Raw genomic sequence first — 121,896 nt, 5'->3', positions numbered from 1 at the left:
GAAAATTGGTACCCACGAAAATAAAGGAACCCACAGTAGCCACATATGTCAGTACATATTACATGCATGCATATAGTTACTAGTGTATCAACTGTGTGAAAAGTGGAAAATTTAGTAGTGGTTGGTTTTTCTAATTACTGAGGCTCCCGCAGGGTCAAAAACGACCTGCGACCTCTGGGCTTTTTAGAGGCAACTTCCGACCTGAGGGAATTCTAAAAACGACCTGCGACCTGTAAAATTTGGAAAAAACGTCCTCCGACCAACTTTCGTCCTCTGTGTTGGAAAAAAAACGACCTGCGTCTTGTACATTTCCCTTAAAAACGACCTCTCAACGAATTTAAAAGCGACCTTGCGACCTGAGGGGGTACCCTGTGGGAGCCTCATTACTCACTGGACCAAATATTTACAAAATGGAACAATTATGAAGACAAAATGTTACAAATTTTTAATCCTGTTATCTACAATAGAGTTTATATAAATAAACATCTACTGAATATAAATGATAACAAAATCAACCTGATCAGCAGTTATATTTTGTAACCATTATGCAAATAACACAAATTTACAAAGTCATAATGGTAAGATGCCACAGGTGCATTCAAATGTTCACTGAGGTACCACAGGTCAACAGACAATATACAAACATCATTTCAAGTAATAGTATACAAAAGCACATTTTTTTATGAGACATGCTTGGTATGATACTGGCAAGCAATTCAATACAATCCAAATTCATTTTTCATTCTATGCTAATATGGTGCTAGATGATAATCAAGGAATCAATGTGCAATTGCTTTCAGTTGATACAGATATTTGTGTCTATAGAAATCAGAAATATGTACCGGTATGTACCCTCATAGTTAAGGTACTGTTGATGTTCACATCACACACTTTTTGAGAGAAAAAAAAACAATTTATAACCACTATCATCCTTTAGGCAATGTTGATGTTTTGGCATGAAGTTTTTCTGTAACTTTCTTTGCTATATCTAAATAAAATTGAGCCTGAAAAAACATAATAAACATGTGTTTACAACTAGGAATGAAACATACTACATATTTGTGAATTTAGACTCAATTCTATTTGACTGATTACTATTTATTATATAGAACTTACAAATATACAAGTCAGTAGTTGTCATTGATTCATGTCAGTCATTGTTTTTTTCTAGATTGTTTTGTTATGAATTAGGCCATTAGTTTTCTCAACTGAATTACCACTTAGAGCCAACAATACAGTATGGGTTTTTCTTATTGTTGAAGGCTGTACAGTTGTTCATATTTGCTTACATCCACTTCATTTGAAGATTGGTGAATAGTTGTCTCATTTGCAATCATATCACATCTCCTTATTTTCATATTGTTAATCATTTGTGCTCAGTTTATATATACCTATTTTATTCTTTAAAATAAAAGGTAAAATGTCAAATTGGTAAAAAAAAAATGTCATTTCAGTCCTGTAAAGAGTAGACCAACACTTTCAGCAAACAAGATGTTTCCAAGAGCCTGAATCACTCACCTGGTAAAAAATATGCTGTTTTCATATTTATGTGTTTCCCTTTATTGCAAAGTTATATTTGCATATATAATGAGTGGCATTTTAGGTCTTGTACAGTACTAATGTCATTAGTCATTTTTAATGTTTACAGTTTATACCTATCTATTTAAGTTTTTGAGATAAAAAAAAAGTCATTTAAGTGATTAAATTAATAATCACTAGTGTAAAAAATTTGGCCATTTTTTCTGAATATTTTGCTTTTGAAAGTTTGGTTTTAACTCTTATAGTTTTCATATTTATGCAAAATATAATACAAAAATCATCATATAGGGGAAATAACTTCTATAAGGAGTCACTTAACAATTCCAACCATGTTGACTGATTTGTAGACCTTATAGCACAAAATTTTTTTGTTTTTTTACTTTTTCTCTTAATCTATTTAAGTCTGTGCAAACACTGCAAAAAACAACAAAAAAGGGAGCAAACAAAGAACTGTCTAGCTTGCTTTACTTGTAGTGATTAAATTTATGTTGAAAGTCTTTGATATTAAGGTTTTACTACAAGTATAACAAAAATTTAACATGATCAAGGATCAATGTAAATAAGGTAAAGGTTACATGAACTCTGCCAGACAGACATGTACACCTTACAATCATAACATACACCAAATAAAGTTAGCCAGTTACATATAGTATCTGAAAGACAGACCTTATTTACAAAATTGAACATTGACCAATGAGCAATATAAATGAGGTCAAATTCAATGATCCATGCACTCCTTCAATACACCAAATATAGTAGACTTATTGTGTAAAGTATCTAAGAAACAGTCAATCATACAACCATAACAATAACAAATGACCAATGAACAATGAATAATGAGGTCAAGGTCACATGAACTCTGGAAAACAGACAAGGATCTTGGAAATTATTTGAATCAGAAAGTGCATCATCTTGACTGGAATTCTTACTTATTTTATCATTAGGAAATATTTTGCATCAAAGTTGAGAGCAAAATTTGCTATCAAAGGGCTTGGGTGTTGTGATGTTGTAGAAAGACGTCTCATTAAAATAAAATAGCCTTACAACAGTTGATATCTATTTGGACTACAAACACAACTGGAAAGTCATGGACCAACTGTTAGAATAATTTGGTATACTTCTATCATAAAATGCTTTAAAATTCATTGAACAGATAGAATGAACTTCAAGTTTGTGTGTTACCTGTAAACTATCTGGTGATGCAACAACAACAGGCTGGCCGGAATCACTTCCTTCTCTTATCTGTAGGTCTAATGGTACATCTCCTTTAAAAGAGGTTAGTTTATTAGATCAGTATAATATTTCATATTACAATTTTCAGTTTGAATTTTTAGATGTATAGCTATGTGACAAAAGAAGTATTATCTTTGTGCAATTAGATCAAAATGAAAAAAGTAAATCCAAAGAATAAAAAAATATGGCCATGGTAAAATAAACTCAATTGATTGTAAACAAATAATTTTCCCTTATGCTCTGGAAATGTATTTGTTTTTTTAACCTTCAATATGACCATTGAATTATTCTAGGCTTTGCATTAATCAATAACAATATTTAGCCATGTAATTAACTGCAAATATCAGTGACAGAATTTTTCAACAGTGCATTTTATCCACTTTATCTTTAAACAGTTTCTTATTTGTATATATAAATAACACATATATAATTTTAGTTACAAAACAATTGATGTCATAACAAATATCTAAACTAATTAGTGACATTCATCCAGTGTAAAAAGACCTGACTTAACACATATTTATGTCACCAGAGACAATATAATACCAGAGATAGACAACTACATCAAATCTGTTCAAATCTCATAAATCAATATTGAAATGATATTTGCAATACTCTATTTTCAGACTTTTATTTTTCAATGCATCATAATATGGAACTTTTTTACTTCTATTGTTCCAATTTTAACTTGAATTTAATATGGCTATGTATTATACTAAGAATATCCAAAGTTAACCTTATTGAAAGTCAAATTTAATATTGCTATTGAGCCTATTCATCATACCTAAAATATCCAAATTAAGTTCATTTGCTAACTTCTTTGTGCCATCTTTACCAAATATGTGTTCAGTGTGGCCACATTTAGGACAGACATACACATTCATATTCTGAACAAGACCCAGGACAGGGACATTTACTTTCTGAAACATTTCAGTTCCTCGTCTGGCATCTAGTAAAGCTATGTCTTGTGGTGTGGATACAATAACAGCACCTTATCAATACAAAATTTAAAACATATATTTAAATGATAATACTGTAAAAAATAGCTTTACTGGCAACAATCATCTAAATGCCAATTATGAGCTTTGCCGTTGTAAACAATGTAAGTTTACAGAAATAATGAGATGTGTAGAAAAAGTTATACCGGTGTTATTTTCTTCAGAAACTACATAACTAAAATTGCTTTACAAGAATGACATTCAAATGGGCATTGCCATATTTTTTTTTCAATTGTTATTCTCACATCCGTAAAGTGTTTTATTATACTTGAAGAAAACATTGATATTTTAACATTTTTGGATGTTTATAATAAGTCAAAATCTTTCTTATTATAAGTGGCCAAGTTTGCCTAGAAGTGCAAGCAACTGCTAAGAGCTCAAATACAAACAGCAACTTATTTATAGTGACTAAACAGAACAACCTTGTAGTGGAGTGGAAAAGGGTTATACATTTGTAAGACTGGGAACTGCGATGGTCACGCTGAAGTATGATGGTCTACGCTGAAGTGCGTTGGTTAATACGCTGAAGTGCGATGGTGACATTGTGACATTAACGTGTTGATAACTACGCTGAAGTACGATAGTGGTTACGTCGAAGTGGGATGTTCTACCTGAGACATTGAATAAAAACATGTTAAAATTAAAAAAAAACATAAATAAGATTTTTTCAAAGGAGCTCCTAATTTTTGTTCACTCCAAACCAAAGACTTTAAAGTCTTGATTTGTTTTAATTTTATTTTGAAATTGTCAATTTTAGGCATTAGCATTGAGTCAGAAAATAATGGTGTTCACGGATGAAAAAATTATTCAGCAGGTCTATATAATAGCACTTGTCATATTTTCCACCAAAATCTTTGAGACATTTGCTGATAAACCACTAAGGAGAATAAAATAAATTTGGAAATACACGTAGGAACCAGTCATGTTAATTTCGGCCTAACATTTTGTAGACAATAAACACTGTAACCACAATAAAATAAGGATAGAGTGACGGTCTTATTACAAATCAGGATTTATCTTCAAGTTGGAACTAAAATAACATTATATCAACTTGATATTGCACAAACATTGATAATACTAGTAAGCAATTTCATTATTAAATTGTCCACACAAATCGTGTGAAGCATACTTGAAGAAAAGTCCAAATTATTATTAAGATCAAGATATTTTATTTGTCGTAAAAAGGTTTGCAGCATACTTCCGAACACTGGTTAGCTCATCTGCAAACCAAGTTCATCATTTGTCTGCTTTGTTCCCCATGACTTGCTGCCTGGCATAGTTTAAATTTTTTTTACAAACTCCACCTACACTGCTCGAAACTGTTCTGACCTTCAATGGTTTGTTACTTTCTTTTTCCCTTCATTTCCTTTGTTAGCATGACACCTTCATCCACAAAACCCATCCTCCTGCCAGCGAAATTTTAATGTTGTTATTTTTTAAAAATAACTTCGGCGTGGACCATCGCACTTCAGCGTGACCATCGCACTTCAGCGTCCCCATCGCACCTCTGAGTCCTACACATTGAACCATAAACAATTATTTTTGGTCTTCTTTTAAGGTATTTAAAATAAAGATAATTGCAACTACAGTCTTCTTTTAACACACATAATTGCCAGTGGTACAATAAACTAGAGGCTCTCAAGAGCCTGTGTCGCTCACCTTGGTCTATGGGAATATCAAACAAAGGACACTCTCCAACATTGTAGTCGAGAAAAGACCATGACAAAAATCTTTATTTTGTTGATCTTGTATTACCGATTTTTTAGTCTGTTTAGTTTCTTTGACTTATTAAAAGATCCTGACTTGCTGATCATTTTTGAGTGTTCATTTATCTATCATAATGATGCTTAACAGGAAAGGGTTTCTCTCTAAATATCATAGTTTTCATGATAAAAGGCAAAAATGGAGAAAACAAATCGTAAAATTTGTCATTTATGGGCAATTACTCCTATAAGAATTTGTCTAACAGTTTTGACTTATGTATGGAAAAGTGGTAGAGCTCATTATTCTGAACATATTTTTTCCTTTCAGATTTTCTCTATTTATAAAGGTTTAAAAAATAATAGACAAAACTTGCTTTTTACCCCTATGTCCTATTTTTAGCAAAGACAGCGACGTTGGTTGGTAGGCAGGACTTATATGACATATTCTTTAACTAGATATCCTTAATGATGATTGTGGCCAATTAGGGTAAATTTGTCACAGTAGTTACAAAGGAGAAGATTTTTGCAAAAGATTACAAACATTGTCAAAAAACTGTCAAAAAATTAAATATGAGGGGCAATAACTCCTCAATGGGTCAATTGACCATTTTTGTCATGCTGACTTATTTGTAGATCTTACTTTGATGAACAATTTTGCTGTTTACAGTTTATCTCTATCTATTATAATCTTCAAGATAATAACCAAAAACTGCAAAATTTCCTTAAAATTACCAATTGAGGGGCAACAACCCATTAATGGGTTGTCTGATGTGTCTGAAAATTTCAGGGCAGATAGGTCTTGACCTTATGAACATTTTTACCAATGTCAGATTTGCTCTAAATGCTTAATTTTCAGAGATATAAGCCAAAAACTGCATTTTGCCCTGTAGTTTTAGAGAAGATTTTTGTAAAAGTTAACGAATGACAACGACTATGGACGCAAAGTGATGAGAAAAGCTCAATTGCCCTTTGGGCCAGGTGAGCTAAAAATGTATAGTATTCACTCAATGGCCACTTTCCAAAATAAAAGTAAAAGTCTTAATTCACTCTACTCAAAGTATAACTTAAGAGGGTTAAGAGTAAAATACATTCAGTTAAAATGAACAAAATGTTTGTGAATTTTATTCTACAATGAAATAGGAACACAGCTGAAATATATTTTAGACACAGTACTAAGGACATTTGAAATATGTATCACAGTTGATCAATAATAAAATAAATTTGATCCATTTGAGATGGTATTATTTTAAACTATATAAAAGGAATGTGGTAGCAATTATGAGATTCTTAAAAAGGGAATTGAATGAAAACTTAAGTATGCGTTTATACAATATCATCTTACTGTTATATACAATGACGCAAATGTAAAATAGCTGTGTCATATAGGGTGTGAAGATTATAGGCGTTTTACTTACATATATGATCATGGTTTTAGTAGGACTCAAACAAAAAAAAACAAAAAAAAACTTGTTTTTGATTTTTTAGTTGTTTATTTATGAAAAAAATCTCCGTTACAGGAAAAACATGTGACGTCAATACTGACCTATCATTAGGGATTGTAAAGAGTTAAAATAAACAAACCACAGGTATATTCTATGACAAGGAAATGCTACCAACTATTTTAAAACTTGTGTATTTTGTAACAATAAAATATTACATACCATCAATAGGTATATTTTGTGACAATGAGAGCTGTGTATCTCCTGTTCCAGGTGGCATATCAACAACTAAGTAATCAAGTGGACCCCATACTACCTAAAATAGATCATGTCTATAAGTGCATTCAAACTGTAGAAAGTAAATGTTATATTACAAGATTCCATATCTCTCATTCTGTTCAAATATGCAAAATTAAAATCATTAGCAACAGCAGCAGCCATCTTTCACACAATATATATCAGATTGTGAACAGGTTTGATCCAGATCTATTCAAAAACAGTCATTTAAGGACACTAACTGAATAATGAGTCAACTGACCATATAGAACTCTCTTTAATGGTAGATATTGTCATGCTAAACATTTTTGCAGTTTAGTTTCTCTGTATCAATCAAAGTTTTTAAGGAAATGGTAAAAAAAACTAAATATAATAAAAAAAAAGTTGCATTTTAACTCGGAAATTGAAAAACAAGAATGTGTCCCAAGTACATGGATGCCCCATCCGCACATATCATTTTCTATGTTCAGTGGACTGTAAAAATGGGATAAAATTTCTAATTTAGCATTAAAATTAGAAAGATTATATCATAGGTAACATGTTTACTAAGTTCAAGTTAATTGGACTTCAGCTTCATCATAAACTACCTCGACCAAAAACTTTAACCTAAACAGGACGACCAGAGGGATTGGAAATTCCATAATGGTCAACCAACTTGACTAGAAAAACAGTTATGTTAAAGTATTTGTAGATCATTTCTTGCTGTTCAAAGTTTCTTTCTTTTTATTGTAGTTCTAAATGCAGAAACTTCATATAACTGTGAAAATGTTTTTTTTCTTCTGTTGTTGCCATTTTTACAATATAATTGGTTAAATAATGTATTAATTCTAGAATGTTTACCTACTTGCCTGATAAGTTTCTGTACTGCTGACATAACCATAGGTCCTCTCCATACTATGGCCGACTTTTCCTCTACCAGAAAACCTATTGACATGCTGTAACATAAAAAACAGGCTCATTTTATAGATTGACACATGACAAAAAGTATTGACACTCTAGATGTCATTTTTTATTACCATTCTGGTTTTGGGTTATTGTTTTATTAACATTAACCTCATACCCCAGTTTTTCATATCTAATTCTAAGCATTGATGAACATGCTGAAAATTAGAAACATGTACACAAAACTTATCAGATATACAGAATAATATCGGACCATCAAATGTTTTTCTTAATATATTTTTGAACTTAAAAACATTTCAGTACTCTTAATAAACATATTTAGAGTAAGACTGCATGCATTGTACTGTAAGAGAATAACATGAATAGTTTGTACAAAACTAGTAGCTTATCTGGTTAAAATTTGTTATGTTGAGAGTTACGTTAAAACAAACTATATAAACAAAATCTTCCAAGTAGACAGGACAAGCACTAGTCAGTAGCAGTAGTCATCATCAGAAATTCAGTTTTTCAGGAACAGGAACTGTTTGGAGAAATAATCTTTTAACATAAAAAGGGTTACAAAAAGTAAGGTTTAGCTCCTTAGAATTAGGCTCAATAAGCAATGAGTTAATAGTATGACAATTCTTGCTGGAAATTTCTTTAATAGGTACATTGACCATTTACAGTCATTTTAAATCTTGCCATCAAATGACAGAATTTACATTTAAACAGGACAGTAATATCATATTTTGCTACTTGTCAGAATATATCAGCATTTTTACAAAATAGCACTGAAGGTAACTTGTGATGGGTCCTTGACCAGTATGGTACATTCAAACTTTGTTAAGGCTTTTTTATTTAAGGACATACATACCATTTTATTCCAAAATTGATTAATGGTACCATCAAATTTTCTGAAAATGTAAAAATAACAATTATTTTACAATTAATAATTCATAGGAAAAAATAAAAAAGATTATACAAAACATAATATGAACATTGTATAATAAAGTATGAAACTCTGTAAATAAGTATGTAAATAAGAAAATTAGAAAGAACAGGTTTTAAAAATAAATCTAACAAGGGACTTGTTAAGCATATTGGATCATATGAATCTGATTTTCCTATCAAGCTTTTATCACAAATTTCCAATGGCTCAATTGTTGTAGCTATGTTAGTTGACAACACAGCAACATAGTACAGCTTACAGAAATTTCCATTATGTTTAATTTCAGTAATTTAGCAATTCTAAAGATTTTTTAAAACATATTGTTATTATCTATGCTACAAAAATAAAGGGTCATTTAGTTTAGGGATTATGTTTCTTCACAAGGACTTTTGCAGAAGAGTTTTTTTATGCTGACATCAACTAAATACTAGGTTATCATACCTGCCAACTGTCACTATTTGCGGGGGATTTCCCCCATGGAGGCTCCCAAATTGAAATTTTTAAAGAGCAATTGTGTCCACAATTTTAACAAAACAATTAATTTTACAATGAATTGAGGCATATACAAGTATGAAGAAGCCAAAAAACAACATGACACTGAATTTGAAGGCCCCCTTGAAGGTTTTTTATGAGTATGGCAGCCATCTTGCACGCAAAACCCCCATGGGCAATTTGAAAACTTGGCAGGTATGGGTTATTATCTCATGTTCAGCACTTACAAAGACCATCCCTGTCTTACTGTATCTTAATTCATTCAACTGGTTTGATAAAGAAATTTTTAGTTTTATTCAATGTGGACATGGTCATCTATATCAGATTGTCATTAAAACAGCACTTTGTTCTCCATTGTATTTCCATTTGAAACATGGTTTCAATCCATTCAAATTTACAGACTTAAATAACAAGTTCACAAAGAGTTCATACTATCTAACAGAAATAAAACGTTTGTTGGGAAATGGATATAGGATTATCAGTCACGCTTAAAACTTAAAACTATATGACTCCTCCTATTTACCTGGACAAAGTTAACAATATCATTAATGTATTGATATTGAATTTAACGTTTATTGATATGAGAATGGGACACCATCATTTAAGAATCTGTCATCAAGTTTATACAAATTATCACTTAATCCAAAATTTTATGTATTTTTAAATTGTGGTTTTTTTTTTATAGAAAAAGAAGAAGTGATTTGAATCAAAACATATCATGATTCTGTTCATAAGATAGTTCAGAGGTTCAGAAGATAGTCATCCTTTCCCAAATCTGTCTTTCATATGAATCCATCCAAAATTTGATGCTAAAGACATGCATGTATTTAAACAATAAGGATCATGACATGACAGTGTAGCTATCTAGATATGTCTTTCTTTAATCAATTCAGGTTGATTCTGTAAAAGTGAACTTTCGTTTAATTTTATTAATTTCTAGTTTTAAATAATCCATGACATACGGTTATTAAGTACAGGCTCTTCGTGTAAATTCATCATTGTTGGTATTGATGGACCATAGATATCAGCATCCAGCAAACCAACTTGTTTTGTCTGTAAAAGTTAAAAAAAAACTTTCAATCTATTACCTGAAAGAGAAAATTTGTAAAGTCAAGATGAACAGTGAGCTATTGCTCAAATATGATAAGTAAAGTATTCGAGAAGTTGAGATTTGATTTATTAGAAAATGAATTACGATATGATAACCAAATTTTAGGAAGCTCTGATTTGTAGTTCCTGAGAAAAATACAACCAAATTTTATTTTAGAAAGGCTGTTGCTCATATATATATATAGTTTAATAAAAAAAAACCTATATATATATAGTTTAATAAAAAAAAAAGTATGTGTAAACTGAAAACTTCTGGTCATGTGCAGTATGTAAATGCTTACATATCAATATACTGTTTGTGGCTAGAACATTCGGATTAAACCTGATACTGGCATACAAAACAAACACCATTGAAGGTACATCAATTATTACGTAACTGGAAACTCAGCATAGTATATATAATACAGTACAAAGGGAGACAAGCTGTTCACATACATTGTTCCAACATATAACAGAGTTATCTCTCTTTCTATACTCATATACTAAAGCATACATAGCAAACACTACAATCAATGTCTTCAAAATGACATCAGAAATGATATCTATCTACACTATTAAATGAGAAGACCTCATTTTGTGTGTTGCATTTGGCATTAAAATTAGAAAGATCATATCATAGGTAACATGTGTACTAAGTTTCAAGTTGATTGAACTTCAACTTCATCAAAAACTACTTTGACCAAAAACTTTAACCTGAAGCGGGACAGGCGGACGAACGAACTGACGGAAGAATGAACGAACAGACGGACGAAGGAATGCTCAGACCAGAAAAACATAATGCCATAAATGGGGCATGAAAACTTATTAAGTTTCAAGTTAATAGTCTATAATATTGTACTGTTTTAGAATCTTTTACTCATATTACTTCAAAATTGAATGCTTGGGCTTAGAAAATCCAAGGGTTGTGCTAAAAATTCAAAGGTAGATGAATAGCATGTGGTGATCTCTGGAACTTCAACATTACAAAACTGATCACAATAACTAGATCTTCAAAGCCCTAGATGTCAAATGATCTTCAGGTCTTTTTAGTTATATAATATATAAAATGAAATACTCACAGGATCATTTGCAGATATTCCTAGAGCTAGATTTACTGAAAAGAGATAACAATTATAATAAATAATACCAATTTGTCCTTAAAAGAACTGACAATAATTATTCGATTAAAAATGTATAAAAGTACAAATGTATATCTCTTGAGTAATAGCCCATTCAAAAAATCTTATTAGTTTAATAGTAAGACAAATTTTTAACATAAAAATAACTTAGATTTACAAACAAAGATTAATGATTATTCTATTCTATAAATAGGTGCCTCACACTGACTAGCAGTTATTCATGTCCTCAATTCAATACAAAATCAAAGTGCGAAAGCGCTGTAAAGGCAGTTAATTACAGGTTGCGTGTATTTCTAGTCCAGTTATATCATTATCTTCCATAGTACAGAGGTGGTTTGTAGTATTTAAGATTAAGAGTTCTCTTGTACCTAGTTCACCTATAGTCACCCATAGTCTACTGTTTCAGTATATTTTCTGTACCTCGCCAGAAATGCATTTTTAAGACATAAAAGAACTTTTCCTTATGAACATAAATAGACTATTTTTAATTATTGATCATATACGCATATTCAATGACTCCCATCCTATGAAAAGTAGTTCACAAAGATTGACTAGTCACCGTACTGTGTGTATTACAAGAACATCAAGTAACATAATGGTAAATGTACATAGTAACATGTCAACTCTTTTGATGACCATATTTTTTCTAACTACAAGCAAAATTATTTTTCAGTATAAACATTATAAAGTGATTTACTGGTATGAATGAAAGAGGAGTTTTTAATTAAGAAAACAATGACATCTGGTGGTCATTTATAATAGCTGTCTCATTAGCATTTTAACCACTTCCCATATTTGCAATTAAGACAATCATGACAATAGAAGAAAATGATGCAACGCAAAAACAAAACTTACTTGTAAATCTATGAAATTCTCTTTATGGTATGAGTTTTTCTCATTGTTGGAGATTGTACAGTAGTACCTGTAACTGCTTATAACCATTTCTTATGCACTTAAGTTTGATAAACTCACTAAATATCATGTATATATCACATCTCCTTATTTTTATATGCATTACAATAACATTTACAATTGTAATTCAAATCTATATATCAAAGCAAAATGAATTGTACCACTTTCATTTATGCATCCTTTGTCAAAATACAAGTTCTTAAATACACAAAAATTTAGTATACGACTCTTAACAGGTACAAATCCAGTGGACTGTGAAAATTAGGTAAAATCTTTAATTTGGCAGTACAATTAGAAAGATCATATCATAAGGAACACATGTGTACTAAGTTTCAAGTTGATTGGATTTCAACTTCATAAAAAACTACCTCGACCATAAACTTTAACCTGAAGGAGGACGGATGGACAGACCAGAAAACATAATGCACATAAATTGGACATAAAGATAGTAAGACTTGTTACATAGATACCCGCCAACTTTTGAAAGTTCCCATGGTTTTTTTTTAGTGCGCAACAACAATTTTAAACATTACAATTTTTAGCGAAGTATTTTGCACGATCTGGATTGTCTAGAAAAAGTGTCATATTTGTATTATGAACTTACATGCCTTTTTCTTTATAAGTCTGTTTGCATGATTCTAATTATTAAATCGATTGTCTTGAAATATTTATGTGAATTATTATCTTCCATCCATAGTTTGTCTTCACTTGTTTAGAATTAATATCCATTATTTACATTTTCACACAGGTAAACTAATTTGGCTATAAATAGATCAAAGCATGTCTGTGTAGAATCTCAAATCTAAAATCGTAATTGTTATAATTTTATTTCTTTAAATAATCAAAATTAAATTTATGAAAATAATCATGATTGATAAAATAGTATTGAATAAAGTTTACGTTTTCGGAAGACTATTTATGTTTAGGTCATAGTTCTAGAGGCTTCTTCACAAATATGTAAACAAAAATTATATGGCCGCCACACGTCACGTGATTACCTTTGCACATGTGAAAAAAATATTTCTGACAAAAGTCAGATTTCTCTTGTCAAAAAGGATTTATATCTATATTGCAATAAATTATTAGGAAGGAGGTACATTCAGTTTAGATTATATTTCTTATTCTATGAGCATTTAGAGTTTAATCAAAATTCTCCCAACAGCAACGTAGAACGTACTGCTCTTGTCAACAAAGTCAAATACACATACACGTGTAGATTGACTGGTACCCGATCGTAATGTTACACATATATCAAATAGCTAATGCCCTGAACGTAGTAGCAGGAACCAGGATAATACGTAGACAACATACATAACTAACGAAATTGAAAACGCTTACGGTTTCTCGTTCATAAACCGAATTCCGCTTTGAATTATAGAAAATGCAATATTAATTATGTTCAGTCGACCTTTCATTGTTATATCAACGTCTAAACTGATTAAAAAATCTTTAGATGTCAGATAACACTCAAAATTGACCCGACCTCTTTCCACACGGAATACAAATAATGATAGTTTGTAATCAGGTTGACTGCTTATAATGCAAATTATACATTAATAACAAGTTTTTTAAAACAAACAATACACACTGATCGTTTCTTTATTTCCTAATGTAAATGAAAGAAACAAAAACCATATCATACCATAAAAAGGAGAGGAGAAAATTGAACATTTCCGGATCTATTTCTGGCCAAATGACCCCCTACATAGATTTGTTGGACGTTGCGTATGAAAAGATGTGCCTCATGACTTGAAAGTCAGGCCTTAAAGCACTGCCTTTAAAAATAGCATTAAAAAAGATAGCAATTTCAAATGGAACCAACAAACCAAGTACATGTATTAAATCAAATCAGTCAAGTATAAAAATAAATCATGCATACAAATCATTGTAATGACATGTTTTGTAATAAAATGTAATTTTTAGTTTTAGATACATCTTTAAAGATTAAATATGAATAATGGTGTAGAATATGGAACATTTGACATGACAGTGTTCTCTACAGGGCCTTAAAGTACTGTGGTACCTTGGTGCTATATTTTCTACCATGGTGCTATCTTGGACGATTTTATTTAATGAATGGTAAATGTGAAGAGTCAAAAAATAATTTGATGGTTCAATAAATTCAAAATAAGTTTTTGCCATTCATTATAAATTAATTTTTTATCAAAAATAAGGCTCAAAGAACTTTTTATATTATTTATATTAACAATTACAACGTACACATGTTGCCGTATGTATACACAACCTCAGAGTGGGCGTGTCTCCATAAAAATTGACAACATTGAAAATGAAAGTAATAATTTTAACCAATCAACACCAAATTTATTTATAATAGAATGTATAGGGTCAAAGTGCTATATTTTTGGAAAATCAGTGACCCCATATATACCGTATTAGGTCACTAGCACACTATGTAACAAATTTATCTTACCGACTATCTTAACGTTTGAAATTTAGACTAGTGACCTATCAAAATTAACAAGTCTTCAATGCTGTTAGCATTAAGAAACTACTTCCATTGATCTTAACAAAAACAGATGCCAGCAAAAACAACTTGTTAGATTTAAATAGGTTTTATGAACTTATTTCAATCTTAATCATCGATTTCTTCCTCTGTTGAACATGTTGAAACCTTTAAGAGTTTTTCTCAGTACCGTTTTGTTTTTATAAAGGGACGTAACACCAATACTAAACGTGTATGAAATAAGCCCTAGTTCCTTTCTTTCCTAATATGGAATATAAAGGGACGTTACACCACTACTAACTGTGTATGAAATAAGCCCAGACTCCCTACTAACTAATATCAAATATACACAGTATCCATGCGGACACTTTTAACCAGTCATATTCCTAGAAATGTAAGATAAGGTAAGATAAATAAAGATACATGTATATATAGAATTATATAATTTACCTGCAGTGGTAGATTTCCCAACTCCTCCTTTTCCAGAAGCCACCACAATTACTTTATCCACTCCTGCTATGGGTATTTTTTTAGGAAGACCTCTAGTCATCCTTTCATTCTGCACACCACTAGACTGAGGTTTTATACCCTATATATAAAATGATCATTATGAATACATTAATATGCTCCCGTAATGTAAGAAAGTTTGTGCTGAATAATTTCTAATAACCAGGTTAAAAAGGCCATTTCAATTGTCAAAATTGTACAGAAATACATGTACTGGTGTTTAAAATCTGCTGTAACATCAGAAAATTAATAAATCTTCATACAAAAGGCTGTAAAGAGCCTGTATCCCTCACCTTAATCTAGTAAGACAATTGTCAACCAGAGCCACATTCCAATCATCTAGACCAAAATATATAATTTGCAAACTAAAATATACCAAAACTAAGGATTAATCATATCAAGTTTGGATTAAATTCTTTTAGTTGTGTCAAAGGTGAATATCTTTGAAACCAAAAAAAATAAGTAATGGGTAAAATAGTCATAACAGTTTTTTGTCATATGACTGATAATAGTCTATGTATACCTTGCCTTAATGATTAATATTGCTATGTTAATACAACTTTCTTGATTTCCTAAGATCCTTCACATTCATAGAGAATTAATTACCAAACTCCATTACATTTTGCGGACCAGAGTTTCTAGATATCAATTGATCATTGTGGAAATTCAGATCCATCAAATTTTATGGAGTTTGGTATTCTATACTCTTCTAAAGCAAGGATTTGGGGAAATCAGGGAAACAATTTCAAATCACTGCACATATCAAATGTAATTTTGTCTTATTTCATCATTGCTTGTGGATATTTCTGGAAATACATGTATTTTGCACCAACATGCACACTTGATTCATAACGATTGGTTCAAGAAGCATCGACTTTAAGGTTCATCATAACAAAAGGCTATATTTTCACCCCAAAAACTACTGTGTGTACAGACGTAATACCATCCATCAGAAAGATAAAAGCGTTTTCGGATTTTGATGGGCATTTTTTGCCTTCCTGCAGAAGGTGTAAAAATAAACAAACATCTGAATTGCATTTGATACTTATACTGTCCACCAAGTTACTACCTTTAACTCACATATAGATGTGTAGATATCTATTCTCCATGCCACTCAAGGACAATCAACACAATACAAACCAGTTGTAACAATATTAAATTATCAACGGCCCATACATGTACAACTAGTATACAAATAGATATCTAGAAGATGCCAGGCCTTAAAACGTTCCAAACTGCACAGGTTAATCTGTACACAGAGTAGTTTTTGAGGTGAAAATACGGCCATATATTTTGTCCATTTGTTATATCAGAGACATATTATATTTAAGGTTCATCATAACAAATGGACAAATATGGCCGTATTTTCACCTCAAAAACTACTCTGTGTACAGACATACCTGTGCTGTTTAAAAAGTTTTAAGACTTAGCATCCACTAGATATATAAAAGTTAAATGCATTTTGTGTTTAAGAAAGAAAAATCTTTCTTGGTTTTTGATGGGCATTTTTTTTCCTTTCTGCAGAAGGTGTAAAAATAAACAAACACCTGAATTACTTTGATACTGTCCACTCACTGACTCAGATAAACTCTTTAACTTACCTGTAGTTGTGAAGATACCTCTTGTCCATGTCAATTTAAAAGAACAATCAAAACAATACAAATCGGTTTTTTTACCTAAGGGAGCATCTCAAATTTTCACACCTTCTGCATGAAGGAAAAAAAATGGCCATCAAAATCCAAAAGAGATTTTTTCTTTCTGAAACACAAAATGCATTTAACTTTAATATATCTAGTGATGCCAGGCATTAAAACTTTTCCAACTTCACAGGTAAGTCTGTACTCAGAGTAGTTTTTGGCATGTAAATACAGCCATATTTGTCCGTTTGTTATGATCATAGAAGTATTATATTGACAGGAACTACTACGACCCGACTTCAAACGTTTCATCTGCGATGTCGCGCCCAATTTAATGACATGTTAATTAGCTTGAAACATGGCACGTTATTCCCTACCAGCGTGTGGTGCCCTACAATATTGTCATTCTCGGTTGCTTTCGGGATTACGGAAATAAACGAAGAAATCGAAAGTTGTGATAGAAACAGCAAATCGGCAAACCTCGTCAGATTCCGTTACCCTACATCTGCATATGTGTGCCGATTGAGTGATTGATGGATTAATGCGAGTCATCATTAATTCTATAGAAAAACACATTGACGATGGAAATTTGTACCAAATTTATTGAATAAATGGCCCATTTTTATTGATTTTTTTTTTGAAATTGGACTATATGTAATATATATCGCAAGTTGTGATTATATAATAACTACTGTTTATTCCACTGAGTGGCACACATTTCCTGCATATTTAAGAAGATTGTAAATTATCGTTCTGATAAAATCAAAAGATCAAAGAGATTTTAGATAAATGTAGGAATTATTAAGCTTCGCTCTAAATCCAGGGTAAGATCATTGGTTGGTATATACGAATGTTCAGCGCAACCCGGATGTGTTGAATATTTTTTTAGTACTGCGACTCAAGGATTTGTATAGTGACATTATACAAATTCTTGTGCGACTGTTCAATAATATTTACCAGTATCATTTGGACGGTTTCATTTGGTCGGATAGTGATAACATATTTTAGGGGACAGAAATGTATTATATAAATAGCTATATAAAGTAGTTAGATCTCTGTTTTCTTCTGCTGTATTTTGTTGATTGGTACTTGCTCGATTAATTTTCGTATTGTAAACTGGAAATTTTTACTTTCCAGGATTATCCAGTAACTTAACCATATATATTACTCTAAACTTCACAGTTTTAATATTTATCAAATATATTTATTGTTATCCGGCGGTAACCGGAACACACCTTAATCGCGATTTAAACTTCACCCACAAACTAATAAAATAATGTCACTCACTATTTCAAATCGTTGCAGAATAATTAATTCTGGGCCGATTTTCATTTTTTATGCATTAGTCGATTTGTTTAAATAAGTTGTTCACCAATAAAGGTCTACCGACGCAATTGAAATACGTAAAGGTGTTTTTTGACAGGTAATATTGTTAAGCTGTCTCGATTAAAACCACGTGATTGATAAGAAGTATTTCTGGTCAATTTATGACCGCGGCATTGCAGATAGTCACAAAAGAAATTGACAGCGTACTAATTAGACAGTTTCCATATCTTTTCTACAGGGCTATCCGGGTTATAAATAAATGCTAATTAATCGTTGTAGTTCCTGTCAATATAATACTTCCATGTTATGATGAACTTAAACTGTTAAGTGTATGATTGATGAACCTTTAAAGGTTCATCATAACAAATGGACAAATATGGCTGTATTTACATACCAAAAATTACTCTGAGTACAGACTTACCTGTGAAGTTGGAAAAGTTTTAATGCCTGGCATCCACTATCTTTCTTAAACACAAAATGCATTTAACTTTTATATATCTAGTGGATGCTAGGCATTAAAACTTTCCAAACAGCACAGGTAAGTCTGTACACAGAGTAGTTTTTGAGGTGAAAATCACAGGCACTTGTCTCAGAAAAAATTTTCCTGTATACCTTATTATAACACAAGGTACTTAACTTGCATTTTAGATAAATGTCAGGTGGTAACGAAGTTCCATTATATGCCGATTTATAGGCTGTCAATCCCACTAAAACTTGTTATATCGTAAATCTAAATTGATTTATCTTTACAATGGTGTATAACATGCCTACATTTGTTGTTGGAATCATCTGTAGCAATCTTACCAAAGTATGTCAATCGTAATAATTTTGCAAACCGCTGAAGAATTGGCAATAAACGCGTCACGTCTCCTTGTATATCTCGGTTTCCGATTGGTCAATTCTATGGGAAAGTCTAAATGATTCTCGGAGTTATCTGATCTTGTTTCATTTCGTACGTAAAGTCAAGAGAGAGTCTGCAAGACATTGACCATGTTGACGTCATGGGAAAATTTGTAACTTATTAGACATACCACAAACAACACTTGTTATATTTTTTTCACGGTATATTATACAATTTTACTAACTGTATGATAAGTTCTATTTATACAAACTAACAGTTTTTTTTTAAATAATTTTTATAATAAATCATTTACTGCGGACTTGTATTGCCAATTCTTCAGCGGTTTGCAAAATTATTACGATTGACATACTTTGGTAGGATTGCTACGGATGATTCCGACAACAAATGTAGGCATGTTTTACACCATTGTAAAGATAAATCAATTTAGATTTACGATATAACAAGTTTTAGTGGGGTGACAGCCTATAAAGGGGCATATAACGGAACTTCGTTACCACCTGACATTTTTCTGAAATGCAAGTTTAAGTACCTTGTGTTATATTAAGGTATATAGGAAATTTTTTCTGAGACGAGTGCCTGTGGTGAAAATACGGCCATATTTGTCCATTTGTTATGATGAACCTTAAAAACAAAACTTTTTAAAAGGCTTATGTATGTCATAATAATGAAACTGATCATCCTTACCAACGGATTTTCGTGAGAAGAATATTTTCTGTTCATTCGTTTAACAATATGTTTACTAATTATTCTTTGCAAAAGTTTCATGTCCATTCTAATTTTTAGGCGACTAAATACTTATGGGAAAGAAACGTCCATTCTAATTTTAGGTGACTAAATCGTTAGGGGAAAGAAACTACATTTTGTATACAACTAATGTATACACCTCCTACGAAAGAGCACTCACTCTGTATATTCCAACTAAGGATTTCGCCCTTACCTTTACTTTCAGGGTGGCAGTGTATTATCCACTTATTTCTTGATCCGCTCTTGGTTTCGGGATAATCATAGATTCACGGACAAACAGTTTAAATCAAGACTGAAATGTTTTATTCATGAAAAATAATATCCCGGTTGCTGCACGAAATGTTCTTTTAATCCCCACGGTGATGGTTTTTTTTTCCGAAAATTTGCATACAAGCTTTTCAAGTTGTATTTTAATACATTACATACAGGTCACCAAAGTAAATTGACGTAACAATAATGCAATTTAACCGCAGATCCAAATATTAGTTTTCGGTTCCCAAACCGACCTTGCATTCTGGCAATTAGTCTTGAACGTAACACTTTTCGTTATTGTTACGTATTCGTAGCCAGTGCTATTATTTAACAACAGCTATCGATATTAATAATTGTTTTTCAGTAACCAATCTAATTAAAATATAGATCTCCGATTTCAACAAGAATGCTTTCGATGTGGTAGTCACCGCTTGTCGATTTAGCCTGGAAGGTGGCAGGGTTTACCGAGAGAAGACGGAATCTCTGTGACTCTTGAAAACGACTTTGGTGACGAGTACCATTATATTATGAATTGTGGATATTTTATGTTTTGAAACAAAGACATTTTTACCTACATACTGCTGGTCACACCCTAATATCTATAAATTTGATCAACTGTTTAATTCATGTAATATTGTAATATTAGAAAAATTATGTAAATTTATCAAAGTACATTAAGATTGTTTGCAGATGATAGCATTATTTATAGGGAAATTAAAAAAACAGATGACACATTTAAATTACAGTCTAACTTAAAAACGGCCGGCAGGTGGGAGCAGGACTGGCTCATGCATTTTCACCCTCATAAGTGCAACATTCTCAGTGTAACTCAAAAACGCAAACCTTTAGACTTCACTTATAAATTACACAATCACTCTCTAGAAAACGTCGACTCTACAAAATATTTAGACCCAACTCTTCAATCAAATTTAAAATGGGACAAACATATCGATAACATGACATCAAAAGCAAACCAGTCCCTTGGATTTATTCGTAGAAACCTAAAAATAGCATCACCGAAAGTTAAAGCTCACGCATATAAAGCTCTTGTCCGACCAAAATTAGAGTACTGCTCAACAATTTGGGACCCACATCAAAAACAGCAAATTTCACAAATCGAAAAAGTTCAAAGAAGAGCAGCACGCTTCTCATGCAACCGCTTCCATAACACCAGCTCAGTTACTGAAATGATGACAGACCTAAATTGGTACCCACTCGAAATTAGGAGTTTACGATACAGACTTGTTTTCTTTTACAAAATTATACATGAAATTGTTGCAGTCCCTACACATAACCTTTTGATCCCATTAGACAATAGAACCAGACATAGCAATCCACACTCATTTAGGCAAATACAAACATCTTAAGACAGTTATAAATATTCATTTTATCCACGAACTGTTATAAATTGGAATCATCTGCCACAACAAATGGTATCATGCAGTACAGTACAGGAATTCAAGAGTATGATCTCAGAATCTGCTCTCATCCCCATATTCTATCCCTAACTATTCTGTTATCAAATGTATATAGTTTTATCACAATTTATTTTTTCAAATGTACATAAGTTATGTTGATTTTTTGATTTTGTTATTTTTGATTTTTGTTGCAATAGTGTAAATTATAAATTTTATAGTCGACGCCCGGCGAATAATCTTCAATAATTGAAGGATCGCTTGAAACCTAAAGAAGAAGAAGTTATAAATGTGAAAGTTAGTCCTCCAAGTTAATTTCGCGGTTGTATTGTTCACACATGCTTGTAAAAATTGTACCTTATAGTTATATTTACCGGTATGTATGTTTTCTATAACTATGTAATTGTAGTTTTATGAGAAATAAAGTATTCGAATTCGATTTCGTTATACTACGTTACTACATATGAGTAACGTAGTATAACGAAATCGAGGATCTATATTTTAATTAGATTGTTCAGGAACCGGCAACTGACCGTTATATGTTATATTATATGTGTGATTGCCAACGATTAAATACGACGAGCTTATAAAATCATGTAGGTTTTGTCTTTTAATTAGAAGTATATCGTATTTGTGAGCACGAAAAATGGAGTACGTGCGTTTGAACGGATTATCTAGAACGTCATTCATCTAAATTTACCATTACAATTTATACAAGCCATGTATATGCATTTGCTGATATAAACAAACACCAGGGATAAACAAACACCTAGTAAAAGGTATGTATACAATCTATTTTCTTTCACGAATAAATTTTCTTAAATTAAAAAAAAGAACAACTTATTGCAAAGGAAAGCTGTGATATTTCATTTCTTTTGATGGCTTTAGAATTTGGATAAAAACATAACGGACAACGATACACGGAATGCTTTCTTGTCAGCAACATGCTAGTAAAGCACTTCGAGCTTGCTTTCAGTTAAAAGCGATCATTCCGAATTTGATATAAATATAACCACGAAACTGTCCCAAGTTGAGAACCACGTCCGTGGCATAGACCACATCTTATTTTTTTGTCATTAATTAAGGAAATTTAATGTATTTTATGTATTTCATAATTACTCTTAAATATACATTGGTATTTGTGTCTTATGAAACTGTTTGTTTGCCAAAAACAAAATTAACAATTTTGAATAAGATAAAACACAACAATTTTCGTATCGTTGCCATTTAAACTTCTATAATTCCAAGTAGAACCTCCGTTGTAAGAATGAAGGCCGGAATGCTTTCTTGTCAACATCATGTTGAACATGTTGGTAAAGCACTTTGAGTTTGCTTTCCTTTAAAAGCGATCATTTGGATTTTGATATTTATAACCACGCACCTGTCCCAAGGTAAGAACCACGTCCGTGGCAGTGTATACATCTTTTATTTTGTCGTCATAATTAAGGGAATTTATGTTAAAAATAAAATATCGCCCTTTGTACAGGCAACTCATTCATATCCGATGTTTAGATAAATAAAAAAATCCGGAAGTTTTGCACGGAAAATCGGTGAAGATGTACCAAAAGTTTCTTTCGAAAACTCAACAATAATTAAAGATATATATTTCTTAACGACTGAATATACATATTTAATTTTGTCAACAATCTACAGTGGAAGCAATTGCAATGCGAGACAAATGGAAAATATACCAAGCCGCAGGTTTTAAAATGTTCAAATAATTTGTGTTCAATGCCAACTTCTTTGGACTGATTACAGAATTGGCGGTATTGTGCCATCTTTATCAGGACCTAAATATTTGACTTCCGTGCATTGAATTCAATGAAGAAAACATGTTCTACTGTTTTAAAAGTAAAAACAGCAACTCTCTTCTGAGAATTTTAAACCGTGAAATATAAAATACGGACATCCATTTTTTATATTGTAAAATGTACTATCTCATTCATATTTTTTGTTTTATTTTCAGAGAAAAATGGCGTTTTTACTCTCACGACATTTCCAGGACACTTTGAATGTGTCCATGTTCTTCAATAATATGTCGCAGGACCAAGTAGATGAGTATGTGTCGTCAAGAAATTCTTACTTCGTAAAATTGTTTGCCTTGTCGAAAGCCATCGCCAATGCCAGACGTTCAGGTGTGCTGAAGCCATTTGCATATGTGTCAACCTTAGAACGCATGTACAGACTATATGCCCAGCCATTGGTGTTTTTAGTTGCTGTAACAGCGTTCATTCTCATGGCCTTTTACATAAGGAAAGATAAATGCTTCAAAACATACGTTCTTACAATGACATTTATGCTAATTGATATCATAGGAGTACTGCTTCCTCTTCCGTTCCATTTCGTCTTCTTGCCTATTGACCTTAACTATGGTGGTGTGCCTTTCAGATGGTGTGAAGTATACCGCATACTGGCAGCGTTCTTACCACAAGTGCTGTATTTCCAGTCCCAATGGTTGAAATTTGTTACCTGTGTGTTTCAATGTTTCTACATATATTACCCCACTAAAGCTCAGTGGTTGTATAGGAAACGCTTTTTGACCACGTTGTTAATCGTATCTTTCCTTGTCTCGACAGCGATCTCGTCTCTCATGCATTTTGATGTCATTTTCCAAAGATTTTCCTACCTGAATATAAGGTCAAAGCGAAGAGTTAATACCTGCATTATGGTACCATCAGCAATTTATGACGTCGAATCTCACTTATATAACATCATCAGGATAGTGGCTCCGATGACCATAGGCATCGTAATTCCTTTTGTATGTATGATAGCAGGTACGATCATACTATTCCTAGAGATCCAATCAAAGTCAAAGTCGTTGTCAAAACAGGAGAATACTGAGCATGCTGAAGCAGGTCGTGTACAACATACAAGATTTATTGGAACGATAAGTACGATCTTCATAATCATCCTTATACCACGGCTGGTATTTGAAATTTTGCTTATTGACCAAATTTCCCGAGAAAGTTTTTATCATGAATTGATAGAAATGTTTCATCTGGCATCGCACGTTATCTATCACGTTTCAGTTCCCGCCATATTTGTTGTTTACGTTATTTGTAAGGAAAAACGAATTATCCAAACAGTGAGAAAAAGTCTAAGGAAATCACGGATCCCATCGAACAGCACCCCTGACCAATAAACCAGTATTTGAGACTCCGATAATGACCAGTCTACGCGCATAACAACTGGAAGAACTTTTGGTAATATATATGACATATATACCGTCTTTAAGCAGGAAATGTTCAAATTAATATTAATTAACTTTTCTCAAATGTCAATAAGTTACAATCATAATACAGAAAAGTACAGAGCAATGTTGAAGTTTCTTTTCTGTTCAACTATGATATACTTCATCGTTAAGACGTTTGTATGAATAAGAACAGATTGCCGTTTTCATCGTTCAACTTACGAAAACACCTTTTCCATACCTTTGGTATCATGTGTTATTGGCTTAAAACTTGGATGATGCTATTATAAAACGGAAGTACTGGTGGCAAATATACTTTATCTCTAAAAACAGTAAAAATCTTTATACCCCCACAAATTTTTTGTGTGTGGTATAATGTTTTTGATCCGTCTGTCTGTCCGTCCGTCCGTCCGTCAGTCCGTCAGTTATGTTCTTGTCATCGCACCTCCTCTAAATCCACACAACAGAATTTTATGAAACTTATAGATAATAAGGACATTCAATGTAGATATGCATAGCGACAGGAAATTGTGATTTATTTTTTTTTGCTAGGAATTTTGCGCCTTCGCAATTATTGGCCTCAATATGCTTCTGCAACAGTTCGTCATCGCAAATCCTCTAAACCACAAAACAGAATTTCATGAAACTTTGTAGATAATAGGAACATACGGTAGATTTGCATATCAACAGCAAATTATGATTGTTTTTTTTTCTATGAGTTATGCACACTTTTTTGTGTAGGAGCCAACCGAAGATCACCTCCGGATGCCAGATTTTCTCGCTGTTTTGATGACCTATTGGTGGCCTTGGGCTGTTTTCTGCTCTTTGGTCCGGAGTTGTCTCTTTGACACATTCCCCATTTCTATTCTCAATTTTATAATGGTTAATCATGGATTAAATAAATGTTCATACTTTAAGAAATAAAATGAAAAAAAAAATGACTGACCTTTCAGTATAATTTGAATTGTAATGTTTTAGATTACATTTTTATTTTGATATTGGCGTGCCTTGGCAATCGACAGTATATGTGATATGTATTCATCATTTCAAATACAATAACTAGAATGGATATGTTGTCAGCATTAAACAGATAGAAGAATTGTACCTGTTTTATGCTTGTAACGTTTATGAATATGTAATGTTTAGCTCACCAGGTACTTTGCATCCGTCGTCAACGTCCAGAAAGAAACTGAAACTTGTAATAGCTGCCAAAAGTGTTGTTGATTCTGAACTTGTTTCCCTGTTGAAGTCTTTTCTTTGAGACATGTCATTAAGAAAAGACTTCAACAGGGAAACAAGTTCAGAATCAACAACACCTTTGGCAGCTATTACAAGTTTTAGTTTTGTCATTACTCTTATTACTGTAAAAAATCTTATGGGTTACACAGTTGGTTTAAGCAGAAAACTTCAAGGGAGAAGTCAAGACATCATATCTGCATATATGAATGTCCAATCAGTATTGTCTCTTCTGGTCGAGGTTAGAGAAAATGTTGATTGCAAGTTTCTTGCTTGGTATGAAGAAGCTGTCGTCATGGGAAAGGAACATGATATCGTGCCTTCTGTAGGCAACGAAACCGCTGTAATGTTCCTGAAGAAACACCTGATGATTACTTTCGACGTGCACTCTGTATTCCGTATATTGATGAACTGATCTTTGGCATTAATGATAGATTTTCTTCTCTTTCTAAAACAGCTGTTATGGCGCTTGTTTTAATTCAAGAGATGACTATCCAGAAACAACACGCTCATGTAATACTCGAGAACATTAAACCGTTTCTTGATTTTTATCACTCTGACTTGCCTAGTCCATTTGGAATTTCTTCGGAAGTAGATAGGTGGTTGCATTTCTGGAAACATACCACAGATACATTGCCAAAGTCAGCTGCTGAAACCATTAAAAAATGCAACAAACTTGATTATCCCAATATATATGCAATTCTCAAGAATGCACAGTGTAACAAGTTGTGAATGTGAGCGTTCGAATAGTGAGCTCGGGTTACTGAAAACATTTTTACGTGCAACAATGGGCCAGGACCGACTAAATGGACTTGCACTGATGCACGTGCATTACAATTTAGAGTTAGAACTTGATGTTATAGTTGACAGGTTTAGAGTTAGAACTTGATGTTATAGTTGACATGTTTGCACGCAGGCATCCAAGAAAAATGAAATTGGAATCAATTTTATAAATAATATGTAACTTTTGTCTTCTATAGTTGTAACTATTTTCATGATACCAATAAAAAAATTGAATTGTGATTTAAGATTTCAAAAGGTGACCACCCCGTAATAAATTCCTTGATCCGCCCCTGATACAGAAACACGTCGACAAGAAGATGGGCATAATTGGTTCCCATTGGAATTCCGACAGTCTGTTGAAAAACACGTCCTGCAAACGTAACAAATATATTGTCAATCAAGAATCATGCATCTTGATAATGTCAGTTTCAGAGATTTTTTCTTTTGTTTTGAATCAGAGTGATTCTTTACAAAGTAGGATTTATACCTCCCCAAGATAATATATTTGTATCTACGTTCGCCTTTCTTTTTAATGAAACAAAGTAATGCCAACTTTTCAATTTGTCTTTTAGTTTAAAATGGGGAATACTTGTGTAAAGTGTAGAAAAGTCAAATGTTTTAATACTATTCCAAGATGAGAGAGAGAGTCTTAGACTGTATGTACTCTTCAAAGATCTTTGGAATTTTTTAGTATCCAACTCTGATTCACGCCACCACTAGAAAAGGCAGTTTCACAATAACTTTGGAGCTCGGATTTGATTGCTTATAAACTAGATGTTAATAATTTAGAAAGAGGTTTGTTTCGTGTAGCACTTGGAAGACCCAGCAATATGTCTTTGTTTGTAAGGACACTTATGTAGTTTAGGTATCCAATACAATGACGGAAGATCCATTTCTTCATCTTTGGTTGACATTCCAAAGGAACATAGAACATACCTATGATTATCCAGGATTTCCTCTTTGGTAAGTGTCGCGAGGGTATATGTCCAGTTTCCAAGTGAATTGTCAATACCTAATTCATTTATCAAACAGTTTATGTAATGATAATTACGCACAAAAAAACATATTTTTTTAGGCTTTTTCTGCGGGGACCAACAACAATTTCTGGAAGATAGCAGTAAAAAAACTGCAGTTTGACACATATTATTTTTGTAGCCATGCTAGTATACTTGTTAATCAACTGGGCAAAAATCACAAACTTTATAGTAGACATTCTAAAGAAGATATAGCAGAAAAACTTTGGATTCAGAGAATATTTTGAACGGTAACTTGAAGACAGACGGAGATGAGAAACAGATGAAAGAACTTATGACAATAGCTCACATGGCCAAGTTTCTTATACTGTATACATTAAAAAGATAATAGGAGTACCCTTCAATACTGAACAGTGCAAAATACCACGATAAACCACACAAACAAAATCCTAAAAAAAAAGATGTACAAGGGAGACAAGTAACAACAAAGAACAAATGCTCCAGCTAGGCAACTTGGTACAATACTTGCAAAATTGATAGGAGTACAGAAGTCTTTGTATAAACCATCTTTGTCTATCTAAACAGTTTGTAGAAAACAACAAAAAAACCTGCCCAGTGCAGATACAACCAGCAGGTCAGACTTCTTACTTACCAGTCTTGCTTGGACATTATATGGCACATACCATAGTTATGAGAACGTGGTAAAAAAGTGTGAACTACTCCAGGAAACTAGTAAAGGTACCAACTAATGTTGGTTAAACCTTTTGTGGCTTGGTCTCTTTTTTCATATACTACAAGTAAGAGATCAACTATATTTGGTGTATTGTGTAGATGTCTATCTGGCAGTTTACACTCATTTGGACCAGAACCTCATTTTCATTATTCATTGGTCAATATTAAGTTTTATTAATTATCTGTATCTCAGAGAGCAACAATATTTGTTGTAGGGAATTAATGTAAGGTTGCACATGTCTGATTGAAAGGTTCATCTTACTTTGACCTCATTTTTATGGTTCAATAGTCACAGTTTTATAATTAGGACTGTTTCTCTGGCAATAGGCTGTCTATATTTGATATACAGCAAGGGGCGGATCCATGATTTTGGAAAGGAGGCGAAGTAAAAATTTTCACAGAGCGTAGCGAGGCGAAAAATTTTTTGGGACCTTTTTTTGGCTAAAAAACATAAAATAAGTGTAAAGTGCATTTTAGTTAAAGTGTAGGGGCTGGACATTTTTGGTGCCGTATTCTCTACATTGATTGTCTATTATAAAATTATTGAATGGATCCATTCTATATGACACAGAATATGAATATCTTATCATATTCTGTGTCATATTGCTTTGACATAGAATATGATAAGATCTTCAACAGTCGTTAGGGCTCAAGTAAGAAAAATCTATAGTAAAACAAATAAAAACCAGACACATCTGAATACTGTAATAATTCTATTTTGTAATTTTATTTTACAGTTGACTCTTTTCATTAGAAGTCTTGGTGCATCATTTTCAATGGTTGAACAAAGGTGCAAATACACGTAAATAAATAAATACATAAATTACATAATCTTTAAAAGCTTAGATCAATGAACAGAATTAACAGAGTCTTTATGATTTATCTTTAAAAATAAACTTAGTGTGTGAGCAATATGATCTCAAACTATGCCCTACTTTTAAGATACACTTTGACAAAAGTTTTCATATTTTTTCAATACATTTGCCATGTTTATAGTTTAAATTTTGAACCTTTCCAAACAATCTCAATCATAACTGCATTCCAAAAACTATTACTTGAATAGTACAAGTACACATCTCTTTAAATAGAATTCTATTCATCAGTATGATTACATATAAATACTATGTTAAACAAAAAAGAAAACAAATATATTATTAAATATTGCAAAGTTATGGACGGAAAATAATAAACAAAAAGTTTGATATCAGATTTGGATCTCCATACAAACATGCCTTCTTCACTATCTTATATTGTTTGAATCTGGATAGCCCCACCTATAAAACACCTGAATAAGAAAAGCAACTAAGTCATGGATCAATTTGTAATGCTTCAATATAGTCAAGCTGTACAATATTCAAAAAAATTAAGCCTTTGATTAGGTAGAAAAAATACTCAACTTTTGGAAATTAGTAACAGATCAAGTCTAGATAACTACACAGCATTTTAGAATAAATGAGCTTGCTTTGTCTGAAATATTGCACAGTTCAAGCGCACTTATATTGCGAGATTTTTAAAAAATTTGTTATTTTCTCTGTTTTATAGGTGGGACTATAAAACATATAACTGCATGATTTCTGACCATAAACATAATATAAAAAATAAACAAATCTATGAACAATGTTTTAACTTAAAAGAGTTCAATTGTCAAGAAAGTGAACGCTTGATTGTGACTTTTTTTATTACTTTTTTTTTTAAATGACGCTAAATCCAATGAATAAGCACAAAACCTGGAATGTATCTTAAATGAATATTATATTCAAATCAGTGAATCAAAAATAGATAATCGTCAACTAAAAGTTTGCAGTGTTACATTTAAATTAATGTAAAGGAAAGCAACAATATCATACAAGTCATTATGTCAAAACAAACAATATGAATATTCTGAAATCCATCAAGGATATATAGAATATTCAAATTAACATTTCTGGATTAAAAACAAATAAACATTTGAATAAACCACAAATATAAAATGATTTGTTTAAAAGTTTTGTCATGTGAAACCTTCCACCTAATCGGATCAACAATGAAAATTATGCCATAAACTTCCTATAAAAGGGAGATAATTTTCCAAACAGTTATTTTAATATTAAACATGGTTGAATTGGTTATTCGAACCAAGAAAAGGCAGAAAATTTAATAGCTTTTCTCCTCACAACAAAATATGATGTTTTTTTAAAAATCAGATCAATGGGACATTTTTCAAGAATTCACTGGTATTGACCTGACAATTTATTTCTAATTGCAAATGAACTGTTTCTTTGAATAAATCAGAAAGGAATGTGCTCTGTTGAGTTCATTCAATGGGAAATTTTATTTTCTCCTTCAAAAAACACATTTTTCATTGATTGGTCTTCTGTAACATTGTAAAAATAATGTTATGCAGTAATACAACAAGTTAATAACAATAAGTATAAAATAAATAATTCATAAACAACATTAAAGACATAAGAGGTATTACTGGATGGAATGTCTAAACATAAATCTCAACAACTCATAGGTATAATCAGTATTGTAACATTTAAATTAAAAAAAAATCTACAGATACATTTTTTGGCTGGAAGTCTTAACATAGTTTAAAAATTTAGCTAAATATCGTTATAAATGAACTTGCCTGTAAGGATCAATAATAGTCTTGACATAACTGGTAACGTTTTAGCCTTAACGTTTTTGCCTTATTTATCACATGACCCCAAAATATTCTTATTTTTTTCGGGGAGATTGTTTTTTCAATGCCATCCGTTGATGGATGACAAATTTATCATAATTTTATTATTAGAAAATATTACTTTAAGAAAATCAACATGTGGATATACTGTTTTTCTTATCTTGACCTTATTTCTTAGTTTATTGTCCTTTCTTTGTTTTTATAATAAACTTTATAATTATTATTAGATACTTATAAAACAAATATTTTGTTGAATTTCATCTCTATTCAACAAAACTTAAAACATAAATTTTGTTAGGCCACTTATTACTTCTACACAAAAAAGTATAAATATTACGGAAACTTGGGCCAACTATGACAGAAATCGAATTTAACTTAAAGACAGTTTTTTTCAAATACCCTGCCTTTTCTGTATTTTAACTAAATTCAAAACTTGAGATTTCTGCACAATAAACTGTTGATACAGAGAAATGTCTTGCCAGTGTATAATTAACAATTGTTGATGCCACCAGTAGAAACAGTTAGTTCAGCAGCTAAGCTAAGCTTTTGCAACTTTCCTTGCAGACGAGACATAACACAAGATAAAGATGCACATACAGAAGTATTAAAGCCACACACTTTCAATATCATGTAGAATTTGATTTTTGTTTGCTTTTCAAAATAAACTATTTGAAGTAAAAAGTGGCCCAACTGGAGTTCATCAATTGATTAACAATTTTCAATAATTCCAATAACAAATGAACATGACCTTGACAGTTGAGGTTAAATTGTTTCCATAGAAATATCACAATTTTCTTTGGATACCAAATTAACCTTCATTTGTCAAGATGATTATGACAAAAAAATGATTATTTTATTTACAATTGTATCACAGTCTTGCTTTGATAAGCCTTTGCTTGTCCATCGACAAGTCACATAAATATTTTGGCAGTGTAAAAATTTGGAACATGTTCCATTAAACACACTAATATGTTAATACACTACAAACCCAAACCCTTACTATATCCACAATGTCAAACACAATCATCAGGGATCAACATGCAAGCAAGACATGTCATGGGACTTAAATGTTTTGGAATTTTAAACTAAAATTGTAAGATTTCTAAATAAATAAGAAGTTCAGATTTGCAGCAGCTGACAAGCATTGCTAATTACTTTACACACAACATTGACAAAACAACACATAACTAATTTTAGTATAAGAATTTAAGAATTCTAGACTGATTTCAGATAAAGCAGGTACTGGCTTTTTGACAGGCTGTAAACACAGATGACAACGCCAAAATTATCGCAAGGGAGACAATCCATAGTTTGTGGATAGAACAAGGGTAGTTCAATCTAAATTGTTAATAAAACTAGCTACCACAGCAAATCAAGCCAGTGTTATAATCAGCAAGTGCTACCTATACCATATACACAAAAATTCTCAGTGAGAAGGGGGGGGGGGGGGCAAAAGATAGAAAAGTTAAAATAATTTCATTTCCTTCAAATTTCAACAAGCATAAGAGCTAAAACAAAAATTACTTGAAATAGAATTAAACATTATAATGATTCTTTATTAGTACTTATATTTGGAAAGCTTCACTCATTAGACTTGGTTTTAAAATGGGCTGCATGCAAAAAAACAGTGAGGGGAAATTTAAGGAAAGTGAACAAAATCAAACAAACACAATTCAAATCATTAAACTATAAATGGAAAGATGAGATCATGAATATATTGACACCAGCAATGATGCATCTATATCATTTATGCTCTTTGATAAAACATAAAATAACACAATGCATCAAGCTTTAAGGTGACAAGTAATTGAAACCTAAGCACTAATTGTACCAAGAGATGCAAGAGTTATTCTCTGCATAAACATATATAAACAACAAAATAAATCTACATAAAATATGATTTTGATATTGCACAGTTTCATGAATATATTTTTTTTAATAACTTTATAACTCAAATGAAGTAATATTCATGTTATAAAGCTATAAAAGAATCCATAGATTTCGACTCAACCAGAATTTATAATAGACAAATAAGTAAGCCATTGTTTCAAATTTTACTATTTTAAAATTTCAAACATTTGATGCAATTTGCAAAGGTGAATACACAGAAATCTAACAACAATCAAACAAATTCTAACAGGCCAGGATATGGTTCTACTTTACTTGTTTTGTTTGATCCATGGATTCTTTGATTTTACAACAACATTTACAGACAAAAGACAACATTAAAGCTTAGCAAAAGATGTCACTGCTTCTTAAGTTTTATATAATTATTTGTATCTTTCTTGGACATTTTGGCAAATAATGATAATTATATCCCTTACTTATTACCTCCCTTTATATTAATGCTGAGGTCATAACTTATATCTATTCTTACAGGCAAGTCCATTGTTATGTAGTTATTAAGACTGGAAATCAGACATTGAAATCAAGGTTTTTCTTTAAGTAAATTGTTTATCAATAAAGAAATAAAACAAATGTAACAGAATAAATTATGCAACCATATATATCATAACTTTCTTGTAAATCAATATACATAACCATCTTTAGAAGTCTTAAAACAAGATATATCTAAATAAGGTACAATTAATAACTAGAAAATTCAACACATTTGATAACATATATATATATACATTTGATATGCTTATGTCAACAATCCCTAAATTAAAATATTATGACATGTACAAATATCTCAGTTTGTTGTTTGATTTTAATAAATTGAGTACATATGCTCATTTTTTTTAATCAAAGTCCAACAGTCATAAACAACAGATTATAAATTTCTTCTGAACAGAATCTAGCCAGTCCTTATAGTACTGTTTAGCTGAATTTGGTTGTATCTAAACACAGTTATGGTAAACAAGTTGTTCAGTAAAATATTGTCCTAGCTGTTGTAACTAAAGTATTTTGTCAGGCAATTCTACAAACAGAAACACTTCATATAATTCTCTGTTGAATGCTATTTCAAATCATATACAACAATAAATAGGTAGCTGAACTACCACAAAAGAAATAAAAATTGTAATACTGTCTTTAGTCCTGATTGGTAAATAAAAGTATATTTTTTCCCCCGTTTAAAATGAATGCTTTCCGTAATATAAACTCGTCATGAGAACGGAAAATTTAACAATAAAATAAAATAGAGAATTATGCATATAACAAAAGTAAAATTTATGACATACTTTATAGAACAGAATATTATGATGATAAGCAGGCTATTCTATTCAGGTGATGAAATTTAAGTTATAGAATGCAACTTTTGAATATGTTTTTTCCACACTGATAAATAATTATGTATTTATACACAAAATAGCAAACAAAATAAGTTAAAGGTTTTGCATAATAAGCAAATTAAATTTCAAATAAACATTTATTTCATTCTTGTAACCATCATAACTTTAGAAAGAACCAAATGGTAAAGGCAATAAAGCATAACCAACACAAAAATAACTTTGAAATAAAAATATATGTGTATTTATTATCCTTATGTTATCAATTGTAAGAACAAACCTACTTTTCCCCTTTTATATGGTCAAACTTAAATGAATAGGGCTTTTCAGTACCGTGTCTGTATGTCGTTATTTATTTTGCCTTTGGATAGAATTTTAACCAAACCTTATGGTTAAAATCCTAATCAAGGACAAACATGCAGCTCTGTGTAGCATATAATAATGTAATAAACAATCTTTTAATAAAATACACACATATCTTTATCCCATGGATTTGAGCAAAAAGTTATATTCAAATAACAGTGATAAGTCTAGAGCAAAACACATGTTGATGCTGTGTTCTTGGGAGCAATTTTCTGCTTTTTATTTTCTTGTCTGGATGTATCATGAGCAGATTTCTTTCTCTCCCATTTTTCTTCTTTTTTCTTGTGATCTTCTTTTGGAGAGGAATTTTCTCTTGGAGAGGATGATTTTGCTTTATCATTTGTTTTGTCCTTCTTACGTTTCTTCTTCTTCTTCTTTTTCTTTTTTTCCCCATCTTCATTTTTTTTGTGTGCATCACTTGATGAATGACTAGACTCGCTATCACTGCTAGATGAACTGCTGCTACCATCTGAATCTGAATCTAAAGTAGAAATGTATCCAAAAAAAGTCAGTCAAATACAGGGGAGATTTATAGAATAACTAATCGAAGAATTCAAATAGAGAGAAATACTGAACGAGTGACCGAACAACACATTAATCCACGAATGTGTGTAGCACATGAGTTAATTATCAGTGTTACCACGTTTATTTCACATGTGAAATTATCGGTTTTTATTTAACTGGTAAATCAATGTAATTCATTGCAACCAATGTAATAAAAAATCTGATATTACATAATCCCCTTTCAAAGTGCTTGTATATACTTTTAATTTCTGACAATTTAAAAATCATGGCCCTTGATATGTACATGACTAAATAACCCATAGGACAGTTTAAACAGTAGGTTCAAAAATGTATGCCTAAAATTGCTGTGTAAAAACCAGCTATGTCTAAGAATTAAAAAAATTGCTATTCCGCAAGTCTAAACAAGAGCATAAACGCAAAAACAAGTTTATAGAACACTCTGTTGAATAATGTCACACCTTTTCAGCTGTAGTTTGATTGAAAATTACTAATGGAATAATTTCTAGATACAATAAGAATTTCCTCTAGATTTTGTTTTTCTTTTCCTATAAATTTTGGTTAATACACATTTATTTGTTCAGGTCAAATAAATGTGAACAAAAGTGAAAAATAAAAATCAGTTGGTTAATTCCATGTTTTATCAACACCTGTGTTATTAATAAAAAAAAATATTAATGATTGTTTTGACTGATAATATATACTTGTTACAGAAACTGAATGAACAATAGTCTTTAAAGGTTATTGATTTCTTTTTTCTACAATGTTTGATGAAACACGTACCAATATTTACCTTTCTCCCCCGGAATCATAGCTATACATTTATCCGCTGAATCAGCTGTTGTTGCATCATATACCCCTTTTATGATATTTGTAGAAATCTTCTTCTTTTTGTGCTCAGCAGCTACATCAAGCATCTTTCTCAACCAAACCTGAAAAATATCATATTTTTTAACAAATTTCTTTTATATTTTTAAAGGCTTTCAGCAATAAAATTTCCAATATGGCCAACTAAAATTAATTCATAGATTTTTATAAACCCTCAGGAAAAATTGGGCTGGTTTGGGGATTTTATTTTTATTTCCTTTGAAACCCTCTAGTGGTACAATTCTGAAACAGTAAAATTAAAAAAAAATTTTTTATAGAAAAAGTATTTTACATACCTATTCAAATTATTTCCTAATTCTTATTTCATATTCACGATTGGTAACAACTCTTTTAATTGCTTTACAAACCAATGTTATGCTATACTTTTTTTTATTGCAGATATCAAAGTATACATTGTGCTCAACATTCTGACAAAACAGTTATTATAAATATAAAAGCAGAACAATATGTTTAATTATTTTCTATCAAGTCTATAACAAATCTAAGCATCAGGGTAAATTATAATTCTAGTTTAGTACTTATTTTGAAAAAAGACTTGATATGGAAACTTATAGCTATTTTACAAAATTTTCCTTTTATCTTAAAGACTGATAATATCCTTTCTTGGCACAGGAAAGTGATATTAAAAATTATTCCTAGAAAGTAAAGGTACACTTGGCCGTTGTCAATGAAATTTACAATGTCGTCATAGGTAAAAAGCTATAATCTATAATTATTGATAATTGGTGACAACCCTAATGTTCAAAATTTGCTATTTTGTTCACACGAAAGACTATTCTTGTAAGAAAATATAAAATTACCAGTTTCTTTTCCATCTTTTCTTGTCTCTTTCTTAACATGGCTGTTTCCATCATGTATTTCATCTTGTCTGCATCATATTTCTGAAAAGTCACAAATATAGCATAGTATTAAAACCCATTAAACAAGCAGTCCATTTTTACAGGAAGAAATATTAGTATTAAACAAAAATATGATATCAATGTTCTAACTTTTTGTTTAAATGTCAATTACACTGTATGGCAAAATGCATATCCTGAATGTACACATAAGTTCATAAGTGTTTCTTTATTTTTTTTTTTATAAAGATTAGACTGTTGGTTTTCCTGTTTGAATGGTTTACACTAGTAATTTTTGGGGCCCATTATAGCTTGCTATTCTATGTCAGCTAAGGCACTGTGTTGAAGACTGCACTTTGACCTTTAATGGTTTACTTTTACAAATTGTGACCTGGATGGAGAGTTGTATCATTGGTACTCACACCACATCTTTTTATATCTACATATTAAAATGATTGAAATTTAAAAAAAAAGAATCATTTATTTGTTTTGTTAACATGTTTCATCAAACAGTTAACAGGAAAGATGTCTCAAATGCTGCAGCAAAGAGATTTTAACCTGATAAAATTCATGCAATGTTATTTAACAGAAGACAGAAGAAATGACAAACAAACCTTCACATTGGTATTAGCATTGTGTGTAGCAGCTTTCTGAAGACCAGCATTTATCATGGAATCTTTTGTGTTGACTTTCTTCTTTTCTTTTGGTGGTTTAAACTTGCCCCAGATTTGGACCATGATTGCTCCCTCACTGACATACTTGGTGAACTAAAATACACAAATGCAGATGGTGTTTATTCCACATTTTAAATAAACGACATATTAAATTTAAACAATATGGCAAATAAAGACATGCATTGGTAGATTTCTGCATTGATGAAATTTTATTGTTGGTCTGCTCCCAAATTTTATCTTTAGGTAGGTAAAAAATATATAGAGAAAATAGACTTACATATTTTGTCAGTGAAAAAAGAGAACATAAAAAGAAAAGATATTTTGTATCTGAGATCACAAGAATAAAATAAATTCATTATCATTTGACTAAAATTTTATATAAATTAACTTTTGCTGAAAAAGATGCCAGTTCCCTTGTTTTATCAGCTTCCAGTTTTATGTACAATAAATCACATAACCAATATTTACCTCTTGAGTACACTTTGGTATAGCATGAAGCTGTGTGAAATTCCAATCTGGATTAATGGTGTTAGGAATCTTCTTTGTCTCAATAAGTTTCTTGTCCAAATAAAATGTATATCTGGCATAGATATCCTGAAAAAAATATGATTGAAAATAAAACTTAAAAATAAAAGTAACACAATACTTCATCTAACCAGACTATTGTTGTTTTTATGACTAATACTGTTTTCAATATAATGGAATTCTATGCGATTGTCATACAAGTGAGAGGTGTAGCTAGCTATAAAACCAGGTTTAATCCACCATTTTCTGCATTGTAAAATGCCTGTTCCAAGTCAAAGATATGACTGTTGTTAACCATTCTTTTGATGTGTATGAGATTTCAATTTTGCCGATTGATTATGAACTTTCTGTTTCAAATTTTCCTTTGCGTTCAGTGTTTTTGAGGTTTCACTTTTTTTTTTAAGTGTGACAATAGCTACCTGTATATGTATTCACAGACAATAAGGATAATATATTAGTACGGATGTACTAACAAGTCCTAAGAGATCAAAATGTTTTAGCTATCACTATCAGACTAAAAAGTCTTAAAATCAAATTCTTATAAAATTGCATTACAATAGACGTTTTTATATCCAAGTCAAACAAAATTTATACAAGTGCGCCTTGTGGCTAGAAGTTTTATTTTTGTGCAAAATATCTAATTTCAAACTTTCAATGAATTTTGTGAGAGTACAAAAGATCTGACAATGTTGACACCAACATTAAATTATATTAACTTACTGTAAATTTATTTGGGAGTCCTTTACATCCCAGAAGTTTGACATTAAAGTTGAGTTCTTTGCCTACTAATTCATCTGGGCTCTCTATAAAGACATCATCATCTTCTGTTATCTCCTTCTTCCCTGTCTTGTCACATGGTACAACTTCAAGCTACAAAATTGAATATTAAACTTAATGATTTTACAATATCATTCAAAGTTCACCATGAATCTAAATTATCAACAAAAGATAAAGTACCTACAAAGTTAATATATAATTTGTTACAACAGCAATTAAATATCAATAAATTGCAAGTAGTTAAAAAAAAGTATAAATAATTCAATGATAAGCAAATACAAGGTGAAAATGAACTTAAGAAAAGACCTCACAAGAGGACCATTGTCTTAGTAGAAGATAAGGTAATGAGAATTATTACCATGCTATGTCATTTTTGAGATTGACAAAATACTATATATCAAACTTCAATGGGCAAAAATAAAATATATCTATAAACCAAAAAGATCAGTATCTGCTGTAAGTTTTAGTTTAGATGATAGGGGACAGCAGGATTACACATATTATTTTTAAAAACATTACTTTCAAAACTTACATTAAGTAGACCCACTTCATTTCCTTTAAAATCTGTCACTTCTAATTGCTCTTTAGTATCAATCTGAAAAAAAAAATCAATTATACTTAAAAATAACCATTATACAAGCATAAAATGAAACTCCATTCTTTTCTGATATAATTTTTATCTCACTTTCTAATTATAAATAAGAACTTTTAATATATCAATATAACTAAAAATATTATTTGACCAAATAAATTTCTAACACAATGATTTCTTATATAAATCTTACCATATATGCTATAGATTGCAGCCAAACTTTAACACTTCCAATGTGAAATTCTGCATTAGGATCATCAAGGAATGGATCTTTCTCCTGAAATAAAGTCAATTAAATCATTAATCTTACAGCATTTGTTTTTTATCACTTCACAGTATAGTGCATTAAGTCTACTTTTTAATATAACTACATGCATCGAAGATTTTGTGACCCCTAACTGGAAGAAACCTTTATGAACATTTTATCAACAGCATTAAAAAAAAACTGTAGAGCGACTTGTTTTCACAGATATTGTTTTACACAGTGATCTTCACAGATATTGTTTTACACAGTGATCTTCACAGATATTGTTTTACACAGTGATCTTCACAGATATTGTTTTACACAGTGATCTATATGTAGTCAACTTCATGGTGATTTATTTTCATAATTTTCATTCAACATTTTAATAATAATGTACTGGTAGTTAGATGGGAAACAATGTTTGTATAAAACAAGGTTCTTTGTCCATGACACACCACACCCCCTTGCACTAAAATGGCACCCGTATCTTGAGTTATGTAACATGAGAACTAGATGAAAAAATAGTAACTTACTGCTGGAAGTTCCCATGGATCACCTTCCTGGAATTCATTGTACATTTCCTGCATGACAAACTTCCTATTAAAGAACTTCTGTCTTGGCCACACCCATTCATGATTAGTTTCTAAGTCCTTCATTCTTACCATTACCTGTAAAGAAGAAAATATAAGATACAGTCTTGTGATTTTTCAAAATTGTAACCTCTGACAGATACTGATTTCTGTTTATTATTTCAGTCTTCATATCCCTTATGTGTTTGCACTATAAACTTTTATCCTATGATTGTTATGATATTATAGTATACGTAGGATGAGCACATGTCTACTGTTGAATGCTTAAACAATGATGTCCCTTTTTGAATGTTTTTTTTTTATTGTTTGTTCAATGATAGTGATAAAAACCTCAGTTCTCTTTTATTTGCCTTATGGAAAGTTTTTATTCAACATTGAACATCTGATACTCAAATCAACATTTCTGAACACAAGTTTTAAAACTTTAGAACTTTCAACCAATTACATAACAAAAGTTTTTTTTTACATTTTTTTTTTCTCAGAAAGAAATATCAAGTTTCATTCATTCCTTCTCTATGATTCTTACCTCAGTTCGTCCTGACAGTTCACCTCTGGCCTCAGGGGAGACAATCATGATTTCAAACCTTCTTTTCTTGTCTAGTTCTTCACTGATGGCATTAGCTTCCTCTACAGCTGGTAACATTTCTAACAGGTCCTCTTGTAATAATACATCCTCTGTAATTTAAACAAAAGCATATCAAATGTCAGGAAGTAGGAGAACTTATACAGGAAAAAAGTTGTTCTTGTTCAATCAACTCTTTGTACACAATCCTTTTAAAACATATTTAGTTAGTTGTTTTCAACTAACGAGTACTCTCAGATTTGTATTAAACGTCTTTTTATGTTGGGATGTTCAAGTACCCGGCCATGCAGGGTTTCCCCTGGGTCAATTATTTTTTTCGCCACCTCTTTCGCCAAAACAGTATATTTTTCGCCACTTTTTAATTTTTTCGCCAAGTAACATTATATATTTTTCGTTTATTCCCCCCCCCCTTAATAAGATAAGTTTGCCCCATCGTTGTCTATGATTATTCTCTCAAACTTATCTTAGAGTCTTCTTTGTAATGAATAAACACTTAACATTTACTATTTTTCACTTGGAATTGATCCCTCATTTAAGGTGTAGGTATACATTGAAGGGTTACTCCCTTTTGAGGGGTTGTTCCCAATCTTTTGCAAAGATTTCTTCATAACGACAGTTTTCTTTTAGTCTAAACATGGAAGTCTAAACCATCGTAAATGAAAAATTTGAGACGTAGAAACATGCTTGAAACATGTCGTGTCACACAAACAACTTTAAAGTACTCCTTAAAATCAATTATCTATATCAACGTCAAAGGATAAAGTTTTAAATCGGGCGATTTTTCTTGCTTTTAATTTTTTTTTCGTCACAAAAACAGTTTTCTTTTCTGGACTATTATTAAAAGAAGGAGAGACGTCAAAAGTTTGCTTCAAACACGTGCGTCGCAAAGTAGTTTTAAATAAATGATTTTGTTGTGACATGTGTCTGACGCCATTTAACCATATCATTTTGTTAAACAATACAATCAACACCTTTAATAATTAGTCCTTTGTTGTCGATATCACAAAATGCAATCAGCTGATTATTGATTATCTGTAAAATCTAAACGAGTTCAAAGTGATTTCCGAGTATTTTGTCTGATCCGATAAAATCCGAGCAACCCGAAAAAAATGTAAATAAACAAGATGGCTGAAAATATATCGTAAAATATATTTTTTTCGCCAAATTCTTTCGACAATGATGAATTTTAATCGCCACAATTATTATTTTTTCGCAAATTGCGAAAATGGCGACCGCCAGCGGAAACCCTGCGGCCATGTCCACTCTGTGTTTTTTGTAAGATGAATTTCCATTTGTATCCAACTGATTTTTATAGTTCCTTTTTATTTTGTACTGTTGCACCACTGTCCTAGGTTAGGGGGAGGGTTGGGATCCCGCTAACATGTTTTTTATGTATGTGCCTGACAAAAGTCAGGAGCCTGTAATTCAATGGTAGTCGTTAGTTGCTGTGTTACATATTTTTTTTGCACATAAATTAGGCCATTAGTTTTCATGTTTGAATTGTTTTACATTTATCCTTTTGGAGGCTTTTCGCGCTGACTTTGAGGTATGGGCTATTGCTCATTGTTGAAGGTCATGCAGTTACCTATAGTTGTTAATTTCTGTGTCATTTGGTCTCTTGTGAGTTTTCTCATTGGCAATCACACCACGTCTTTTTTTAAAATTTTTAGAAGGTATGATACTAAACCCCTAACGGGAAGGATTGTGCCTGATATTCATATGATGAAGACATAATCTTTCAATCAGTTTAATTGAAGTCTGGAGCTGGCATGTCAGTTGGCTGATAGTAGTCTATTGTTATTTATATATTATTGTCATTTTGTTTATTTTCTTTGGTTGCATCTCCTGAAATCAGACTTGGACTTCTCTTGAACTGAATTTTAATGTGTGTGTTGTTATGCGTTTGCTTTTCTGCATCGGCTAGAGGTGTAGGGGGAGGGTTGAGATCTAATAAACATGTTTAACCCCACCACATTTTTGCACCTGTCCCAAGTCAGGAGCCTCTGGCCTCTGTAAGTCTTGTATTATTTTTAATTTTAGTTTCTTGTGTACAATTTGGAGTTTAGTATGGCGTTCATTATCACTGAACTAGTATATATATTTGTTTAGGGGCCAGCTGAAGGTCGCCTCCGGGTGCGGGAATTTCTCGCTGCATTGAAGACCTGTTGGTGACCTTCTGCTGTTGTCTGCTCTATGGTCGGGTTGTTGTCACCTTTGACACATGTCATCTTTGACACATTCCCCATTTCCATTCTCAATTTTAAAGTGTTTCAAAGGTTTAAAAACCATATAACTATACACTTACCCCTAGATTTGTTTTGTCCTTCCACATCAAATCCAGATTTTTTGGCAAGTTCTTCTTGAGCCATCTCAAATGTTATTTCTTTATATTGTTCTTTAGAACTGTCTCTTTCTTTAGGGTTAACATAAACAAAATATTTAGTAGTACCAAAAATAATTCTATCATTATGTGAAAGTTGTGTTTTTGTTCCTATTGCCTTTCCATTGACAAGCAGACGCACATTTGCCTCCATAGGTTCAATACTGAATTTCCCATCTGTCTCAGTGAATACTGCATGCTTCATAGATATACTGAAAAACGTAGAATAAAACATGTAATTAATTGGATGTAAAGATCTGAAAACAGTCACACATGTCTTATTCTAAAATTCACTGAGGCCAAGGTCAAATAAACAATACCAGACGTTTAAAAGTACAATTATTGGACACACATTATATTGATGACCTATTGTTTATAGCATTTGAGAAAAGGACCTAACCATGAAAACTTGATGTTGATTACTGATCAATGAAATGAGGTCATGGTCAGGTAAATTCTATCACATTACATACTGTGTAATATTTCTATATACCAAATATAGTTGTTCAGAAAAGTTAAAAAAAATCACGTGAAATTATCAAGTAGCTGAAGCATGAAAATGAGGACATGAAAAAACAAACACGTGCTAAAGGAAACCTCAAAATACAAAGCATCTGAATAAAAAATATGAAGTATCCAGGTCTTCTAGCTTACAAATAATAAAGTATTATACAAATAGTTTACATCAATGCCCCTATCCAATCAGCATCCCTATGTCTTATATTATGCAATTGCAGTGTTGGCCAGACAAATACCAATCACTATTTTAGAATGATTTCTTAGTTCTATAATAAATACTAGTACCATACCTTGGTCCATGTATAGTAACATCAATTCCTTCTGTAGCAGCACCAAATGATTTAGATGGAGCATCCAGAAAGTGAAACATGTGCCCTGTTAACTGAGGATCCATGTTTAAGTTGTAGATATGTGGGATTGTCTTCTGTTTCTCTTTGATATCAGCTAAATCGGTACCTCCCTGTAAACAAAGGAAAACATTATATATACATTTGGTATGTGGTGCCGATAAATTTAGAAAAAAAATAGAAAACCAGCTGGTGTCAATGGGACACAGATCCCCTTTATTTTGGACTTAAGAAGCATCTGTCAACCTTATAATTTAGGCAGGGGTAGTCAATACTGAATACTGTTAATTCAGAAATTATTGCGAGGTTTTTTCATTGCGAAAAATGTGACCGAGTTGTAAACTCGAATTTTGAAATGTTTTATATGAATTAACATGACAAATTGGCAATAATAAATGCATGCAATTATTTCTGAATGTACAGTAGCAATCAAACAGTCAATACTCCATCCTTATCAGAAAAGCTGCAAACACATATTTTGGAGTCTCTGGTTTTTACACACCATGGTCAATCTTACAATTTCCTGAACACCTCGGCTGCAAATGAAGGCTATAAAACATAATTGCTTTCTTTTTAACAAATTTTCCCTCTCAAAGACTGAATACTGTTTATTCATTATAATTGATTCATAATTTGTGAAGTACTATTTTTTGTTGTTAATATCAGGGGTATTGGTAAACCACAAATTCAATTGTTTGACAAAACCTATATTTTCTTTAGGTTTGTTATTGTAATTTTTTAAAAACTCAAATTGAAGTATCCACTAAAATAGAATTTTTCTTCCATTTTAGAAAATAAATGAATTGACAGAACATCATAAAACTTACTGCTCCTTGTTCCTTCAATCTTTCTTCAAATGTTTTCTTCATTTCTTCCATCTCCTTTTGATTTTTGTCTAAGATACTCTTATATTCCTCATCTAACTCTTGTTTGATCTTTTCCCTCTCTAAACAAGTAACAATATATATATTGTGTAGAACAAAGAAATATATTAAAAATGGCAACTGTTCTCTTGAAAAAATATAACATTTAAAAACTTTTTAAATGCTATATATTTTTTTTTTTATATTAGACAAAAAAATACCCGCTACTTAAAGGAGATTTGATACTGATCAAATTGACAATAGACTTACATTGACAATAATTTGCCTGAACCTAACCTAGCTGAAGTTCTGAACATATAACATTCTTAAACTGAATACATAAATTTGATTTGAATCATTTTAATTCAATGAAACCGAGCACTTACATTATCATTGCAAGATAATACTTATCATAGCTGTGTAAAAATGTTTTTATCAAATAGGTGCAAACTATTGGTTTAAAATGAGGCATTGTTTCAATACAAATACTAACTGTTATCAACTTCATTAATAAATATTGCAGGCCTATATGACATTCCCCTCCCCTTTATTTTTAAAGCATTTTAAGGGGGAAAAACCTTTTTTGTCATTAAAATTTTTAGGAGTTCAATAAGCTCCAATGCTCCAGAGTGTTTTCATATTACTATATTTTTGTTCTTTTCCTACAACCTAATTAATTGCACTAATGGTGTTATAATGAAAACCATGTCTACAGTATTTGACAGGGCACCCCCTGTATAGTTTTATTGAATAATATATTTTCTTTACCTTCTTCGCTCATGTCATCATCCTCTTCACCTTCTCCGGTGATTATGGTCAGATTTCCAGATTCTATTGCTTTCTTCAATCTCTCGTTCTCTTCTTGTAGCTCACGAATCAGTTGTGCTGTTGGATCCTCGTTGACTGAGGATTTGGTTTTAATTTGCTTTGCTCTGTCAGCTATCAAGAAAAGTTTATAAACTATGTAATGAATGATGATCTACATTGCATATTAATATCTATTAAATGCATTTTCTTAGTGAAATTTAATAAGTTATTTTGTGACTCAATACACAGACTGTTCCAATAATCAAACATACCTGGTACCAGGTTACAGGAAGTTGAGCTTCAAAATATGACACCTAACTATCAATCTTTTTGTCATACATGTTTAAATGGAAATTTTAAATAAAGAATATAAAAAAAACCACACCTTCATTTGAAACTTGGTTAGCAAGAATGAGTTATTTGTTAGAATAATAAGTGTAGATTAAATTTTAATGGTCTTAAATTTGCTCTCTATAAGTATAAAGTTACCAATACATACCATAACGTAAGGTTGACAGTGTTTCATCATAGTTGATATCTGCTGGACTAAGGGCAGCAATCTAATAAAACAAAAAGAACAGCATATTCAAAATTGAGCAAAATACTTTATGACGATAAATAAATACATTTCATAACATTGAATTGAGACAAACTTTAGAGAACTGAAAGAAAAAAAATTAAGCATTTTTTTCTTTCGTAAAGGGGAATAACTCTAGAAGGGTAAAAATGGCACCACCAAAATTCAAACTTTATCTGTTCTTTGTAATAAGCATTGTGTATAAGTTTCAAAACATTTTGTTGAAGCAAACTAAATTTAGAGAACGGAAACGAAAAATTCAGCATTTTTTTCCTTTTTGTAAAGGGTATAACTCTTGAATCCTAACAAAGACGCCACCAAATTTAAACTTGATCTGTGTTTTGTGGTAATGAGCATTGTGTATGAGTTTTCTAACATTTGGTTGAAGCAAACTAAAGTAAGGGAACCGAAACGTTAAATTCAGCAATTTTTTCCATTTCTAAAGGGGCATCACTCTAGAACAGTGAAAGTGACACGACCGAAATTCACTCTTGATCTGTGTTTTGTGGTAATGAGCATTGTGTATAAGTTTCATATTATTTGGTTGAAGCAAAATAAAGTTTCAGAACGAATACTGATTTTGGGATGTACAAAAATACCGAAGTACAGACTGACAAGGGGAAAAGTTAATGCCCCCTCTGCAACGGCGGGGGCATCAAAATATTTTTAAATTCATAAAAAAGATAAATTTTAAATTGATAGGTTTTAATAGAGACAATTGAGAGTTATCTCCTCTTACCATAATAGTTTTGCTGTTTCCTCCTAAGGCATTCTTTAGTAGTTTGGTCAGGACGGAATCTCTGTAAGGCACTGTAACAATAAAAAATATAGATAAATTTTCATCAATGTTTTTTAGGATAATTATTGATTGATGCAAAATAACAAATATATTTATTCAGAATAAGAATAAGAACCATTTAAAACAAGATGCCAGGAAGTTCAAAGGCATCAAAATTTCAATACAGTATTGTTTCTACAAGTTTAATTGAATATTCAGAAAAACATACTGTGTACTCAGTTTTCTTGCAAAGTTTAAGATTTGTATAGGTTGTATGTTTGAGAATATTTCTTCAAACATCCTCATCTCAAATGATAATATGGACCTCATGTGCAAAATAATTCACCTCTTGTTTTCTTTCCTCCTGCATTGTCTGCTAAGGCAGCAATACAATTTCCTAGACATGATAGAGACTGGTTAATGGCTGCTCCCTCTTTTAGTCTGTCTCCTGTTGCTCCTGTACTCTCAGCACGCTCACTATAAAAAGTATAATGTCATATATATAGCTTACGAAAATGACAGTACATGCAACTTTTAAATGGTAATATTTACTAATGAGAAATTGTCCTGCATAAGATGACCTGATTAGTTTCCAACTTAATAAGAATTAACTGAATGTTGTAATGTTGTAAAAGTTAACTGCATCTTATAGATTTTAAGCTAATAGTTTTTAAAAAGTTGTGTCTTTAAGCATTTGCACTAATTTACGTACAGAAGAAAGGAAAATCTTACTGGTTTTTGTCTGGATCAAAGAGGTGAATAAAGTAAAGTTTGCAATACCATGTTACCCCCAGGACATAATCCACAAATAGGAAAAATTCAAAAGGTCAATCATTGCAAAATCCACATTTTTAAACAGTCAAAACAATGCCTTAATTTCGGTCATATTCTAAATGAATTCCCTTTAACCAGAAGCTGATATATCATGCCACTATTATTTTGCTCCTTCCATTTACCCTTTAGTTATTACTTACCTTCCAGCTAAATCTACCAGGTTAACTATAGAAGTCTTTGCTGTCTCTTCTCCAGCAGCATTGATGTATTTCTGTACAAATGTAATACCAACTATTGTGTGGGCACGACTGAAAAAAATATATATCATTTAAATAAAAAGTCAAATACACAAGTTTCTGTATTTTCATGGTTGTTTATTAGTTTACAGGAACACCTGAACATTAAAAAGGAGACTATGAACAACTAACAAAGTACAACAGAATGTTTAAATTTTGTAACTTAAATGTCAAGCTCCAGCCAAATGCTTACAAATGATGACTTTATCATGGATGAATATACCAGTCATTGACGAGTCAATTTTATTCAGCTACTGTAGATTCATTTATTTTCGTGGATATCAATTTTCGTGGATAAAGGAAAAACTTGTGGATATTTAATTTCGTGGTTTTACCGAGATCTGCATACAAGTGCATAGAGAACTTGATATTCGTTGAACATTTAATTTCGTGGTTAATCTGTACCCACGAAATCCATGAAAATTGGTATCCAACGAATAATAATGAATCCACAGTATTGTGAAAGTTTTTTCAAGACACAGTCAAGACCCTTTGCATATATGAGGAAAGAAGAAAACTGTTTTATGTTTACACTGTGTCGAATGACCAGTAAATTATGAACTCAGAAAATACATATATCTGTAAAGTTTTATTTTATGTCAACTGATCATGATTTTGAAATGACAAGAGGATAATAATTGGTTTTCTTTTTGCAAAAACATGACAAGTCTTTTTTTAAATTTTAGTTATATATCATAATCTGATTTATAAACAGTAGAAAACAAAAATTCAAATAAGCTTTCTGTAAAGACTTGCAGGTGCAGATCCAGGAAGGAAGGAAGGAAGGAAGGAAGGTGACTTGTGGTCCTCTTTAAGACTCAAAATTAGATTTTTTGGGGCATATTTTGCACTTCAAGATAACCCTTATTTTCTGTGGTCCCTTTTGAACACAAGTTTTTTCAAAATCCTAGATCTGTAATTGTATACTTAATTTATTATAAATAATGTTGTTAGGCCATAATAATACCTTATACCTTGCTACTAAGTTATTTTTTAACACTCCCAATGCATATTAATGAATCATTAATTAATAACACATAGGATTGGTTCAATGTTTCTGAAATACATGTATCTGTTGTTAGAAACACAGAAGATAAACTCTTATGGAAAAAAACTTTACTGAATCAATGCTTATACATTATAGAAGTTAACTATGACTATCAAATTCTATTTTCAACATTCAATCTTCAGTTATAAAGTAACAGCTTAACGGTCACATAAACTTGAAACAAAAGAAAGATTGTTATGAATTATTTAACCCTGGGTTTTAAGCTTGTTTCCCTTGAAAGATTCAATGTTAAATGCCTGAGAATAACATGTTCCCGTTGTACCAAAAAATGGATAGGTTTGAGGGTCACTCCATAACTTTTTATTTTGAATCAGTTGAATTAAGTAAAAATGTTTAATTAATTATATAAGAAAAATCAGCTAGGTGAAACAAACAGCTGATTATAACATTTAAACCTTTTGAAATTATGTCATTTGAAATTTACAATAGGATTGACTTAATTCTTTATAATCCTTTTTATATAACAGTTTTAAATCAATCTATTTTTTATATTTTCAAGGTTTTATAAGATTAAAATAATACTTATGCAATTTTCGTTATTTCATATTTATGTTATTCAAAACAGTCACTCTTGAATGGGTTGTTTTTAAATATTTTCTCTCATTAAACCTGCAGAAAAAGTCCGTCAAAAAGTATGACTTCTCTAAACATCATATAAGTACCCTCATCAAAATATGGAAAAATTTTGAAAAAAATTAAAACTTAAGCTTTAAATCTCTTTACATCTATTTAACTGCTAAGTAAATCTATAGAATCAACATTAAATCATTGTATTTCTGGCATACATATCTTTATAATATATATACAGTTATACATAGACCATGGGTGTTGTTTGGGAATTTGTGTATAAATTGTATGTTTATAATGTATGCAAGAAAGCTTATTTGGCAATATTGTTATACATGTACAAACACAACCTTCATATTGTATGGAGGTTATTAACATATAAAAAGTTAAGCTGGGTTGTATGCACTAATAATTAAAATGAATTCCTTAGACAAAAACCTATAATTTCACTTTTTTATAAGACCATGTAAATGTTTTCTTGGTAAGTATCCCCATCAGGCCTTATTTTGCACCTTTTGTTAACAAATAATTTTTTATATGAAATTAATAACCATTAGTAATATAAGTTTTATGACGAGTATGAAACACTTAAATTTAATTGAAAATGTGATTATTAATTTTACTTTACAATAAATAAACTGTAAAAATATAGATTTTGCTGACCATGGTACATTAAAAATTTTGATTAAAAGTAAAAAGTATTAAAAAATCAATACATAAAGAAATATATTTGATCATAAGATTATGAATATACATGAATTTTTATGTCCTTGGATCAAGTTTTCTGTTTATACTCGGTACATGTAACATAAGACCTATGTCATTACATTTAAGTTATTCACGAATCATTGCTTGTACATAAGTACACGACAGAAATTAACAATCAATATAATAAACCCCATTATAGAATAACCAGTCTAGAAATTTGATTAGGGACAAAATATTTATATTGGAGCCATGGTAGCACTAAAAGCTATTTACATGTATGAAAGCAAATCTATTGTTCACTTAAGGTATTTAATTGAACTATACTGCGCCTTATATTGAAGATTATTTTGTTCTGTTGGTTAAATAAGGAGATAATTCTGTAATAAAGATCATTAATTACAGAATTGATTTATTTTTACAGACATTTTAGAACTCTATAAACACTTTCTACTAAGGTCATGAATGTAATTGTCAACTTTGAGAAAGTCCCTTATTTTATATATAACTAATACTGTTACATTATTACAAACAAAATTATAACACTTTCATGGCTATATAATACCTTTCCATAATTGGCTTTAGTAACAATGATTAAATCAAACTTGATAAATTTTCACAACCTTTGCCTAAGAAGTATGTCTCTTTTAATTAATGATACAAATGTTTGAGTGTAACAAAGGTCTATTTCAAAGACAGCAAGTTATATCAACCGTATTGCTTCCATGTTGTAAAATAAAAGTGCAAACACAGTCTGAACACAAGAGTCTCTTCTCAGAGTCAAACAATTAAACAAAGCAATTCATTAAAAAGAATCTTTTGTGGTATACAATTTTATTGTTGTTGTTACCATTAAAATAAAAAGTTTCATTCCTATTTAGAATGAAATTCAAAACAGTGTAGCTGTGGCCATTGATTGACACATTAAAATCATCCATTGACTGGGACAATTTAGGTGAACGTTTGTATGTAACGACCAATGCTCACTATGTACTTTTTAAAGACACTTAAACTATGGGGTCACCAAAGGTTCTCAACACCTAAATAAAGTAATTCGAAAAATTAATCAGAAATAACACGATATTTTGATTTATATCAATTATATAAATCAAAACACAAAGGTTATTCCTGATTAATTTTTCGAATTATTTTATAATTAAAGGCGTTAAGAAACCTTTGGTGACCCCACAGTTTAAATGTCTATCGTAGGTGGTCGTTACAGACAAACGTTCACGTAAATTGTCCCAGTCAATGGATGATTTTAATGTGTCAATCATTGGCCACAGCTACACTGTTTTGAATTTCATTCTAAATTGGTCCCAATTGCTATCAGCATTTGAAGGCAAAAGCATTATAGTTTATAGACCTAGACCTCTATCAAATTCATATATTTTCACATACATTCTCTATGTCAGAATGCTTATGTTATTATATCACTGTAAGAATGACATAATTAATTATTTGGATGAAACATATCTGTTGATTAGCTGAAAGTTTTTTTGTTTATAAGCTCATAGACATAGTTATGTCACATGACCATGATGTTATCAAAGTGTTAATTTCATGATTTACTCCTGAAAATTGGAATATAGAATTAAATTAAAAGGAATTACAGTAATATTTTTCTGTCTATTCCAAATAATTTAAAAAGTATGGTGCACCCTTTTAAATGACCGGCATATGTATAATTAATGTACACCACATTTCTGATGTTATTTCTTCATAGACAGAAAAACAATAAGTCATTCCTTTAATAAATGGCAAAATATGGTCAGATTATTCTATAGACATGATAGAGGCATGCCGATATCGTTCACTATATGTTGTGACTTACTAGCTGTTAAATACATGAATCACAGCAGTAATATTTTATTTTGTCATTTCTTATTTTCAGGAGAGGGAGAAAGGATTAAGTTGCCATTATTCAGTATCAGAAAATCCTTAATCACCAATGTTAGTATGGTATGCATATCAATAAAAAAATGAAAGAATACAAATTTATAAACTGGATTAGTTTTACTGGATGTTGTATAACAAATATCAATCTTCAACTGGGTTTTATACTATGGTCTCAGTAATGAAATATTCCACAAATTAACACACCAAAAATTTTTTTCTGAATCAAATCTGACTTCATTTTGTTTTTGTTGGTTAATTATATAATTATCTCACAAATACATGCATTTTAGAAAAAAACAACTTGTGTATGATAAAGATATTTTGTTAAATCTGGTTAAGTGCAAAATTTCAGCGAGGAAAACATATAAAAACAAGAATGTGTCCAAAGTACACGGATGCCCCACTCGCACAATCATTTTCCATGTTCAATGGACCGTGAAATTTGGTAACAAATCTAATTATGCATTAACATTAGAAAGATCATACCATAGGGAACATGTGTACTAATTTTCAAGTTGATTGGACTTCAACTTCATAAAAAACTACCTTGACCAAAAACTTAAACTTGAAACTCCCATTTTCATATTCTATGTTCAGTGGACCGTGAAATTGGGGTCAAAAGTCTAATTTGGCATTAAAATTAGAGAGATCATATCATAAGCAACAAGTGTACTAAGTTTCAAGTTGATTGGACTTTAGCTTCATTAAAAACTACCTTGACCAAAAACTTTAACCTGAAGTGGGACAGACGGATGAACGCACAGACGAACAAATGAACGAATGCACAGACCAGAAAACATAATGCCCCTCTACTATCGTAGGTGGGGCATAACAAGAATGTGTCCATAGTATACAGATGCCCAACCTGTAAAACCAGTAAAAACTCAAATTGGCATTAAAATCAGAAAGATCTGACATATCATACTAGGGAACATGTATACTAAGTTTCAAGTTGATTGGACTTCAACTTTGAACATCAAAAACTACCTTGACTAAAAATTCTAACCTGAAGTGGGACAGACAGATAGACACACCAGTAAACATAATTGGGCAGTAAAACTACATGTTATTTAGGGATTCAGTTCTTCATGCTCTACTAGATTGAGTCAGAGTATTGAATATATCAGAGTTGAGGTCTTTCACCAAGACCAAAAAAATACTCAACTTTTTTTTGACACACATGTGACCAGAGAATAACCCAGGAAAGATGAATGTAAAACTGGACTCTGGCCTGTAGCAGCATTACTATTATGTAACTGAATGAGATCCCATTGATGGAAATTACATCAAAGCTATGTTTATGCACAGCTATATATATGTCTTGCACACCAAAAAGTTAGAAGTAAATCATTTAGTATAATTCTAAGTGCTACACTCCAAAGCCACATGTGTTGGACTGTCAAGTCATAAATGTCAGCTGTCAGTGGTAAATAAACACAAACTTGACAAAGAGAACAATAACATTTAATTATAAGGTAACTCTTATGGGCGCTAGCAGCAATCAACTATTCCTGTCTAGAATGTAACACTACAAATTAATTTCTGGGTACACTAAGTTGACCAAAGCATGCTTCTCATATGTATATCTATGCATTCACATTTGCTCTATTCTTTATATGGTTTTTAAGCCCTTGTATTCTACACTTTCTATCCATTATTTTCTATTCTGTAAACCACATCCAAACCCTCATATATATACTCAAAATATCAAATATTTGTTGTGATTGTGATGTTGCAGGTTTAATAACTCATTTACCTGAGATTTTCTAAGACATGACAATAGTTCTGTATTTTGAAATGACCTATATTCTATGAATAATAATCATTCATGTTTCTTACCTGCTAGTAGCATTCATGGCGGTAGATGCAACAGTTCTGTTTCTTGTTCCCTCTTCAGTTTTTGCTTCAATATCAACATAACTGCTCACTGGTACAATCTTGAGTCCCTCAGCTAAAAATTGAAAATGATGTAAATATATTGTAAAAATTAGAAGATGTGGTATGTTTGCAAAGGAGACAACTGTCCACCAGGGGCCAAATGATGTAGAATTAAATAAAATATAGGTTGCCATACAGCCTACAACAATGATCAAACCAATATCACCAGGTAAGCAATAAAAGACCTCCTATTTAGACTTTTTTCAAATATATGAATTTGAATGGGAGTCAATTTTATGTGTAATACCACCAAATCATGGTACGTCACATCTGGTTGTATACGAAAATAGGTCGGGAAAAAAATATTCCCATGAATTTGACAGTTGTAGGTAATTAATCTTACATTTTATTGCAGTAATACATTCTCTGTGTCATTAACATGTCTTGGGTATTTCAGAGCACCATTATTTTTATATCTGTAGTTTCTATAGAATATTTTGGAAACTTGAGCTTACATGGTTCCTAAACCTGTACACAGGTTAAATAAGGGGGGGGGGGATTTGATTGGTTAACTTCCAGTGATGGTTATTTTCTTATATGCAATGAAAGGTTATGTGAATGTTTTTATATAGTACTGGACGCTACGACAGGATAAAACTTTACTCATGCCAAGTATTTCTTTATTTGAAATAAAGATAAATTCTGCACAATTTTTTGAAAAGTGCAAATTTAACAAAGACTAATAGGGGGAAATCATTGGTGGTATTACACCTATAAAGAAGACAATCATGGAGTACCAAAATATCTGACACAGAAATTTTATAACTATGTGAAATTGACTAAAACACTTGTAGCGTTCTTAGCATGAATGATTCCCTTTTTGCATAATTAGTAAGTTGAAGTTTTATTGGAATATTGCATTTCTTGTTTATATTCTTTTGTCAAATTGATTTGCAAGCCATTGTTTATTCATATCTGCTATTGAGTCAGTCACACCAAATAATAATAAATTAAATTCCAAAGTAGTTAAACTTACTATGTTCAACACCAGAAAAAGTATGTATCATACATGTATGTTAAGTTTAAAGTCTTTCTAAGCCTTGACAAATTGGTATTTATTTCAGATGAGACCACCAAAATTTTGCCTTCTCAAAACCAAGTTTCTTAATGGTCATCACCACTAAAGTTATAAACCATGCCAACCTCTAAATATGTTCCTAAATGGAGACAGGCATTTAAACGAGTGGCATGTTTAAACTATTATTTTTTTTTATGACTGAAATATCTTAAACTGCTGTGGAACATAATGAAAATGATTCCAAAACGGATGTATTCACTTACCATAAAATCCCTGTTTAGGATGCTGTCTACATTTCAGACCTCCCTTTCTTGTCTTTGAGTCTAGTAAATCTCGTATTTGTTCATTGTAGATTTCTAACATACTGAACGTGACCTATAATGAAGATTCAAAACAATTGAAGAAACTGATTTATCAATTTATACTACAGAGAAGTTTAGCAATCATAAATTTGGGATTATGTTACAAATAATTTCCTATTTAATATAAAGATTCATGAAAATTTCTTGTTCAATCTCTTTTTGAGTTTAATGTCTCCAATCACATGAAAACTATCTTTTAAAAGTTCCTCTTCACAAAATGTATATACTTTTATTCTATCTGATATTACAAGAAATATGTTGTACTTAAAAATTCATGTTTAAAAATTCATTTCTGTTTTGATGTGACTGTACAAAGCTACAAGTTTCTCAAAGCTGGAGAGTAAATTTAAAGGCAATACATGATGACCTAATTATTAAACTGCCAGTTTTTAAACAACTTTTTAGCGTACCTCATACTCTGTTTTCTCTCCACCAGCCTTCTTTTCTTCGATTTGTTTGAAGATGTTCTCACAATATAAAGGCACAATTCCTGTGAACAATTAAAACACATATTGTATAAATATCATACATGTACTTCGAAATCTTTGATTGCTCATGTTATTAATTTTCTTCAAAGTGTTAATTTTAAGGTAGAATATTAAAGTGTAAAATATCATATGCATTATTTAACATCTGTCTTAAAAATTAACACCACTTATTTTGTTACTTTTTAGGTAGGGGTCATACTTAATTTACAGAGTGATATTGGCTGACATGCAAAGTATGACAGAGTACATGTTCTTTATAGAAACAAAACTCTGTCTTAAACAATGCTCAATATTTGTATTAAAAGTCTATTCATTAAGTGTGCAAAAAAAGTTTTTCATTTTATAATGGCTACATGTAAATAAGTCAACAATTATTCAGTTGAGTTCATTGAATATTCTTGTTTACATGTTATTGTACATGTACATGTGTAGCTTAGGTGATCCTGTTTGTCTTTTAAATTGTTCTTTTATTGTGAACTTTGTAATGTTGTTTCATGTATAAAGAGTCCTTTCAGCCACAAAATTCATCTATCCTCTGTGCTAGGCTCAAAACAAAGATACATTTAAATCTACTTTTCTTTAAGTTTTGAGTTGGCCGTCTTACTAGCTTTTACATCACATACATCTATAAACAACTTAACAGGAATAAGAACTACTAATGTATGTCAATGTACCTTTGTTTACACCATATCCTACCATGGACCAACTTTTTCCTGATCCTGTCTGACCATAGGCAAACAAAGTTGAATTGTATCCTTCCCATGCATTCTCTAGAACACCTACACCAAGCTCATTATAGACTTTCATCTGTAACCAAATCAATGTATACATATCAATTGAAATTCATAAAGCTGATACATCTAAATCATACAATGAAAGATGATTAATGAAATAATACAACAGTAATACTATGTTTAACTTTTCTCAGGTTACATGTACCATAAAACTTTAATTTAAAACAATGCTATCCACTTTTATGTAGTCTGATGGATAAAAATAGTCTCATTGGCAATCATACCACATCTCAGGCTTGCTTTTAATTATTACATTAGTTCTTTTTTATTTATTTTTTTGTGGTCTATTTTGCATTTTGAACTACAAAATCTTCCTGACATTCTGCCTTTTTAAACAGAGAAAATATTGTTGTTTGTGTACACTGTATCCTTCAATTCAGTTCTCTTTGAGTATTTAGTCAACTGTTTGTGACATGATGTAACTAATTAACTTATACATACATGGTTGGTGAATGCAATTTTCTAAAATAATCAGTGTTCTCCCTAGGGCCTTAAAGCATCATGGTAATATGATGCTATGATATTTTTTTTTATTGTTAAGCTATCTGAATTCTAATAGATTGTGTTATGGATGTGGGGCTTTAACTTTTAGAACATGATGGTATTTAAAATTTCCGTTTACCAGGATGCTAAATGAAATATCTGGGGAGAACATTGATAACCATTCATTCATAATAGTGTTCGTGTTTGACTTGAGGCCAAATAAAATAGTATGTGTGGTTCCAGTTACATCTGAATTAAAGTAAGGGTGGGTAGGTAGGGATTATTTTTTATTTTTTGTTTTTTTTTACATTGAGTCTATGGGAGCAACATTCTGACTTTAACAGTGCTTAATGAAAGATGACAATAAAATCTTTAGGGTAGGCTATTTTTCAGACAAAAAAAGTAGGGAAGGTAGGGTAACTGGAACCACACATATATTTTATTTGGCCTAATGAACAAAATTATTTTTTGTTAACATATAATATTAGTTTACCTGATCACAGAATTTCTTGCCATTAGCATGTGATGTATCTGGTCCGTAGTATCCATTACCCTCCTCCTTACATCCATCATGTGACCAGTAACTAAAGTCAAATGTAAATTTTTTAGGTTCATCAGTAGATGATGGGTCTTCAATTTTAGTAGTATTTCCAGTCATATCAATAATGCATTTTGCATTTCTTTCCCTTTCTCTTCGATTGTGAATAAGGTTAAGGAAATTAAATTTTCATGTTTAATATCAAATACATGTATATCATTTCTAAAATTGTACCAAGCCTCCATTTGTGCAAAAGATTCCTAATACAGTAATACACTGTATGATCAATAAGTATGTGTCCTACTGTAAACATTTCAAGCATAATATAATTCACAAGTATTATAGGAATATTACATGAAACAAAAAATGACTGAATTTTACTTAACTTCTTCTAAAAGACAGGTGAGTAACAATCAAACTCGTAAGTCAAAAATAACTGACAAAGCCATGGCTTAATATGAAAAAAAAGACAAAGAAACACACAAAACAAGTAGTACAGAAAACGCAATTATAGAAAACTAAAGACTGAGCAACAAAAACCCCTGCTTACTGATCCTGCTTAACATGTGGCATCTGTCATATTGTTCATGTGAGTACAAAGTAAGTCTAATTAGGGGACGATCATTTGATATTCTGGGGGGGGGGGGGGGGGGGCAGGAGGATTTTTTTTGGATCGGTTATTTATTTTTGTAAATCAAGAGGACAGATTATCTATTTTCTGCACTATTGAAGCAAGATTTTTCATTTTCATTAAATCAAGGGACTGATTATTTATTTTCACAACTATATTCATAATATTCAAAAACATACAATTTTTAAATTATTTGTTTATTAATTTAATAATACATGTATGGTCAAGTCATTATGTACCATGTCCATTTAATCAGAATTAATCAACATCCTCTGCAGAAATGAATCTTGTATATATATCTGTGGCTGCTGTCTTTTTTTAAACTCATGATCAAGATTACTAAATTACAAAATGAATGCAACGTTAACACTAACAGAATACAGAAGGACAATCAATGAACAAAAGACAAATAAATAAAAAACATTGATCTAACAAAATCAGGGGCTACATATGAGGGAGAACAGAACTTGTTTCTTGCAAGGCACTCACGGTGAACACAATTTGATATGGAGACAAGCGTTTGGTTTTGAAATTTTCTACATGAGGCATTTTGCCTCAATGTAGCTAAGGTCCTGTTAAATAAAAGTGTGGTTAGTATTCCTGAAACAATATACCTCAAGTTAAATGAAACCAGTATTCAGACATTTGAAGTATATTTTAATATTTCTACTTTTATTATTAAAAGATTTGGAAAGTGTTTCCTGATTTTATTTGGAAAAAAGATGAATTTATGAAGAATCTAGTGCCATCTCATACATTGTACTTTCAATTAGACCAGCTGAGTTATTTATTTTCAATACATTGTAAGTCAGGTAATTTATTTTCAAACTACAACAGAACAAACCATTTATTTTTGTGGATAACAAGGCCGAGTTATTTATTTTCAAAATCCTCCCCCCCCCCCCCTCCCCACATAAACAAACGACAACTACTGTACATCAGATTCCTGACTTAGAACAGGTGCAAACATTGCAGTGTGATTAAACGTTTTAACACAATGTTTAATGGTACCAAACCTTCTCCCTTTTTCTGAAACAATAGAATAACATCACAACATAGAAAACCACACAGTAAAATATCAATAGGAAGGCTTTACTCAATCAAAAAACGTAAATTACATGTACATTTGTAACACACTATGAACGAATAAATTTGATCTGCGATACCTGAATGTAAATGCACAGTTAATAAAATATAAGGGACAAACATACAAGGCCAAAAAGCAAACAAAAAAGTCCAAACAAAGCCATGGCAAAACACCACAGCGAAATACATGTATGTAAGGGGAAGCACCGTTATGTTTACATGATATATGTAGTATACATGTACATGTAGTGCAATTTTTTTTGTTAGCTTTAAAAAGTAGAGGTGGAGAAAAAGTTACCATCCCTCTTTCATTTGTTTTTGTATGACAAAAAGAATCTACCGATTTTGACAAATCATGTTAATATCTTACGAAAACAACCACTGACAACTATTACTACAGACAGATGACAGACAATAATTTGAAATCACGATAAGGATATTTTGACAAAACACAATAAAATTTTAACCAATTTAATGCTAAAGGTAGAAGAAAATGACTGTTTAATGACTGAAGTTTACAGAGGCAGATGCAGACATTTTGAAAAGAAGGGGTTCCTACATGTAAACCAGGCCAAAAAGTGGGGTGGGGTGGGGTTCCAACTACATGCCCCATTCAAATGGATTGATCGTCCAAAAAAAAAGGGTTCCAACCCCGGAACCCCCCTGGATCCGCACTGAGTTTAGGGCATTCCTCTTACATGTCTTATATAAGCTTATATCGATGGATAAGGTCAATAAGGTACTGCTATGGAATACATTTGTAAATCATAATGCATTATACACCTTATCGCTATTTGTCCGCCATTACTGGATATCACACTGGTTCCCGCAAAATTTTAATGTCATAAAACAAAATATCTGACGCCACAATGGAAAAGTGATAGTTGTATGCGTCAAAAGTTCAATCGGCTGGGTCAGCCGGGCCGATCAGGTATATTGTGTTCATTCATGATGGGATGCTATGAGGAACTCTTTAGTACAAAACAAAATATCCTGGAAACTCTTGCGAGGTTATTTTGTACTTATATTTTTCATGAAAAACTAATCATTATTCAAATCTGTTAGCTGTTACAGCAGCAATTTATGTCTTATATGCTTGGTTTGGTGCACATTTATTCATTGACTTACATGACTTACCTTGCCTTGTTATACTTATATCACATTATTTTTTTTACATTGTCCATGCCTTCGAATGCCCTAGTACCTCACAGAGATTCCGTCCCGTTACAATCCAACATGACGCTAATAATTTGCCCTACATACTGAAATAATCAACATGTCCACACTTGCGAGAGGATTTCGCATCACTATGTATCCTCCACGTTCAACACAAATATGCGATGATTTATGGGGAATAAATTTACCTCATACAATAAGCGTCTCATTATATTAGCTTATTTTATATAAAATCAAATACACTGTACAAAATCATGTTAAACATGACAGACTCAGAAACGAAATAATATAAATAAACATAAAAATTTAAATGCTTTAGATAAAAAGGATATGAAAGGCCTGACTCTAACGGCCACTTTCACATTTTCTTCCGACATCTTGTCTGGTTTTTTACAATGTCCTCAATTTGAAAAAATATATTCTCTTCCGACAAGTTTATGTCATTTCGTATCGAAAGCACTAGCCGGAATCGTGGCCGCCATATTGTGAAGCTTTATTTCATTGGCTGGTTGCTAGGGAGCCTGTCAAAATACTTCGATCGGTATCAACAGCACGCAATGGGGGTATTACATAGGGTACATGTCAAAACAAGACAACAATGTGCCCTGAAATGTAATACTAGAAGTACATTAATTAAAGCAGGGATTTAAAATGATTAAATTCCTGATTGAAGTACAGAAATCTCATATTTTTTTCACTCTTTTTAGGGTTTTTCTTTTTTTGGGGAATAAAATACTAGTATAAAACGGCCTAGCTATCTGTAAATCAATGTTAATTAATAACATGATTAAGAAGCATAATTAATGTATTCACATTAAACTGATGTTTTAATAAATTGAATAGAGAAATATAAATTCAATCAATTCATTATGCAGAACTACACAGCTGAAAATATGAAAAATATATATTACCACCCACCCCCATCCCCTCAAAAAATAACTTGAAAAAATAACCCCACATGTCAAACGCCGGTGAAAAACATGCCAAAGAAATAATAATAACATCAAATAAACTAAAGATATTGAAAAAACAAATTGTGTTATGTTTGACCCAATTTTATTTTGTAGATTTTTCAACCCGTAGGACACTTCTGAAGAAGGTTCAAAATCAAGACTGTCGGGTCTATTGTTTTCATCAGTTATGGTTACGAATCAATATAAACTCATGAATTCAGTGGTCCGATGACAAGAACCATTTAAAACTTTAAATCGTGACGTAAAATGAGTTATGACGTGTATCATTGCTAATATTTCATATTTCGCAATCACTTCAATTATATATATATATATAGCATGTCGTGCTGTCTGATTTAAACCACTTGACTGACTACACAGATTATCCAGGATATTGAAAAGGGAATGGAAATACTGGGCAACATTAAATGATTTGCGTGACAAACAGTCAAGGCATCAACCATATGTAATATTATGTAACCAAGCCCTACTCCCTTAACTGATTGATCCCTGTTACCAGTCAGTAGACTCAAAGGAGGGGAACATGAGATACCATTTCAGGCCCGTCAAGCATAATTATTCAAAAGTAAAAGAGTAACCTACCTTAAAATCAACACCCCCCCCCCCCCCCCCCAAAAAAAAAAAAAACACCATGTAAAAGTTTTTCAAAAACGACGAAAAGACCAGCACCAATCTCCAAAACACAACACCATACAGGCAAGGGCATAAGATGCTGTCGGATAAGCCGGTCCTTCTCCCGTCGGACATGCGACATTCGTCGTGTAGCCGTTATGGCTAGAAAAAAATCATTAAGTCTTATTTTACTATGTCACAACCGAAGAATAGAAAGAGGATGGGTAGCGCTCCACAACAATTGATACATACCCTTGGTCATCTGACAAGTCCATTTTATTCAAGTCAGTCCCAATGGCGTACGAAAAAAAAAAATTGATAGATGACTTCAACGTTCTTTACCACAATAAAAAAACACAAACAGTTCAATAGCTTCAATGTATAAGCAGTACTGAATCCTCTTCAAGTTTATCAAATCACGATAGAAAGCGCAAGCTCTGAAATATCACAACAACTGGGAGATATATACTGCTTATGCAGCCCCTGCTCGAATGTTGCTACCTAAAGAAATGGAAAGATCACAATCGAAAAATTGAAATAATTTCTTTTGTCGTAAAGATTTGTTTCCAACTAATCCTTATTGTCAATTTCCAGATGTGGGACAGAATTATAATTAAATGCAAGTTGAATGGGATGGATGCATTCAACAAATATACAGTCATCAAAGTTTTAATAATATAGTAAGATGACATCATTTAAAATACGGAAAATGGGTTAAAACGATAATACAAATTCGACAAGTCGACAAGAAGAGAGGCACAGCAGATTCACTAGTCCGAGATTACTCTGACGTCCAACGGCTGTTTTGCCAGACAAGTGGGCCCCAGCTTGTCTGGCAAAACAGCCGTTGGACGTCAGAGTAATCTCGGACTACAGATTCACATTGGAATGACGTTTGTGTGTCTATGATAAAAAAAAAATGTGACAAATTTATTGGCAATAAAAAAAAACCAATCATTTTGATGATGTCAAGTTTGATAAATGTTTCGTTGGAAACCGATTTGGATTTTACTAAGTACGATTTATTCCTTCTCAAACAAGAAATTTCACGTATCTATACGTACGTCAAGGTTCTAACTCCCTTAAACTTTAAGTTGGATTTAGCTATTCTTTTTTGTCACTTTTATTCATAAAGTTCATCAGTTATGAGTTTAATGATACATCACTAGGTTTCAAATGTTTGCGTTTCAGAGTTCCCAATGATGAATACTAAGTATAGAAATTAATTGAAAAGCGCTCGGACGCAACCGTGACCAAATTAACAAATAGTAATTGTCATGCAGTGGCCATGATCATTACGTACCGCTGCTGATTGTCAGTTCTGGCGAGGATGATTCGAGCGTCACTGATGAGTCTTTTGTAGACGAAACGTGCGTCTGGTGTATATACACAATTTAGTCCTGGTATCAATAATGAGTTTATTTCTAAGCATTCCCAATGAAGATATAAATCCAGTAGCTTTAATCTGACATACCAAATTTAAAACTTGTGTAAAAATTTTAACTTTTTTAACGCAATGAAGGTCGACGCTTTTAACTGTCTCATGATCAGTGATCATCCTTTTAAGTTACATAAAATATAGTGCAGGACATGTCAAGCACACCAATAAACTAGAGGTTCTAAAATGCCTGTGTCGCTCACTTGCATTTTCAACAACTTTTTTTTTTGTCAAAATCATGAAACTTTAGGGCAATAACTTCCATTATTAGGAATTGACTGACGATTTCGATCATGGTTACTTTTTTTTTTGTAGATTTTATCTTGCTGATATTTTTTTCTAAATAAAGCTTCTCACTATCTTTTATAATAGCTTTCATAATAAGAAAATAGAATTGTAATGGTTCTTAGAACTGACCCATGCAGTGTCTTGTCTACTTTATGAAGCTAATAAATATTTTGGGAACTTTAACTGCAGATTATATGTAATGTTAACTGGGAGAAAACTACGTACATAATTTTAAAGTAACATACGGAAAATACAGGAAATTTAGTTTTAAAAAATTTTCTTCTAGATATATACTAGCTTTTGATCATAAACAAGCTTCTGTCCAAGTTTGATAGAAATCCAGGATAGTGTAAGCAAGTTATTAAAACTTTAAAAACTTAATTTTTTTTTTGCCACAGAGTGAATGTTGTGTTAACTGCGAGAACATCTAAGTTCATTAATTAGTTAAAAAGGAAAAAAGGATTTTTTTTTTACAAAATTTTCTTCTGGATACCATCTTCTGATCATAAACAAGCTTTTGTTCTAGTTTGGTAGAAATCCATGATAATTTAAGAAAGGTATTTCTCGTTGCATTGAAGACCTGTTGGTGACCTTCTGCTGTTGTCTGCTCTATGGTCGGGTTGTTGTCTCTTTGGCACATTCCCCATTTCCATTCTCAATTTTATTAAAATTTCAAAATCTTTAACCACATAGTGAATATTTGTGGACACCGCCGCCGACGACGACAGAATTTAGGATCGATATGTCTCGCTTTTTTGACAAACGTCGAAGGCTCTACAAAAATGAAAAACAAATTTGTAAAATTTGATTATCTAAGGGAGATAACTAAAATACATTTTTGTAAAAAGTCGTCTAACAATTTTGATGTAAATGGACATCAAGATCACTAAATAGGTAACTCTAAACTGTGAAGGAAAACTTTTTGTGTATATGTTGAACTGTTCTAAATCCCAACCCTTTTTACACAAGTCTTTTAAAATAACCTTTTCATTTTAGATTCTGATGTGTATAGCACTTTTAACTTACAATTATTAGAAAGTTTAATTTGAGACTTCTAAATTGATATTTGTAAAAATATCCAGTCTTACACCTCAGCATGTTGTGAATTTTTATTTTAAAATTTTATGATGACAATCCTTTGAATTAATAATGATATTATTTAGTAATTATATACCTAAATTCATCTGTACATAATTAAATGTTTCCTTATGTTTTAAGCACAGGCACTTGTCTCATATCCCCCCCCCCCTATATACCTTAATATTAAGATATAGAGGGGAAAAAATTCTGAGACAAGTGCCTGTGGTTTTAAGGTGTATATAGTTGTTAAAGTTATACCCTACAATTAAAGGAGGAATATATAAGAAACTGATTAAAACTGGACAGCAAGTAGACCTCAATTAACCTTCTGAATATCTCTGCCCCTATCTGATTTTCTCTATTCATAGCGATTTCAAGATAATAGACACAACTTGCAGTTTACCCCATACATGCTCTATTTTCAGCCCTTTCGGTAATCTTGGTTTGCAGGTGGGGTTATCGAACATAATGCTTGTGGCCAAGTTAGATAGAACTTGACATGCTTATCCGATTTTGCTCAAACTGCATTTTTTTAAAATAAACTTTTATCACAGAGATATGTCAGTAACATTCCTTTTGTGGTTACGAAAGAACTATAATGAACAATTTTATAGAGTTCCATAGACTTAGACTTTAGTTATTGTCTGGAAACCAGAAAATATTTGACTTTTGGCCCCCAATTCATAAACAGTTGGAACAATTACCCTAAAAATCAATCCAACATTCCATTTTTGGTATGGAACCTTGTAGTACTAAATCCCATAGACTTCATTCACTTATACTGAAGTAATCATCTGGAAACTTAATGTTATCCGACACCAAAGATGGCATTTAAAGGCCTTAAATTTTGGGAAAAATCACCATAAAAGGCAATAACTTTGAAGAAGTTGACTACCGTAAAAGTTTTGGTCATAATGACTTATTAATAGATCTAGCAGGCGCGTAGCTACGTTTACGTCAAAACGCCCGGGTGTACACTTGAATTCTGGTAAAAAAAAAAGTATTTTAATCTCAATAAATAAAAAGATCTGGGTTAAAGCACACCAGTCTTGTAAATCTTTCTTCAATAGCTTGTAATTATATTCTTAATATACATAAATGACCTCCCAGAGTACATCCAAGAGAGCAAAATCAGACTTTTCGCAGATGACAGTATAGTCTACAAATTTTAAAAACTCATAACGACTGCCTCTAGCTCCAAGAAGACATAGAAGCTGCCATACAATGGGAACAAGATCGGCTTATGTCTTTCCATCCAGACAAGTGTAACATCATGAATATAACAACAACAAAAAATCCCATCCACTTTTATTACATATATATGGACATATTTTATAATCGGTAAACATGCTAAATACTTAGGTATCACCATTTCAGCAGAACTAAAATGGAACACCTACATCCAACAAACCGCCGCAAAAGCAAATAAAACATTGTGTTTCATCAGAAGAAACCTTAAAGTCCAATCACAAACAATTAAAAGACCGAAGTTAGAATAATGTTGTTCTGTATGGGACCCAAGTACAAACGAAAATATAAAATCACTAGAAAAATTACGGAGATTGGCGACAAGATATATGTGCAACAGACATCACAACACCAGCAGTGTCTCTGGGATGCTATAGACACCATGAACTGGTAAACATTACACGAACGCCGACTACGAACAAGACTTATAAATAATGTTCCACAAAATTGAACATGAAAATATATAGCCATTCCATCGCATAATGTATTACAACAGAGCCAGTCTACTAGGAGATCCACCAATCTGACAGACAAATTCAATGAAAAATAAAGACCGCTATAAATTTTCTTGTTTCTCTCAGTGGCGGATCCAGCCATTTAAAAAAAAAAGGGGGGGGTCCTAACCCAGAGTAAAGGGGGTTCCAACTATATGCTACCATTCAAATGCATTTGTCGTCCAAACAAAAGAGGGGTTGTAACCCCTGGACCCCCACCCCGCCCCTTGAATCCGCCACTGTCTCTCAAACCATCAAAGACTGGAACAAATTATCCTCTGAAGACTATAAAACACTACTACAGAAAACTTCAAGGGTGAACCCACTCACGATGTGCTCCTTGATATTCACCTTCATCTGAAATAAACAGATACCCATGTTTTTATCCTAAACCAAAAAATAAAAATAAAAAATGAAATATTTAAAACTAAATAAAATTTGGAAAGTACATTTGTTTCATTTTTAATACGGACTTATCTTTTAGCACTTAACAGACGGTCAATGATTATTTATTTTTTTAAAATGACGATTTTGAAAAATTCAGATATATATATTTATGAAACCTGTAATGGACTGATAAATGGATTCAATTTTCGAGGGAAGCGATAATCCCAAGCAATAACCACGGTTCCGAGGAACCCTTTACGAATCTTTATAATGCACCTTAACATCTATGCAAAATAATCATTTCATATCCATTAACGACAATTGCACAAAAAGGGGTTTTAATTGAGTAATTGCTTTACCCCACGGTTCCTTTTAAACATATTTTAAAGTGACTGGTTTGGATATAGTGGAAGATATTAGCAAGTAAAATCGAGGGAATTGTGCAAATGATGATACAAGCATGAAAATTACCACAAAGCATCATTATTATATACTTTGTAAGAAATAACTGCTGGCCATTAAAAAAAAATAATTTCAAGATGGCCACGGCCATTTTCTAAAATGGCTGTTTTCTTTAGTTTGAAAATACTGATTTTTCTGGAAAACTTTTCTTTGAACTTCTTTTAATAACCAATTACCAGGTTTGGTGGCTACCTTCCTTACATCACATATTTATTAAAAATGAATATTTGACATAATTATCCAGTATTTGCGCATGCGCGAAAATATAGCAAAATTATTTCAAAAACATTTGAACCATTTACTATATATTTAGTGTTTTTGGATTTCTAATGATATTATGAATTGGTTTAATAACATTTTTCAAGGTTATGATACACATGTGTTTCACAATTTTGCACATGTGCAAATTATTTATAGACATCAAGAGCGATTTGTATGCACTACCAGGCAATTCCCAGGTATTCTATGGTCAAGGCGAAACTGTAGTTAATCTGGAGATACATCAAATGTAACTACAGATCAGCCACTTTTGGAAATGCCTAAGTAAATTCAGTGGGAATGGCCTGATTTGTAAGGAAAATATAACTGTATCGTCATGTTTGGTGGATTGCACATTGAAATGACTTGTTATAAAACTCTGGATGATATATTGCGTGATAGGGGATAGACATATTGTCTTACTGAAGCCATTATTGCAACACCAAGAACGGCAGATTCTTTGTATGTATGTTCAAATGTACCTAAACTAGACAGGCGCATCAGACAACTGCATGTATTTTGCTTAAAAATTGTTCATTTCAGATTATGAAAGCTAAACTCAGAATATATTATTATGTCATGACTCTGTGACGTTCAATGATTTAAAAGACTGGTGTAAGGAAATAGAGTCATCTCGACCACAGTTTAATTCCTGGCGTTCAATTATAAATTAAGAACTTCTGATTTTGGTATTATGCTCATTTCATGAGTGAGATTTCGTACTTTTCAAACAGTCCATATAAAGCATGATAGCGTATTGTTTTAGGTCTTGATCGTGTAAATTGTACTTGATCGTTACCGACTCATCTCCGAGATATGACTTCCTTTCCCGAACATCACCCACAGGTTGCAATGGAATTTGAAAATGATAATTTCACTGTACGTAAGACCAGTAAATTTCTTTCTTGTAACACAATTGATCAGGCATAAAAACAGAATAATGCTATTGTGAAAGGCGATATTGGTACCATAGGATTAATCGAAGATCCCATTTAGACAAATGGATGGTAGCTGGACAAGGAGTCAGTATACTAGAAGATTAATTTGAAAGATCTAGTGGTTTGGGTCATTCTGAAATAGACGAACGACATAATGAAGACTCTACGAAAACACAAAAAGATTTCTTTAAACAGCTTTAAAGGCTTTGCAAAGTGATGAACGAGTTTGGAAATTCATTTCTAGAAGAGTCGTCAGATTTGTAAAAAAAATACTCCATTTAGGAAATTGTTGATTCGGAAACAGGTAAGATATGTAAATAAACTCCAAGATATTGGTCCAAACAATACGAAGATCTTTTGAAGCAAATGCAAAACGAAGGAGAACCTGCTTTTTATAACCAAATAAAAAAGAACAACTTCCTATTTTGGCCGCAAAATGAAACTGGAAACGTCTTTGTCAAAAACGAAGCTAGAGCACCTTAACAGTGATTGCGATATCTTTTCTAGACTTTTCATTTCTTGTCACAGTAGACATTTTTACTTGGAATATTTCTTTATCCATAGAAACCAAACTGCTCTTCCGTCTTTATCTCAGGATGTCACTTGAAATAGTGGTATTAAATCGCTGCAAATGGTATTTGAAACATTCTGCGATTTGCTGATCCAAATTCGGACGCATGTATCGTTGGTGGAGCAGCAATGGTTAATTCCAGGTCACAAAGTTGGGCAAACAAAATTGATGATTATGATAATGATGTCATATTGCCTTATATAAAATCTTGCATCGATAAGTATTCAAAAGTAGACATTGTATTTGAAGTTGACTAAATGAATAATTTAAAGGCTTTGACAAGACAGAGGAAAGGTTCTTGTGTCAGATTGTGTTTGTTCTGGTAGAACACCAAGGGTATGGAGTAGTTTTCTCTGTGAAGATGACAACAAAACGAAATTGTTCAAGTTTCTTGCTGACAAAATTGCTTCTTAAGAGACTAATAAAAATGTGTATGTTACTGATGGTGAAAATATTCTTTGCAATTTCAATAAAGATACTTGCTATCTATCCCCTTGTAATCATGAAGAAGCAGATACACGAATGTTTGTCCATGTTCGGCATGATTATGAAAAGTGTTGTAAAATGTAATTTTAGGTAGTACTGACACAGATGTAATAGTATCAAGAATTGCAGCAATTGCAAAATTAGGTTAAACAAATTGTGGATGGGTTATGGAAGGAATAACGACTTTTGATGGCTTCCTGCATGTGACATATCAAATGCGTTTGGTCCTTGTGTAGCTGCTCTTCCTTTAGTCCATGCATTTAGTGGATGTGGCACTTTGTCGAATTGTCATGAGAAAGGCAAAAGGTCAGCTTGGCTAACAATGGAAGGTTTTCCAAATGTAAAGGATGTTTTTTAGGCTTAAGTATGAAGCGAGACACGATGTGAATTGTTTGCTAGGAAGCAGCGGCATTGTGATGACATCAAAAGAGAAGTATATCAAGGAGGAGTTGTTTTGGCTCAGCCTGATTCATGTTTTCTACAGGTACGTGTTCCAAGTCATGAACACTGGTGTTGGATGAAAATGGACATCTTTTGACTGCCGTTGCATCCTCGTGTCAGAAAATTTTGAAATGCGGAGGCGAAAATCGAGATGTGTTGGTAACTGAAGATGCTACCGTTCTGACCTTCCTTGTACGGGTTGTTGTATAGGCAACTATTAGATAATTATAAAATAAGCAACCCGTCTTTCTAACCAAACTAGACATTTAAACTTAACAAAGAGTGTTAACACTTGTTAAGTTGATGGAAATTATAAAACTATTTTCTACGTATTTGCCGCCATTTTGGAACCGGAAGTCACTATTTTTCTTCATTTATGTGTTTTGTCGTACTTAGGAACTTTTTTTAACGTTTTATCATAACTTACATTGGATAATACATCCCTTGTGAAGTTGCTTGAAAGTATAAAAATTGAATTTTTTACTTTTTTGCCGGCATTTTGAAACCGGAAGTCACCTTTAGTTTCATTAATGTATTGTCTAGTCGTAATTTAGGAACTGTCATTTACTTTTTATCAAATATAACATTGGATTTTACTTATAACACACATTTTAAAGGATTAACGAATTATTGTCAATTTGTAATGACGCCATTTCCGAAATGTGTGGTGGCCATCTTGAAAAAATGATTTTTTTTTCTGGACAGCAGCGGATTTGTTTTAAGTATCATTTCGTCAACCTTTATACCAAATTTCATGCTTGTATCACGATTTGCACAATTATGTCCATAATATCTCCCACTAATATTTTCTCTAACACTAATGTCCCTTAGATTCCAAATCAACACAATGAATACATTAACCATAAAAGATTTTTCAAAAATAGTCCCGAAAGTATGTTCAAAGTTGGGGGGTACACTTAAAAATAGCCTAGCTACGCCACTGTCTAGTCTGGTCTATCATATTTGCTTCTAAAGTTCTATTCATAATTATAATCTTAAAGATATTAGCAAAAATGCCCAAAAAATTGTGAACATTCATCATTTAAAAGCATTTGATTACTTACCTACAGGGGTCGTATAAGTATGTCTGTATACAAAACACTCAGGCTATTATTTGGCTCCAATGTCTCTGAATACTTTTTGAGGTCAACTATATGACATTTCTTAAGAAGTGTATGCATACTACATAAATCTTACACTAATTTTGTCTTGTTGTAGTTGTACAGTACATAAGTAATGCACCTGACACAGACGGACAGACACACATTACTATATTAGATACGTGTAAGCTGTTAATCTACAGTAGACATTATGATCCATTATAATATCCACAAAATCTGTGACTGTTGTGTGGGACCATAGTGGCGGATCCAGAACTTTTCCTAAGGGGGGCCCGCTGACTGACCTAAAGGGGGGGGGGGGGCTCCAGTCATGCTTCAATGATTCCCATTATAACCAACCAAATTTTTCCCAAGAAAGGGGGGCCCGGGCCCCCCTGGATCCGCCTATGGACCATAATCAGTTCTTTGAATAGTTATTTCTAATATAGAAACAAAGTTGTTATTTGTTGCATGCAGTAAAAAAAATCTTATATAAACTTGATGCACCTCATGATGACGTTGGTAAATTTTTAATTTATCCTGCAGTTTAGAATTTCTTATTAACAATAAAAGAAGATGTTTGGCATGTGTTATAGAGATAATTTATTCTTAATACCTAAGTTTGTTGTCAAAACAAATTCTTATTTTCATCCATAAAAAGTGCAAAGCAAAGATTTAAGATTAAGACCTCTGTGACTCACACTGACTATCATGTCCATTGCAGACTTGGATATAGGCTTTTCTTTTTAATAATTTTAGAATGTCACCAATTTTGAGATACCATTCTAATAATTTTTTTATTTCAAATTTTAGGCAAAATTTCTTAAAAAATCCTTCTCCCACAAGGAATAACAATAGACATACAGGGCCGTAACTAGGGTTCGAATTTAGGGGAGGCAGGGGTCTAGGGGCCGCCGATCGAGCCCCCCCCCCCCCCTTTTCCGCCGATTTTTTTTCTCGCAGTAAAATGGATAAAAATTACCCGTTTTCCTTCGATTTCCTTACTTTATGAAACATCAAAATTGCTGGATCCTGGAAGCAATTTTTATGCAAGCAATTATTATCTGTATTTAAAGATATTTTTGTTAGAAATCAAACTGGTAAGTTAAAAAAACATATAAAGCAAGATCATAGAAAGATATTTTTTTTTGTCGAGGACCTTGAATTTCAATATTGTTGAAAGCTGAACAGACATGTGTATAACTACAACCAGGGACTTTCTAAACTAGTATACACTTAGTTTAGAAAGTGTCTGTTTCTACGAATGGGAGTGTTTAACTACTAAGGCATTGACTATAATGTTCTCGTACGATCGACCGGGAGACGTTAATAAAAATGACCCAACCGCTGATTCAGCCGGTAACGAATTTCAGATATCATAAAAGATTCACAATACAAAGAGAACTTCCTTTAATGGACCCCCTAAATTAATGTGAATAGTTAATTTTTATTCAAAATTGTCGAAAGCAAAGCTTCATATGTGTTCTCGTACGAATACTGAATAACAGACGGACGGTCACACGGAAAAAAAATATACTGAAACGGTTCATTTTCGATCAAAAATCCGAAAAATGACAGATATTGTTGAGAATAGTTCGAAGTTATAACGTTACGTTTCCCGTATTTACGTTCACATGTTTGTCACGTTTCTTACACCTTGTATGGGCTTCGCCATTGTAAATATTATACGCAAAGTAAACACAACGCAAAGTACATATACGACTTATTTAGTTTATTCCACACATTTATGGTGCCGTAACCATTGGATAAGATGGACAGCAAGCTAAAAGCAGTCAGAGCTGGTCACAAAAGTGCAGTAAAGAGACTTTTACGGAAAACGGAAGATGATTCAAACTTGGACAATGAAGAAAGTGCTGAACTTTTAGAAACATTAATTCAAAAACAGAAAATTATTAGTGCATTGGACGAAGATATTATGAATTCTTTAAAGGAGGAGGACATCGAGGAAGAAATTCTAAATGCAGATGAGTACAAATTCTTTTTGAACACCAAAATACGACATTTACGGAAAACATTCGCAAACAAATTATGTACTGATAATGATATCCCACCGCATGATCACGGATTACCTTCTCACACTTTTGAAAACATTAATCAACACAGTTCTGTTCCGTACACAACACAAATGTATCCCGTTCAGCAACCTAGCAACCAAAATCACCATTTGCCGAAACTTACACTACCCATGTTCAACGGAGAAATTCTGACTTGGCAAACATTTTGGGACTCTTTTGAATCTTCCGTCCATTACAATGTAACACTCACAGACGTACAGAAATTTAGTTATTTAAAATCCCAGCTTGTTAATGATGCTGCAAGAACTATTGACGGGTTACCGCTCACAAACTCAAATTACATGGAAGCTATTAAACTTTTAAAGGAGCGTTTCGGACAATCGCATAAGATTACAAATGCTTATATGCAAGCTATGCTAGAACTTAGAGCACCACAAAACAACCTACTCAGTCTAAGGGGTTATTACGACAAGTTAGAGGCATACATAAGAGGTCTTGAATCGTTAGGCCGCTCCGGAGAATCGTATGGTGCATTACTTATTCCGATAATACTGAACAAGCTTCCGTCAGAAATACGACAACACTTAGCTCGTGAAAACGGTTCCGATAATTGGGAATTGATTGATTTGAGACGTGGAATTTTGAAAGAAATCACTATAATTGAAGCTGGACAACGTTCGTCGTCGTTTATGGATTCAATGCAGCCTACCACAATGACCGCATCGTTTTTGACATGCGCTAATAGAAAATGTGAACCGAGTAAAGTAGTTACATTCGATAACCGTGAGAGACAAACACAAAATATTCGACAAAAACCTTGCATATTCTGCCAGAATTTACATGACCCTGCAAAATGCCCAAATGTAACAGATCACGATACACGCCTATCAATCGTCAAAGAAAAGAAGTTATGTTTTAACTGTTTAGGATCACACCGTTCCGTAGATTGTAAATCGAAATTTCGCTGCCGCCAGTGCCATCAAAAGCACCACACAAGTCTTTGCCATGGAAATACATGTACTAATGATCAGCAAATGTCAGTTAATGCCGTAGTTGATGATAGCGAAAATACATTGATCGCCGCAAGTTTTCATTCGTCTGAAGAAAAATCCCGTTCGAACGTGCTTCTAAAAACTGCCGTTGCACCAGTTGGGGGAAATCGATATGTTGATACGCACATTTTGTTTGATGAAGGAGCACAGCGCTCTTTTGTTACCGAGGAGTTAGCGTCGAAAATAGATTTAGAAATACTAGGAACAGAAACCATACATTTATCGGCATTTGAAAGTACCGACAGCAAAGTCCGTCATTTGTCAAGAGCACGCGTATACGTAGAGTCGATAAATAGAACGAAAATTCCAGTTGAGGTTCTAGTAGTACCGAACATCGCCAGCCCGTTAAGCAATTACATCGGTAATGGTATACGAGAATTCAAGTACCTGAAAGGATTACGTTTAGCTCATCCGTTTACAGAAGACAACTCTTCTTTTGAAATCTCCTTGCTCATTGGAGCTGATTTCTATTGGGATTTCGTAGAGGATACAATATTAAGAGGAAATGGTCCAACCGCCGTAAAGTCAAAACTTGGTTATTTGTTGTCTGGTCCAATTCCGACGTCTTATCGTCAACAGAGTAATGTAGGTATGTACAACATATTGACATCGCACAAACCAGAGGAGTTGAATTTAGAAAGATTTTGGGAATTAGAGTCGTTAGGAGTAGATAGCAATACGACAGATGTTGAAACGGTAGACTATATGGAAACAAATCAAAAGTCAGCAATTGAATTCCGAGAAAACAAGTACATAGCAAAGTTTCCATGGAAACCAGATCACGAACCCTTGCCTACAAACGTCTTCGTTACGAAACGAAGAACAGAAAACGTCATTCGAAAATTAAGTCAAGATCCCGAAATGCTTAAGGTATATGGACAGATAATCAAGGATCAAGAACGCCGAGGATTTATTGAGAAGGTTAAGGATCCCGATATTAGTAAAGGTATTGTACATTATATCCCGCATCATCCCGTCAAGAAGAAATAAACGAAGTAACACCATCTGATGAATATGTGGAAGAACCAAACAACGAAGAAATACCGACAAGAACAATGCCCTTGCGGAAGGCATCAATTCGTGCAAAGGAAAGAATAAAATCATGGACTCGTTAAAGTTTAATTCAGATTCCTATTTTTGTGTTTTGAAGAGACAGTAATTCCTGCAAGTGTAAAATTAAATTTCTTTTCTTTATTGATGAACATTTAAAGTAATATTCTATTGTTTTGTACATAAATACACTTTGCGGGCCCCAGTATGTTGAGAATAGTTCGAAGTTATAACGTTACGTTTCCCGTATTTACGTTCACATGTTTGTCACGTTTCTTACACCTTGTATGGGCTTCGCCATTGTAAATATCATACGCAAAGTAAACACAACGCAAAGTACATATACGACTTATTTAGTTTATTCCACACAGATACATCACGTATCATGATAACACTGTTAAAACTTTAAACTTTTGTTGTTTATAATATAAATTCAAGGTCTTCGTGTACACATTGTCAATATTTCATTTTATTACTTCAAAAAAAAAAAATTGGTGTAGAAAATTCAGGGGAGGCAGTGCCTCCCCTGCCTCATAGGTAGTTACGGCCCTGACATACTTACGAGTTTCGAAATGGAGCTTTATTTTAGAGCCTTATTTATACTTGAGCAACACAGTTGAACTCAATTTGAAGAAATTTCTTGTTCTTATAATCACATTAATAACTTAATAAGATCATATCATTATTTCTTTTTTTTTTTTTTTAATTTTTATTATTTTCAAGATTTACAACAAATACAACACATCAAACATACATACAGTAATATTAGCAATAGATTTTAATATATATATTTATTTATGACAATAAACATTGTTGTAAATTCATTTTTTCTATTTATATGAAAAGAAAAGAAGCCAAAAAAATACAGAAGAAAATATAATTAGAGTTAAATGTTTATGTACCACTGTGTGGCACTTGAGAATTTTAAAGAATTTTATAAAAAAAGAAAAAAAAAGGAAAGAGGTTAAAAATATCTTGTAAGATTTTCAGTACATAATAAATTGTGCTATTAGATACAATAATATTTTATGTTAGTTTTGACAATAAGTATCTGTAAAAATAAATGACAAATTGAATTATAAAAATAATACTTTAAATGCATTCCACATGGTATCAATTTTTTTTGTCTCTTATTTTTGACTGCCATCATTTTTTCTAAATTGTACATATATTTTAACTTTTCTTTAAATATCATTATTTCTTAAGGGGGCTCAAAATATAGGATTTCGCTTTATTTTTCTATAAATGAACTTTATCATATACTTAATAGAAAAATAAAATAAAAAAATGGAGTCACCGTTCATTAAGCTCACAATCTGCCTTCGAAAGAAGCATACATTTTTGTTCAGGTACTTATTTCCTGTTGAACTAATAAGAGAAATAGAGGTAATATCGAAATAAAAAAAGAACTGAATTACAGAAATTGCTTAGATTTTACAATACTTTAGTTTGAATACAGCTTATTTGAAAAAAATAACAAAAAATATAGGTCACCGATGAGTTGAAAAAGATATTTTATTTATGCAAAAAAAACTAGAGGCTCTCAAGAGCCTGTATCGCTCACCTGATTCTACTTGGGTTTTTGAAATCATATAAAAAAATATAAAATTTGACTAAAAGTAACAACACTTGGCCAGCACCTCATAAGGAAAGGAACATTCATGCTATGTTTGATTTCATTCAATTCAATGGTTCTTTTAGACAAAGACTTTTGTATGCATTTCCCATAGGGTCCTATGTTAAACTAAGTCCCCCCACTGGCGGCCATCTTGGATGTTGCAATGACAACAAAGTAACAACACTTGGTCAGCATCTCATGAGGAACATTCCTTCTATGTTTGGTTTCATTCCATTCAGTGGTTCACTAAAAGAAGACATTTGTATGTATTTCCCATAGGGTCCTATGTTAAACTAAGTCCCCCGCTGGCGGCCATCTTGGATGATGGATCGGCTACAAAGTAACAACAATTGGTCAGCACCTCATTAGGAACATTCATGCCATGTTTGGTTTCATTCCATTCAGTAGTTCTCTAAAAGAAGACATTTGTATATATTTCCCATAGGGTCCAATGTTAAAATAAGTCCCCCGCTGGTGACCATCTTGGATGATGGATCGGCTACAAAGTAACACAATTGGTCATCATTTCATAAGGAACATTCCTGCCACGTTTGGTTTCATTCCATTCAGTGGTTCTCTAAAAGAAGACATTTGAATATATTTCCCATAGGGTCCTATGCTAAACTAAGTCCCGTGCTGGCGGCCATCTTGGATGATAGATCCGCTACAAAGTAACAACACTTAGTCAGCACCTCATAAGGAACATTCATGCCATGTTTGGTTTCATTCCATTCAGTTATTCTCTAAAAGAAGTCATTTGTATACATTTCCCATAGGGTCCTATGTTAAACTAAGTCCCCCGCTGGCGGCCATCTTGGATGATGGATCGGCTACAAAGTAACAACACTTGGTCAGCACCTCATAAGGAACATTCATGCTATGTTTGGTTTCATTCCATTCAGTGGTTCAAAATGTAAAAAGTTAATGACGACGACGGACGCCAAGTGATGAGAAAAGTCTTTGGGCCAGGTGAGCTAAAAAGCCATTTTTGCACTTAAGGGAAATAATTTGGAGCTTTTTCAATAACATATACATTTTAAGTCATCTGGGGCCAAAATGAACTGATTTTGTTGGTTGATTTTTGTACCATATGATAGAGTTACAACTAATAATGTAATAAATAAAATTTGTAATGAAAAAAATAATGTTTAAATGTTGTTGAAATTTTTGTACCCTTGAGCCTCCTTAACATTGTTTTTGTGTTATGTGTCTTATAGCATATACTCCTCATCTCTTTTTTAAATTTATTCATTCAAGCTGTTATTTCAATTTTGAAACTTAAAGAATGGTAGGGAGCATGCTCAAATACCCCATACCCCTGGACAAACAAAATCTCTCCAGAATCCAAAATTCAAAGACTCACAACTCCTACAAAAGATAACTTATAAAAGTTTCTTGTGGTTAATGCACATCTACATATCATGTCCTATTTAAAAACAGTTTCATGAAATTCTGTTATGTAATTTTAGATGAGTTGCTACAACTAACTGTTGCAGTAGTATATTTAAACCAAAATTATCAGTTCAAAGGGGCATAACTATAAGAAGAATAAAATTGAATCATAATTTCCTGTCCATATGCACATCTATTAAGTATGTCCTCATTATCTATAAAGTTTCATGTTGGTATGGTTTCAGAGGGATTGGATAACAAGAACAGGACTGATGAATAGACAGGCAGACAGACAGACACACTTTCAATATTATTATTGTCTTTGCATTTTTCGCCTAAACATCACTTGTACCTATGTGTTATTTATTCATTGTATTATACACGATTGTAAATATTTTATGAAATTTTTGGTTTGTGTGTATTTATCCTTCTCCCTATAGCTGTTAAGACAAAATGGATGAGTAAAAACTGACTGTTGTCAATGTAGCTAAAATAAGATACAATCTGTGTTAGTGGCAATATATGTCAATAAAATGCTCTGCAGGGCACAGCTTGATATGACCACAGAGGTCGAACCCTGAACAGTTGGGGCAAGTATGGACACAACATTCAAGTTTCGATACAGCTCTGAATTTGGATTGTGATTTAATATTTGACACAACATAAGTTTCCGACAGAGTGAATGTGGTCTAAGGACTTAATTTGTTTTTAAATTGGTCATTTACCTATTATGGTCTAATATCCAAAATCTAACTACATGGTTAGATTCCAGGAACAATAACTCCAAAACAGGAGGATATATTTTTCCAAAATTGTAACAGTGATAGAACTTGTTATGCTTATCATTTTTCACTAGCCAGTTATTTTCCCTTAATGCTAGTTATATATGAAATATCAGCTTAAACTATAATTGACCCCTATGTTCTATTTTTTTGAGATAGCAGCCAACTCTTGGTGGATAATTGTCATTGGCAATCATTATACAATGTGGTTTACATCTCTGTATTTTTATATTAGTTGATTAATCTGGATGAAAATCATAAATTTAATGATAGTTGACATCCTACAAATAGTTTGGATAAGATATATTGCTTTACAGCTGATTGCATTGAGTAGATAAAGGTACTTAGTAATATCTTTGGTTAGCTTGCTAAATAGCTGAACCGTAAAGTCATTATTAGGTGTGGTAAACTACCCTCCTTTGAGAGTAAACTAGTCAGACAAATAAACAACATATCGGTCTGTAGGACTAGGCTACTTTGAAAGGAGGGTAGTATATCTTACCAAATAATGCCTTCACAGTACAGCTAGCAAGCAAGCTAACCAAAGATATTACCTTACCTTCATACTCAATGCAAATGACAATTTTGGACAAAAAGTCCAGTCAATCTAGCATTAATTGGACTCGAACCTTGAAGTAATTGCAACAGAAGATTTTTAAGCTTTGATCTTTAGCATTTTACCCAAAATATAAACAGAAAAAAGGTCCCATCTATCATTCAATTGACAATTTTGATTACATCAACTTGTTTGTAGATCTTTTTTTGCTATATACAGTTTCCATCCATCAATTGTAGTTTCTGCAAAAATGGGTAAGAATCATCTTTCAAAGATAATGCCTTCTTTAAGTATTCAATTGACAATTATTGCCATGATGTTTTATTTGAAGGTCTTATTTTACAGGATATTTTTGCTAATTAAATTTCTCAGTATCTATTTATATTCAGTAAGAAATGGAATCATTCAAAAGCAATAACACCTATAAAGGGTCAGTTTGTTTCTACTGTGTAGACCTTGCTATGGTCATTTTTACAATTTACAATTTCTCTACATCTGTTACAGTTTTCAGTTTTGCTCTCACTACTTAAAGTTATAGAGACAAAAGCCAGCAACTGCATTTTACCTCTATTCTATTTTCAGCAACATAAGACATACCGGTATTTTTTGATAAATCAAATCTCCAGATGCAAATTTTTGAATAAAATTTCCTAAGGAACAATCGGGGAATGTTCCAGATCATATGAGTATTTGGACCATACTTGTATGGTCATACCATATGTGCAACTCGTATGGTCCGACCCTAAGTATCATATTTGTTAGGTTTTTAACAGGCCATATGAGTATTTAAACCATATTTTGAAATATTTTCTTTTTATTACATATTTAGCTATGGAAATTGCTCATAAACCTTGATAAATGATAATGTATTAAATTTTAATCATTCAAAGGATATATTCAGGGAGAGATCCGTTTGCGCCAAAAATGCGTCCTTTTGCGCCACAACTTTTTTCTCCAATGCTTCCTTTGTGACACCTGTTTTAAAATAACATGGTATCATTTGCACCAAAAGTAAAACATACGATTGCGCCAATTAGAAGAAAAATGACTTCCCCCTCCTGAATTTATTCTGCAAATGTTTACTTTTCTGAAACATACTTTATCACTGAACTAGTAACATATTTGTTATCGGGCCAGCTGAAGGACTCTCCGGGTTCTGTAGTTTCATGCTGCATTGAAGACCCATTGGTGGCCTTTGGCTGTTGTCTGCTAATGTATGTAGTACCGGTAGCTTGTAACTTCACTTTATTGTCAAAAAACATTGACGGATGAAATGCATAATACTGGTGTCTTGCGGTAGATACAGTTTCAGTCCATACGGATGGTGGGAACAAAGCACTGTGTCATTAACATATTATGAAGCTAAAACCTAATCAGCAAAAGCTTCTATTTTCTTCTCTTTTGGCATATCTTGTATTAAATATTCAGCAAAGCAATAAGTTTTCTTCTCTCTCTGTACATGGACTGTCTACTGCATTTCAAGTCATTTCTCTCCAGATGCTCATCTTCATGGTGAAATATCTTCAACCATATAATATTTTTTAAGCAAAAAATAGGAAAACAAGAATGTGTCCAAAGTACACTGATGCCCCACTCGCACTATCATTTTCCATGTTCAATGGACCATGAAATTGGATAAACAAGAATGTGTCCACAGTACACGGATGCCCCACTCGCACTATCATTTTCTATGTTTAAAGGACTGTGAAATTGGAATAAATTCTCTAATTTGGCATTAAAATTAGAATGATCTTATCAAAGGGAACATGTATACTAAGTTTCAAGTTGATTGGACTTCTACTTTATCAAAAACTACCTTGACCAAAAACTTTAACCTGAAATTTGCACTATCATTTTCTATGTTCAGTGAACCGTAAAATTGGGGTCAAAACTCTAATTTGGCATTTAAATTAGAAAGATCATATCATAGGGCACATGTATACTAAGTTTCAAGTTGATTGGACTTCAACTTCATCAAAAACTATCTTGACCAAAAACTTTAACCTGAAGCCAAAAACTTTAACCTGAAATTTGCACTATCATTTTCTATGTTCAGTGAACCGTAAAATTGGGGTCAAAACTCTAATTTGGCATTTAAATTAGAAAGATCATATCATAGGGCACATGTATACTAAGTTTCAAGTTGATTGGACTTCAACTTCATCAAAAACTACCTTGACCAAAAACTTTAACCTGAAATTTGCACTATCATTTTCTATGTTCAGTGAACCGTAAAATTGGGGTCAAAACTCTAATTTGGCATTTAAATTAGAAAGATCATCATAGGGCACATGTATACTAAGTTTCAAGTTGATTGGACTTCAACTTCATCAAAAACTACCTTGACCAAAAACTTTGACCTGAAGCGGGACAGACGGACGGACGGACGGACGGACGGACGAACGGACGCACAGACCAGAAAACATAATGCCCCTCTACTATCGTAGGTGGGGCATAAAAATATAATTAGGCATTAAAATTAGAAAGATCATATCATAAGGAACATGTGTACTAAGTTTCAAGTTGATTGGACTTCAACTTCATCAAAAACTACCTTGACCAAAAACTTTAACCTGAAACATGCACTTTCATTTTCTATGTTCAGTGGACCGTGAAATTGGGGTCAAAAGTTTAATTTGGCTTTAAAATTAGAAAGATCATATCATAAGGAACATGTGTACTAAGTTTCAAGTTGATTGGACTTCAACTTCATCAAAAACTACCTTGACCAAAAACTTTAACCTGAAACATGCACTTTCATTTTCTATGTCCAGTGGACCGTGAAATTGGGGTCAAAAGTTTAATTTGGCTTTAAAATTAGAAAGATCATATCATAAGGAACATGTGTACTAAGTTTCAAGTTGATTGGACTTCAACTTCATCAAAAACTACCTTGACCAAAAACTTTAACCTGAAACATGCACTTTCATTTTCTATGTCCAGTGGACCGTGAAATTGGGGTCAAAAGTTTAATTTGGCTTTAAAATTAGAAAGATCATATCATAAGGAACATGTGTACTAAGTTTCAAGTTGATTGGACTTCAACTTCATCAAAAACTACCTTGACCAAAAACTTTAACCTGAAACATGCACTTTCATTTTCTATGTCCAGTGGACCGTGAAATTGGGGTCAAAAGTTTAATTTGGCTTTAAAATTAGAAAGATCATATCATCAGGAACATGTGTACTAAGTTTCAAGTTGATTGGACTTCAACTTCATCAAAAACTACCTTGACCAAAAACTTTAACCTGAAACATGCACTTTCATTTTCTATGTCCAGTGGACCGTGAAATTGGGGTCAAAAGTTTAATTTGGCTTTAAAATTAGAAAGATCATATCATAAGGAACATGTGTACTAAGTTTCAAGTTGATTGGACTTCAACTTCATCAAAAACTACCTTGACCAAAAACTTTAATCTCACTCGCACTATTATTTTCTATGTTCAGTGGACCGTGAAATTGGGGTAAAATCTCTAATTTGGCATTAAAATTAGAAAGATCATATCATAGGGAACATGTGTACCAAGTTTGAAGTTGATTGGACTTCAACTTCATCAAAAACTACCTCGACCAAAAACTTTAACCTGAAACATGCACTTTCATTTTCTATGTCCAGTGGACCGTGAAATTGGGGTCAAAAGTTTAATTTGGCTTTAAAATTAGAAAGATCATATCATAAGGAACATGTGTACTAAGTTTCAAGTTGATTGGACTTCAACTTCATCAAAAACTACCTTGACCAAAAACTTTAACCTGAAACATGCACTTTCATTTTCTATGTCCAGTGGACCGTGAAATTGGGGTCAAAAGTTTAATTTGGCTTTAAAATTAGAAAGATCATATCATAAGGAACATGTGTACTAAGTTTCAAGTTGATTGGACTTCAACTTCATCAAAAACTACCTTGACCAAAAACTTTAACCTCACTCGCACTATTATTTTCTATGTTCAGTGGACCGTGAAATTGGGGTAAAATCTCTAATTTGGCATTAAAATTAGAAAGATCATATCATAGGGAACATGTGTACCAAGTTTGAAGTTGATTGGACTTCAACTTCATCAAAAACTTCCTCGACCAAAAACTTTAACCTGAAGCGGGACAGACGGACGGACGAACGAACAGACGCACAGACCAGAAAACATAATGCCCCTCTACTATCGTAGGTGGGGCATAAAAATTAACTATTTATATTTATGATAGATATGTGTACAGGTAAATTGGCGCAAATGAGTTCTGAATATTGGCACAATTGATACATTTGGAAAACAAAATGTGGCGCAAATGATAAGTGTAACAAGTAATATTAAAAACAGTAATTGGCCCAAAAGGACTGCTGCCTATACTTATTGGCAAAAAAGAAGCCATTTAGGTACCAAGCAGCTTTGACATTTTGTTTTCATAACAATCATCGGTGTCTTCCTCGAATGCCAATATTTTATATGTAACCTATTCCTTGAATGCCAACAAAAATATTTCAATTGATGTTTATATAATAACAATAGGTGTTTTTATAAGTATTTAACTTATAAAAATAATTAGTGAACTTGACAAAATTGCAACATTTTTATCACTTTTTTATTAGAAAAAAATAGCAAAATTTTAGGGTTAAAATTATTATGAATTTAAAGAAACAAAATGAAAACATTTTATGACTTTTTATTGAAAAAAAAATCAAAATTTTGGAATGGAAAATGTTTTTTAACATAAGAAACATTAGAATTATTAAAGACATTTAAGTTAAATACAATTATTTCAAACTAAAAAAAGGTATTAGAGATTTATCTAATTTCACATCATTTCGTATAGTTTCATGTACATGTAAGTATGATTTTTTTTATTAGTATTCAGTGGGTTTGTACTATCTGTCCGTAGCCAAGAGTACTCTCAGATCTGTACTTAATGTCTTTTTGTTGTTCGTATAAAAAGTACACGGCCACGTCAACTCTGTGTAATATTTCTATTTGTATCCATCCGATGAGTTAAAGTTGAGAATGGGAATGGGGAATATGTCAAAGAGACAACAACCCGACCAAAGAGCAAACAACAACCTTTTTCAACCGATGTGTATTTTTCGTTCTTTATATGCTGTACTGTTACAACACTGTCCCAGGTTAGGGGAGGGTTGGGATCCCGCTAACATATTTATCCCCGCCACATTCTGTATGTATGTGCCTGTTCCGAAGTCGGAAGCCTGTAATTTACCCCTTACCAATATATATTTATGAATCATGATCTACAAAAAAGGGTGCAGTATTATAACTAAGAAAAATATTCTGAACAAACTGAACATATACTATAACATAGTAATCAAACACATCAAACAAAGTTACAAGAACTTCTATCAATATGGGAGGATATTACAGCACATACAGCTATAGAAATATTGAAAAAAAACTTCAAAGTCCAAAGAAGCAGTTATAGAATTTGTGTTAACTGGAATTCCTGACAATATACTATGTACATGTTGAGTTTGTGATGCAAGACTTTTCAAAAGTTCATTTTAAGAAAATCAATATTTGTTGAAGCATTTACAGCAAAAAAAATATTTTCAACAACTTGTAAAAAATTAATTTGATATTACCTATCTGTTTAATTAGTATGATTGTTTTCATAAGCATGCACTTTTGTTGTGATAACTTCTTCACCTATTCCTCGAACGCCAACATTATTTTACAGGTAAATAGTCGGTATATCAAAGGATGTTGGCATTCAAGGAATAAACCATTTGATCATTGTTGACAATTATTGAATAAATTTTAATTACAAAGTTGCTTCAAATATAAAACTTCAAGAAAAATACCAAATTTTTTTCTTCAAAATAAATGTTTTTCTTGTTCAAAGAAAAAAAATCTCAAAACTGAATTGTGGCTTTTTGTCCTGTAACTTTTTGTCTGTGACTTTTTGTCCTGTGACTTTCTGTCCTACATTCTTTAAACCATACAGGTATTCTTTTAATAATTCAAGCTTTCTCAGGAACACAGCTCATTCGCACAACCAAAATAGGCACAAGTTACTATTCAAATTTCTTTATCCTTTACTTGTTTTGTATGAATTTGGTGTATTTGTTATTTTATCTTTGCTAGAGTCAATTAAAAGTGCCTTTTTCCTGACTGTCAACTTTTTCATTTGTTAGTGAAACCACAAGCATTTGAGACATGTAGGGTTATATACTATAGAGAAATTCTATTCCATATGACAAGCTTCTTTATTATCTAATAACTGTGAGCTACTTCTCACTGAGGATACCCCTGCCTAAATACTTGATAGTTAACAGGAAGTTGTTGAGTGATGAATTTGAAAACGCATCACACAGTATAGCTGACTTATATAAACCCTGAAACCAAATCTCAGAAATCCTTGTAATATAGTTCCTGAGAAAAATGTGAAGTAAATTTTCAACTCTGATGTCACATGTAAAATGATTAAGTGTTCAATAAACAGGAAGTTGATGAGTGATGATTCTGAAAACGCATCACACAGTACAGCTAACTTATATAAACCATGAAACCAAATTTCAGAAATTCTTGTTATTTAGTTCCTAAGAAAAATACGAAGAACAATATTCATGGGATGGACAGATTGACGGAAGGACGAGAGGTTAAACAATATAAACAATATAAAAAGAAATTTTTCAGCAGTCAAAATGTGCTTTATTTTATTTACTATATAATATATGCATTCAATAAACTATTCTTGTATGTTTTAAGAAAAGACACCCATGCTACCATGAGATATAACATTATGCTTGAACTGACATTTGATATAATTGGCACTTAATCACAAAGCTATTCTTGACATTTTTCTATTGCAGAATTTGTTGAGGCAAGCTTGATATTATTCCAAAAAATATTTGAACTAATGCTACTTTGATCTTTTTGTCAGTACCAAATAATGCATCAAATTTTAGGATGTGGTTAAGATTTTTCAGCTACTTCCTTTTATTCTCTTATTTTCATTTGATGTTGTGTTACAGACCAAAAGTCCAATAAATTTTCAAATGACATTTAGAAACTTTGGTCCAGTGAAAAAAGAAAAACCATAATGTATTTTTTCCATATTTATTGCTTTAGATAAACTACAAGTCCAACTACTATTGCTAAAATAGGAAGAAGAACAAATCCATATGCAGTAACAGAACATAGCCAATACAATAACCATGCTTTTATCTGATCGAGGGACAGTTGCCCTCCAACAAATGTTACATACATCAAATTAAAGAAAATTCCAGTAAACAAAATAACAACTAACCATGATTTAACAAAGTGGGGCAAACATTTCTTATTTTCGTTCGTTACATCCCATTCAAGTTCATATAAAATTTTGGGAGTAATGCTCCTGTCCAAAGCTGCATCATCTCTAATTAAACCAGCCTCATAAACATTTTGTAAATTAACAGCCACAAAATCTGTGTGTTTGTTTTCCATCTTGGCTACAAAGTCCTTTGGTTTTATTGTATTCCTTGCTTTAACATTTTTGAGGAATAGAACCATTGGTCCTAATGCTGAAATTAAATAATACTTGTTAAATTTGTAATTTCTAACATGTAAATTCTAAGCATTATTCAAAATGCTAATATTTATTCACCATAACAAATGCATGATGAAAAACGCAGGCTTTTATCTTGGCAATAAAAAATATAGTTATAAGCTTGTGTTCATCTTGAGGAGGGCTGAAACAAACTTATCTAATGATTTGGTTCCATTTCACTACAAATAAACATGTTTTAAAAAAAACATGTATGCTAATAGGTATGCATAGACGATGCCCATTTAAGAAAATGACACTTTTTGTTCATCTGTAGAGCATAAATTTTAGCCTTCTTAAGGTGGTACCTAACACTACAGGGAGATAACTCTGTAAAGTCATCTAAACATTTTAATTACGTTGTGTTTTAAAGGGAATATCAGGCTTTTCGGTGATCAAAATTGGTGTTTGTCAAACTGCAATAACCAGTGTAATTTTTTCTGATAAAATAGTTGGTTCAAAATTTTTGAAATCTTTATATTTTTGTTAAAGGGTCAAAGTTAATACTTCGTCAAATTTTTTTGAAAATTAAACGACCCAAATTAATTTTAGTGAAAGTGTTGGGTACCAGCTTAAAGTAAAATAATATGGGTATGTCCTGATCATGTATATTATATATAGTGATGCCAATAGCTGGTCATGATATTATTACCATGTGAATATGACATATAGCTATTAAGTTGCAGAAGTGATGGGATATGTCTAGTTCAATGGTCAATGTACATGTGTATGATAAAATATAACAAATACTTTTAATGCAAATAAGAGTATTCAATATTCAAAGCATATTCACTGTGCAGCCTAGTTTGCTTTTTAGGCCAGAATTTTTTTTATTATCTGTTTAACAAGATCCACTTACTCCACCTTTCCCGATTTCCGAATAAAAATAAAAGGAGTGCTTCTTACTTTTATTTTTCCCGCCGACTGTTACAAAATCCTCAGGAAAAAAATAAAATTTGTTGTTTACCCTACTCATTTTCAATTGCTTTCTTCATTAGTAATATTAATCTTTTACCAAGAAACAGCAATACGGAAGTAAAGATAAAATAATAAGTCTGGCCTTATGTATTTAGTGAAATGTGTCTAAATGTGTAATACATCTTACTTGTACTTTAATAAATGTGAAAACATGTACTTTTAATTGCCTGGTTATCTAAAAATATTATCAACAATAATCAATAGGTTATGTTTCCCAAATATTATGCCTTATTCATTACAACTTCTTACATTTTGCAACTGATGCAAATTCTGTCATATTGATCTTGGTTGGTTCATGTTTCTGCTTCTCTATCTGAAATAAAAAAAACATATTTCTATCTTGTTTTCTGTGTTACTAATAAAACCTAGAAGACTTTGTCACTCACCTGGCTACCCTTATTACTAATGTTTAACACAATTTAGTAATAAATAATCTATCCATTACTAGTAATAAATGGAGAATGTGTCCATTTGACACACATGATGCCCCTGCATGCCATAAAACCTTATAAAGGAACATAACTGTAAAAGTGACATCACCCGAATTCGAACTAAATTTGTGTTTTATGGTAAAATACATGGTTTATAAGATTCATAACATTACGTTGAAGTATTTCTTAATTATTACTGCTACAAAGAAAGCAATCCCTACTGTGAATAGACCACTTTCGAGTTCATCCGTCACCGGCAAAAACTCGTCAATTATGACGTCATTTACCAGATAGAGGGGATCGCCTGTATCCCTGCACTATTTACGTTCATCAAGCGTCTTAGTGATCGTCATTGTGCAGGATAAACTAGAAATAATGGTTGTTCTGTAGGTACTTAATGACAATTCCCTAATGACAGCAGTGCTGATTGTCAATTTTGAGAATTTAATTTGCTGAATAATTCGTACAATATAGAATTATAGTTTTCCAACCACTCGCTCAACATTGAAACGGAAGTGACGACGCCGCTAAATGCACAAATGATGTTCACGAAAACCAGAGTTTTTGACGGATATGCATCGAACTCGAAAGTTGTCTATTAATTATTTTGTGTGGACACCAATTTTGTGGATTGCAACAAAAAAAAAATTGTAGATATTTGATTTCTTGGTTATGCCAATCTACATAAAAGCCTATAGAAAATGTGTTCTTCTTTGAATATCATATTTGGGGATCACATTTACGTAGCAAATACAGGGGAAAAAATTAATCCACAGTATGTAACAGTTTCCATAACAAGATACGATCTAAGTCCTAATAAATACAATGCAGTGTCTTTAACTAAATGTTTAGCATAATTTACCTGTTTCTCTAACATCACCACATGTCTTGCTGAATCAACTGCTTTATTGACAAGCATTGAACTTACATACTCCTGTATTTCACATGTTAGCAAAGAATTCGTTACATCTGGTAACATCTTAAATGTTTCTACAACTGCTGAATCCACCTGAAGAAAAGAAAAATATCAAATATAAACAGACATTACTTTTCTCATAAAAATAGGTTTTCTAATCTACTGAGGTTGTATGTCTGGTATTTTTGGAGTAGGTTCAAGTTGAACTGTTCAACCAGCTAAAAAAGATTTGAAAATGACCTTGAGAGGTTAACATTGACCAAAATGTGTTTCTTTGTCAGAGGACTTGACATGCCAGCAATTGCAAATAGATTTGAGACAAAGAAAACAGAGTTTCTGATGAAATAATTCTGAAAATACCAGAATGGAGCTCGTGCATTATAAAACAAATTCCATTTAGTCTAGTTGCATGATTTTTATAGTTCGTTCTTATGTTGTACTGTTATTCCATTGTTCCAGGTTAGGGGGAGGGTTGGGTATCCCGCTAACATGTTTAACCCTGCCACATTCTGTATGTTTGTGTCTGTTCTAAGTCAGGAGCCTTTAATTCAATGGTTGTTGATTGTTTATGTGTTACATATTTGTTTTTCGTTCATTTTTTGTACATGAATTAGGCCGTTAGTGTTCTCATTTGAATTGATTTACACTTGTCATTTTTGGGCCTTTTGTAGGTGACTATGCGGTAATAATTTTGGGCTTTGCTCATTGTTGAAGGCTGTACATTGACCTAAGTTGTTAATTTCTGTGTCATTTGGTCTCTTGTGGAGAGTTGTCTCATTGGATCATACCACATCTTTATATCATCCTGCTTTAATGAGGGCTTTAATACCTGTGACATTAAAAGATATACAACTTCATTTCAGTAAAATCTAGACGAAGGGGTGACATTCAATATTTTATAATAAAATTGTTTATAAAAAATTGAGAATGGAAATAGGGAATATGTCAAAGAGACAACAACCTGACCAATGAGTAAAGAACAGCCAGAGGCCACCAATATATGTTTGTAATAACAAATATGTCAGTAATTGTGGATTTTGGGGGAAGGTTAACCAACTATCAGAGTTCATTTGTTTTACATGGTTAATTTCTTTGTTTTGTTATTTACGTACCATGATGAAAGTATGTTCAGTAATATGAAAATCTCCTCTATCCATCAATGATTTAAGTTCATACTCATCAGTTAAAAAGAATAGACGTCCACCGTAACTAAATAGGTTCTTTTTAACAGTAGTCATAATGGTATGTCCAAGTTCTGCTTTGATCCTGTCTAAAGAATGACTTTGACTAAGGATGAAGTAAGGTGAGGTGTCATCTGTGATATGGTCCTTGTCTTTAATTTTGGCAACATAATTACTCAGTAATACCTCTGGTAGGTAATTCATTGTGTTAAGTGTCTGATGGAAACCCTGTAACAAAAAATCAGTCGTTAAAAATATAAGCTTGATAAAAAATAGCAAAATTTCACTCTTCAATATGCTGAAATAGTCTGTGTTGATGGCAGATCTTTGATTGTTTCTGTTTATTTTTATCAACAACTTTAAATACGTTTGTAACAATTAATTAGCAGTATTGTATCAACACCTGGTCATCTGCCCTTTACATGTCTTTAGGTTATTTTTGTCATTGGGTTGATGTCCAATTGACATATACCCCACATCTCCTTTCATTCAAATTAAGACTAGAGTGCAGAAAAATGGCTACACTAATTACTTCAAAGTTCTTGAAGTTTTTCTACTAATTGTTTCCATATCTATGGAAATGTGGTAATTTTGAAAATTTGGCGATAATAAAATTTAGTACTAAAATTTTATTTGAAGTTGCATGATGTGGTAACTAAATGGTTTTTTTTTATATATGTTAATAAATCGCAACATTTTAATTTTCATTTCTAAACAATCAGGTATGGTGTTATAACATAGTTAAGAAAACCATATTTAAATACCACATACTAACATGGCTGATATCTACAAAAAAATAATCAGATACCTGTTTACTCCATTGCTTGTACAACTTGGATCTTAATTCTTTGTATCTTTCACAGAATTTGTCATCCTCATCTTTTATAAGATCTTCCAAACTTGACAATGCTAGCTGACGGACCAAAAACTGAGTATAAACAAAACTGGCATCTTTATAATCTTTATCTAATTCTTCTTGTGCTTCATCAACAACATTGGAACATAATTTCCACACTGTTAACAGTTCCGATTGTTGTTGCCTAAAGAACTCATCTAAATATCTTGGTGTTGACCCTTGTGTTATTTTGTCCCAGTCTTCCCTAAGAATCCAGTCCTGGTTCTGGAAGGCCAATCTTACAACACATGAGGCTAGTGTATATAGGACCAGATATTCTGAAGAATTTAATGTGCTCATTGATGCTTGACTTGTCAAAGTTTCAATAATTCCACCATTATTATTTCTATTTCTATCGGACTGGGTCTGAATATGAATCACTGCAAGTTTTAATAAACAATTACAAATTTCTTGTAGTTATTGAAGTCAAATGCAAAACAGAATCCCCATAAGATAGTTTCTGTATGATTAAAAAGTAACAATTTCTAGAATATAATCCTTTTACTTTAATTACTACTGCATGTAAAAACATTTTGTACATGTACGAAAAAATTGCTTAAAGTACTTGAAAAAAGTTACTGAAAAACTATACAAGCTGATCAGAGGCATTCTGTTCAGTTTTGTTAGTTTCATATTTTTAAAGGAGACCCTAAGTCTAGATAGGCAATGGGGGGTAAATTGTGCACAGGTAAAACTGATTTAAACATACCATTTGTGTGCCTCTACCAAGTCAGGCTATCCAGACCATGTGTTGTTATATGTTGTCTTACAATTTCATCTTTCTATTATAAGTCATTTTTTCGTGGTTGGAATGGTCTGTTGTACTGTCTCACATTTTTTCTATTTCCTTTATTCTTTTCATTTATTAATGTAGATTCATTATTATTTGTAGGCTACCAGTTTTTCAGGATTTTGTGGGTATAGGTCAACCACCAATTTATGTGTTCAACAATTAAGTGCAAATCCTATACATTTCCTACAAAAACCTAGAAATCAAGTTTCCACATTAAAGTACCATCTTTCCTCAATCCACCAACTTGGAACCCAAATTACCCGCTATAAAATAACTGAATCCTCAGTATATATATACCATACACTATACTTACTGGAAGTTGATATTAGATCCTGAAATTGAAGTAGGCTACCTTTAGAAGATAGAATTGCTTCTAGTCCAGTTTTGAACCCTATTTCCTCTTCAAGTTGCCTTCCATCTACAACAGAAAACATGGAATATAGCAAATTTGAAATGTTTTCAAAACATTTCTCATGTATATAAAGAAAGTCAATGTTATTTTTTTATATTAACAGATAGTTTGTGGTTAATTGTCTTTCTTGGTTAAATCATAGAGGCCAGTTAAAATTATTGAATGAACCAGAGTACCCAGAGAGAACCATTGACCTTAGACAGGAATGCTGGCTTTTCTAATTTAGAAATATTGTTTTAAGTGCACCTGCCATGTGCCATGTTCAAACGCAGAACCTCATTGATGACAGGGTATTGATGAATATGGAACACCTACTCAGACCACTCACCCACTGAGTCTGTATTTGAGGTTTTGTATCTTATTTCAAAATTTCACTATGACATCAACACTGATCCTAGCTCCTACAGCCAAATTGTAGATCTTACCTGGAAGGAACATTTATCTGCCTTACTGTAGATCTTACCTGGATGGAGCATTGATCTGCCTTATTGTAGATCTTACCTAGAAGGAGAATCATTGTACACCATTGGTCAGCCAAATTGTAGATCTTACCTGGAAGGAGAATCATGGACACCCTCCATCAGCCAAATTGTAGATCTTACCTTGAAGGAGAATCCCTGGATACCAATGGTCAGCCAAATTGTAGATCTTACCTTGAAGGAGAATCCTTGGATACCATTGGTCAGCCAAATTGTAGATCTTACTTCGAAGGAGAATCCTTGTACACCTTGATCAGCCAAATTGTAGATCTTACATAGAAGGAGAATCCTTGGATACCATTGGTCAGCCAAATTGTAGATCTTACCTTGAAGGAGAATCCTTGGATACAATTGGTCAGTCAAATTGTAGATCTTACCTTAAGGAGAATTCTTGGATACCATGGGTCAGCCAAATTGTAGATCTTACCTTGAAGGAGAATCCTTGGATACCATTGGTCAGCCAAATTGTAGATCTTACCTTGAAGGAGAATCCTTGGATACCATTGGTCAGCCAAATTGTAGATCTTACCTTGAAGGAGAATCCTTGGACACCATTGGTCAGCCAAATTGTAGATCTTACCTTGAAGGAGAATCCTTGGACACCATCGATCAGCCAAATTGTAGATCTTACCTTGAAAGAGAATCCTTGGACACCACCAATCAGCCAAATTGTAGATCTTACCTTGAAAGAGAATCCTTAGACACCATCAATCAGCCAAATTGTAGATCTTACCTTGAAGGAGAATCCTTGGACACCATCGATCAGCCAAGTTGTAGATCCTCACCATTATTTTGTATGATATTTCCTCAATGTCAGGTTTTGAAAGACTATTCTGGATATTCAACTTGTCAGAACATTGTTCTATAACAGTGCACACATTCTTTGTTGTCCAGGAAGTAATTATACAATCGATCTCTGGCATGGCTTCTAAATTATGTTTAAGTACTGCTTTTGTCACACCTTATAATAAAACATTGTATTTGCATTTGAAAATTGAATATATGTTAAGAATATTAGCTTTTTCTAGGTATAAAACACAGACATAAAACAAGTGCATGCAGTGATTTCTGTATAAATCAAATATTAGAAAGTTAACAATAAGAAAATTTAAATTAAAAAGTTTACCTCTGACATCAAATCCAATTTTCCTTTTTTTTAAAATTATTATTTACTTGTATGATAAATGTTACAAGAGTGCACACATTTAATTGTCTCGTATGCTTTACTAACGATCACATCACAAAAATAGTTAATCTCCTGCTTATAACAGACAACAACATTGACCAATATTTTTTTAAACCATGAAAATTTCAAGAAACTTGTTTCATGACTTTAAGGTTTTAGACAGATGGTCGAAGAACACCCATACAAACTGGGACAGATTTGATTGAAAAAATTCTTGAAACATGGATGGACTTTGGTTGAAAATAGGGCTGTTCCAGATTTAAACCGGATGGGTAGGTAGGGGTATGGGAGGCTTTTTTTTTAATACCCAGATTACCCATAATATAAAAATTTTCCTTTCGCCTATCATATACCAGTAATTCTTATCAAAATACTAAAAAAAGTGGAACCCCTATAATTTATAAATTTTAGTGTCTCCCTTCCCCTATGCATTTAAATCTTAAACACCACTTAGTCAATCATAGTTATAGCTTAGGAATTATCCAATAGTGTTTATAAAACAAAAGCTCTTAGTAAAAACATTGATAGAAAAAAAAACACTGAATAAAACAAGATCACTTTCAGTAAAACTATTAGAATGTTGTTATGGACCATTGATATGACAGGAATTGACTGAATTTAATTGATTACATAAGATTTATATAAAAAAAAGTCTTTAAACTTCATGAAAACATAAATAAGATAAAACTTATTTGACTAAGTATCTTCAGATTTAACCAAATCATGTCTGCTTGAGTCAGGTGTTTCAAGTCAGAATTACAAAATTTATGTCTGGTTGGGAAAGGTTATTCTACTTTAGATTTTCCCAAGTTATGCCTGCTTGAGTCGGTTCACATTGACCTTATTTATGCCTGGTTGGGTGGTGATTTTACTTCAGATTTACCAAAGTTATGCCTGCTTCAGTCTTAGTGATTTCACTTCAGTTTTACCCAACTTATGTCTTGTTGATTTGGTTACTTTAATTCAAACTTAAAAAAGTTATGCCTGAATTGTTTTTTCTAACTACTAACAGACAAGTAAAATGAAAATAAGGCAGGCAATTTTTGTAGTATGAACAAGAATGTGTCCACAGTACATGGATGCCCATCCACACTAACATTTCCTATGTTCAGTGGACCATGAAAATGGGATAAAAACTCTAACATTAGAAAGATCATATCATAGGAAACATGTGTACCAAGTTTCAAGTTGATTGGACTTCAACTTCATCAAAAACTACCTGGACCAAAAACATTAACCTAAAGTGGGACGAACGGACGGACAAACGAACAGACACATGCACAGACCAGAAAACATAATGTCCATAAATGGGGCATAAAAACAGGTGTAATATTACCTTTCTGAAAAGCTCTATAAATGATAAATTTATAACTCTCTGTTCTTAATTCCTGAAACCATCTATTTGCAATGACTTCTAATCCTGTAAAACATCTTGTATCACCATGTCTAATTTGTTTTTTTAAATACTTTTCTTGCTTTCCAACATGGCTGACCAACTGTTTCAAAAACACACTACATTCATGTCTTAGATTGTCAATTGAAATTATTTCTGCGTCATCCCAATCCTCAACAAATTGCTGAAAACAGTTAATCCTACTGGTAGAATCTGAATAATAAAATAAATATGTTTTAAATTATTTGACCTTTATCGGGATCAGATCAAAAATTGAGTAAAATCATAATAGTCTCATACAAGTTTCTACTGAATATCTGAACTATTTTCAAAATTGATATGGAACTTATGGGAAGACAAGCATTCAAATGGCTTATCTTTTTCCCCCTCAGTTTCCTCAAAGGTAAAAAAATTGTTAAATCTGCATGCAAGCTGTCTTTTTATTTAATTTTCTAAAATGAAGAAATTGAACAATTTTCCATATACAAATAAAAACTTGCACTCTGGAAAGTAGGAAAGCAAGATCCTTTCTCATATTTATTGTTAAAATGTGCATCTGATGTAGAAAAAATTAGTACCGTTAATGTTATCACTTCATATTAGTGTTTTTTTTAACATTGCAACTGAATATTTATCATCAGTTATTTCTTACCTGTGATTTCATCTTGTGATGCTGACATTAGAATTCTATTTCCTCTATCATCTATTTTGGACACTCCAATATCACTCCAAGTAACTGGTGGTCCCTTACTGTGTTTCCCACTGGTTTCAGGCTGGAGCATGCTTTTCTCAGAAGTTTTGATTTCATCAGTTTTCTTCAAATTAGCAGTTGGTAAATTATCTGCCATTGCTAAGCCTGAATCTGTATGGGCTGGTTTTGGTGTATCAGAAGAAACTATGTCAGAGTTTGTATGAAAAACTTGTTTTATTTGAACAGCCTCATCTGACTGTGACATCCAGTTGCTTCTACTACTACTATACATTCGAATTTCTTGAGCATTTTGGCGTTTATCAACTAAGATACCATGATGTGATGTTCCTTTGCTTGATTTATTCCTCCTTTTCCAGTTAGTTTGTGTACCTCTACTTTGAACAGAATAAAGACTTACATTGGCATTTTGACTCATGTTACGAGTTCCTATATACTTCATTAAACTACTGGAATGTTTTGAAGACTCAATGGCTGTTTTTGAATCTGGCTGAATATATTCCACCGCCAATAATTCATCATTAGAACTGGACTGACTTCTACCCAGTCTAGAGATTTTAGAACAGTAATTATCAACATCAGACTTATTGTTTTTTTTATTATAACTACCTTGAAACTTTTTAGTACATGATCTAGTTCCAGATTCTAAATTATTATCTTTGTTTTCATGATTAGTATTTATTTGACTCTGAAAGGAATTATTATCTATTTGTTTTAACTTTTTCTGCCCTGGAAGGTCAATGGCACTTTTGATTGGTTCGTCATCTTCAGAATAAAAACTCCCTTCTGATTTAATTTCTGTTTCTGACGTAAAATTGTACTTTTTCTCTTCTAAATAAGTATGCAGGCGATTAGATTTTGTAGGCTTTTCCTCGTTTTCATTCATTTGATTTTTAAATTTGACAATGTCAGGCAAAAATCCAGACCTAATATTGCGTAACATGAACTCAAATATTGCTGCTGATACAAAAGTCATGCCAGTAACAAAGCTACACCATGTAAATGTATACATATCAATGTAGACACTGTCTCTAGTTTCAGGCTGAATTAGGATGTAAACAATCAAGGTACTCGTAAGAAGTGATGAAATACCAAAAAATATCAACAGTATATTCATGGTACCAGTATAGGCCCCAAATTTGTTAGGGCCTAAAGCCATGGATATCCAATGGTGATACTGCAACACTGATTGAAATACAACCTTACATATACTGAAATGGAATAAGAAAACTAATCAGTTAATATTGCTTCAATGCATTTGTGTAGTCATGTTATAATGTATTGGTGTGAACCCTTTTGGACTTTGATGTTTCTCTGGTCCCTTAAGCTTCCTATTACATTTTGTTATGCCTGTGTTTGCAAAGATGTTTTAGATTTTAATGAATGAAATGTTTGTATACCTTGTATATTATAAAGTCAGTGATATTGTTACAATAATTAATTTAATCTTTAACTAAATTCTATCAAAGATACAAATATTTGGTTAGGATTTTGACTGTACCTGCAGAATTCTCATTAAAAACAGAATATAACATCTTGATTTTTTCATAGAGCTCATAAATAGGTTTTACAGTAAAAAGAGTGGATATGATTTGTGGTCAAAAAGCTTTTTACTGAAGGCCTTCTATAAATTATCTGTGTGGCACTAATAAATATATTAATTTATGATGAACATAAAATAATTCAAAACATTTAACTACTGTACATATCATTCAAATATTTACTTTCTTTTTGCTACAGGATAAACTGTTCCACTCTCTGATGATGATGTACTACCAGGGTAGACAACTCTTACAGGTACAACAAACCTTTCTCCTGTTGATGTTTTGACAACTTCAACCTTTTCAGGTCTCCTGCAAAAAAAAAACTAGAGTAGATTTGTTCATTTATCAAAAACACTTGATTTATAGTTATTCAAAGAGTCATTTTGCCTCAGTGCAATTTTAATCTAGCCATAGTACAATTCCTATCTATTCTTGTCCTAGTACAATTCACATTTTGCCTTAGTACATGCATATTTTGCCATAGTGCAATTCCCATTTAGGTTTAGTACAATTCTCAATTTGTCTTTTCACTTTTTTAACTAAAATATGCAGTATAGGCAAAATGGGATCAAACTGTTTTTATCATGGGCTTTTTATCGGAACAAATGTAATCATCTGAGTTGATGCGGATCTTCCATTCTCATAAATCTGCCTGACGTCACCTCTGACTGTGACTTAATCTTTACTGTACACTATCATTTCTTAAAGTTAATTCTAAATTGTCTAATCTTATTATTGTGATTTACCATTTTAAATTAGTGACTAGCATCTTCACTTCAATAACTTGTCCAAGATATTCTGCAAAAAAAAAAAATATGGTTGAATTGTTATATAATTAACAGATATGTATTTCTGAATAAATTAACATAATTTCAGGAAGCTGCTTTAAAAATGTGATGAAAGAAAATTTCATGCATGGTCATTATGTGTCAGAATATATAAGTAAAACAGAAAGTTGATGAGAAAGGAATTTAAAAACCCATTAAACAGAACTGCATGCTCACATACAGACCTATATTTTATTTTAATTTCAGGAAGGTCTTATTCAATTCCTGAGAAAGCTGCAACACACAAACTTCAAGGAAAGGAGGGACAGAAATTGGGTATCACAAAAGAAAACAAACGTAACCTTTTCTTTTCAAACCTACAAGTAAAATTTCAAAGCATTATTACACCACTGCAGAACTTTTATATGCCAGACATTATGTGAAAACATTACCTTTCTTTTGTATTCTATTGTAGTATCAAGTCTGCACCAAAAACTTTTTGTACTACCAGTCTGAAGACCAATATTCTGACATTTTTCTTATTGGTCCAAACAAAGTTTTGAAAAAACTTACTAGTTTGAATGAAATTTTGCTAGTCTGGGGCATCGGACTAGTGGCTAACCATGCAGACTGAGTATCTGGAATACTAATACATTCATACCTTTAATTCTAAACAGTATCAAGTCTTTACATCCTCTCTGGAAGATAAACTTTCCCTCATCAAATACAGCAACTTTAAAGTAACTAGAAATCGCCCTCTCACCAGTCAGCTGAATGAAAATACTTGTTTCTCTGGTACAACTTACACCTGAAAACCAATGTAAAAAGAATTAAACAAAAAGTATTTACTGATTAATTATGTTCCCTTCTGTAGTTTCTATGCTAAACAAACGGAAATTAAATCCACAGAATTTCCCCTTGTACTCTAACATTTGAAAATTTGGTGCTTGATACATTTAGGATTATTACATGCAGTGCTAGCAAAAATTTCTTTAAAAAAGAAGGGTCCGCGGAACCCAGGGTCTTGCCTACCTTATGAATCTTAAAATGTTTTAAGAACTTTAAGTGAAGATTGTATGTAACGTAACTGGAAGAAAAACTGAGTCCATTTGTAAGTATGTACAGAAAACAGGAAATATATTTTTACAAAATTTCCTTCTAGATACTAGCTTTTGATCATAAACAAGCTTCTGTCCAAGTTTGGTAGAAATCAAGGGTAGTTTAAGAAAGTTATCAAAATTTAAAAAAGTTTACCACAGAGTGAATGTAATGTTAATAGGCAGAAAACTAAGTCCATTTATAACTTAAATACAGAAAAACAAGATTTTTTTTACAAAATTTACATCTGGATACTATCTTATAATCATTAACAAGCTTTTGTCCAAGTTGAGTAGAAATCCAGGATAGTTTAAGAAATTTATTAAAATTTCAAAACTTTAACCAGAGTTAATATTTGTGGACGCTGCCCTCACCGCCAGAATGAAGGATCGCTATGTCTTGCTTTTTTCGACAAAAGTCGAAGGCTTCACAGTTTTTTTTTTGACAAAAGTCAAGGCTCGACAAAAACATGTTTATGAATGAAGATATTGGTTAAAACAAAATTAAATATGGACATTACAAGTACACCTTCTAGGGTGTGCTCAACTTTAGTTCACAAAATGAAAGGTACTATTACTAGAACAATATAATAAATATCAGTCAAAAAGCTGTATTTCATTTCATAACAATTTAGGCACAAAAATAATTTCTTTTTGATAGAACCAAATTATTCCTAGACACTAAAAAAAACATCACAAAACCTTGCTGTGTCCGAATTGTAAATTAAAGGACTTTAAATTTAATGAAAATATATGACATTTGATTAAAATTATATTTTTTTCTTATTAATTAATACCTAACCTGGTCTTTGTGATGTATCCACTATCAGTAAATATTTATGAAGTTTCTTTTCTTGTGTCATATCCTCCAAAGGACGAACATCAACTACTTTCGGCTGAAAATACACATAAAAAAAAAAACAATCATCACTAAGTTCTGGTTAAGAACAGACATAACCTCCACTATGGGGACTTTCTCAAATTTAATAAACTCAGGAACACTACACAAATAAAAAGGTTGAAAAGTTGTCATTTAAAAAGGGTTTAGTGTAGTTTGTCCCTTATAGTACGGCGGCTTTATGAAAAATTGTGCACATCCTGCTACAAGCATGAAATTTGGCATCTAGACCTTCCTCAACTATTTCTCTTTCATTTCAGATAGGGAGGCATTTGAAAAAAATGCCTCACTTCCGGTAAAATCTAAAATGGCGGACATCATACTTAAATTAGCCCAATATCGAAGGCTAGTATGTGAAAAGGTGTTATTAACATGCTACTATCATAATATTCGGTACAAACCTTTGTTTTGTACTACTTTTGTATATATGATATAGATAAGATGTCTTCAAAAACCCTACTTCCGGTAAAATCAAACATGGCGGATATAGTACTACAATAAGCTTATTTTCAGGGAGGATAATTGAAATGTGTTTTAAAGTATTGCTACTATCATTATATTGTGGAGGAACCTTTCTTTGGTGCTTCTCATGGATACAATGTATAAGACATATGTCTTTAAAACCCTTACTTCCGGTAATATCAAATATGGCGGACATAGAAATATTGATAATTTTTCATTTTTATATTCAACTTTTTTCAAACTGTAAATAAAATGAATTTTTTGGGGTTGTCATTAAACTTTTGGCTTTAAGTCATCCTCAAAACCACTTATTCTATTCAGCTGCATATGTTTCAATACAAAATTAACACTTCCGGTAAAAAATCAATATGGCGAAAATTACAAAGATGAGTCCTCAATCCATATATTCGATGAAGAGTTTTGGATAGATTGATTAAAACAAAATAAAATCACTAAAGTTGTTAAACATCTTTAGAATGACTTATTTATGGCCACATATATACATGTTTACTCACAATCGGAGAGCTTATTTTCCAAATTTACAAAGATCGTGGTATTGTTTCCTACATCTATAATGTACAAGCTCCTAATAAGATTAAGAGGCCTCACAAAAGAGTTGTTCAAAAGGGTGCCATGGATAATGTTTCCCCTTCGCCATTCATAAGGGATGGACTAGTAAGAAAAGGAACCAATACCAAGCTTGTTACTCGTTCACATATGCCATGGTATATTGCACGTTTTACTTGCTGAAAAAGACTAGACCGAGTCGTGGGAATAGCCTCAATAAGTATTTCCTCTTCCAAAAACACATTTTTTCTTGCTTCGTTAACCCCATCTGATAAGTTTGTTCGATCGTACAACAAAGCCATGTATCATTCTATCAATGACATTGTCAAATCCATATCTGGTGATGTTGGCTGATCAATCATCATTCTAAATGATAGAGTCACATCTTTAAACACCATCCATGTCACCAACGCAGTTCCTTTTCCAGCAAACGTGTAATATCTCAATGCCTAGTGTATTTGAAAGGTCATGGATACATATATATCTGAAGCTTTCCTCCTTTCCAAATGCAAGCCAAAGTTTGTCTGCCCCTAGGTCACTGAAAAGCGAAACCGCAATGACAGCAACATCAGTATCGAATGTTCGAGTCATGACTCAGTTAAGTCTGTGTTTCACTGCATCAGACACATGCATCTTGATTCAAGTGTCAGCCTCTTTACGTGAACATGATGCTAAGCTTGAAACATCACCATGTGATGGATAGCACAGAACATCCTGAGTAATTGTTGCTACAACTGCCTTTCCCTCTAAATCTATTGAGCAAGCTGTTGCGAATGAAAACTTAAAAGTTCTTTCTTATTGTTGTAATCTTGTTTTGACTCTTGATTCGTCAGTGTATTTGTATTCCCTTTTCCCTAAATGTAGCTCTTGCTTCTTATAACAAGTGCTCAGGATATTCTATCTTATCTACCTCAAGATGTATTTCAAGTTTATCACCATGTTCACATTAAGAGGCTCACAATATAATCATGGTGCCTATGTTTGATGCAATGAACCACGAACTTGCACGAGTCATGATTCGAATAGTCGCTATTGTTTCGCTATTCCGTGACAGGGGTAGACGAACTATGAATTGTGTTTGGGAGGGCAAAAAGCTTTGGATAAATATATTTACAAATGCACCTGGCAATGAGTGATTACACACACTTATTGTGCTCCATGTCTTTACCAGTTGGATATGGTTCTCTGGTTGCTTGAAAAGGAAAATAAGACTGTGTGGGAGACATTGATGGCATTTGAAGATGTGACTTTGACATAAAGAATGATGATTGATCAGGCTAAATCACCAAGGCTTAACTGTAAGATCACACAAACTTATCAGATGGGGTTAACATGGTTAACGAATCAAGAAAATAACTATTTGCGCAAAAGGGAAGACTAATTGAGGGTAAAACGTGCAATATAATAAGGCAGGTGTTTAGGGGGACGAGCTTGGAATTGACTTTAATGATACCCAGTTCAAGCGCTTATGAATGGCGAAGGGACAGAGAGGATAACTTTTAAATAACTCTTTCTAAGGCCTCATCATTTTGTCAGAAGCTTGTACATTGTGGATGTACTTGGGAATGCGGTTCAATGCCAAAACATGCTACATCCTAAGCATCAGAAACAAAAGCCATAAAATCTACAGTTTAAATGGACACATACTACAACAAGTCAAGCATAACCCGTACCTATGCCTACAAATTTCGAAAGACCTCAAATGGACCACCCACATATTAAACGTGGCAAAGAAAGTTAATTCAACACTAGGCTTTCAAAGAAGAAACTTGAAATACTGCCCACAAGATGGCAAAAAACAGCTTACATCTCGCTCGTTGATCAACGATGGAATGTGGAGCCATAGTAAGGGACCCCAACATGGTAACAAACATAAATAAGTAGAAAGGATACAACGTCAAGCGGCAAGATTTATCACCATAGGTTACAAGTCAAGAGATGGCAGGTGTGTCTCCAATATGCTTGCCAAACTGGAACTACAAGACCTCCAGACAATTGCAAGACGAACAAGCTAGAAGTTGATATTTATGTACAAAGTGGTTATGGGGCTGATTCCCACTATTGAACCAGACGAATTTCTCCAAAAAGCACGTCCTAAGAGAAACATAACATGATAACTGCAAAGAAGTTCGAAGAATACCACGCAACAAATATTGTGGAAAAGCAAGTAGAGAATCACTCTTACTCAAACTCATTCTTTGTAAAGACAGTGATCGCGTCGAATCAGCAAGACGACACTGTAGTGCGCAAATCAAGCGTATAGAGCGTCAAATCTGCTCTTACTCCTTGTCAATAAATCGGCGGCGCTCTCTCAAACTGTTATATTAAAGCCAGAATTGGTATTGACAACGAATTCATACAGATACAGATACAGATACAGAGGATGTCGCGGTCGTTGTTAATGTGGAAAATCGGGTCTCCCGTGCACTGTTTTGTTTACATGTTGTGGTGACTGAATAAACATGTATTTTCAGCCTAATAGTAATAATTTGAAAAATGTTTTAGTACTTCAGTAATTTTATTTTGTTTTAACCAATCTATCTAAAACTCTAAATCAAAGATATGTATTGAGGACTCATTTTTGAAATTTCCACCATATGGTTTTTTTTTAATACCGGAAGTGTGATTTAAAAATTTACATTAGAAAAAATTTAGTGGTTTTGAGGATAACTTGAAGCCAATAGTTTAATGACAAGCAAAATAAACCCCAACAAAAAACATTTTCTTTACATTTTGAAAAAAGTTGAATATTAAAATAGAAAATTGATATTTCTATGTCCGCCATTCTAAATTTTACCGGAAGTAAGGTTTTTAAAGAGATATGTCTTCTACATTGTATCCATGAGAGGCAAAAAAGAAAGGTTCCTGCCCAGTATAATGATAGTAGCAATACATCAAAACACATTTTAATTACCCTCCCTAAAAAAAGCTTATTCTAGTACTATATCCGCCATGTTTGATTTTACCGGAAGTAGGATTTTTGAAGACATCTTATCTATATCATATATCCAAAAGTAGAACAAAACAAAGGTTGATACCAAATATTATGTTAGTAGCATGATAATAACACCTTTTCACTTAATAGCCTTCGATATAGGGCTGATTTAAGTATGATGTCCGCCATTTTGGATTTTACCGGAAGTGAGACATTTTTTTTTCAAATGCCTCCCTATCTGAAATGACAGAGTAATAGTTGAGGAAGATCTATGCCAAATTTCATGCTTGTAGCAGGATGTGCACAATTCGTCTGAAATATGCTTGTAGCCGCCGGACTATTAATATGTAAAAGTGTACTCGCTGCTCTATAATTACTTAGTTTGTCACTGAAAATGCCATTATGGTATAGTGTACTCACTGTTGTAGGTTTAATAAAGTTTGACACTGAATATGGCATAGTGTACTCACTACTCTGGGATAACTTAAATTTATCACTGAATAGTCTTTTGCGAGTCAATTCTCTAGGATTGATATAGTTTGTTACTGAAAAGGGTAAAGTGTACTCACTGTCCTGGGATTACCATAGTATATCATGACCAGTGTCACTACATACATTAGACTAATGCCTCCAGTTAGGTAATACACAAATCTATTATCAAAGTCATGCCTCCATGACCAAAGGGAAAGATCAGCCATTGTCAATCTAAAAAAAAACGTAATTCAATAATAAAATCTATTAAAATATGAATACAAGAGGTTCTTCAAAACCTAAAGTCAATCACATCCGCCTCTGGTAAAGAAAATGCAATTTTGATATATATAATTCCATTTAAAGGCAATAACTCATATATATATATATGGACAAAGTATGTTCTGATTTCTGTATGGGAAATCCAAGTAACATTTGGCCCAGTAGGTTCAGATTTTATAAAAAGTTTAAAGAAAACAGATTGAACGACAATGGACACCAAGTAATTGCAAAAGTTCACATGGCCTATTAGGGCAGGGAGCTAAACAAGAGGCTCTCAAGTGCCTGAATCACTCACCTTTTCTTTTTTGCTTAATTCTTTCAATCATCAATGATTATTTTTGCTTTTCAAAATACATTATTGACTGGCTTAAAAATGCCATTCAAATGTTCTTTGTATATGTCATATTTTCTTCAAAAGCAGAAAATACATTTTACCCCTATGGGTTCCATTTTAGCCACAGTGGCTGTTTCTTGACGTTCATTAATGTACAAGGAAAAATATACAAAATTTATACTACAGTGTTGATACTCTGAAACTCATTCAGCCCAAGTTTGGTTGAGATTGATTCAGCAGTTTCAAAGGAGAATGTTTTAATAAACAAGCAAACTTAGTAGTAGATGAACAAATTGTGAAAAATTGTGTTTAAAACTTAAGGGGTCAATTGACAATTTTAGTCATAAAACTTATTTGTATATCCTATTTTGCTGAATTTTTTTTGCTGTTTACAGTTTATCTTTATAAAGATAATAACTGAAAACTAGAAAAATGACAAACATCAATTGAGGGGCAATAACGGTTTATTAACCTAAAAATCAGATACCTTATTTTGGCTGATAATTTCCATGCAGGTAGACCTTGACCTAATGAACACTTAAACTTATTCTAGTTTGCTCCAAATACTTTTAGTTTTTGAGACATTAGTCAAAAACTGCATTTTACCCTATGTTTTATTTTTAGCCATGGCGGCCATGTTTTCTAAACACTAACCTCATCCTAGATAACCTAAAAAGAATGCAGGTTAAGTTTGGTTTAGTTTGGTTCAGTTAATTAGTTTCAGAGAAGATATTTTTTAAAGTTAGAAAACAAGATAAACAAATTGTGTTAAATTATCTTTAAAAATGCAATAACTCCCTATGGGGCCAATTGACAATTTGATCATAGTACTTATTTGAAGATCTTACTTTGCTGAATATTTTTGCTGTTTACACTTTATCTTTGTCTATAATACATTGTAATCACAATTCAAGATATTATAATGAAAAACTGCAAAATATCCATAAAAATTACCAATAGGGCTCTTCACAGTTCGTCCATGTTGGATAGGGGGCAGATTTTCTTAATGAATGTAAAAATGGTGAGAAAAATACGGGAAATCATCATTAAAACACAGAAGCTGCTTGGAAACATGCATAGGATTTCCCAATACTTTCATACTATTTCCACCTCTTTCTAAAAAATCTGCCCCATATCCAATCTACATCTACACTATTGATCGGCAGTGGAAATCCATAACGCAGATACTGCTGTGCAAACGTCAACCTGCGTGCTCAGTATTTACAAGTGCAATTAAAATTGGATAAAAACAGGTGGTTTCTGTTTACAACTGCAGTCTCTGAAGTTGCTCCTTGAAGCATTCCAGAGATGTAGCTTGGAAGGCTTAAAGAGGCAGGCTGTTCCAGTCGGTGATGGTGCGTGGTATGTAGCTGTATTTGTAGGCATCTGTGGAGGTACGGATCTGAGTGAATTTTTCTGGATGGTATTGTCTTCTTGACGTAGATGGTCTTCTCACGTATAATGGTATGTTGACTGCCGCCTTACATGTGTTGCTTTGTAGAACATGCTTAGTCTACTGGATTTCCGTCTAGATTCTAACGTTGGCCATTCTAGGGTTTTCATGATATTTGTAATTGTCCCTGGTTCTCGACTGTATGTTGATGTCGCAAATCTGGCAGCTCTTCTTTGGACCATTTCTAGGGAGTCGATGTCATGTGTTGCAATATGGTCGAACTAACAGTAAAAAGCCCTATTTAGTGGCATCAACCCAACAATGAGTTGTTAGATTCATCTGAAAATTTCAGGGCTGATATAGAACTATATATATAGAGTGTATAAACATTTTTACCCTTTTGTCTGATTTGCTCTTAATGCTAGAGTTTTTGAGATGTATGCCTAAAACTGGGTTTTTACCCCTATGTTCTATATTTAGCCTTGGTGGCCATGTTTTTTTTACAAAACAAACAGAAAATAAAACACAGACTTTATTCTAGATACTCTTAAGATCATTCAGCTTAATTTTGGTTGGAATTGATTCAGTAGTTTCAGAGAAGATCTTTCAAATAGTTTACAGACGAACAACAACAGACGCAAAGCGACACTGATGGCAAAGGCTCACATTCCAACTGAAAAACCATCACAGGCACAGCCTCACAGGTCCTATGACTTTGTATCTATCAACAGCAAATTTGATGTACAGAGAGAAGGGGACAAGTATTTTGGATTACTTTGTGTTTTCACATGAAGAAATCAACCTTTAAACTGAAATATCTTTTTTCTTAAACATGGTTTATTCAGATTTATGAATAAATGAGGGATGAAGAAATTCACGTGTTCAATGAAAAATCATGTTCTCATACAAAGATATATAATTTCTGTCTCATGACCTATGAAGTTTGATGTTATATTATCCTTTTGCCAAGCAGGATGACAACTTTAACTGATTGCATTTACATTTCACTTATCTTCGCGCGTCTGCTTTTTCTTTCGGAACCCCTCAAAATTTTGAATTTCTACACGATTTAGCTTAATACCATCTCTCATTTCAGGAATTATTACAACGAAACGGACTAAATTTGTCCACAGGTGCTGGAGAATGGACCCCCTTTTTTCAAATTATTTTATTTTTAGATCAACCTGAGATTTTTGTGGAGTCCGTATTGCTATTAAGGAGGCATGTTGCAATCTGTTGTGTTTTAAATATTATATTGTGATCGTTTCTTTTTCTTTTCTTTTCTCAGTCAAATTGCAGGGCCGTAACTACCTATGCGGCAGGGGAGGCAACTGCCTCCCCAGAATTTTCTACACCAATTTTTTTGTTTGAAGTAATAAAATAATATATTTACAATATGTATACGAAGAACTTGAATTTATATTATAAACAACACAAGTTTACAGTTTTACCATAGTGTTCACAGTGTTATCATGATATGTGATATATGTCATTTGCCGGACTTTTGATCGATCATAGTGAAACGTTTCAGTATTAATATTTTTTTTGTGTGGCCGTCCGTCATGTTATTCGTTATTCGTATGAGAACACATATGAAACTTTGCTTTCGACAATTTTGATTAAAACTTAACTGTTCACATTTATTTAGGAGCCGTCAATTAAGCAGAGGAAGTAAGTTCCCTTTGTATTGTGAATCTTTTATGATATCGGAAATTCGTTACCGGCTGAATCAACTGTTGGAATAATTTTTTAACGTCTCCCGATCGTACGAGAAACGAGAACAACAATGTCATTATGGTCAATGCCTTAGTAGTTTAACACTCCCTTTCGTTGTAGCAGGGACTTTTTATACTAAGTATATACTAGACGTATATAAATATTATCTGGTTGTAGTTATATACATGTCTGTTCAGCTTTCAACAAAATTGATATTCAAGGTCCTCGATAAAAAGAATATCTTGTGTTCTAGATATGATCTTGCTTTATATGTTTTTTAACTTACCAGTTTGATTTCTAACAAAATAATCTTTAAATACAGATAATAATTGTTTGCATAAAAATTGCTTCCAGGATCCAACAATACTGATGGAAATCGAAGGAAAACGGGTCATTTTTAGCCACTGATTTTATCGAGAGAAAACCAAAAAATGTGCGGTCACGATGTATTTAATTTTAATATTTATAGGCCAAAGTACGACCTTCAGGACGAAGCCTTCGCTCACTCCGAACAGCAACCTCAGCTTGTTTTTGCATAAAAATTGCTTCAAGTTTCAACAATACTGATGTTACCTAAAGTAAGGAAATCGAAGGAAAAAGGGTCATTTTTAGCCATTTTACCGAGAGAAAAAAATCGGCGGGGGCTGCGCTCCCGAACCCCTAATCTTGAGGGCCTCAATCGGCGGCCTCCAAACCCCTGCCTCCCCTGAATTCAAACCCTAGTTACGGCCCTGAATTGGTTCCGGCAATCCTCAGTCAGTTCGTTATCTTAAGGGCATCCGATACAGTTTCTCGATATAATGTCATTTTTATAATTTTGAAATATGTTGTAGGCCTTGGCGAGTTATAAAATAAAACACAAAATAAAACCTAGGTCACCGTGCTTGTTTTCGAGAAAATTGAGGCTGAAAATTGGGGATTTGTGCAATTTTGTAAAAAAATTAGGCAATGTTATAAAATTTTTGGAGCAGATATTCTTCGTCGTAAATTATTAAGATCGGGTTCAATCTGAAGCTGTGATAGGTGGCAATAAAGAAAAAAATAAATCACTACACGAATAACTATAAAATTCTTCAAGTCTTGCTTGATATTGCGGACCAGATGCTCAAAGTGGTATTTTTCTAAACCTAAAAATATGTGAAAAAAACTGTTTCTGAAAATGTCATTTTTATCATTTTTCTGCATAAACTGCATTTTTTCATGCTTTCGCCAAATCTCAAATAAAAAATATAGGTCACCGTGCTGGATTCCATGATAATCGCGATTTATCCTGAAAAATTGCGTCACCCCTTTGTAACCTCAACGTTAGCGCTAAAGTGCACGACGTCGCTGGCAGACAATTTCGACGTTATCGCTTCAAATTACCGGCGACATTTTTCAGATGTATAAATATTGCTTGTAAAGTACTATCTATAAATTGGTAACATTGTTTTCGGAAGTAAAATCATGTGAATAACAAATACCTCTCTGTGTTTGTGGTCTAAGTGAGAAACATCTCAAGAAAAGTTATTACGGACTGTTGATAATTTTTACGGCTTTCAAAAGTTAAAGACTCGGCAATTTAGAACATGACATACAGGTACATTTACTGCACACACACTCGTATATTATTTCATACTGTATGATGACCTCTAGATGTTGTTCTTTGTTTTGTTTTGTTTGGTTGGCTGCTGTCTCATTACACATACTTCTTAATATCCTTTATTTTACGTTTTTATCACTGAGAAAATCCGTTTTTGTTGTTTAAAATTTTAAAAAAGTTAATGTCGATTGGACAGTACCAAATTTGACGCGCATTGCAATTTGAATTAGAATTAACGCTAGGACGTAAAACATTTCGAATGCGAATTAAACTAATTCGAATTATGTGTGAACTCAGCATTCTCCTGCAAACGGAACTTCTTTTTTTGTACATAAATTGCAGCACATAAATTATGCTGTTACTTTTCTCGTTTGAGTTGTTTTACCTTGTCATTTCGGGACCTTTTATAGCTGACTATGCGGTATGGGCTTTGCTTATTGTTGAAGACCGTACGGTGACCTATAGTTGTTAATTTCTGTGTCATGTTTGTCTCTTGTTGAGAGTTGTCTAATTGGCAATTATACCACATCTTCTGTTTTATGTGGTCAGAAAACAGAAGCAAAATCTTACAAAGGAGAATCTTCAATTTACTAATGGATGCTTTTGTCCAGACAGAGAAACTATAATTTTGAAATTTTTGATTTGGCTAAAAAACGATTGAATTAATAGCGAGGCTTGTTTAGGGGGGGTATCAATATCCCATATCCCATTAAGTTTTTATTCCAATATCCTGTATCCCTATAATGTTTACCCCTAATATCCCAATAAATATTTTTTACAAATATCCCATAATCCTAAAACTATTTTGAAATATCCCAAAAAATCATTATAAATTCATTCCCAAGCCCATTTTTTTCCCCTCATCATCACAACGTCAACAATTTTGACTCTGGGAAAACAAACTGTGTTAAAGGAAATTTAGTGCATACTTCTAGTGTTAAATAAGAATGTACAATGTATGTGTCCAAAAGATGAAGTGTTCCATCTTAGAGCCTTGTATAACAATCTCTTTTTATGTGAGGTTAAACTATAAATTTAGTGTAAGGGGTCTAATTTCAGACTTTTTATTTAATTATTCAAACCGTGATGCATATGACTGTAAAATATAATTTTGACAGCATTCTTCTTTCATTGATAAGAAACTTCATCCTACACGTTAACCTATGTTGTAAAGAACAGAAGGACTCAACCCTGTCTCTTGTCCGAGATTGCTCTGACATCCAACGACTGTTTTGCCAGACAAGCTGAGACTGTGGGACGTCAGAGCACGTCCATATCAAAAAGTGGATATTTAGCATGCAAGTTCAATAACTCAAAATTTAACACAAGAAAGCTTTCTGCTAATGTACCTACATTACACTTAACTGTTGAATATTTTTACAGCAGGCAAAATTTGCACAGCCCTTGTTTTGCAAAGAAATAACACAACATTTGACTCTGTGATCTTGAACTTTATGAATTACATAGATCCCAATATTTTTGTTACTTTTTTTTAATTTCCTTCCTCACAACACCAGTAATAGAAGAAAATATATTAATTTACATTGATTATTTAGTAATTCTTCTTTATTAACATAGTTTATACAGCGAAATATCTACTTTTTGATATGGGACGTGCTCTGACGTCCCTCGGCCCCAGCTTGTCTGGCAAAACAGCCGTTGCACATCAGAGCAATCTGTGGAACGTAGAGACCTCTGAAGATCCTCGCCACGCCACGTAAAAAATAAGAGGTTAAACACTAGAAAATATCCTGCAATCATATAAAGCATCAAAACAAATAAAAACATTGACAACAATAAGGCTTAACTCATCAGATGGATACATCTAACAAAAATCTATGATTATTTCAAGAAAATTATCAATGCATATGAGCATATAATATAAAAAAAAGATGTGGTATGATTGGCAATGAGACAACTCTTCACAAGAGACCATGAGACACAGAAATTAACAACTATAGGTCACAGTACGACCTTCAACAATGAGCAAAGCTCATACTTCATAGTTAGCTATAAAAAGACCTGAAATGACAAATGTAGAACAATTCAAATGAGAAAACTAACGGCCTAATTTATGTATAAAAAAATGAACAAAAAACAAATATGTAACACAGCAACAAACGACAACCACTGAATTAAAGACTCCTGACTTTGGACAGGCACATACATACAGAATGTGGCGAGGTTAAACATGTTGGCGGGATCCCAACCCTACCCTTAACCTGGGACAGTGGTGTAACAGTACAACATAAGAACGAACTATACAAATCAGTTGAAAAAGGCTTAACTCATCAGATGGATATACATAGAGATATATCTAACAAAAACTAGAGAGTGGACGTGACCGAGTACTTGTACATCCCATCAACAAAAAGACACTAAGTACAGATCTGAGAGTACTTGCAGTTACTGACAGCTAGTTCAAATGTAATTACAACTAATAAAAAGTAATGCATCTGAGACTAAATTATCAATCATTACACATCCAGCATCCAATGGCACGGTAAACAACATCTCCGTAAAAATGAGGATGTGCTATCCCGTTTGAAATAAATTTTCTACAGGTAGAACCAAACTTCAAAACCAAATCTAGAATTTAGTAAAGATTTTAAGTGATTTGTGGTAACGAAATCCCTGACTTAATATCATTTACCAGTTATACATAGATTTCGTTCATTAAAATCCAAAACGTTACAACAGACACGGGCATAGCGGAGGTGTTGTGATATACAAACACTGTAAGATAGTGCCAAAGGAACATCACCATCCAAAAAAGGAAAATTAACAATAAGGAACGAAGTATGGAAAGCAAAACAAATACTTTTAAAATTATCAGTACATATGAGCATATAAATATCGAAAATAGATCAATACTTTTCGCTTGGGTTTGGATTACCTTTAAATAAAACGACCATTAACTCAATTAAAATCAACAAAGCACTAAAATGACCTTTAATATTAAACTTTTTTGGGCAATTTTATCAAGTGAGATGTAAATATTTCTGTACTTAAATTTTAAATTCCACTTATTTGTTTTCATGTTAAAATTCAATATCCTTATAAATGCATCAATATCCCATATCCCATTTACTTTTAGAACAAATATCCCATATCCCTAAAATTAAAATGGCAAATATCCCGTATCCCAATATACCCTATACAAGCCTCAATAGCGAGAGGACTGGATATATTACGATTAGTTGCGATTAAAATTATTCTCTCATAGCGAAATTTTATTGGTAAATAACTATATATTTTTTTCACCACAACGCGTACATAAAATACCGCATGTCCATTCCCCTGTCTGTCCTTCCGGACTTCTGGTTAATTAGATTTTTCAAGTGTACAATTCTTGCCAACTTTCTATAAAACTGATATCGTATGGACACGTTCGAAAATCAGTGCATATCAACTATTCTTTAAAAGAGTTATGCCATTTGGAAATATTAATTATATTGAAAATTGCATTGTATTTTCTGTCATTCCGTCATTTCTCTAATATATCTATAAAAAAATAAAGAAAAAAATAAACAGCTGTGCTTCGAGCGCATGATACGCCCTTCGTCTTATGAACAAAAACCCAACATAATATATGTTTTTAGAATAACACGGGGGTTGTACGGGAAGTCATGCTAAGTATATCTGGACTCATTCATTATTCTTGCTCAATAGGAAGTTTATATATCACAACATGTTTTATATGATCCCCAAATTGAAGCTCAATAAAAATTCAAGAACTCAAAAATGAATTAAAGAATCATCACCAAAGTATACAGACCTTAAGAATAATTTAACTAAAAAGTATGTGAAGTTTTATGCAATAATTATAGATAGTTTCTGAGATACGGCGCGACATGTGAACCCCTACCCCTTTTTTGTCATAAACTCAATAACTCTAAAATCAAATTCTGAATCATTCTCAAAAGTATATACAAATTCTTCAGAATTATATATTCAAGAAGTGTGTAAAGTTTTGAGCTATAGTCATAAAACGTTTTCTAGATACAGCGCGAACTGTAAAACAACTGTTCTAGTTACAAAGTCCTGTAACTCATAAAGTTCACCAAAAATGATACAGATCGTTTGACCATCATGACTGAAAAAAACGACCATGTTCAGTTTAATGATAATATGCTGTACCATATTTACGACGGACAGACGGACGCGGGCATTTTTATACCATTATGTCCCGTCAAAATTTTTACGGGTGTATAAACATATTGTTTGCTATTGCCTTTTGTTAGATAAACTACGTGCAACGTGGAGGAAATAGAAACTTTGTTCTTTTATAAAAGTTGTATCATTGTTTGTATTAGCGGCATACCATTATTTTTTTTTACATAAATTTAAAATATCATTGGTTTTCTGTGCTGTAATAAAAAATCGGATCCGGACCAAATCGTGGACGATGAATGATAATCAAATTTTAATTGACATGCATGATATTAGTAACACCAAAAGGGTCAGTCGTCTTGAGATTTCTCACTATACGATATTTGTTGAAGATCTCAAAGAAACAGTAATGTGTTTTATTTCTTATGTTATTAGACTGTCATCCTGGTAGAATCAAATGCACTGACTAATATTAATGGCGTAGAAATTAGCATGCGGGAGAAACAGAAATTGGAGCATGGAAATTCCGCATTACGTTTTTTATTACGGAAAATGACACGCATTACGTCCCGCAAAAAGTGACGTTTTGCGGGAATTCAAACGCTTAACGTCGCGCCAAGAGTTAACTCCCTTGAAACTGTATCGGATGCCCTTAATTGATTATAGTGATGGTATCGTCCGCCTCATTTCCTATGTCATACTTGACAATCGGTAAAGGCTTATCATTGGTTTATTTTTGCTATTTACAGTAAATAAATATCAAGGTACCAGGATTATAATTTAGCACGCCAGACGCGCGTTTCGTCTAGGTAAGACTCACCAGTGACGCTCATATATATAAATATGTTATCAATAGGCATTTCATTGGCTTGAACGTCAATAATTCATCCCCATCCACTTAGGGATTGACATTATTTTGCATGGAAAAGGGGGGAACCAATTGTAATATCAATACTTCAGATAGGTGGACATAGAACAATTTTGACCACCATACCCATAACTTCTCATTTCAATAAGTATATAATTTTTGGCTGTTAGTTAATATGTTTTTATTGCTCGGACTGCTTGTCTCATTTCTTAAGATTTCCGTAAGTTTCAACATCTTCCAAAAATGTATATCAAAGAGTATCCCCCCCCCCCAAAAAAAAAAAGGGGGCAACCCTTATCAATGATCTTATATGAACAATGTGCTGAAGTTGTATGAAGGTGTTGTAAATGTCAATGAGACCATAACATGCATGTTCCTTTGATCCCTTTTGACGGTGTGATAATATATTTCGCATCTTGCTCACTATGACCTTGTCTATAGTTGGTTTTAAATTTCAATGGACATGATTTATGTATAACTGGTAAATTTAAAGGCAGGAATTTCGTTCCTATAAATTAATTAAAATTTTACCAAATGTTTTAATAGATATGTCTACACCTGCGTAGTTCCTAATACAAACGGTTGTTCAATTCCTTATTCTAACGGTGAAGCTGTTTATAAAGCCCGTAAATTTATACGCATTCCATGTAAATTAAAAATTGATTCTTAAAATAAACCTATTCTCAAATACAGGTTATCAATTTAACACAGTCTCAAATCTGTTAAACAAATTTTAAAGGGAGTTCTAACATTGTATTTTTTTTCGAAAAATTAAACCATGACTTACTGTATGTTGCTATATATGTACAGTTATGTATCTTATGATTTTACATCCTGTAGGTACTATTCACTTGTACTCTGGCATAGCATACGTTTCTCAAACTTTTTTTGACGTCTTTACACTAATTCAAATCCGTTGAATATTTCCAAGTTGACACTAATTCAAATCCGTTGGATATTTCTAAGTTGATACTTTATAGTCTAGGAAAAACATCATTTATCTATTAGTGATAATTGCCATTGAACTAGCGTCCCGTTTCTTCGAGCCGGTCTCTTTTTGTGCTTTGTGTCTTTTGGTTATGTGCCTTTTACCAATCTTTTGATTTGAACATTGCAACTAAATTTGTCTGTTCTGATGTTTTGCTGTAACACCGCTGTCTAATTTGACGGAGGATCGAGCGCTCACAAATATACCTAACATGCCACATGCTTTATGTGCCTACATATACATGTAATCTAAATATCAGCCCAACAATGTTAAATCTTCAAATTTGCACAATCAAATATATATATATACAAATAATTTTCCCGTGAAGTCACCAAAGAAACTTCTCTGACTTATAGCTCTATTATATGGAACTACTACTGATGCAGTATTATGTTGAACGATAATATAAAAATAGAAATTGTATACATGTATTTTTGTTAATAAAGATTTAAATTTTTTTTTTTATTCACAAACATGACTCTAGATGTTCATATTTGCTTTGAAAAATAATTAGAGGTCTAGAACTATTGGAATGCTTAAGAAAAATATTCTTTTTATGCTTGTTATGGACATACGAAACAGAAAAGAAATATACGCATAGAATATCAAATAATTAACTTTAAGAGATATTTTTCATTTTGTTTGTGCATGCTTTTTACATCTTTTTATCCCTGGTTATCTATATTATAAATGATTTTGAAATATTTACACCACTGGGTCGATGTCACTGCTGGTGGAACGTCGGAACCCCACCCAGGGTATCACCAGCCCAGTAGTCATCACTTCGGTGTTGACATGAATATCAATTATATGGTCATTTATATAAATTTACGGTTTGCAACGTTACAGTATGAATTATTCGAAATACCAAGGATTTTCTTATCCCAGGCATCGATAACCCTGAGCCGTATGTGGCACATCTTTTTGGAATTTTGGGTCATCAATGCTCTTCAACTTAATACTAGTTTGGCTTTCTTACTCTTTTGATCTGATCGTCACTGACGAGTCTTATGTAGACGAAACGCAGGTCTGGCGTATCAAATTATAAGCCTGGTACCTTTGAAAAATATTGACATGGTTTGAAAGTGGACGTTTCAAAGGTTGGCATAATGTATTTTTTTCATTGGGTTTTTATTTCAGTTTTCCAGAAAAGGGTATATAAAAATTGTTGTTGAATATGCAGGTTTATGATTCAAGACTTCAGAAGTTTAAATTTTGAGTTTAAACAGTATAGGGCCAAAGTTCCGAGACTTTAAAAAGTTGTATTTCTAGATAAGGCCACTTCAAATTGATTCATAGTTCTTCGGATATGATCGCTCCAATTTCACTATTATATATCTTTGTATTGGTAAAGTTCGGTAATCAATAATAACATTTCCAGTAGTGCTTACACATCATATATTCAAGTGAACTTAGCATAAGGAATACTATGAAAAAAAGAAGGTATGACTTCATATCTTGATCTTGATAATCGTCCTGCACAGTTATCAAATGCACCAGGAACATAACCCAGAACGCCAGACGCGCCTCGTCCACACAGGACCCATCAGTGACGCTCAAACCAAAATATTTATAAAGCCAAACAACTTCAAAGTTGAAGATCATTGAGGACCCAAATTCCAAAAAGTTGTGCCAAATACGACTAATGTAATCTATTCATGGGATAAGAAAATCCTGGACAATCATACAATATTTGCCATTCGACGTTATGCAAACCACTCGGTATATTATCAGCAATAACATACCCTGAGCCTGATCGTTTAGTGTTTGTATATCTCAGTAAAAATGTTACGCTCATGCATGTCCACACTATACGGATTTCATTAACATGGATTTGTTCCAAACACAAAAACTGCCCCAAGATAGTTCTGAGGAAGACCAACTAAAATAGACACACGTAATTTTTACGTTCATAATTACGAATTGGTTGACGAATGCTATATACTAATGTAATCTATTCCTGGGATAAGAAAATCCCGAACAATCATACAATATTTTCCATTCGACGTTATGCAACCACTCAGTATGTTCTCAGCAGTAACATACCCTGAGCCTGATCGTTTTAACTTTAGCGTTTGTATATCTCAGTAAATATGTTACGCTCGTGCATGTCCACACTATACGGATTTCATTAACATTGATTTGTTCCAAACACAAAAACTGCCCCAAGTTAGTTTTCAGGAAGACCAACCTAAATAGACACACGTAATTTTTACGTTCATAATTACAAATTGGTTGACGAATGCTATGTATCACAACACTAGCGACATGTTTTAAAGGTCTTTGGTCATCAGATACCAATAGAGTCGTCATGATCCGGATTGCCACATTGACTGCGTGTGAATTCTTATCGTGGGTGATGCATGCATAGCAGGAGACGCTTACCCTATTGTTGCTAAGATTTCGTTTCTTTTTTAGTTACACGATTCTCTCAGTTTTGATTTGTTACTTTGATTTGTTCCTGCTTAATCGATATTCGAGATTGAACATCGGTAAACTGCTGTCGTTTTGATTTAATTATAAACATTGCTCCATCCTCAATTTCCTACAATGACATCGACTATGGACAAACAAGAGTGCACACACTGAAATGTCTCGCCTTCTTTACTAATCATTGATATTATGTTGATAGTCCTAAGTATAAAGCGTTATTACAACTGTCACATAAACTTAACATTAAACAAGATAGTTAAACAAAGACCAATGAACCATGAAAATGAGGTCAAGGTCAGATGAACTATGCCAGGCAGACATGTACAGCTAACAATGCTTCCATACAACAAATATAGTTGACCTATTACTTATAGTTTAAGAAAAATAGACCAAAACACAAAAACTTAACACTGTCCAATGAACCGTACAATTGAGGTCATGGTCAAATAAAACCTGCGGGACTGACATATAGATCATAATATATTTCCATACACCAAATATAGTTGACCTTTGGCATATAATATTAGATAAAAAGATCAAAACTTAAAAACTTAACTTTGACCACTGAACCATGAAAATGAGGTCAAGGTCAGATGACAATCATTCCATACAACAAATATAGTAGACCTATTGCATAAAGTATGAGAAAAACAGACCAAAACACAAAAACTTAACTATAACCACTGAAACATGAAAATGAGGTCAAGGTCAGATGACACCTGCCAGTTGGACATGTACACCTTCCAGTCCTTCCATACACCGAATATACTAGCCCTATTGCTTATAGTATCTGAGATATGGACTTGACCACCAAAACTTAACCTTGTTCACTGATCCATGAAATGAGGTCGAGGTCAAGTGAAAACTGTCTGACGGGCATGAGGACCTTGCAAGGTACGCACATACCAAATATAGTTATCCTATTACTTATAATAAGAGAGAATTCAACGTTACAAAAATTCTGAACTTTTTTTTTCAAGTGGTCACTGAACCATGAAAATGAGGTCAAGGACATTGGACATGTGACTGACGGAAACTTCGTAACATGAGGCATCTATATACAAAATATGAAGCATCCAGGTCTTCCACCTTCTAAAATATATAGCTTTTAAAAAGTGAGCTAACACCGCCGCCGCCGCCGGATCACTATCCCTATGTCGAGCTTTCTGCAACAAAAGTTGCAGGCTCGACAATAAACCACCAGCATGTATGCGATTCTTACACGCTTCCACGGAGTGAAAAGAATTTAGACGCACTTGGTGGTGACACCTGTCACAACGTACTTTATCTGAAGTACAATTTATCATCAATTATAGCTTGCGAAATCACATAATCAGAAAAAAACCCAGCTTTTTATAGTAGGACTTTCGAGATTTCAATCGCCGTCAATTTGAACTTTCAACAGCCCAGTACCATACTAGATGATAATGGAAGAGCTTATAGTGATCCTCCATCTCAACATCTGATGCATATACATATACGAAGTCATCATATTTTTTACAGCTGTGAGGAACACCTCGATCGTCTTGAAGAAAGTCCTTCAGAGATTACATGAGAGTGAACTGAAGTTGTCGTCCAAGAAATGATGCTTCTTTCAAGAGAGTGTGAAATAGATATACTACATTTTAGTAGTCTCAAAGAATAGTGTAAACCTGGTCCAGTCAAGTTAAACAACGATTAGAACTGACCAAAAACTAACGTCAGAAGAAGCAAGATATTTTATTCTTATGTGTTAGCTATCATAAAAAGTGTGCGAAAGACTTTAGGCTTTAGCAATATCGCCATGCCTTTTACGTATATAATGCCAGCAACATAAGTCTAAGGCAAACTCGTAGCAACTATATTACTGGATTTAGTGTAAAACAAAAGGAAAGAACATTTAACAAATGGAAGTCTCAACTACGTATACAGACGTGGCCAGTGTTTG

General features: G+C 32.5%; 4 protein-coding genes across 7 annotated transcripts; 1 reads left to right on the top strand and 3 right to left on the bottom strand.

Annotated features, from left to right (window-relative positions):
• Nucleotides 1–430: 430 nt before the first annotated feature.
• LOC139512669 (iron-sulfur cluster transfer protein NUBPL-like) lies at nt 431–20,268 on the bottom strand. The gene is made up of 10 exons (XM_071300459.1): nt 20,132–20,268; nt 15,566–15,704; nt 11,680–11,714; nt 10,474–10,564; nt 8,945–8,984; nt 8,033–8,123; nt 7,135–7,228; nt 3,557–3,763; nt 2,722–2,804; nt 431–1,004 (listed from the first exon to the last, which is right to left on the bottom strand). Exons 1-10 carry the CDS (start codon nt 20,216–20,218, stop codon nt 927–929), a joined length of 945 nt encoding a protein of 314 aa, XP_071156560.1. The 5' UTR covers nt 20,219–20,268; the 3' UTR covers nt 431–926.
• Nucleotides 20,269–33,575: 13,307 nt separating this feature from the next.
• On the bottom strand, nt 33,576–61,957 carry LOC139512684 (kinesin-like protein KIF28P). Of its 4 annotated transcripts, none has more exons than XM_071300484.1 (24): nt 61,690–61,957; nt 58,420–58,626; nt 57,324–57,456; nt 56,572–56,651; nt 56,063–56,174; nt 54,683–54,794; nt 48,508–48,615; nt 47,880–48,010; nt 47,495–47,565; nt 46,678–46,738; nt 46,140–46,310; nt 45,336–45,454; nt 44,452–44,621; nt 43,568–43,854; nt 41,206–41,354; nt 40,623–40,757; nt 40,039–40,122; nt 39,786–39,848; nt 39,197–39,346; nt 38,420–38,545; nt 37,892–38,044; nt 37,242–37,322; nt 36,337–36,485; nt 33,576–35,512 (listed from the first exon to the last, which is right to left on the bottom strand). In XM_071300484.1, coding segments are annotated over exons 1-24 (2,898 nt in total). In that variant the 5' UTR covers nt 61,735–61,957; the 3' UTR covers nt 33,576–35,511. The 4 variants fall into 4 exon arrangements, with proteins under 4 accessions (XP_071156585.1, XP_071156582.1, XP_071156586.1 ...); XM_071300481.1 differs by having other exon boundaries at nt 36,347–36,485; XM_071300485.1 differs by lacking the exon at nt 61,690–61,957 and adding an exon at nt 61,319–61,447 and having other exon boundaries at nt 58,420–58,510.
• An 11,948-nt stretch (nt 61,958–73,905) lies between these two features.
• Nucleotides 73,906–76,212, top strand: LOC139510962 (uncharacterized). Its single transcript, XM_071297520.1, has one exon. It carries the CDS (start codon nt 73,906–73,908, stop codon nt 76,210–76,212), a length of 2,307 nt encoding a protein of 768 aa, XP_071153621.1.
• Nucleotides 76,213–87,666: 11,454 nt separating this feature from the next.
• On the bottom strand, nt 87,667–109,315 carry LOC139512668 (uncharacterized). Its single transcript, XM_071300458.1, has 15 exons — nt 109,177–109,315; nt 106,359–106,494; nt 101,730–101,823; nt 100,492–100,638; nt 99,810–99,861; nt 99,244–99,372; nt 97,463–98,730; nt 96,754–97,023; nt 94,965–95,192; nt 93,654–93,758; nt 92,461–92,927; nt 91,584–91,880; nt 90,418–90,564; nt 89,374–89,437; nt 87,667–88,123 (listed from the first exon to the last, which is right to left on the bottom strand). The coding sequence occupies exons 2-15, from the start codon at nt 106,485–106,487 to the stop codon at nt 87,681–87,683; spliced, it is 3,840 nt and encodes a 1,279-aa protein (XP_071156559.1). The 5' UTR covers nt 106,488–106,494; nt 109,177–109,315; the 3' UTR covers nt 87,667–87,680.
• Nucleotides 109,316–121,896: the final 12,581 nt, after the last annotated feature.

This window comes from Mytilus edulis, chromosome 2 (assembly GCF_963676685.1).
Source record: "Mytilus edulis chromosome 2, xbMytEdul2.2, whole genome shotgun sequence".
NCBI classification, from domain to species: domain Eukaryota; kingdom Metazoa; phylum Mollusca; class Bivalvia; order Mytilida; family Mytilidae; genus Mytilus; species Mytilus edulis.
The sequence above is the reverse complement of the archived record's forward strand: the minus strand, read 5'-3'. Positions and strand labels throughout refer to the sequence as shown.

Coding starts and splice junctions, on each gene's coding strand:
- LOC139512669 (XM_071300459.1), bottom strand. CDS start 20,218: ATGGACATGAAACTTTTGCAAAGAATAATTAGTAAACATATTGTTAAA. Junction 15,705..20,131: donor CTTCTCACGAAAATCCGTTG/GTAAGGATGATC, acceptor TTTTATATATAG/GGTATAAAACCTCAGTCTAG. Junction 3,764..7,134: donor ACAAAATATACCTATTGATG/GTATGTAATATT, acceptor TGTATTGATAAG/GTGCTGTTATTGTATCCACA.
- LOC139512684 (XM_071300481.1), bottom strand. CDS start 61,734: ATGTCGGAAGAAAATGTGAAAGTGGCCGTTAGAGTCAGGCCTTTC. Junction 58,627..61,689: donor CCGTTAGAGTCAGGCCTTTC/ATATCCTTTTTA, acceptor AACCTTATTCAC/AATCGAAGAGAAAGGGAAAG. Junction 43,855..44,451: donor GTTACTATACATGGACCAAG/GTATGGTACTAG, acceptor TACGTTTTTCAG/TATATCTATGAAGCATGCAG.
- LOC139510962 (XM_071297520.1), top strand. CDS start 73,906: ATGGACAGCAAGCTAAAAGCAGTCAGAGCTGGTCACAAAAGTGCAGTA.
- LOC139512668 (XM_071300458.1), bottom strand. CDS start 106,487: ATGGCTGATCTTTCCCTTTGGTCATGGAGGCATGACTTTGATAATAGA. Junction 101,824..106,358: donor ACTATGGTAATCCCAGGACA/GTGAGTACACTT, acceptor GTGTATTTTCAG/CCGAAAGTAGTTGATGTTCG. Junction 93,759..94,964: donor TCCAAGGATTCTCCTTCAAG/GTAAGATCTACA, acceptor TTTCTGTTGTAG/ATGGAAGGCAACTTGAAGAG.